Consider the following 144,179-nt stretch of genomic DNA (forward strand, 5'->3'; position numbering starts at 1 on the left):
CTTTTTTTGCCCTGGTGCACACTGCTCAGTGTCCGCCAGCTGGCTGGCCACAGAAATTGCCTGTGCCTGGAGCACAGCTGTGTGATGGCGGCTCAGTCTCTGCCAGCTGTCTGGTGCGCAGAAACTGCCTGTGTCTGCCTTTGCAGCTTTTGGGAGCCTGAGTGGCTCCCTAAGCTGCGTAATTTTCCGGGGACCTTTTCAGGTTGGGGGTGAGCTGAGTGCTCTGAGATCAGACCCGCCGTTTCTATCTCCGGCAGCGAATCAGGCGCACAGGCAGGCAGGGCTCTGTGCTGGAACCTGGATCCCTGGCTCTGGCTCCGGGCTGGCTCCTGGGGTGCCCATGGAACCCGCCAGAGTCTTTTCCAGGGGATGTCTGGGTGACCTAAGGCTGGTCCCAATCGTTTCCTGTACCCTGGGGTTATCTCTCGACTGAAAATTCCAGTCTCTGATAGTGTGGTGCCCACGGTTCAGTCTGGGACCGTGACCAGAGACACTGGCTTGTGGCTCTGGGCTGGGGCTGGGGCTGGCGGCCAGCAGCCAAGCATCTGGCGGAACCGGGATCTCTTCCGCGGTTTAGCTGGGTGAGTTAAAAGCTGATTGAATCCCCCACCGTGGGGTATCCTCTCACCTGGGAAACACAATGACTGTGTTTTATGGCCGAGAGTTCTGATTGCTGGTCACTGTGCTGATCCTGCTGTGCTGCTGCTCAGAATGAGAGTCCTCCCGGCTCTGCCATCTTGCCCCTCATCCTATATTTTTATATCAACATGGTGTCCGTGATTATGTGGTTTGATGTGTATAAACAATATATTAATGTAAAGATTGTTGGATAAATGAATGAGAGAATGATTAATCTTGTCTAGAAAAATAACACATTTCTTCTAATGAAGTATAAAGAAAGGAAGAAATAAGAATGTAAGGACCATAATAGAAAAATAAAGCTTCTCTAAATAGTTACTGTAGAGAGGACTTAATGCAGGTGTGTGAGTCCCAGGGGAACAAAGGTCAGGTGGTCCACCATTCAGGTAATAAGATGGTCCATTAAGATAATCCAATAAGATGATACATGTAGCAACCCAGGATACATGTAACACCTCAAGATTCTACAGTCCAAAACAGAGTAAACAATGGAGAAAGGACTATGCTGGGTCAAGAAGATTCTACATGGATGCCAAAGACCTAGTCACTGCTTAGGCATCCCAGAGAAAAGACTCTTACTCCTGTGTATCTACCAACTGAAAGGTTAGCTGGGAAAGAACTATAATCAGAGAGGTACTGCATCAAAACAGAGAAAAAATACCTTAGGCATGGTCTATAGTTAAGGTATCAGAGGAGCTTCCTGGGATGTGCTGACGTTCTCAGGCCAAATAAACATGGTCCTGATATACACAGGAATGTGAGGGGTGCTGTAGGAACCAGTCTAATAAAATTGAAATATTTCCAGAAAATCATATTGCATAGGCTATGCCACAAGGCTGGTCTGGGGAGGGTAGCTACCCTCTGGAAAGCCTTCTAGAGACTTATGACTAACTGTGGTCCACTCAGAGAGATCATCAGAGTTCAGTGAAAAGTGGAGTCAGAGAGGGCTAATATCCAGAATATATAAAGAAATAAAGAAGTTAAAAAGCAACAAGTCAAGTAATCCAATTTAAAAAATGGGGTAGGGAGCTAAACAGAGAATTCTCTGTAGAGGAATGTAGAATGACAGAGAAACACTTGAGGAAATGTTCAGTGTCCTTAGCCATCAGAGAGATGCAAATCAAAATGACCCTGAGATTTCACCTCACTCCCATCAGAATGGGTGTAAAAACTCAAGTAGCAACACATGCTGGAGAAGTTTACATTGCTGGCAGAAATGCAAACTTGTACAACTACTTTGGAAATCAATCTGGCACTTTCTCAGGCAATTAGGAATAGTGCTTCCTCAAAATCCAGATATACCACTCCTAGGCATATATCCAAAAGTTGCTCAAGTACACAACAAGGACATTTGTTCAACCATGTTTGTAGCAGCTTCATTCATAATAGCCAGAACCTGGAAACAACCCAGATGTCCCTCAATGGAAGAATGGATGCAGGAATTGTAGTACATTTACACAATGGAATACTACTCAGCAATTAAAAACAAGGAAGTCATGAAATTTGCAGCCAAATTGTAGGACCTAGAAAAAGATCATCCTGAGTGAGGTATCCCAAAAGAAGAAAGACACACATAATATATTCTCACTTATAAGTGGATATTAGACTTATAAGATAGGATAAACATACTAAAATCTGTACACCTAAGGAAGCTAAAAAAGGAGGATTCAGGATAAGATGGTCAATCCTCATTCAAAAAGACAAATGGGATGGACATTGGAAGTAGGAGAAAACAAGAAACAGGACAGGAGCCTACTATAGAGAGGCCCTGAAAGACTCTACCTATCAGTGTATCAAAGCAGGTGCTGAGACTCATAACCTAGCTTTGAGCAGAGTACAGGGAATCATATGAAAGAAGGAGGAGTTAGTAAGACCTGGAGTGGACAGGAGCTCCACAAGGAGCAAATATATCTGGGCACAAGGGTCTTGTCTGAGACTGATTCTCCAAACAAGGACCATGCATAGATATAACCTAGAACCTCTGTTCGGACATAGCCCATGACAGCTCAGTATCGAAGTGGGTTCCTAGTAAGGGGTCCAGGGACTGTCTCTGACATGAACTCAGTGGCTAGCTCTTTGACCTCCCCAACCCCCGTGGGAGAAACAACCTGGCTAGGCCACAGAGAAGGACATTGCAGCCATTCCTGGTGAGACCTGATACACTTGGTTCAGATGGAAGGAGAGGAGGACCATCAGTGAACTTAGAGAGGGGCAGGGATGAGACGAGAAATGGAGGGTGGAACTGGGAGGGAATGAAAGAGGGTGCTACAGCTGAGATACAAAATAAATAAACTGTAATTAATATAAAAATAAAAATAATTAGCAAAGAAAGAAAGGTGGAGTCGGATTCCTCACAAGGAATCCTCTAGCATTCAAGACATCAATTATGGAACTATTCATCTGAAAAAAAAAAAAAAAAAACAGTGAGAGTCTCAGCTGTATCAACACTGAATTGAATAAAAGACCCCAAAGATGAGAAAAGTTCATGGTTGCTTCTGTCAAGCCATTTTGTTTGGCTACTTCTGCTCAGAAAGAAAATATATTGATTCTGTTTCATTTTGGCATGATGCCTCTTCCGTGAAATCTCACTGGAATCTTAACTGAAACCCTTTTGTGAGGTTTTGGTAAATATTACCTCAAGGGTTTCATTTCTCTTCCCCCCTTCCTCCCACAACCATGCACACCATTTTTGTTCACATGTCAGAACTAAGAAGTGAGCTAAGAAGTGTGCCCAGAACACAACGATGTAGCTGGTCTTCTGGTTATCATCGTATTTTCTCCACTTTTAAAAAGTCTACTTGTGGAGGAGGGAGAGATTTATGGGGGGATACAAAGTGAATAAAGTGTAATTAATAAAAATTAAAATTAAAAAACTATGACAAAAAAGGTCTACTTGCTAAATTCCAGCAAGCAACTTTAAACTGTCACTGTTTTTAACTTCTCAATCCTGTCTTTAGGAATACATTCTTCACAAAAAGGCACAGTTTTATCACAGCAATCTAAACATCATCTCTAAGGGAATGTTAGACATAAATCAGATGTGTCTGAAAGCAGGAATGATACGGAATCTTTAAAATGAAACATCAGGAAGAAATTCTTATTAAAATGTGTTTTATAACATACGTATTACTTCAACTTCTACAAAAATACAATTACAAGGGCAAGCCTCCAAATGGTAATAAACCACTTTTCCATGTAAAGGTATTATGAGGCACCTATTCTCAACCCCTTTTTTATTTTTTAAAAACATTTTATGTATTTATTTTTCACAAATCTCTGTGGTCAGTAAATTTAATTTTTATAAAACTTTGGGGAATATATTTGCTGTTCTAGTTTGTAGATTTAAAAATAAAACTTCTCTGTGTGAATAGATGATTTTCCAGTTTTCTAGCATATTTCATCAAATAAACAAGAAGAAATGAAACCAGGTAAAGCTATTAAAATCTGTGTGCAGGTCTGGTAAAGCAAAAGAGCAGCAGGCTTTAGGTGGTGAGAGTGTAAGACACCTTGACATGTGGCCTGCGGAGGAACAACAGGTACCTGTGTTAGAGTGAGAGAAAAATGTCCGAATAAAAGGAAGAAACAGAAGAACTGGGAATAATAAATGACAGTATCCTGATTTCATTATGAAGTGAAAAAAAATATTGAAAAAAGAATAAAGTCAAGAGTCCAGCTATGGTTGTCAGTTGTTAAGTGGAAGACAAGAGGATGTTAGGCACCAAATCCAAGTGGATGAGGCACATGGGCTTACAGATTCCTTGTGATGGTTTATACATCTGAAAGAGGGTATTCCCCAAGGGTATTGCAGGTATGGCTGCTGTGTCACATGTGTGTCAGTGGGTGGCAGAGAGGAGAAAGGCTATGTCTATGCCCAGTGTTCTGGCCTGTGAACGTCTAAATGATTAGTACCCTACCGTCCCCTGAAAAACACCGAGCAGGAGGTGACTACTAATCTGATGCCAGGAGACCTGGACATGGAACTAGCCTGAGATGACCACCAGTCCAGAAACATGCAGACCTGGCAGAGGGGGCAGACCATGCCCAAAATGACCACTACCCAGTGCCATAATGCATGGGCAAAGCACTCCCAAGTCCACTTCTGAGACGACTCTAGACACTCAGAGATCCAGGGCACCATGAAGAGGAGCAAGTAAGTGGTGGAGAAATGGAAAGGAGAGAGAAGCAGAAGTATGTGGGCACAATGAAGAGAGGCATAGAGACTCAGGTCAGTTGAGTAGCTGATAGTGAGAGCTGGAGATGCCACCTGGGGCAATGGTGAGGTCCTAGCCTGTGCTGCCATTGGGAGCCACATCTGGGTCCATGCTACAGCAGTAGCAGTCCGTTACCACCAAAGGCCATTACCCTGGTCTGGGCTGCCAAATGGGGACATGTTGATGTCTGAGGGCTATGCATAACTTGCTTCACCCCTCAGCTGGGAGTACTTGACCTGAAGGCATGACAGCAGGAAAGCTGCCCTTGCCCCTAGCAAGCTGTACTAACTGGGAGAGTAGGGCTCCACACATCACCCCAAAAGCACAGTAGAGCTGGCCAGAGCTGTGGGAGTTGCAGGTGAGCCGGGCCTGAGGGTACGTGTGGGAAAGAGCTGGCCCTGCTGCTAAGTGACCATGTGGTGGCATGGATGGGAGAGAGATACCCCCCTCTTGCCTCGCCACCTGCAGAAGGCAGCAGACATGGCTTTGGGGTCATGAAAGCACAGCTGGTCCTGTATGTAAGGGGTATGGATAAGCCTGTCCTAAAGGACATAAGCATGGAAGAGTCACCCTTGCCTCTTGTCTGCTGTGAAGTGGCAGAGATGAGGCAGAGTTGTCCACTTGTCTCTTATCACCTGTGGCAGACAGGATAGCTGAATCAGGGGTCATGAGAGCTAGAGAGCTGTCCCTGTCCCTCACCAGCTGCAACACTCAGGAGAACAGGCCTTTCACCTTACCTGGGCAATAGGGTAGAGCTGGCCCTGATGAGGTAAGAGTGGGGGAGCCATCCCTGCCCCTCACCTATTGCAGCACTTGGGAGAATGGGCCCTGTACCTCACTGGGGCAGAACAGTAGAGCTGACATGGACATGGATGAGGCAGCCCCAAGAGCATGAAGAGGGAGATCTGGTTCTGTTTCTTGTTGGTTGTGGCATTGGATGGACCAGCCTGGGCAGGGGAGGAGAACTTATGGGTTCTGGAGATCTGGCGGGCTGGACATCTCAGATACCTCTCAGGCCCAGATACAAGGCACTGAATTGGCCCACACCAATATTTGCCCCACTGATGAACTACTGAAGTGCATGAAGACCTACAGATCGAAAATTACAGGATCTCCATGACACAGGAAACAACAGGTGTTGTAAAAAGTTATTAATATTTACTATGGGTTTAACTTCTGTAACGCTGCTGTTAATCCTCAGCAGCTGTATAACCAAATCACCACACAGAGACTGGGTTTTTAGTTAACCTAGAACACAATGCTGGGCAATATTTACTGCCTCCTAAACCTCCAAGCCCTCAGTTTCCTAACATGTAGATTTCCCACATTATACTTGCTTTTTGTGAAATCTTAGGTCTGATTCATGCTCCAAGTCCTCCAAGCTCTCTCCTCCCACTCTGCTCTCCTCCTGCTCTTCTCGTGCTCTCCTCTCCTCGAGCTCCTCCTCCTTCTTGCCCCTTCCTGTTCTCTAGCTTCTCCCCTCTTTCCTGTCCTCTGGCTCCTCTCATTGCACAACATTGTATCTAGTTGCTTTATTTGTGTCCTGTTTACACAAGAGTTAAGACAGGATGCTTATAGTGAGTATCACAATGCAATATCCAGATTGAAACCAGAGAGTTGGGGGTGGGGAAATCAGCATTTGAATTAACAAGGGTAAGGCATATACATTTTAAAAGAACATTATACCAACAAACAGGTATGCAAAAGGAGTCCTAGTGAGGTTCCAGAGGCCTTGAACTAGACCAACAGCTCTTTGCAATTAACATTTGCAAGCAAAAGAGCGTAGGCAAGAGAGTATACTGTGAGACGCTATGACACACTAGAGCTTCTGTGAGATTTATTTTTTTTCTCCATATTGGGGGAGGTTGCAAGGGTGGAGGACTAATTTGAGGGGAGCGGAGATAAGTGGGACTGGGTTTTATATTGTGAAATTCACAAAGAACCAATAAAAAGTTTTTTTTTAATTCAAATAAAAGAAAGTTAAAAGAGAGAAAGAGAATGAAGGGCAGGACAGGACACAGTAAAGATTATAAGTCCACCTAGAGGGGACAAAAACTCCACAAGAAGACTAACAGAGCCAACTAACTGAGGTCCATGGGACTCACAGAGACTGAACCACCAACCAAAGGGCATACATGCATACATACTATGCAGGTGATGGGCAGCTTGGTTTTCATAAGGGTCCCCTAGCAATAGGAGCGAGGAGTGTCTACTTTGTTGCCTGCTTTTGGATCACTTTCCCCTAGCTGGGCTGCCTTCTTGGGCCTCAGTGAAAAATGATGTGCTTAGTCCTGATAAGACTTGATATGCTCAGGAGGAGAGGTTGGTAGGGGGGCTCCCCTTTTCTGAGGAGAAGAGGAGAGGAAAAGGGGGAAGAAGGTGGGGCTGGGAGGAAAGGAAGTTTAGGGCTGGAATAGAGATGTAAAGCGGATAAATTAAAACATAATTTTAAAAGATGATCAGTCCTCTAGGAAAACAGAGAAATTAGCCAGAGTTGAGTGTGGCAGGACAGAAAATCTCACAGCATGGAATGTACAACATTTGTGGAAGAGTCACAAAGGGAACAGGATTGCTGGTGTGCATGCAAACTTGAATTCTCATATTGCTCCAATTTTTAACAACAACAACAAAACCTACCTTTTATTTCAAACATTTTTCATTATCATCACTTCTTAAAAACATGTGTTCGTATGTAACAAATTTTTCTCAAGCGCTTTTATGATTACTTAACTTCTGGAGGCAAACGATGTATAGTATCAGTTAATTTGCTTCCCACCTATCTTTACAGTGATTAATGACTGGCCATACAGAAGAGTTTGCTTTTAATTTTTTTCTCATTAAAATCACACAAGAAATGTTGACAGTATCAACTGCAACTTAACAAGCTTTTGGGCTCAAGAATATTTAAGAACCATGTTATGTATCTTTGCTCCAGTGAATAGATTTTACACTATATGAAATAGAATTTACAGTAAAAGTACAAGTTTTTACAAAAAAAACACATTAATTTATTAAACCATTAGAGGCATAGAATTTCCTCTGGGCTGAACCAAAACATCTTGGATAAGAACAGAAGACACGGGTCTGATCTTGCTTATTCTGTGTTCTGAGCTACTGAAAAAGAGTATTTTCTTGTGTTATGAATCTCATTGGTATATCCTCAGGTCATAAAATGTGAGAAAGGGATTCAGTGTCACACGATAAATATAGAAGTTGTGATGTTAAGATGGAGGTATCAATAGATAGATGCCTCTTGTAGTTAGAGTGCCCAGCAGTGCTCAAGGTAGAAGGCATATGATCAAGATAGTTTTGTCTATTCCCTCAAAAGAACAATAGACGAACACAAACCCTAATATAGGCACAAGAAACCTCCTTTTCAATGGTTGGTCAAGGTATCAAAGTGACTCCCAAAATAATATAGACTTGCTTTTGCCCTTGGCTGTCACACAGAAGTGGAAGGTAAGTTCCTGTTGTTGAAGACATTCCAAACCTTGGACACAAGACAAGGATTTTTCAATCTAGAGATAACTCAAGCTCCCTCCGGCAGCCTAGCTTCCATGGCACCAGAAAATACTGTAGTAGTTTCTAAGGGAGAGAAGCAATTAATGATCCTACTCAATTGTGACACTTCTGAACCATAGCAATGATCAGCATGGAAAAAGACCTGTAAGGGAGCAGTAAGTAGCACTCACATGTTTGTGGTAACTAATTTATATCTTATTGGATCCAAGAGCCACTTAACAGGATGGACATCATGTCTGGTAGCAGAAACTTAGTGAACTTCCTACAGCTAGTGACATCTTAAACCTTTTCTTTTTACTTTAATTTTACTTATGTATTTATTTGTTACAATTTATTCACTTTGTATCCCAGCTGCAACCCCCTCCCTTGTCTCCTCCCAGTCCCATTCACCCTCATTCTTCTCCATTTATGCCCTTTCCATAGTCCCCTGATAGGGGAGGTCCTCCTCTCCTTCCATCTGACCCTAGCCTATTCGGTCTCATCAGGACTGGCTTCATCATCTTCCTCTGTGGCCTGAAAAGGCTGCACCCCCTAAGGGGAGGTGATCAGAGAGCCTGCCACTGAGTTCATGTCAAAGACAGCCCTTCTACCCTTTACTAGGGAACCCACTTGAATCAGAGGTTCTAGGTCCTCTCCATGCATGGTCCTTGGTTGGAGTATCAATCTCTGTAGGAATCCATGGACCCGGCTTTTTTGCCTGTGTTGGTATCCTTGTGGAATTCCTACCTGATACAGTACTTTGTATCTCCTGCTTCCTCCATAAGGATTCCGGAACTCTGCCAAAGTTTATATGAGTCTCAGTATCTCCTTGAATACTCTGATGGGTAGAGTCTTTCAGAGGTCCTCTGTGGAAGGCTCCTGTCCCATTCCTTGTCTTCTCCTACTTCTGATGTCTATCCTGTTTACCCTTCTGAATGAGGAATAAGCATCTTCCCTAGGGTCCTCCTTGAAAATGGCTATCCTACCAAAAGCAATTTACAGATTTAATGCAATTCCCATCAAAACACCAACACAATTTTTTTACAGGCATTGAAAGAACAATTTTCAATTTCATATAGAAAAACAAAAATCACAGAATAACTAAAACAATTCTGTACAATAAAAGATCTTCTGGAGGTACATCCATCCCAGATCACAAGCTGTACTATAGAGCAACAGTAATAAAGATGGCATGGTACTGGCATAGAAACAGACTGGAGGATCAATGGAATCAAATCAAAGACCCAGAAATAAACCCACACACCTATGGAAACTTATTTTTTGACAAAGAAGCTAAAACCATTCAATGGAAAAAAAAAGACAGCATCTTCAACAAATGGTGTTGGTCTAACTGGATGACTATGTGCAGAAAAATGAAAATAGACCCATTTTAATCACCCTGCACAAAAGTAAAGTCCAAGTGGATCAAATACCACAACATGAAACTAGACACACTAAATCTGTTAAAAGAAAAAGTAGAAAAGAACCTTGACCTCATTGGCACAGGAGACAACTTACTGAATAGAACACCAACAGCATAGACTCTAAAATCAACAATTAATAAATAGGACTTCATAAAACTGAAAAGATTCTTTAAAGCAAAGGACACCGTCATCAGAAAAAAAATGACAGCCTACAGACTGGGAAAAGGGTTGGGATCTTCACCAACCCTACATCTGATAGAAAACTAATACCCAGAATATAAAAAGAACTGAAGAAGTAAAACACCAACAAACCAAGTAATCCAATTTTAAAAATGGGGTAAGAGCCAAGCAGAGAATTCTCATCAGAGGAATATTGAATGACAGAGAAACACTTAAAGAAATGCTCAATGTCATTAGCCATCAGAGAGATGCAAATCAAAATGACCCTGAGATTTCACCTCACACCCATCAGAATGGCTAAGATCAAAAACTCAAGAGATGATGCATGCTGGAGAGGATGTGGAGAAAAGGAAACCCTCCTCCATCGCTGGAGGGAATGTAAATTTCTACAACCACTTTGGAAATCAATCTGGCACTTTCTCAGACAATTAGGAATAGTGCTTCCTCATGATCCAGCTATACCACTTCTGGGCATATACCCAAAAGGTGCCCCACCATTCAATAAGGACATTTGCTCAACCATGTTCATAGCACCTTTATTCATAATAGCCAAAGTCTAGAAACAACCTAGATGTCCCTCAATGGAGGAATGGATACAGAAAGTGTGGTACATTTACACAATGGAAAAACAAGGAAATCATGAAATTTGCAGGCAAATGGTAGGAACTAGAAAAGATCATCCTGAGTGAGGTAACTCAGAAGTAGAAATGAACTCAGTTGGTTATGATTATATATTTGTGCAAAATATGCATATATATGACAATAATAATAAAAAATAAAAGGTACTGTCAAATCAAAAGGGGGCATAGAAGTAACTGGAGTAGGCAGGATTTGGGAAGGCTGGAGAGAGGAAATGGAAGAGGAAAAATAATGTAATTATATTTTAATTAAAATATTAGAAGAGCCAATGGAACAGTGTTTTTCCTATGAGACTGTGTCTCCTAGAAATTTTAGAAGCTACGAATTCTCACCAACATGGGTCCCTGAACATGATATGAACAAGAACCACAACAACAGACATGATAACATGAAAGAGGGATGCTCAGGAGACCTAAATCGTAGAGAAAGAACTACAGACAACTAAGAAATACATAGGGTAAGAGAAATAATCTCTAACAGGGAAGAACATGCTAATTAATAATCCAATACCAAGTGATCAGCACTGAAGACATATACATACAAGTAACAGAATACAATCTGCAAAGGTTATATGTGTACTTATTATGTCTTTGTGCATGCATATGTGTGTGTGTATGTGTCATTTGAATAGGAATGGACCCATAGGCCCATATATTTGAATGCTTGGTCATTAAGGATACTAATCAGAAGGATTAGGAGGTATGTTCTTGTTGGGGGAAATATGCCACTAGGAGGTTGGCTTTGAAGTTTCAGAAGCCAGGGCCAGTTGCTCTCTTATTTTCCCCTGATATCTATGGATGCAGATACAGAACTCTCAGCTCCTTCTCCAGTACCATGTCTACCTGCATGTTTTTCACCATGATGATAACGAACTAAACCTTTGCAAGTGTTAGAAAGCCCCAACTAAGTGCTTTACTTTAAAAGAGTTGCCATTGTCATGGTGTCTCTTCACACCAATAAAACAGTGACTAAAATCAAAGTGTGTGATACATATATGTATTACTAAAATTAAGGAAAAAAAAACCATAAATTTTAAAGAGAGTAAAGGAGAGTGCATGGGGGAGGGTTGAGGGAAGAAAGGGACATTCTGTAATTATATTATAATCACAAAAATATAATATATAATATTATATAATATATTAATATGTATTAATATATAGTATATATAATATTATATGATATGCCACTCTTTGTGGCATCTTATTCTAGCAGGTAGCTTAAATTTTCCCAGCAGTAGCCAATGTTGCAGAAACAACAAAGCAGAAACAACCAGCTCTTTCAAGTCTTTGTCTAAGAATCTGTTCAGTGCTACTCTGATGTTCTGCAGGGAAAACCAGTCACAAGAATTGTGGCTTATGGAAGGAGTGCTGCACTTATGTGCTATGAGGAAAGGAACTGGTAGATGTGTCAGAGTCTATGGAGATTTCCTCAAAGAGGTGTCATAAAAGTTACTTTGAGCCTATTTCGGAAAGTATTAGAAATTTAGTTGGATAATGGGTGATATCCATGTATTGACATTGAGCTGACATCAGTCTTCTTTCATTGAAGGATAGTCCTCGCATTCCAGACATGAACAATATTATACACTGTACTGCATACTTTCCCTCTTCAAAAATTTCTCTGTTGAAGTCCAAAGTTCCTATATCTCAGAAGGCAATAATCACAGATGTGGTCATAGTGTGTCCTTGATCCATGGGTCTGCTTACAAGCAAAGGAAAACAAGATGCGGAAAAAAGAACACAAAAAGACCCAACAAGATGCCCCAATTCACACCCTGACACATGGACACAAGTAAGAGACTAGAGTGGACAAGTGGAGCCTCCAGTAAGATTCTACCCATATGCAAAACCTTCAGCAAGCAATGGAGACAAACATGCCCACAAGTAGTCCTGTCCTGTGCAGAGAAAGAAAACAGCTTATGGTCTTAAAATGCTGTATTTATTCATTTATGTATGTAGCAGTCTACGATCAAAATACCTTATTTGAAATTCTCAAAAAAATACTTTTTAAAGTAACACACTCACACACACTCACACGCTAATGTGACTAATTTGTAACACTGAATGCTTAGTAGGATTTACTATTTGCTCTGTTAAAGTCAACTATAGAGCTGATCCTGGTGACTCAGGCTCATTCCAGGTACTCTGAAGGCAGGAGGATCAGAAGCTCAAGGCAAGTTTGTGCTACAGAGTGGGTTTGAGGGCAGGCTACACAAGTAATTGAAATCTGGTTTGAAAGAGTAAATGGAAGGCTCAGGATATTGTTCAGAAATATAGATGTGTCTAGCATGTATCAAGCCCTGGATTAAGTCCCAGCACTTTAACAAACAAACAAATAAACAAATACATGACAAAGAAGAAGATGGAAGGGGTTGGAGAGGCCACCTGAAAGCCAAGAAAATAGGTCATGGGAGAAAAAAACTTGGAGGTTCTTTGATTTTAAAGTTTCAGCCTTAAAAGCTATAAGCCAATATATTTCTATTGATTAAACCTCCCAGTCTGCATTACTTTTAAGGAAATTCAAGCTAATTGATATGATCAGTATTGAGCTGCATTGAAAATGTAGCCAAATTACTAGGAATGACAATACCTACAGCAGGGTAAGACACAAGATGCAAATGAAATATATGAAACAATCACTGTATTCTCTTGGCTTAGACTTTTCCTTCTATAACACTTGATTTTCCGATGGAGAAGTGAGACTACAAAAACACTACAGTGTGTACACCGTGAGTTAATCGTTCAGTTCCTTCATATGTCTTCCATGCATGCACACAGTTTATTTTTCCTCGTGGATAAAATAAAAGTAGAAGGTCAGAGTAGAAAAGTTTGAAAGGAAACACACACTTGGAAAAGTCCAACACACCCAGGTATGAAGTGGAGGCCTGGTGTCAGCAGCTCTTGGTTATTTAGTGTCTCAACCAAATATCTGCTGATTCTGAAAAGCTGAGACCATAAATGAGCAATTAAGTAGGGTTCTGATGAGCATTTAAAATTCTTCTATTGAGTTTGCTCTGCTCAAATTAAGAGAAATTTCCTCAAGATTGGCTCAACCAATGATTGAAAGAAAATATTAGTAAATAGAATTTCTCGTTATTTTTCACATAATCTTCTGTGAAATGCACTGTTTAAGCAAATACTAATGGCTACTTAAAGGTCTATTTCATCTAAATTTATAAATGGCAAGAGGCTTATTGAAACAAATTTATGCCAAAGGGAATTTAACTTGGGAAATCTTGCTGGAATTGGATTTCTAACAAGATCGAGAGGGTATTAATGAATTCCATTCATCAGGTACAAGTTATTCATGTGTCTGAATTACTGCTTTCCTTGAGAAATGCTCCTTACCAGCAGTCAGGACCTAGCACAGATAGAGTACAGCATCTCCCCAGACTGATTCCTTAGAGGGGTGGGCCAACGCTCATACACAGATATTGATGAAATACACTCTTCTGTAATTGTTATTTACAAAACAGTCCCAGGAACTAGAATTATTTTTCTTACTTTGTATGCTTTTCTGGAACTTGCTCCATCAAATTTCCTGGAATAATAATAATGATCAAATTTGGACCCTCTATACATAGCTACAATCAAAGCAAATTCCAGTAATAAAAAAGCATTTTGTGTAACATTCTCTAACAATCTTCTGACCCAGGAACAGCCCTGCTTATCCTTGTTTGACTAGCTTCCCTCGCCCCTGCCTGTTCAATAAACAACTCCAGTGAAAGAAGCTTAGACTGGCTGTTTATCTACAAGGTGCACACTTTTTTATTAAATAAGCATGAGCCTCTGGCTTGCACACGTCTAATGAAATTGAGATTTCAGTGCCTTCAGAGGATGATCTTACTGTATTTGGTGACAGGTGATGACTGCAGTCTTCATGCTTTTGCCTGATAGTGGAAGGACCCTCAGACTCTCATGGCTTTCACAGGTATTCTTTGCCATTCCTGCTCTTGAACTTGTTTCTTCCTCTATGAAGTATTTGACAAGTTCCTTCCTGCACTCGTCCTTTCTGCTATCTTGCATTACTCATCTCTGTGTACACAACAGATAATATTTAAAAGCTGAAGAGATTTCCTTTGGGGACAGATAATGCTTGGGTCCGTAGTCAATCCACAGTGCTTAGGAATTATACTGTAGCTAACCCAAATCTCTACCTTAATTGAATTCAGTTTCCAGTACCAACTTTCTGTACTGCCTTTTTGTGATAATAATTCCTCTAGAGTGACAGTTCCATGTCTAAATGCTCTGTTTGTGAATGCAGCATAGTATACAATTATAGTGTCCTCTCAAACACTGTAAAAGTTATTACTTGAATATATGATATCTATCTTGATGTTCTGTTTGTAGTTCAAAGTTTTCATTGCTAACAAAACTATTGGATGTTTGATATTTTACCAGTAATGCCAGAGATCTTATAAACAACCAGCAGAAATTGACTGTAGTTAACATAAAAATAATTAATATTTTTAAAATACTGGAAAGGTCATAGAATCAATTTAAGGTGAGAAGACATTGCTTTGGCATGGATCATAATTCAAAATGGCCAGAGGACAACACAAAACAGGTATGGCCAGACAGTGATTCAATCCTGATGATAGGTGATAGATAGATAGATAGATAGATAGATAGATAGATAGATAGACAGATTGACTGAGTTTAGATAAACAGATACATGATAGATATATAGATTTAGAGAGATAGAAGGTAGACAGGAGGCCCTCTGCAGCCACCTGGGGAAGACAGGTGAATCTTCACAAGCTGCAGGCCTCCAGGTAAACGGTTAGCTACTTCAGGCTCCCTGCACACCCCATTCACTGGACCTCACCCCTGTGTGCATTCCAAGAGGCTTGTGCCCCAGGGACCACCAGGTGAGTTCCCACAGACTACCTGCCCTGTCCTCTGGACAAGCTCTGCCCTGTCCCCTGCCCATCTCATTCCCCCACCCAATACTCCTATCCCTGGCAACACTTTGAGGCCACCAGGAGAAGACAGGTGAGCAGGGGGAGACCGTTCGCTGGTCCACTGCTTGCACCAGGCCCTTGAGCAAACACAGCAGGGGTTAACTCCACCTGTCTCTTTTGCACCCACCCACCCCATCTACTGCTCCTATGTGCATTCTCAGGGGCTGGCACCCTGGAACCACCAGGTGAGATGCTAGTAACTACATTATTCTAAGCCAGCCCTGTCCTCCTGGCAAACATATCAGTGAAGAGCCACCTGGGGAATGCAGGTAAATTTTCTACATACCAGCCCTTTGCTTCCACCAGGCCTCTGTGCAAACACAACAGAGATTAGCTACGCCTAGCTTCTTGCACCCTCCACTCAGTGGATCTCACACCTCCTTGCATTCCAAAGCTGATGGCCCCTGAGGACCAGCTGTGAAGAGCAGAGACAACCAGATCACTAAAAGCCAGGATAAGACAGAAGACAAGAGCCTAGGCACTATGGCAATACCAGAACTCAACTATCATACTAAAGCAAGCACAGGATAATTTAGCACAGCTGAGGAACAAAAAAGCAACCATAAATCCTGTCGCATGAAGATGATAAAGGCCTTTAAAGAAAAAAATGAACAAATCCTTTATAAAAATGTAGGAAAATTCAATCAAACGAGTAGAGGCCTTCAAAGAAAAAATGAATAAATCTCTTAAAGAAATACAGGAAAACACAATTAAACATGTGAAGGAAATGAAAAAAAACTGTCCAAAACCTGAAAATGGAAATAGAAGCAATAAAGAAAACACAATCTTTTTATTTTTTTATTTTTATTTTTTATTAATTACAGTTTATTCACTTTGTATCCCACCTGTACCTCCCTCCCTCCTCCCCTCCCAATCCCACCCTCCCTTTCCCTTCTCCACCCATGCCTCTCCCCCAGTCCATTGATAGGGGAGGTCTTCCTTCTGATCCTAGTCTATCAGATCTCATCAGGAGTGGCTGCACTGTCTTCCTCTGTGGCCTGGTAAGGCTGCTCCCCCATCAGTGGGATGTGGTCAAAGAGCAGGCCAATCAGTTCATATCAGAGACAGCTCCTGTTCCCATTGCTATGGAACCTGCTTGGACAATGAACTGGCATGGGCTACATCTGTGCAGGGGGTCTAGGTTATCTCCATGAATGATGTTTGGTTGGAGTATCAGTCTCAGAAAAGACCCCTGTGCCCAGAATTTTTGGTTCTGTTGCTCTCCTTGTGGAGCTTCTGTCCTCTCTAGGTCTTATCTTAAGGATTCTTGGAGATGGAAAACCTAAGGAAGAGAACAGGAGCAACAGGTACAAGCATCACCAACAGTATCTAAGAGATGGAAGAGAGAATCTCAGGAATACAAGAAAGCATAGAAAAAATTGATACATCAGTTAAAGAAAATGTTAAAGCAAAAAAAAAAAAAAATTCTGACATGAAACATCCAGGAAATCTGGGATACTATAAAAAGACCTGGCATATGAATAATAGAAATAGAAGGTGAAGAGTTCCAACTTCAAGGACAAGAAAACATTTTTCACAAAATCATAGAAGAAAATTTTCCCAAATTAAAGAAAGAGATGCCTATAAAGACACAAGAAGTATATAGGACACCAATTAGCCTGAACCAAAAAAGAAAATCTTTCCTCCACATAATAATTAAAACACTAAATATATAGAAGAATATTAAAAACAGCAAAGAAAAAGGGCCAAGTAATTTAAAAAATCAGACCATGAGAATTACACCTGACTTCTCATCAGCGTCTATATAAGCCAGAAGGGCCTGGACAGATTTCTTCCAAACCCTAAGAGACCACAGATGTCAGCCCAGACTATTATACCCAATAAAACTCTCAATCACCATAGATGGAGAAAACAAGATATTCCAAGACAAAACCAAATCCTAGCAATATCTATCAACAAATCCAGCCATACAGAAAATGCTACAAGGAAAACTCCTTCCCAAAGAGAGTAACTATATCCAAGAAAACACAGGAACTAAATAGCAAAAGCAAAAAAAAGGAAGCACACACAGAGACACTAACACACACATTGAAACCACCAACATCAAAATAACAGGAAGTAAGAATCTTTGGTCATTACTATCTCTCAACATCAATGGTCTCAATTCACCAATTTAAAAAAATAAAAAACTAACAGAATGGTTACAAAAACAGGATCCATCATTCTTCTACATACAAGAAATATAACCCCAGCAACAAAGCAAACAAAAACATTACATCAGAGTAAAGGCTAGAAAAATGTTTTCCAAGAAAATGGACCCAAGCAGTGAGCTGGAGTATCCATTCTAATATCCAATAAAATAGACTTTCAATTGAAATTAACAAAAGAGATGGAGGAGGATACTTTATACTCATCATAGGAAACATCTACCATGATGTCATCTCAATTCTGGACATATATGCCCCAAATGCATAGGCACCTACATTTGTAAAAGAAATATTAACTAAAGCTTAAATCACACATTGAAAGCCACATAGTAAGAGTAGGCAAGTCCAACACCACTCTCTCACCAATGGCCAGATCATTGAGACAGAAACAGCAGAGAAAGAACAAAACTAACCAACGATATGAGTTAATTGGACTTAACAGATACCTACAGAACACTCCATCCAAACACAAAAGAATATACGTTCTTCTCAACACCTCATGGAACCTTCTCCAAAACTGACCACATACTCATACTCACAAAACAAACCTCAACAGATACAAGAAAATTGAAATAACTCCTTGTATCCTATCAGACCACCATGGGCTAAAGCTGGATTTAACAGTAGAAACAACAGAATGCCTACAAACTTGTGGAAACTGAATAACTCTCTACTCAATGAACACTGAGTCAGAGAGGAAATAAAGAAATAAATGAAAGACTTTCTAGAATTCAGTGAAAATGAAGGCAAAGAACACCCAACGTTATGGGACACAATGAAAGCAGTGCTAAGAGGAAAGTTTCATAGCACAAATTGTTCCCGTAAACAAATTGGGGAGATCTCACAGTAGCAATTTAAAAGCACAGCTGAAAGCTCTAGAACAAAACGAAGCAAACCCACCCAAGAGGAGTAGATGGCAGAAAATAATCATCCCCATGACTAAAATCAATAAAGTTGAAACAAAGAGGACAATACAAAGAATTGACAAAAATAAGAGGTGGTTATTTGAGAAAATCAACAACGTAAATAAACCCTTACCCAAACTAACTAAAGACAGAGGAAGAGTATCCAAATTAATAAAATCAGAAATGAAAAGTAGGACATAACAACAGGCACTGAGGAAATCCAAAGAATCATTAGCCCATACTTCAAAAACCTGTACAACACAAAATTGGAAAATCTAAATTAAATGGATGATTTTCTTCATAAGTACCCCTAATGTTAAATCAAGATCAAGTAAATAGACCTATAACTACTAAGGAAATAGAAGCAGTCCTCAAAATTCTCCCAACCAAAAAGAGCCTTGAACCTGATGGTTTTAGAACAGAATTCTACCAGATTTTTTAAAAAGAACTAATACCAATACTCCTCAAGTTATTGCACAAAATATAAACAGAAGGAACATTGCCAAAATTATTTTATAAGGCCATACTCACCCTGATACCTAAACCACACAGACTCAACAAAGAAAGAAAACTTCAGACCCATCTCCCTTAAGAACATTGATGCCAAAATACTCAATAAAATGCCTATAAACCAAATCCAGGAACACATCAAAAATATTCATCATGATCAAACAGACATCATCCCAGGGATGCAGGGATGGTTCAACATACAAAGATCCATCAACGTAATCTACTGTATAAACAAATTAAAAGAAAAAAATGATCATCTCATTAGAAGCTGATAAATCCTTTGACAAAACCCAATACCCTTTCATGTTTAAAGTCTAGGAGAGATCAGGAATACAAGGCCCATACCTAAACAAAATAAAGGCAATTTACAGCAAGCCAACATCAAATTAAATGGAAAAAAAACTTAAATCAATACCACAAAATTAGGAAAAAGACAAGGCTTCCCACCCTCTCTGTATCTATTCAATATAGTATTTGAAGTTCTATCTAGAGCAATAAGATGACTAAATATAAATCAGAGAAAACAAATCAGAAAGAGAGAAGTCAAAGTATCGCTATTCACAGATGATATGATAGTATACATAAGTGACTTCCAAAATTCTACCAGAGATTTACATGAACAAAAGAAACATCTTCAACAAATGGTGCTGGACTGGATGTCTGCATGTAGATAAATGCAGATAGATTCATATTTATCACCTTGCACAAAAGTAAAGTCCAAGCGGATCAAAGACCTGGAAATAGTTGGTTCTTCTCCTGCCTGGGAGCTATTTCGTTGCAGCCCACAAAGTCTCAGGAGGGGCAGAAGAGAAGCATGGCTGGATGTAGGTAACACACACACTGGGAGCCAGCAGGGAGCTAATTCAACTTTAATTCCAGAGAATAAAGGTTATATACTCCTTAGGGAGTGAGGAGGGTGGTTGCTCCAAGGAAAGGTGTGCAAAATTGGTTGGAACTAGGCACTTCAAGAATGCTTGATTTGCATTATATGACACAGTCCTATCATAGGAATGGAAACACAGTACTTAATTATAGTATAGGCAGAGGAAGGGAGATCTAGCAGGGAGCTGTGTCAGAGGCCATACATCAAATGAGGTTAGGAGCTTCTCTGTCTAAAGAAGGTCTCCAAACAAAGTCAGGCAGAGAGCAAGAGGCCTTGCTCAGAAAAAGGGAGTCCTCACTTTAATGCGAAGCTTAGAATGGCTATCTGGACTAAGGGAACTAAAACCTCACAGTTGTATCACGATTGGTTCTTGCAACAGACATAATACCAGACACATTAAATCTATTAGAGGAGAAAGCTGAGGAAAGCTTGGAACTCACTGTCAGAGGAGACAACTTCCTGAACAGAACACCAACAGCACAGGCCTGAGATCAAAAATTAATAAATGGGACCTCATGAAATTGAAAAGCTTCTGTAAGGCAAAGGAGACTGTAAATAGAACAAAATAACAGCCACAGCCTACATATTGACAAAATATTTTCACCAACCCCACATAGACAGAGGAATAATGTTCAAAATATACAAAGAAATTAATAAATTAAACACCAATAAATCAAACAACCCAATTTAAAAGTGGGGTACAGTGCTAAACCTAGAATTCACAACAGAGGAAACTCTAATGACTTAAAAGCCTTTAAAGAAATGCTTAACGTACTTAGTCATCAGGGAAATGCAAATCATAACAAATCAACTCTGAGATTCTACCTTACATCCCTCAGAATGGCTATGATAAAAACAAACAAACAAACAAAAACAAGACAAAAAAAAACTTAAGCAACAACACATGCTGGAGAGGATATGGAGAAAGGGGAACCCTTCTTCATTGCTGTGGGAGTGCAAAATTGTACAACCACTTTGGAAACCAACCTGACACTTTCTCAGAAGACTGAGAACAGTTCTACATCAAGTCCCAGCTATACCACTCCTGGGAATATAGCCAAAAGATGGTCCACCACACTGCAAGGACATTATCTCAGCTATGTTCATAGCAGCTTTATTGATAATAGCTAGAAACTGGAAACATCGTAGGTGTTCCTCTACTGAAGAATGAATAGAAACTGTGGTACAATTACACAACGGACTACTACTCAGCTATTAAAAATAAGGAAATCATTAAATTTGCAGGCAAATTGGTGGAACTAGAAAAGATCATCCTGAGTGAGGTAACCCAGACCCAGAAAGACATAGATAGTATGTATGTCCTCACTTATAAGAAAATATTAGCCATACAAAGGAGGATAACCGTTCTACAATCCACAGAACCAAAGAAGCTAAGAAGCAAGGAAAGCCCGAAGAAGGCTGTCTGAATCTCACTCAGAATGGAAAAAAGATTAGACAGTGGACATGAATGAAGAGAGAGAACTGGGTAGGAGATGCAGTGGGGAGAGAAATGAGGAGCAAATTAGATAAGTGGTTAGTGGGAGTAGAAAGCGAATGAAGGGATGGGAGAGAGAAGAGAAACAGGATGGGGCCATCTCTTTGACAAACTGGAGACTTGTGACAGGGTAGACTCATGGGAGACTCTAGCTGAGACTCCTAGCAAAAAGTGGGGGCAAGGAAATTGAAGTGACCACCTTCTATTCAGGCAAAACTCCTAGTAGAGGAAAGGGACCAGCAACCCACCCACAAAACCTTTGACCCAAAACTTACCCTGTCTACAAGAAACGCTGGAATAAAGAGGGAACAAAGATTGGGAGAATGTCCAACCAATGGCTGGCCCAATTTGAGATGCACCCCACGGTAGAAAGCCAGCCCCTGACACTATTAATGATATTCTGCTATGCCTGCAGACAGGAGACTAGCATAATTCCTCTGAGAAGCTCCACCCAGCAGCAGATTGAAGCAGATGCTGAGACTCAGCAGCCAATCACGGGACAGGGAATGGGGAGTCTTGTGGAAATGTAGGGGGAAAGATAGAAGACACAGAGATGAAATGAACCCCACAAAAGCTGTCAACAGTGACCACTAACCCAGACCCATGGGGGCCTTATAGAGACTGAAGCACCAACTAAAGAGCATGCATGGTCTGGACCGAGGCCCCCTGCACGTATGTAACCGATGGGCAGCTTGGTATTCATATGAGCCTCCCAGCAAGTGGAGCAAGGACTGTCTCTGATATGGACTCTGTTGCCTCTTTTGGATCACTCTCCCCTGGCTAGCTGCCTTGCCTAGCCTCAGTGGATGAAGCTGTGCTCATTCCTGATGTGATCTGATGTGCTGTGGAGGGTTGATGGAGGGGAGATTCCCCTTTCCTGAGAAGAAGGGGAGGGGTAAAGTGGGGGAGGTGAATGGTGTGTAGGTGGTGGGAGGGCAGGACCAGGAGAAGTAGAGGGAGAGGGGCTGAATTTGGGGTGTGAAGTAAAGAAATAAAACTTACAAATAAAAAAAAGATAAAAAGAAGATAGAAGATAGATAGATAGATAGACAGACAGACAGACAGACAGACAGACAGATAGATAGATAGATAGATAGATATAGTAGTTAGATGTAGATAGACAGGTATGAATAGATGATAGTGCTAGCTAAACTTTATCTCTTTGCTTTCACATATATTTCTAATTGTTCACTTGTTTCATTTTATCATTTATTTTGTATACTGAGCAAATAGATCTGATTGGATGATCTGAATTCATGGGACTCTAGTCCTAGAGATCAGAAATAGGCTACAGCCTCCTTTAGTGTATATGGAAAACCTTCACTATAGGAGGGATGTTTGGATACTTTATAGATAAACAATGAATTGTCAACAATATTCCTTCTTTCAAACTCATAAGCTAATGTTTATGTGGCCTTACCATAATCTCACTCTCAATTGTACCCAATGTCAAAATAATTGACTTTCGGGAAATATGTTCATCATAATATTATAGAAAAAAAAAAACGGCCTTTCCTAAAATCTAACAGTAGAGAATCTCTCAAAACCATGGCAAATTTTCATTTACTGAGTAAGTCTTATTCACTCCTCAATAGAACTGGCAAATTTTGCATCATTCATTTAGTTTTTTTGTGTAAAGAAAACAAGATTCTATAAGCTATTTCTGTTTTACTGCAATATCAAATGTAACCTCTATTATTTCATCTCACATTCCTCTTCTTCCCTTCTTTCTTTCTCCTCCAAGTTTCCATCTATGACTAATTAATTGTGCATAATGTTGCATCTTTTCCTTTGGCTTGTCGCAGTGTGAAAGCTCATGTGTTTTACCTACATGAAACAAACTGTTTTACACACACACACACACACACACACACATCTGCACACACATGCAAACACACAAGCTCACAGTCACCAGCATTGTGGATTTTCTGTGATAGCAATCTTGGTTTTGAAACTTAAAGAGAAAAAGAAAAAAAAATCATTCCAGACTTCCATTCAAGAACAGAAACTGATTTAGGAAGCCGCAGGAGTGACTGCATACAAGCAGAGTGGAGGCTGTTCACAAAAAGAGAAGCAGGGTGTTGTTAAGGGCGCTCTGCAGTTGGCATTACTCACCCAGGGACAGAGGAAACAGCAGAGCATCTGTCATCAGCCCTTACAAAGGCCACTGCCCTAGTTAAGCTGTGTGAACTGGGGCACTCAAGTCTGAGTAATTCAGGCCTCTTATTTTCAGCACATGTCCCCAATCATTCTTGTCAAAATGGAGGCCATCTCTTGACTCTGAATGTGTCATTTATCTTTTGAAAATAATCTGTAACTTTCATCTAGCCAGTAAAACAGAAAGTTAAAAAAAAATACAAGGAGAAAAAGTTACTTTTCCAAATAAAAAAGATTGAACACTTCTGAGGAAAAGGGAAAGGGAAAAACTACTGGGAGACATTAAAGTGAAAGGATCTATTTCTATCACGTGTCCAAGCGTGCTTCCACTTGCTGCACTGTTTGTGACCTTATACATACTACTGGTGACAATTCCAGATTTTATGAATTAGCAAAGGGAACACCTACAATCTATGTAACGCACTCCTTGTTTTGGACTCGAAAAAAGAAATATACTTTATGAAGATTGCGTATCCAAATGCCAGGTAGGTCTTAATTGGCATCTTTAATTTCTACTGGAGTTCAGTGAGGGGGCCCTGGGGTCTTTCAGGACCCATTCTACTGCTGCCAGGCATTTGCCTTCTTCCTTTAACTCAGTCTCTCCAGCAGCTCAAGCTAATGGTCCCTGTCTAGTATGCCCCAAGGTCAAGAGTAAAGGCAAATCTAAACAGGGCAAATGGAAGACATGTCACTGCTTGAGAACAGGAATTGTTACAGTGTGATTAGGGGCTGTGGGATCAAGCTTCTTGCTTTCAAATTCTGGTCACTGGCTGAGTAACTTGGGCAAGTGACTGAGCACCTCTGTCACTGGGACCTTTAGCTGTGAGACAGAGGCAATGACAACAGCTCTTTATAGTTATTATGAAAATCAGATTTGCTAATACATGCAGGAAGAACACAGGCCAGCCTCTAGGAAGCCCTTCTTAAATGTAAAAACTGAGCGAGTTGTGAAGGAAAAGTACACAGTGACATTCTATCTAGAAAACACACACACACACACACAATGCAAAAACTTACTTGCATTCATTGTCTCATGCCATTGCTCTCCACAAGTATTTCATTTACTTAGCATTCAGTCGTAAAAGTGAACAATTTATTTAACTAACTCTTAAAACAAATTTATAGACAGATTGCTTCATGCTGTTTAACGTATCAGCTATTAATTCCTTGTTAACTCCCAAATTCTTATGATCTTTTAATGAAATTATATTAAAATATACACATTTATCCAGAGGAATTCTTCAGTTCTGTCATCCATATTCATAGTATATCTGACTACATAACCAAATTTTCTTAAATTCAAAATATGTCCTTAATATTTTACATTCATATAGAAAAATCTATATTTTTTATTATATTACCTTAATTCTTAGCTATTTCACAATTTTGTCTTTCATTATTAGAAAAAATATAACCTTATCCCAGCAGAAAAAAATGAAACCTTATTTCTTACAAAATGAAAATATTTAGCATTCGCTTTTGCATAGAGATGTCAAAAAAATTTACAGTAAATATAAAACATTTTCTATATACTTAGCTTTAGAAAAAAGTCAAGCTACATTGTGAATTTAAAGAAATTTTTATCTATAAACATTTTAATCAAATGTCTTCTCCAATGAATACAATTTTTAGTTTAGAATGTAAGTATATCTTTAAGTAACAGGATATTTTAATAAAAAATTGTGAAACAAAATACTTGTTTCACTTCCTTTGCATAAGCTTATTGGTCAAACCATCTCATCTTAAACAGAAAGGCATAAAAAAACTTCATAGTTAATTGTCATACTTAATTGCAGAAATACAACACTTCTGCAATTCTTACTTCCTTTCTGCATGATTGCACATTAGCAGTCTCATACTTTAATAGTTATCCTGACTGTTAGTTTACTGCTTATTTGCATTTCTGTCTATTCTTTTCCATACTCATACATCAGCTTCAGTTCGGCCTATTCATCACAGACATTAATTTCCAATCATTGAGTCAATTCATCCATTCATTCATTCACCCCATGAGCAGAAATAGAAATTTTTAAAGAGCAAATAAAAGTATTCTTAAAACATAGCAACAAAAATATAAGTTCAGAAATGCTGTTTATGGAAAAGGATTTTGGCGACAATGTGTTTATCTTCTGTATGAGGAAAGAAAACACAGAGAAGCAAAAAAATTAAGGTATATTGAGATTAGACAACTTCAGTGACCCGGTGCATAAAAGAAGAGAATGCATGCGCTGAGTGAAGCTGGGTGGAAGGCATACTAACAGAGAAAGAACAACACAGGGAGGTCTCAGATGAGGAGGAGGCATGAGCACAGAGCTGACTAACATGAAAAAGCTGAAGGAAGCACGTTGCAGGTAAACAGAATAAATACGAAGATTCAGAGGTGATAAATTTTAGTATACAACCACATAGAATTTTGGAGTCCTTATATCTGAAAGTTACTTAACTCAATAATCACAGTTAATAACATAATATTAGATTTATGATTTAAGGGTGGAAGACCAGGCAAGGGCCACGGGAACTGGTCGTGTGACTAACTCTTTGATAAAATACATCAAATTTGCTGTGAGAAGCAACAGTGGGGACCGTGAACGTGGAAATGAATTTGAGGTGTAAAGTTAGGAAGGCAAAGCATGCTATAAGGCCAGATCACACAGGCAAGCACTTTAAAAATTTATTGTGCATCTGATTCATCCGGGATCTTGTTAAAATGCAAACACCAATTCAGAAGTTCTGGGGCTGGGCCAAAGATTTACAACTCTTAACGGGATTCCAGAGAATGCTATCCGTTATTCCAAAGGCCAGTCTTTGACTAGAAAGTGTCTGAACTGTGAAAAGGAGGTTGAAGATTACTCTTTCTTTCTTCCTTTCTTTCTTTTTCTTTTTTTTTTTTTTTTTTTTTTTTTTTTTTTTTTTTTGTAAATCCAAATGAAAGCCATAAAAGGACCTTGGGTTGGCATGACCATAAATAAATATACATATTCAAAGGCTCTTGCATACTGTGCTATAAATAATCCTGCTACAGAAAATGCATGGGAGAAAGAAGTCAGTGAGTAGATTTCCTTTAGCCAGCAGTTAAAGTGGTGTGGGTGATGTTACTTGTGAAAGAGCTTGTGTCAGTGACTTTTTGACACTTTGGCAAGATAGCTGAGCAAACAATTTAAGAAAAGAAAGACTGTTTTGGGCTCAGAGTTTGAGGAGTTGCAGTCTGTAGTCATTTTTGCTCCATCAGTTCTATGTCTACCTATGGTGAGAGACAAATTCCTGATGAGGAGCATGAGTAAAGCAGAGAGGCTCACCCCACGTTAGGGCAGGATTGGGTCACAGACTAGATATGCCCTTTAAAGGCAGGATCTCTCTGATATACTTCCTCCAAGTTGGCTCAGCCTCCTGGTTTTTATTGTCTCCCAGAATCATTATCAAATTAAGAATCTGTCAATGCATTAGTCCATTGACTATGTTTGTGATATCATGAGCCAGTCGTGTCTGAGTAATTGATTGCACTAGCTGAGAAGCAAGCCTGCCACATAAAAGAACTTTGGAGAAACAGTTCTTATCCAAACCAGATCAGAGCTCATGAGACACAGTCACATTTGAAAAGTATATTTAGGGCAGGTTAAATTAAATATTGAACAAGATGTAGATGTAAAAAAAAAAAATAGTGATGACAAGACACTTTCATGACAAGACTCCACTTGCCATAAAAGTGAAAAGAATTTAAAAAGGAATGTGGAGAACATAATTGAAATTTGGGATTATGAGCTTATCATAAGAAATAATATGTATGAGCTTATCATATGAAAAATCAAACTGAAATATTAAGCGTAAATTAGATATATACCAAGTGTTTAAGGAAGAGAATATCCAGTGCAGATGGAATTTTGGAGTCACTATATTGAAAGCTACTTAAATGAATGATAACAGCTAATAATTTAATATTAGATTTATGATGTAAATGTCGAAGAAAGACCATCCAAGTGGAGAAGGCTAAAAGAATATTGGCTGTTGGAAATCCATATGAAAAACTTTATGTTGTAGTGTAGCCACCAAGCCAGAAACTGGCAAAAAGAGCAAGCCAATACCCTTTATCAAATGAGGTGACCCTGAAAAATAATGGCTGGATGCAGCATGTTGTGTTATCACCCATTTGACAAAGGTGGTCATGTTAACAGGGAGTGAAGAGGAGGCAAGAAGGTGGTTATGAAGATAGATAACCCTTTCAGGATTTTTCTCCACAAAGAGGATTAGAGAAATGGGTCACTCTTGAAATTTTTATTTTGAGTTAGAGGACACCAGGTCATGTTTTTGAGTTTATATGAATAAAGGACAAGAGGAGATACTTGTGATGGAGGGAAAAGTGATGCGGAGAGAAGAAAGTGATAAAGAGAAGCAGACATAAGTAGAATCTCTTATAATCAAATAGATGTAGTTGGAAGATGAAATGATTATCTAGGTGCTTACAGCTTTAAATAAAACAGGATCAAAACAACAGATAGTAGAGAAAGAAAGATTAGAGAGTGGAGCAGTAAAGTACTGGTGATGTTTGGTCATCTTAGTGCAAAAACAAATCTCAAACAAAAATGTAGTGTCGAATTAAAGGGCAGTGTGCTTAGGAACGATCTCAAAAACATCAGTAGCGTTAATACGTCATAGGTAAAATTTCCTGTAGGAACACTTATCTGTTTAGAGAGAATATAGCAAATTTACTTGGGACTATGCAAGGGAAAGCTGAAGTAGTAATAGACCATAGCATTTAGACCAGTTGAGAGAGAAGTGAGACCATAAAAATGTGGTAAGTCAATACATTATCTAAATGAGACCCAACAACAGTTGTTAAGGTAAATGAAAGTGTTTCTTTGACTCTGGGTAGATAAAACCCCAAACTCTCCAAAGGTTCTGAGCTGTGTAACTTTTAACCACATGCAGAGTCATGAAAGATTTTCAAAAACATTTATTATAGAGTTAATACATGTTAAGCATAATATGGTATGTTACTTGCAATTTCTCAGAAACATTTCTATTGAGAAAAAAAAGAAAACAACATCAAACAGCACTGAGGCTGTATCTCTTAATATTTCAAAATATTTTAAGTGTTTTAATGCTCCAAGCTGAAAAACCAAAACATCGCCCCCACCAAACAGGCTATTAGAGCACTATCTTTGAGTGCTGTTTTGAGTCTCTGCTTAATATTCTTTCAATGGCAATAAAATGGAAGTTATCTCACTGAATTTGAGTACTAATGCATTTCCAGAAAAATCTGAATGGCAAACAAGTAGGATCTTGCAAAGCCACATAAAGCATTTTAGAAAACTGTCAGAAGAGCAAAGAGCCCGTAAAGTAAGGCACAGGGGTAAGCAACAAGCAGCTGTTGTCCTTCCATGGCCAAGGCTGAAATGAAGATCTTAGAAGCTGAGAGACTGCACCACGTGATGATGAGCAGGGCTGCCACAGTTCCAATAGTACCCCTGGAGCAGAAACAAAGATGAGAGTTACCTTATGCCTGGAGGAAAGGGGGGAGACTCAGACAGAGCTGTCTCTGAAATACAGGTGGTACATCTATACAGAACATCAGTCTCCATTTGCAAAGGAGAATGATTACCTGAACGAGCTTACAAGGGCCCAGCCAGCCAGAAAATATTTCATTAAAATCCACCATTTATGACTGATATTTTTGTATTTTGTTAAATCTAGAACAAGCAAAAAAAAGTAAAGTAAAGCAGAAATCATTGTTGTAATCAGTCTCATTTATCAACATTCTCATCTAATTGCCATTTTAGGTAATGTATTTCTAAATTGTCTGTTAAAAGGTTTTGGATTTTAACAAAGTCTGTTTGCTAAACGTTCGGTTTCCAGCTCTAGCTGGAAGTGGTAGAGCTAACTTTGAGAGGTAGAACCTAGGGGAAGGAAGTTTGGCCAATCAACCACTGACTCACATTCTCTTTCCTCCAGAGTACTAAGGAGAGCGGTCTCTCCTACACCAGTTTCCTCGTCACCATCTCTCCTAAAGAAAGATAACAGCCATGGCCCAAAACTAAGAGCCATAATAAATATCTCCTCTTTATAAGATTATTTTTTCAGTTATTTTGTCATGGTAGTGAGACCCTACCACACTGTTCCCTTTATAATTTTAGGATGAAAAAAATCTAATTGTCTAGTGGTTTTCCAAATCTAAATTATGTGAATTGTCTTCTCTTTGTTCCCAGTGCCCAAGTCGTTTCAGATATTCTAAATACCAAAGTCACTGAAAATATCCTTTGAATTTTAAAATGGTACATCATAGTATTATTATTTTGCAAAACCCAGCAGACAAAGTTGTAGAACCAAATTACACTAACATGTCAAATTTCTGTGTAGGACAGCCTTGTAAACAAAACAACTTGCTAGAGTAAACGGTTATACTAATGGTAGTATTTTTCTGTGGATAAAACTCAGTAAGTATAACTTGTTCTATTTATGCTTTCATGCTGTCCATTTCCTGTCATATTCTTTTGTTAAATCTGTGTATTCACTGATAAATCAATATTTGGCTCCAGTAATTCTCAAGAATGGTATAATAAAAAAATGATACCATATTCAAACAGAATGAAAATGCTTAAATCACTCAGTAATTTCATAAGAATAACTATTAGTGATAGCAAAATATCATAAGCCTTTGCTTCTTTAATCTGATTATCCTTGTACCAATAAACTCTCTGTATGACAGCATTCCTTCGAATGTAGCATTAATAACCTCAGACCTGCATCATCCAGAAGGAAAATGCAAGTCACATCCCCTTTTGAGTTGAAAGAACAAACACAAGGGCCCATTTATTTCCAAGCTCTTTGTGGACAAGGCAGGTAACTGTGCAGTTTCTTGCTTGCTGTCACTGAGTACTACAGTTATGCATGAGCCTTGGGAAAGAGCTGTGGGGAAAACATCTATGGTATCTTTATGAATAGTTTAGAATTGCAAATGCCAGCTGCCTAAGTGAAGGAAGAAAAAAATGAAAATTGTATTGACTAAGCATGTATGCCGCTAAGTTCTCCAGAATTAATGTCCTCATCGGTGTTCCTGGGAATTCTCTACTGAGAGGAGTCCAGCTGAGAAAGAACAGTTGCTTCTAGCCTAGAAGGCAGATGCATGGGCACTGAAGTAATTTGTAAGAATTCAGCGGGCATTTACTCTTCCAAAATCAAATAAGTGAATTTTCTGTAGTTGTTATATTACCCATGCCAATAGTTTAGATCGAAGAATGTGACAACTTAAAAGTACAAGTTTTAAATATTACATGGTTAGATTTATTTTTTTAAACTAGTTAAATAGAAACAGCACCCTAGCCAAACTGACCTACTTTTTTTTTCTGAGTCTATGTGTAGATTTTAATAAGCGTGAGTCCCCCAGTTCCACCAACAAAATGTTAGGAAACCTTCATGATTGTCCTGGCCTGGCAGGCATGGGAAAAGATTGTGCATGTGGGGTCAGTTAGTGCACACACTTACTGCAATGAACAAAAGACTGCACAGCTGGACAGGATGACCATGGGGAGCAAGCAGTATCCCAGCACACTGGCCACACAGCCGTAGGACACCCCTGAGGAGCTCATCAAGTTCAGCAAGGCATGAATCCCAAGGCAGCCAATGGCACTCATGCCATATACGTAACCAAACTGGACTTTTCCTGCCTGAAACAATGCAAAGAAAGCACTTAGAAATATCAACAAGCATGAGAGGAAAAAAAAAAAAAAAAAAAAAACCCAAGAGAATAACAGTAATACAGAAGGCATTTGAATCTACTCGGTGCTGCTGAATATTTGAGTCTACTCTGCTGCTAAATATCGCGCTAGGTACTATCACCCGGGAACTGAGAATTCTGGGTAAGTATAATGAAACAGTCGGTGAGATGAATTACAATCTCCAAAACAAGCACCCTGGATATATATAGTTTGGGACAGGCTAGGAATGCTAGAGAAAAACATTGCTAGATTGAGTCCTCCTCCTCCTCCTCCTTCTTCTCCTTTTCCTTTTCCTCCTCCTCATTCTCCTCCTCCTTCTAATTCTTCTCCTTCTTCTGTTGTTGTTACTGTTGGTTGGTTGGTTTGGTATGGTTTCTTGGCTTTCCAAGACAGTGTTTCTATATTTTACCTCCTTCTGTCCTGGAACTCAGTCTGTAGACCAGGGTGGCATGGAACTCACAGAGATCCACCTACCTCTGCCTCCTGAGTGCTTGAATTAAAGTTGTGCACCACCACCCTCTGGCAGATGATTTCTTTTTAAAACTATGCATTTTCTTTAGAGAGTGACAGGAGCGAATCACATCTTTTTGCCCCCTATTTACTGACTAGCTGAAAGACTGAGCAGAAGGCAAAATATCTAGTATGTTCTTGGAAACTGACAAGTAGAATCAGTAATACTGCAATTTTAAGATTTTGTTGCAAATCTTAACAGAGTTAACAGAGTTTTAATATTGAAATAGAGAATAAATTATCTGAGTTTTCACCTCATATGTCTAGGATCCTCCCTAGACAATTTACCTTTGTTAGTATATCATGATCTGAAGTATTTAGAGTTCATCTAATCAATCACTTAAAAAAAATAAAGCTTCTTGTATTTCAGGAGATCAAGTCCCAGGCCTTGTAGATATTAAGTAAATGACCTACCACTGAGCTACATCCTGAGCCTTGTTTTGTTTTAGTTTTTCTTTTTCTTTCTTTCTTTTTTTTTTTTTTTTCTTTAATGAGACAGGATCTTGTTAAATAGTTCTTTCTGGTCAATTCATGTATCTTATACTTCCATTTCCTGAGTGTTAGAATTACAGATATGTCGCACAATCACCAGCCCTAACTGTACTTTTGGACTGCTTAGGAACGTTGCTTTTCAGACCATACTAAGAGCTCTGCTAGAACAGTTAAGGGAAGAATATCTTTAAATTATATGTTGCTATTGGGTAGTGAAAAACACTGGAATTGCTGTAGTTTGTGTGTTTCCTTAATGTCAGTATGCTAAGAACTCAGATGCCTGTAGTGCTTTGGGTGGTGGTGTAACCTTTAAGACATGGGATCAAGGAGGGAGAAGGGAAATCACTAGGGGCAAGTCACTGTGGAGTATAATGAGACCCCAGGCACTTCTTACTTCTTTTACTTTTTGGCTGCCATGAGGTAAGTAAGCACACTCCTAGAGATGACTGTGAATCTTACATAGCCAGAAGTACTAAATGAGTTTGAATATTGTTTCTGAATTCAGTATTACTCTTTCTAATATAATGGATGTAATAGCCTATGAAATGAACTTTTAATTATAGAGGCAGAGTAGATCAGAGTTGACTTGGCAGCAAATAAATTCAGACTGAAACCTGATTTCAGCTATTTTCCCATTGGAGTTTTTGGAGTGCCGGTTGTTGGTGTTGCTGAAGTTATCATCGCTAATGGTACAATATATGAAATACTTGTATAAAATATTCATGATATATATTTCATGATATATATTTCATATATATATCATGAATGTTAAAAATACAAGAAACTTGAATTTCTTGTAAAACTTGTAAAAATAAAAGGTAAACCCTTTTTGTCTTGAAGTGAAGAAATGAAGGGATAAAAATGTGCAGACTACATTTTAAGATCATAGCTATTGGGAGTGAGAGGCAGAATTGATTTTATCGCCTCTAGTTAAGATTTCTTCATTGGTAATTATTTGTATTCGAAACACAAGAGAAGATATTTAAGTAACTACTACTACCAGTGTGTATCCACCAGTGATCTTGATAATGAAATTAACACTGTCCTTTAAGGGATGGTACTCATACTGTATTCCACAGAAAAAGAGACAGTTGTTGTATTACAAATGACTTGCAGGGGAAGGATGAGTTAATATGTTAGATTGATTGTTTCTGACTATTTGATTAATTGGCACAGGCTTGCACGGCATCTTAATCAAGATCACCATGTTCCTGTGAAAAGAGAAGAAGGGAGCTCTAAGACTAAGCGCGAACTCTGGTTGACAGGGTTTGGTTAGAGGGTATTTGCATTTTATTTACTACAGGGAAGTTTACTATCACTGTACCGCTATACTGGATGAAAGGAATGTGACCACTGGCCACTCAGAAACTAATTATTATTATCTATTACTCTGTATCCTGGCTGGCTAGTATTATAAATTGACAAAGGGAAGGAAACATGCATGTAATTTTTAAACCACATGTGAAAGTTATAACTGCATTGGAGGAGACTGCTTTTGTATGGGGAGGGGTTGCTGTTCATGTGTGTGTGTTCATGTATGTGCGTTCATGGGTGTGCGCAGGCCACGTTTCTGCTGAGAAGGGTGCCTAACTTGAGCCTATTGCTCACAGACTGGCTACACTGCTGACTAGTGAGCATCCTGGTCCTCAGCGCTGAGGCTATTGTCAGACGTCTTTATACTCAGTTTTAAATACGATAGAATCCAAGCTTATGCCCTAATGCTTATTAGAAAGCAAACTTCTTCTTTTTTCTTTTTTTTTTTTTTTTTTTTTTCTTTTTACAAATCACTTCGAAACTAGCACTGGTAAAGTGGTAAAGGCCGGCCAAGAAATGTTGGTTTCCCTGTGGGAAGCTACCATAAGCAGTGTCGCTCCCAGAGCCACACAGAAGAGGATGGGTCCTGCGAGATCTGTTTCATTCATGATGCTGCCATCTGCTGGCTTCATTGGGTTTAGCACCGTCAAGGTTTTCTGCCATATGTGATCAAAATTAATTCCAAGTTCTGCAATAAGAAAATAGATAGTCTAAGGTACATATAGCAAACAAAGATATTATTTCAAGGTTAGTATATGTATTCTTTTGGATATCAAGGTGCAATATCATAAGATGATTGCTCTATTTTGCTATCGTAGTCTAAAGTGTGAGGTAGTATACAGTGAGCAAATAATAGGGAGGACATCCCCTATCAGTGGACTTGGGGAGGGACATGGGAGGAGATGAGGGAGGGGGGTGGAATTGGAAGGGGACAAAAGAGGGGGCTATTGCTGGGATACAAAGTAAATAAACTGTAATTAATAAAAATAAATTTAAAAATTAAAAAAATAGTTTTAGAGAAAAAAAAAACACTGTTAAGGAAAGTGTTATCGGGTTTTAGCTAGAATTTTAATTCCAGGTAAAAACATAAGAAGTGACATACGGTAAAACCTATCATTGCGGCTAAAAGAATAAAAGTGTCTCAACTGCCCCTTCAGCACACACATTTTCAATTGCTAGCACTTCAGGAATCAAGCAATATCACTCATGGCATAATTGTGCAATGACATTCAGCTTAGGTCTAGGGTTTTCCTTCAATTCTGCCTAATAAAAACAATATTCTTGCTCTAAATCGATAAAACCTCCACAAGGAGGAAAGAGTGGGATGCTTTCTGCAAAGAGCAGTAACCATGATGTACATGCAGATGTGTATAAGTCAATGCAGTGTGAGATGGAATCAATATACTCAAAGATTAAATACAAAGGACAGGTTAATCTTTTCCTTTTGTAAGTGAGAGTATTAGAATAAAATTGTTTCACTGCAGCAAGTTCTGATTGATTGCTCAAGGTTTACTGGCTTCTCAAGATCTACAAATATTGGTCTCACGCACATGATAAAAGTAGTGTCGATTCATTTCTGTTTTATTCATCAGATGGCTGGGAATTAGAGAGGTTAAGTAACTTCCAAAGTCTAAAAGTGAGTGACAGAAAATCTACATTTCTACATTTACCCGTCCCACGCCTGTTGAGGTAGGTCCATGTGCATCTAGTCTAAACTACCATCTATCTATAACCTCTCTCTCTCTCTCTTTCTATCTATCTATCTATCTATCTATCTATCTATCTATCTATCTATCTATCTTTATTTATTCAGTCTTTCCTGAAAGAAAGGCTCTCTTCCTAAATTCAACTGTATATCTAGCTATCTCTGTCTATCTATCTGTTCATCCATCTATTCATTCATCTATCATTCTGTCTATCTATCTACCTATCATTACATCTATCATCTGTGTATCGTCTATCATCTATAATCTATCACCTATCTATTTATATCTATCGTATATCTAATCTATCATCTATCCTCTACCTATCATCTTTCTAGTCATCTATCTATCAATTCATTCATTATCTGTTTTCTATCATTTATCTTTTTATCTTTCTATCATCTATCCATCCATCTATTATCTATCTTCTTTTCATATCTATCTTTCATATATCTAGCATCTATCTACCTGTATCTAATCTATCATCCATCATCTATATATAGTCTATCTATCTATCTATCTATCTATCTATCTATCTATCTATCTATTTGTTCTGTCTTTTCTGCAAAAGACTATCTTCCTAAATTCAATTGCACATCCAGCTATCTATATCTTTCTATCTACCTATCATCTATTCATCTATATACCATCTATGTACCTATCTGTCTATTCATCCATCTATAATCTATCATCTATTATTCTATCTATTATCTAGCTATCCATCCATCTATTTTCTGTCATCTATGTATCATCTATCTATCTATCTATCAAATCTATAATCTATCATCTATTTATCATCTATCTATCATCTAGCTATCTATCTTATATCTATTCCATTTTTCCTACAAGAAAGGCTAGCTTCCTAACTTCAGCTGTTCACCTATTGTTCTATCTATCTATCTATCTATCTATCTATCTATCTATCTATCTATCATCTATCTAATCTACCATCTATCATCTATTCATAATTTATCTATCATCTATCTATCTTTCTGTATATCTATAAATCATCTATTTATATCTGTCATCTATCTACCTCTTATTACTTCTTTCCTATAAGGAGGCCTATCTTCCTAAATTCAACTGTACATACATATGTATATATATATGTACATATATATACATATATATGTGTGTGTATACATAATTTATCTATCAACTATTTATGTAATGTATTCTATCTTTTCTTTGGTAAAGGCTATTCTTCCTAAACTCAACTGCACTTCCAAGCATGTACAAATACCTCTGGTCAGATAATGAGAACAGTTCAGCTACTTATTTATTTATTTACTTACTCACTCACTCACTCACTCACTCAGAGATATTGGGTACTAGGCCAACTATCTCCCACTGAGACACATCTCTATCCTCATATTTTTTTTAATGGTGGCAAGTATGACTTAAATACTTTCCAAAGTTGACATTTTGCACAAGATGGTTTTCTAATGATCCTCAGGTCATAGACGGGCCTTCTTTCAACAGTTTAGAAACTGTCGGAAGACAGGTGGATAAACGTTTGCACATACAGTCCCTGGGTAGAAATTTGTCATCCTAAGCATGGCAGAGGGTGTAACTTCACATATGTAAGGGTCCAGATTTGTCCCCCAGCAGTGGGTTAGGAAAAAATATTAACAAAGAGAGGAAAGTAAACATTAGGAAAAAATGGGCACCTGAAAGCATACATACAAGTAACATTATACACACTGAGCAGGTTGTATTTAGGAATATTATATATATATATATATATACATATGTTCATGGAACAGCAATTAATGAAAAGGGAGGTCACAAGTTTGAAAGAAAGCAAGGAGGATTAGGAGGGAGGAAATTAGGAAATAGTGTAATTATACTATAATCTCAAAAAATAAAAAGAAGTAATTTTAAAAAGAGTGAGCAAGCTGTGTAAATGTCCGATTCCATGCTTTTCCTTTACTTTAAGTGTGTAATATATGATGTCCATGTACCCTAGCAGAGACCAGTGGTTCAAGAAGCTTAAAACAGCTTAGGATTTTAATGTGATTTTTAAATATCAGAAGACAATAAAAATTATGAAATGTCACTTTTTAAATTCATTTCACACCAGGCTTTTGTCACTTTCAAATTTAGTTTTAGTTTTTATCACAGCTAAGTGACTGGTACAAACTATGTTATTTTTTCCTTCAAAAAAAGAGTAGTTATTTCTGTAAAAACATGGAAAAATGCTTCATTCAATATTATTACTGATTTATACCATTTATTGGTAGGCATAATTAAGGTTTGAGCACATTTCAATACTGAGTCATAAAATTATGGATGAATATAGAATGTAATAAATATTTTCATGAAAAGAAGACATTTTGTATTTTCAACTGAATGTCTACAATATTTTGCTTTCAATTTTATTACAAAATATTCATTGTAGGAATCTTGATATAGCACCTTATTGTATAAAATAGAAGATATAACCTCTGTAAGTCTTGAACATAAAATTTATTGTTTTGCTGTCATCTAGTGGTAGTAAAGTATATGATACAAAGTAAAAAAGTGTAATAAGCCAACGAGGGGGTTAAGGCTTATCATAATATTTCCTATAAGCCCACACCTGTTTGTTTATATCCCCCATTTTTATTCATTACTAGCCAGATAGAGCAATGTGGTAATGATACTTGCTTTTTTGCCCAATGCTGGAATGCTAGTGAATTTAGGTATGCCCTGGTTACTTGCATGCCTCGCTGGGTGCCTGTGCCCATTGATGCCCCTCATGCTTTGCCTCTCTTCAGACAGAAAAGGGATCTTGGAACTACAGCCATCATTGTTACTGCCATCTCATTGGCGGCTGTTGGAGCTACCACTGGGGCATTAGCCATGAGTCATACTGTGCAGACTGCTCAGACCCTGAATAATTTTTTAGCCAATGTAGCTCATGCCTTAGATGTACAAAAAGGAATTAATGCTCAACTAAAAGGATGCTTGATGGTGTTCAATCAGAGGATTGACCTCGTGCAGGAGCAAATTGATACCCTATGGCAAATCGCTCAACTTGGCTGTCAATGAAAATATGCTGGACTTTGAGTCACTAGCATATAACATGAGAATTTTTCCTGTGCTTCAAATCTGTCTAAACAATTGTTGAGCTATATTTTAGGTAATTGGACTGGAGAATTCGATACTACGATGGAGCAGCTGAGAGTGGCCATTGTCACGGTAAATTCTACCAGAGTGGACACAGGACTAGCCACAGGATTATCACCATGGATTGCTGCAGTCATGAATCATCTGAAGGAATGGACGGGCATGGGAGCGTTAGCAGGCCTTCTGGTGTTGGTCTCCTTGGTTTGCCTGTGGTATATATGCAAGATTAGAGTCTCACAACTGCGTAATGCAGCCATGATCATTCAGGCCTTTACAGCCATTAAAGCAGGACAGTCTCCCCAAGCATGGTTGGCTACCATAAAAAGCTAAAATGTTACGCTCAGGATGTGAGGCTAAGCACTGCACTCAGGGTCAGCCGCTTTCGACCCAGAGAAGAGCATGTCTGATTGCATACGGGTTGATGCCCCAGCTCCCGCCTCTGAGAAAAAGGTATCAGACGGGTCTGATGCTCTTTGGGTGGATGACACCTAAATGAACATTGGTACAAAGTCCCAATTTATTTCTAATATCAGAGATCAGACCTCTACTCTTGCCTGATGCGTCTAAAACAAAAAGGGGGAACTGTAGAGAGCTGTGTAATGCCGTGCCTTAAAGATGGAGCTGGTTTCTGCCTTCCACCTTCCCGATGGTGAGTGCTTTCTATCAGGAACAACTCCACATTTGGCTAAGGCCAAGGATCTGGCTTGCTTCCATGTATGTGGACCTATCTGCATTGCGCACGTGGCTCGCTGGGGTTGGCTACCCAGAGGCTATTTAAGCTGTGGGCTGGCTTTCCCCAGGGTCAGATGATTGTTCAAGGTTCCTGAATAAACTGCATTGAAAAAAAAAGTGTAATAGATCTTTATTTTTACATAAACTATAGCACCGATCTTTCAGATGTAAGTATCAAGCCTGTGCTACAAGTAGAAAACAACAACTAACAGCAACTTTTCTAGTTTGACCATTATCCTCTGGTGAATTTTTAGGTTTACTTTATAGTGTACGTATAATTTAGGAAAATATGAAACAAAAATATTACTTTAAAATCTGAGTAGCTTTAAGGAAATTTATATAAATGCTATGTTAACCTGGAGAAGCAGGTTGTAAGCAAAAGTGCAATTGGATAAAGCCTCTAAGAAATATTATTCTGAAATTTGAAATATAAATACTAAAATTTTATGTGTCTCCAAAGACCAACAAAAAGCCAAATAGGTTATTTTTCAAATGCATGTTCTAGAAAGTTATTAACATATTGTTATCTAAATATATCTTAAAATGAGAAAAGGAAAATTAATTTAATACTAATATGGCAAAAAACACAAAAATGGGAAGAAGTAAAAGCCATCAATAGACATGAAAACCTCTCAGACTTCTAGTAATAAATATAAAATATAAAGTAGAAAGTCTTACATATAGTCTTCATTTTACTTTTTTTACTATCAAGTTGGCATAGACATTGAATATTTTACTATAAAGTACAGTAGAAAATTCATTTTCAGCTGACAATGTTCTAAGTGCATTCTGAACAATTTTTTTTTCACTGTTACAGTTATATACCAACGGCTGCACAGGCCAAAAATTTTTAACTAAGATATTTATTGATATTTATCAAAATATTACTTGTAATAGGCTATAAACTTTAAGGAACATTTACATTGTGGCACCTGAATTTTTTAAATCATTATAAATCCTTTTTTTTTTAACATTTAATGACTTTAAAAAACTCATAGGTAATAATGATTATGATACAATAACTGAAAAGAAGACCTTATAAAATTGTATGATTCAAATTTATTTTAAAATACTTAAAACAAATATTTTCACTGAAGAATAGTACATTCTTTTGGAGTAACTATACAATTTGTACACACACATAAGATAATAGTATAGTAGCTGGAAAGAACCATTCAGATTTTTCTATATTTTTCAATTTATATCTGAATGCACTTAAAATAAATATGCTTTTTAAGGCAAAGACATTGATGAAGTAAAAAATGCTCAATAAAAATGGTTTATAAGGTTCAGTTGTTTCATTATTGCAGAGGAGAAATAGACTGAGCTTGTTAGACACAGCTGACCACAAAACTGCAATAGCTTTTATAGTACTAACAGATCTATTGCCCAATTTTCTGTCCTAGTCAATACTGTTTGAATCTTTCTCCTTTTTACATTATTTTATGCAAAGAAAAAGGCTGTGTTAACTTCGTCTGGTTATTGAATTCAAAGGAGGTAAACAGTATATTTATGGAAAATGTTGGGAATTATAATCTTCATTTTCACTGGATTCTACTTAGAGCTTATAGAGTATGGAGGATTTGGGGAATTTCCCCATTGGACATTTCTTGTTAGCTCTCTAAAGTAAATCCAGGAGAGTTTTAAATTCTCTCTTAAGGTTGTTACTTCCAACAAAAACTCTTAATTAAAACATAGCATGCCTACATATGCATAGAAAAATCCTGAAATCTTTCTGGACCTTCATATGCAAGAGTCCTGGGTTTCCTTCCTAAGAACATTGTTATGAACTAGAACTGTATTCTCCTTCACCTAGCCTTGCCAAGTTCAGAGAGAGAGAGAGAGAGAGAGAGAGAGAGGAGAGTGAGAGAGAGAGAGAGAGAGAGAGAGAAAGAGCATGAGAGCCGGAGACGAGGAAGTGTTGGCTTGCCTTCATGTCAACCACAAAGAAATATTAATTTGAGAAACCATCTCCTTTGCTCTGAGGCAAACAGCAAAGAATATAATAATCCTGTTATGAAGTGCATTATGATGGTTGAGAGGTATTGTTACTCTGATATAAACCCCTTCCCATAACATGTCTTTCCTGTTTTTGCATAGCCAGAGTCAGTATCTAAGAAACAGTGATGAAATATTGAATAACAGCAACAGTTCCACAGCAACAGAACAAACATGCTTGGAAACTTCACCAAAAAATGCAGCAAACTTACAGCAGTTTAGGTTTATGTGTCTTGGTTTGGCAGAGTCCTGGTAACTGTGTAAAAATTACACATAAAGCATTGTGTGCAGCATTCTGGCAGAGAGGTTAAGCGCTGATTACTGTTGTAGTTCTCTGAGCTGTACACACATTAAGAACTTTGCCTTAACTTACCTTCCAGCAAAGGAGGTTCTTCATCAAAACTGTCAGCTGAGGGAAATTGTGAGTAATAATCTGGGTTGGATGCTGGCTGAAAAAGCTGCCCTGTATAACCTGGTGGCAGGAACATCTCTGGTGGAACTGGAGAGGAAGGCTGGGGATGTTCAGTAGCTTGAGTTCTAGAAAAAAGAATTAAAATGTCTATATTTTTACATACAAGAAAGAAATATCCTGTCAAATCAAAGAATGAAAGTATAAGTTTCCTCTGAATGAATTCACCTAAGTTTAAGGGATACTTACTAATGTTATAATGAACCTGCTGAAAAGCTGATTTTAATTCAATAATTTGAAGAGGTCATAAAACGCTGCTACAATAATGATCTACAGTAACAGTGCTAATTCAGCACATACAATATGATAAGCACTGTGTCTTTTGTCATTTAAAACTCTGTATGGTCAAAGGTACCCTTTAAATGTCAGCTTACAGAAAAATAGAGTTGGGAAAGTAAATGACCCTCACAGAATCATACTTGGGTTTCCAGACTGAAGTTTGATGAGCTGTGCTCTGCCCCCTACATTGGAAAGCTCCTCTGCTTTTCATGAGGAAGTTATCAATATTAAAGTTTCTAAAACCTGCAGAAGTAGCTAATAAAAATTAAAACTTAGTAGTATCATCAACCCAAGTAAAATAAAAATCTATAAACTCAGTCTTGCTCACGGAGAAATGTGCTCTCCACTAAGGACTAGTCCCAGAATATTACTGTCCATCAGATTATGCATGAACGTCTACAGCACCTTGCACAGCATGCGAGTGGGGAACTTCTGAAACTCTTTATGCAATGTGCAATTTGCTTTTACCAAAGCACGATGCTTTTACATATCCATGAGTGTGTATTTTTGTCTTATCATATGCATGACAAACTTGAAAAAAATATTTGATCCTTGAAAATAACTTGCAGTAGTTCTAGAAAAACAGGAAAAAAAAGACAGCCTATGAAACTAGTTTATTTTTTCTTTTTTATTTTAAATTTTTATTTTTTTATATTAAACACGGGTTATTTACTTTGTATCCCAGCCATAGCCACCTCCCTCATTCTGTCCCAATCCCACCTTCTCTCCCTCATCTCCTCCCTGCCCCTTTCCAAGTCCACTGAGAGCAGAGGTCCTCCTCCCCTTCCATTTGACCCTAGCTTATCAGGTCTCTTCAGGACTGGCTGCAATGCCCTCCTCTGTGGCATAGCAAGGCTGCTCCTCCCTCGGAGATGGGAAGTCAAAGAGCCAGCCATTGAGTTCATGTTAGAAATAGCCTTTGTTCCCCTTACCATGGGAAACCAATTGATTACTGAGCTACCACAGGCTACATCTGAGCAGGGGTTATTTTTTCATACGCTCTTTTTTACTTTCAGTACAGGAAATAAAAGTCAATAACTCTCTAGCACATATTTAAGGTCTTTGAAAATATTTTGTTTTACTTCGTCTTTGCACAAGGCCATTAGCCTAAGAAAAATATAGAGTTCAAGATTCTAAACTTTGTAATTCTTGAGATCTCTTTATACTAAGTTTTTTTTTTTTACAAAAATGACTTTTGATAATTTTTTTTTATAATTTATCTTTTTTTTTTTTCAATGCAGTTTATTCAGGAACCTTGAACAATCCTCGGACCCTGGGGAAAGCCAGCCCATAGCTTAAATAGCCTCTGGGTAGCCAACCCAGGCGTGCCACGTGGGCAATGCAGATAGGTCCACATACGTGGAAGCAAGCCAGATCCTCAGCCTTAGCCAAATGTGGAATTGTTCCTGACAGAGAGCACTCACCATCGGGAAGGTGGAAGGCAGAAACCAGCTCCATCTTTAAGGCATAGCATTCCGCAGCTCTCTACAGTTCCCCCTTTTTGTTTTAGACGCATCAGGCAAGAGTAGAGGTCTGATCTCTGATATTAGAAATAAATTGGGACTTTGTACCGATGTTCATTTAGGTGTCATCCACCCAAAGAGCATCAGACCCGTCTGATACCTTTTTCTCAGAGGCGGGACCTGGGGCATATAATTTATCTTAATGTAATAGAGATCTCTTGGGCAGAGTGCAGGGAATCTTATGAACAAAGTGGGAAATAGTAAGACCTGAAGAGGACAAGAGCCCACAAGGACAGCAACAGAACCAAAAAATCTGGGCACAGGGGTCTTTCCTGAGACTGATACTCCAACCAAGGACAGTTCATGGAGATAACCTAGAACCTCTGCACAGATGTAGCCCATGGCAGTTCAGTGTTCAAGTGTGTCCCATAGTAATGGGAACAGGGACTGTCTCTGAAATGAACTGATTGGCCTGTTCTTTGATCACCTCCCCCTGAGAGGGGGAGCAGCCTTATGAGGCCACAGAGACAATGCAGCCACTCCTGATGAGACCTAATAGACTAGGATCAGAAGGAAGGAAAGGAAGACCTCCCCTATCAGTGGAGAAGGGGGAGGGAGGGAGGGTTTGGGAAGGAAAAAGGGAAGGAGCTACAGGGGGATAAAAAAATAAAGTATAATTAATAAAAATTAAAAAAAGAAATCTCAAAAAATCATATTCAATTGTTTTTATGTACTTAACCTTTACCAATAAAATGAATTACCTTGGCAAATAGAAATATATAAATAAAGGGAAGACAGAGCCTTGTTGTCATACATTAACCCAATACTGGCTTATTAAGGGTGGAGATATGGTTTAATATCTTTGAATCTTGCAGCATGCATAGGGTTCAATGCAGCTACCCAGTCATGTGACATATTACCTATTTTTCAATGTTGGTTGGAACCAGGTTTTTATGGGTCCCAAGTTCAGCCACATTGATGGAGTATATAATCTTGATCTTTCCTCATTTAGTTGAGTTGACATCTCTCACTTTGTCATCTTAATTTCTGAGAAATGTTGTTATGAACAATCAAACAGTAAAAGAAGGTTGGTTTGGGCAGAATGAAAAAGAAAGCTTTAATCTACCCACAGTTCCTGGCTTAAGATGAAATCTTTTGCTTCCTCTCACTAGACTTTACTTTAGTCAAAATTATAGGTAGTACTCAAGTAGAAATACCATTTAGAAATGAGAATGGATAAAAGGAATAGGGATTTCCAGGCAATGTGCTCCTTTCTATATAACAAGACACCTGAGCTGGAAAGCATATCACATTTTTTTTTTCACTTCAAGTCATTATACTGACTACTATGAAACACCCTAATACTCATCGCACTTGTTCCACCTCGAGCACTCTATTGCTGTCATCTTTTTAGCTCTCAAAGGATAAATCATAGATGGTGCAATGGGAAGAAGTTTCATAAACTCACCATTTGAAGCTGTAGGAACATTGTACAACAGAACCTCTCTTCCGCTTATATGACCGCTCAGTAAGGAGTGCAGCACCGACTGCTTATGTGTGTAGGATGATCATTTAGCAAGAACAGGGTCCACATTCTCCAGGCAAAGATGGAACTGACCACTTCACATTCCACTGCCTTATGTTTATTCCACTTTCCTCTTCCTTTCTGTAGCTTTTAAGGTAATTTGTCCACACCTTAAACAAGCTTTCAATAATTTATATATCTGAAGGATTTTGTTATGAGGTTATTTGGCCTAGATCTGGTGGGATGATTTAGTCAACATATATCTTAGTTGCCTACAATGGTCCAGTTCACTGCTATTTTTCAAACATTCATAGAACCTATTTATGCTCTTTGTTTTATAATAAACCATATGTTCACCCTCACATAGAATGAATCAAACAAACTTAGTCCCCATACCTTAAGCCTGTTACAAGCTGACCGGTATGGTTAATGTGTATTATTAGTTTGACTAGATTTAGAATCAAGTAAGAGACAAACACGTGGGCACATGTGTGAGGGAGAAAGACTCTAGATCAGACTGATTGCAGTGCAAATAGCCTCATTTAGGGCTGCAGCATCGGTGGGATGAGGTACCCTAATGTGAACAGCATCCATCTCTCCCCTTCTATATCCTGATTGTGTCATAACGTGAACACAAATCTCACATTTTATCTTTTATGACACCCCATCACCCTTTGTGATGGGCTGTAACCTCAAACCATGAGTCCAAACAAAACTAACGCCTATTTCCTGCCTTAAGTTGCTATTGTGATATACAGTAACAAGAAAAGTAACTGATTAGAAATTTTGAAAAAAAACAATTTATCTCTGTGGCTGGTTTCCCAAAAATAACAGCTACCTCTTAGGTTTGCTCAGGGTTCCAGGGACATACTTTATAAAGGCCAAGGCAGTTCATAACACACAAAGAGAGCTCAGGAAATGTTAATTATCACAAAAGCTGAAAGGCATGATCCTTATTCCATTTCACTAAAGTAGACCCAAAGAAACAACATGCAGAAAAGCAACTGAGCAACCAAAATCAATAGGATAACAGTGATTTGAAAGTTCTGCTTATCTAGCACAACCAATGGCTACTGAGAAAAGGATAATCAGTTTTCTCCAGGGATGCGCTCCCTGATAAATCATCTGTTCTCAAGTGGTTAGCATTAAACACATACATGTAAGAGAGCAACACTGAATGAACTCAGGAGATTCAGCTGCCTGTGTGTGTGCAGTGTGTGTGTGTGAATGAACATGCTTGTGTGGGTGTGCACATATGGTGAGAAGTATTAACTACTAAAGAAGAGATTGGGAATTTGAGAGGCCATGAGTTTGGACACAGGAGAAGCTGGAGATGATGTGACTTCAGTACATATGTAGAAATTTTTCATTTTTAAAACAAATAAATTTAAAGACCTTTAATTTCATCCTTATTTTGATTTTGTAATGTAATAGTGGTCTTTCTGAGAGAAACTAGGCAAAACAAATATTTTTTTAAATAGATGAAATCTATTTTTAGCATCCTAATAACTGTCAGGTAGAAGGCTCCTAAGTATTATTTTTAAAATAATAAATAAAGCATTAACTTGGCATGAGCACCAAATAAAATTACTACTCACAGAAAACTGCAGTAATTTGTCTGCCCTTTCTTGTCATTTAATGGGACTACTTCATTGATGACTGCTCAGCTAATTTTGTCTTCCCTCAAGAAAACCTACCCACCAGGAACTAACCAATGGAACACTGACACTTCTAAAAATAGGATCATGCTTACTCAGTACTTACTGTCTGGATCCCGAAAGATTTCCATAAGCGCAAGAATCATTGTAACTCTGCTCCTGATTATCAATGATATAATTAGATTGGTAAAAGTCCATGTCATACTGTCCCAGGTTCGACATCCTGAAAAAATTAGGAGTTTGTTTGTTTTTGTTTTTTACTTAGTTTATTAGCCAATTAAGCATTTCGAAATTTATACTAGGATTAACTGATGTTGTGATTATCGCCATCTTCCTATCAAAGAAGATATTATTTGGAAGACTAAGTCAGCTATTAGGGGAAAAGCAGAAAATATATGCTGGAAAGTCACTTACAATACCTGTCATCTTCAACTACTTGGCTAAGTTTTCACTTTTTTTTTTTTTTTTTTTTACTGTGACTCTAAGTTAACTTTAGTCTTCCTAAATGAAGCCATCTAAATTCTTTTCCCCACAGACCTCATTCTTAGCAATTTAAAGAAATGTTTTAAACTTCCTGTGGTACATATATACAAAATTATCCTAAGCACTCAAGTTTCTCACTTTAAAACGATGCACAAGTACACAGAAAGTAACAACTGATAACAAAATTTTTGAATTTGATTTTCCAGAAGACATAGATTTTACCAAATGTCCTCTTACTCCCCTAAACAAAAAGTAAATCTTTAAAAGATATTTCCTGATTCTACTTAGGAATACCTATTAAGAATCTGGAACATTTTCTTCTCTTCTCCCAGAATGCTACCCATGGATTCTAGATAAGTTAGAGCGGAAAAGATGCTATACTGCTAGGGTAAGGACACAGTTCTTTCACCAACACTCACTAGTTAGCTAATAATCACTTCTGGTGATTTGGAGTACACGATGCGGGAAGGGGGAAGAACAAAGTGAGACAAAGAAGTGACAGAAGAGGTATTTCAAAGGCAGGGATGGCTATTTGGATTAAAATTCTAGAAAAGCAAAGACTTCTGGATTTTTAATCCTATGTTTTTTTCACAACCATTTTATTTTAAGAGAGTGAGTTAAGAAACCACTGGGAGTAATTATAATAAACTGTGAGTTACCAGCAATGATGAATTTTAAGTTAAACTGCATAAACAGCCTTGACTCTAAGAACTCTGTGAATCAGAAATACTCAACTCACAGTTGTTAAATATACCAAAGTTATTCAGTTCAGTAACGTACAGAAAGCCTTGCTAAACGTGGATATAGCAATTCACATAGCTGATTTTATAAATAAGGGCTTTTTATTAGTGATGTGCATGAAGTAGCTGTGCGTTATAAAAACTAAAATCAAGACTTAGTAATAATTCTTTTCACAATTAATAATAAAGAACTTAAAACTTAACAGCATAGGTTTCTCAGCCCATAAGAATTGTTACTCTAAAGCATAAAGTGAGAACGCTAACTTTATGTAACATGCCAAGCTATTTGACTTCTTACATAACCATGTTCTGTAGTTCCTTTAAATGCCAAGTGTTTTAGAAGGATCAGATAGATCAGACACATACCTGCCTCTGTGTATGCTATGAGGAAAGATCCTCCAACAAACGTAGCTGTACTTGGGAAAGTTAAACAAATCCGTGGGTAAAGCGATGACACACTGGCTATATATAAAAGTTTCTAAATTTGTACTCTGACACAGTGGACAGATGACACAGCCAGGAAAGCTGCTAACAACCAAATGCAGTATCTTATAACACTTTTTATGATTTGCAAACACAATGAGCACCAGACAGACGTAAATCTTATAGTGTGGGGAAATAAATCCAACATCCTATATGCATGTCCACTAAAATTTGGAACAAGATTATTTATTGGAGTAATCCAAGGAGAGTAAGGGGCTTAGTGTGCCTTCTCCGACTTTGGTTTTCAGCCTAGTAGTATTTACTGATAATCTGCTATAAATTATATATATATATATATATATAGTACTTGATCTTAACATGAAGATCTCAGCACCAAAATAAAATGAGATGTTATCATTTTATCCAAATCTGAACATTTTTAGGAAGATAAATTATGGCCTGACCTTTACTTTACCCGCTTTTAATTTCTGCAGCTAAGATTAAGTTATATTACTCTGAACTAGTTTTTGTGGGTTTATTTTGGTGTGCAGGGAAAGGCATTCAAAGCTCTACATGTGGCCAGAAGTAGCTGACACCAGGTATCTTCTCCATGTTGTTTTCGAGACAGAATTTTACTGAACCTGGCTAATGGATTGTATATTCTGGCTGGTCAAGAAGTTTCCGGGATCCTGCTGTCTCCATCTGGTAGCACCAGGATTTTTACATAGCTACTAGGACTCTTATCTCAGGTCCTCATGCTTGAACAGCAAGTACTTTTTAACCATGTGCTAAATCCTCTCAGCCTGATCTAGTATATTTAATTTCATATACAGAAGGCACTCTGTTCCATTTTCAAGCCAATTCCAGCTGCAAGTGTCTTTCTAATTCACCCTTGCCTTAGAACAGTAAACACTTGGCTCTCTGTGTTATATTACTGAGTCACTACCAGGAAACTTCTGGCTCTGACTCAGGTAAGCCATTATAGCTTGTACACTCTATTCTCTCAGGATCAGACAACTTTGTGGGCCATTTCCCTCATGCTTTGCTTTTTGTTGAGTCTCCTTCCTCAAACTTTAGATTCCTTACATATCGAAACCCTGATGTTCAATTTTTTTAAAAGATAAATTTGTTTAATAATTTCTATTTTACGTCACAGGCAAAGTAACATATGTCCACACATTTACTGAGGACCACCCATTGAGTACCAGAGTCTGCTCTTCTTATTTGGAGGAAAGGTTCTTAGATGGGCTAGAGCTACATAGCCCAAGCTGGCCTTAAACTAACAGAGATCCACTGGCTTCTGCCTCTGGAGTAACAAGATCAAAGTTGTGAGCCACCATACCTAGGCAAATTCCAGTCTTGATGCATGACTACAAAAATGGATATGCAGGAATGAATTCAAAGTCATATATTTTGGTACATATTATACTACATTTGCACCTAATAATGAATAGCTCAACACTGTCTACATACTTTAGGATTAGGCAATTTAACTGTGGTAGCAATTTCATGAATTTTTACTGTGCCATTTTATAAAAAAAATAAATAGGGAAGAAGAATTTGCCCAAAGACATAAAATACTCAGTAGAAGAGTCATTTTATTTGAAGTGTAGCAGACAAGTTCAAACACTGCATGGCTGATTTATTTAGGGTTTCCATTACTGAAAAAAAAAAAAATACCATTATCACAGCAACTTGGAGAGTAAAGTGTTAATTTGGCTTACACTTCCACAACACTGTTCATCATTGAAGAAAATCAGGACAGGAACTCAGACAGTGCTGGGACTTGAAGGCAGGAGCTGTTGCAGAGGCCATGGAGGAGTACTCCTTACTGGCTTGCTCCCATGACTTGTTCAACCTGATTTCTTATAGAACCGATGACCTCCAGCCCAGGGATGGCACTAACACCACCAAGGTGAACTCTCCTACATCAATCACTAGTTAAGGAAATTCCCTACTGACTTGCCTGCAGCCTCATAAAGGCATTTTTCTCAACTAAGGTTCCTTCCTGTCAAAATACTTTAGCTTGCATGAAGTTGACATAAAACTAACCAGCACAATGATCATCCAAGACTGTTAGAAATCAACCACGTTAAAAAATGAAGACTAGTGAGGGAAGAGGATCTTAGTGATGATCCATGAAAAGGCTCATCTGACTAGAGAACTGATTGATGAGAAAGAAGGCCAATGGGGGGCTGTATGAAGAGCATCACTTTTTTAAATTAAATTTTTATTTTTATATTAATTTTATTTACTTTGTATCCCAGCTGTAACCCCTTCACTCATTCCCTCCCAATCCAACCCTCTCTCACTCATCTCCTCCCTGCCCACTCTAAGTCCACTGATAGGGAAGGTCCTCCTCCCTTCCATCTGATCTTAGCTTATGAGGTCTCTTCAGGACTGGCTACAATGTCCTCATCTGTGGCCTAGCAATGCTGCTCCTCCCTCAGGGGGTGGGGGTAGGTCAAAGAGCCAGCCATTGAGTTCATGTCAGAGACAGTCCCTGTTCCCCTAACTAGGGAACCCACTTGGATACTGAGCTGTGATGGGCTATATCTGGGCAGGGGTTCTAGGTTATATCCATTCCTGGTCCTTGGTTGGAGAAACAGTCTCATAAAAGACCCCTGGGCCCAGATATATTTGGTCCTTGTGGAGCTCTTATCCTCTTCAGGTCATACTAACTCCCCCTTCTTTCATATGATTTCCTTCACTCTGCCCAAGGTTTGGTTATGAGTCTCAGCATCTGTTTTGATACACTGCTAGGTAGCCTTCCAGGGGCCGTCTGTGGTAGGCTCCTGTACTGTTACTTGTTTTCTCCTATTTCCAATGTCCATCCCATTTGTCTTTCTAAGTGAAGATTGAGCATCTTAAAATGGGACCTCATGAAACCAAAAATCTTCTGTAAAGCAAAAGACACTGTCATCAGAACAAAAGAACATCCTATTGACTGAGAAAGGATCTTCACCAACCCTATATATGACACAGGGCTGATATCCAGAATATATAAAGAACTAAAGATTCTTTTATTCTATTATTTCATTTTTATTGACATGTATCAATTTTATTCATCAATGAGGTCCAGCCTGATAAACACACCCACATAATGTGATCAAATCAGCATAACTGGCATCAAAGTTTCTTTCAAAAGAATATAGATCTTTAATAGTAGAAAATGAAGAAACATTTTTCATGACATGTAAAATGGAAAAGTTTACCAAAAATATTTTTAATTTTATTCCATTTAGATAAAATTGAAACTTTTGAGACTCTACATTTTTAAATGCAATTTCCTTCATGAAAGCCTGGTTTGATTAAATGAATTGCAAAAATACATGAAGCAAAAATGGTATATAAAAATAAAATTAATCTAAGCCTCAAGTGTACTGTAAGCCATGAAACATTGAGGACCAAATGAGTTCAATTTCCTGAGAAATGCATTAACGCATCATTAATACAGATGCTAGAGTCCTTTAAAGCTACTCTTATAAATGTAATGTTTTACATGTACAAAATGGATTTAAATGTTTTTCTCCATTAAAAGAGCATCTGATTGCTTTAGTGTGTCTTAAAGGACAGAGTTTAGATTAATCAAAAATATAGTCAGAATAATCACCACTGATAATTCTATTTAAATAATAATTTCTAAGTTCAAAATAACCATAAGTGAATATAACCAAAGCTCTCATTGAATAAAAAGAACATCACCATCTCCCCCAAAAACCCCTTTATTTTCCTTCTTCACAATTCATTTCTTCTACTCCTCTCCTTCACTTGTTCCTTTTCTTTTGTTTGATTTCATTCATTTTCACTGCTGTATAAAATATGTATATATCAACAATTTACAGAGCCCTGGACCATTATTCTCAACAGCAGATACCTGATACACATTCCAAGCACAAGGCAATCCAAAATTATTTTTCTCTTACATTCCCTCATTGTCTTCTTCATCTCAAGAAGTGATACTGAAACGTAGCCACTCATTGAAATGGAAAAATGTCACCTAATTTCTCAGTAAGCTCCTTTAACACGGAGTCTAAGCTGTATTTATCACTAATTCCCTTTGTTTTTACCGCTATGGCCTTGATTGAAGCCATTACTATCTGTTAAAATTCTATTGTTTTCTGTACTCTACTTGTGCAATAATATGAAACATTGACAATAAGCTGCAGAAATAGTAGGAAGTAATATAACCTACACAAGCAAACTAAAAAAAAAAAAAAAAAATCCCTTTACTATTACAATGACTTACTAAAGTCAGAAATGATCCCTCTGTGGTTGCTAACTGTAGTGAAAATCAACCCTAAAAATCCTTTTCTTTATTTTTTTCTCATTTTGTTTTTATTAAAGATGAATAAAAAAGTCTCAGTATTTAAGCTTAAAACCTTTTTCTTTGAACTTTAATGATACCATGTTTTCAAATGTAATTTTTCATGTGCTTTAATATTCTTTGCTAATTTGATATACATAAACAAAGCATTTAGAGCGTACACACCTTATCCGTTTGGAAGGAAAGATCAGTTTTCTTCAGCAATGTTGTCCACAGTAGGTTACCCCTACTCCAGTGAGCTGCCCTATACCCTTGTGCATATGGACTGTATTAATCAGACTCAATGTGAGGAGAAGGAAGAGGAGGAGAAAACATGAATTGTGAAGAGATGTCGTGGTGGCGGGTCATTTGTCATTCCTTATCATCTTTTATGTGAACTTTCAAGTGTGGAAGAGACTATAAGCTGTGCAACATCTGTATCTGTAACAACTCACTTTATACATGACAATTAAGCATATAATATTCAATTAAATGATTGCCTTGTAGAGGAATTCTGCATACTCAGAACTCTATATGTAAACTGATGAAATGTCACACTAACTTATATTTTCTTTTCTTTGTTACAAACCACTTAAAATTCTAGTAGGTTAACCATCAGAGAAGCTTCCTCCTGCAGCACATGGGAACAAATAAAGATTTACTGCCAGACATTATGCATATGGAAGGAGAAGAATGGAGGGAGGGAGGGAGAGAGAGAGAGATTTTGGAACACTGAGCTCTGAATGGAATGTCTCCATTAAATCCCTCCCCTCAGAGCACAGGGAACCCTGCAGAAGAGGAAGTAGAAAGAGTGTAAGACAGACAGAGGGGAGGGAGGATACCAGGAGAACAAGGCTTTAAAGGTCAACTGAACAAAGCTCATTTGATCTCAGAGAGATGAGAGCAGGCACAAGGCTTCCACAGGTCCTCTGTGTTTATATTAGGGCTTTCAGTTTAGTGTTTTTATGGTACTTCTGAGTGGGTGAACAAGTGGGTCTCTGAATCTTGTGCCTTCTCTTGGGGTCTTTAGTTCTGTAGTTTGCCTTGTCCAAATTCATTGTGATGGTGTTTGTTTCATCTTATTATATTTTGGTTTGCTATGTTTTGTTATCACTTAGAAACCTGTTCTTTTCAAGTGAGAGACGGAAGGGGAGTGGGAAGGAACTGGGAGAAGTAGAGAGACAGGCATCTGTAATCGTGATATATTGCATGAAAAAAGAATCTATTTTCATTAAAAGGGGAAACTTTAGTGGCATAAAACAGAAGATATTCCTGTCTAGCACACATCAGCAATTTGGACAAGAGGAAGCACAGATGATATTTTTCTGTTCCATGATCTCTATGGCTTCAACAGAGATAAACTAGAGACCCAAGAAAACATAACATTTCTTTCTCTATGTTTTTTGCTGTTAGAATTTCTCTCCATGGGGAACTCTCCACATGAACTCTTCCATCATCACAATCTCAAGATTGGCAGTTATTACATGGCAGTTGGGCTTTTTAGAAAAGTGCTTCAAATAACCCAGGCAAACACTAAATGACTTCTTAGTCTTCCTTAAAAGTACGATTGCCACAGAGGGGGAGAAGAGAGATGAAGGGTTGGATTGGGAGGAGACAAGGGAGGGGGACACAGACGGGATACAAATTGAATAAATTGTAATAAATGATGATGATGATGATGGTGATAATAATAATAAAGTTCATAAAGTTAAAAAAATACAACTATATCACTTCCATTGCACTTTGTTATTATCCAAGTCACTAAGTACATATTCAATGTAAAAGTATCATAGTCCACTTGTTGGAATATTGCCAAAAGTGAACAAGATTTAACTCACCTCGAATTGCATAGTGCTTATTTCTGGAGATTTGTAGCCTAAGAGTCAGGTCCCAGTTCCCATTCATTACTAAGCATCTCTGAAAATACTGCCTGTATTTGTGCTAAATTCTGGTGTGAATTTACCTATTTGAAAATTCTATTTAAAAAAAAAAAAAATATATATATATATGAAATATTCTGGTTTGCTGCCAGCAAACCAAAGGGGGAGGGCTATTATCTTTTTTTTTTAATCTGTCAGTTGACAAATGGGTGGATACTGTCCTGTGAATTCTTGGCCCCCAAAACCCTCAAGATAATGCATATTTTCAGGGTGCTCAGCTAATCTCTGTCTTTTCTTAACACACAGAAACTAATAAACAATGAGTGTACATTTTTCTGAAGCAGCACATACATAATTTACCTATCCTGACAGAAAATGATATATTTATTGTTATATTAGTTAACTTAAGTTTAATAACTATGCAAAAAGATATTCACAAATATCATGTCAAAATTATATAACTCTTATTTTCCAGAAAAGCAAGATAGTCAGCCTGGCTAGCCAAACCAGTAACCATTATACCATTTCTCTTCATGTATTTTTTTTTCCTCCAAATCATCTGTTCTCAAAAGAAAGATGGAAAAGATTCCATTAATCCACCCTTCATTACTTTCTAAAGTCGAGAAAGTATCTCAATGCTGACAAACATTGTTTTGTCCCAGAGGTTCCCAAATCATTGTTTTTACACGTTTCTGCAGTATCTTGATCTGTTCTTGCTACTCCTATGTGACCTCATGAAATTAATTTAGCTCCTTTGTGCCATGATTTTCTCCTAAAAATAGTATTTTTTGACTATATGACCTTAAAATACACCTACTAAAACTACTGAAATATTGCAAACAATGAGACCTAAAAACTGCTGCATTGTTAATATGGTCACAGCAGAAATTCTGAAAGACACCTATAATGGAAGTCTATTTGATGACTGCCCGAATGTGCCAAAAAAAATCTGCTAATACCTTTTATTGGAATCTTAATTTCTATCTTATCTGAAGAGTCCCTTTGCAAGAAAGTTTCTTTGCACTTTTGACAGTTATTTTTCTCATGTTCCTAGAACAACTTTAAAATTCTGTGTTTATTTCTCATGTTATTTACTCAAGATGTGGCATTTCTCTTCCTCAGGAGCGAAAATAAAGAATTTTTTTATAACTGTCACAGAGAAATAAACACACCGGGGGAAGACTGTCCCTGAGGTAACTTGTCTTCAAATAAATGAATACTAATGTGCAGTGTTTAACAAATCAGAGGAATCAGAAGAGGAAAATTAGCCAGTGTTATATAAATAAGTATGCATATGAAAGAATAAAGTAAGTGAAAGAAATAAGAAAGAAAATAGTAATAAGTAAGCACTAACAGTTATTTTTCTTGCTTTGAGTTTTACAGAACTTAGGGCATCAGACTTAGGGCCTCCTGCACACTATGAAAGGGCTTTACAACAGGGCTACAACTCCAACATTTAAAATTAATTTTTTAAAGATAAATTATAAGAAAAACACTTCCTTGAAGAGACAAAGATCAATTTTCCTAGGCAAATGTGCATCTAAAGTTCATTTTCTAGATTGTTTAGATCTGCTTGAATTCTGAAATTCTTGGAATGGATACTGAAGACACGCCATATCCAATCCTGATAATGTCCTGTCAGCACCCAGATTCCTTCCAGAGAACTTCCACCTGAAACAGTGTGTGCTGATTAGTTCTTTGTCAACACAACATACGTTGTAGTTATTTAGGAAGAGGGAACCTCAGTCGAGAAGAGACTCCCACAAGACAGGCCTGTGGGAGAGCCAGTGACACATTTTCTTGATTGGTGATTGATGAGGGAGGCCCCATCTCACCATCCGTGGTGCCACAACTGGCTTGATGGATGTAGGTACGATTTAAAAAGAAAGAAAGAAGGAAGGAAGGAAGGAAGGAAGGAAGGAAGGAAGGAAGGAAGGAAGGAAGGGGAAGGAAGGAAGGAAGGAAGGAAGGAAGGAAGAAAGGAAGGAAGGAAGAGGAAGGAAGGAAGGAAGGAAGGAAGGAAGGAAGGAAGGAAGGAAGAGGAAGGAAGGAAGGAAGGAAGGAAGGAAGGAAGGAAGGAAGGAAGAGGAAGGAAGAGGAAGGAAGGAAGGAAGAGGAAGGAAGGAAGGAAGGAAGGAAGAGGAAGGAAGAGGAAGGAAGGAAGGAAGAGGAAGGAAGGAAGGAAGGAAGGAAGGAAGGAAGGGGAAGGAAGGAAGGGGAAGGAAGGAAGGAAGGAAGAGGAAGGAAGGAAGGAAGGAAGGAAGGAAGGAAGGGGAAGGAAGGAAGGGGAAGGAAGGAAGGAAGGAAGGGGAAGGAAGGAAGGGGAAGGAAGGAAGGAAGGAAGGAAGGAAGGAAGGAAGGAAGGAAGGAAGAAAGAAAAAAAGAAATAAGGAAAGAAAGAAAGAGAAAGAAGGAATAGCAGGCTGAGCAAGCCATGAAAGCAAGCCTGTAAGCAGAACACCCCCATGGCTTCTGTATCAGTTCCTGCCACCATGTTTCTGCCCTGACTTCCTTCAATGATGGACTGTGATGTGGAAGGGGAAGTTAAGTTAACCCTTGCAACTCCAGGTTGCTTATTGCTGGACTCTGCTGTTAAGGTGGCAGTCTGACAATACCAGACTGCTCCTTAGCTCAGTGATCAAACGATGGACTGACTCTCTTCCTCATTTGTGTTTCCTCCTCTCTGCCTGATCTGGGGAAACTACAGATCCTCTAACAAGTGTCACATAGTCCTCATTAAGATTCCAAGCTGCACCTTTAAAATAAATTAAAATAAAAAGAAACAAAACATTCAGTGTGTACCTGTGGATTCCTGGAAATACCCTACCCCATGCTAAAGAGATATATTGGTATCTTAGCTTTTAACCAATGACCTTTACCATACCTCTGACCGTACCTGAAGCTGTTCCCCACCCCTGATGCCCATGGGACAATTAAGCACTGTGTTTCTCTTCTTATGGTAGGACTGTACCACTGTATGTACGTGAAGTATCCCCTGCACTTCTAGCCCCAGCAAATCAAACATATTCACCCCAAAATAACTCCTACCGCCCAAGGTTTGTAAGTCTCCATTTCACAAGAAATAAATGAGCCAACGTTATCTATTTTATCAAAGACAGTCTAAGATTCCCTGAAGAATTCATAGCTGGATGCTGGCTCAAGCAGCCACTAACAGCTGGCCGTGTGGCCATTGCAAACTTCTGCCATTCGCTGGCGTGGATCACTGGCATCATCTTTGTTGTGCTTCTCCATCCACCAAAGTGCCCATCTGCTGGAGCAAAAGGCAGGCTGTTCTCAAAGCAGCCATTCTGTATGCCCGAACAAATCTGGGTTCCCACCTCTGCCTCTCTCCATTTTGGACCTTCAAGTCTCCATTACCGGCTGCTCACAAAGCTGCTCTCTGATGTGTCCAAGTTAGGCTGGGTGGCACTCTGCAGTTCCCTGAACTCCAGAACCTGCATCCCTGTTGTTCTTTTAAGGCCAGGACTCCACTGGGCTAGAAGTGTAGGAATGGATGAAATCCAGAACCAAAATTCCTCAGCAGAAGACCTCCTGTCAAGCCAGGGAGTGCGGAGTGGGAGAAAAGATTTCTCCAGGGGAAAAAAAAAAAAAAAAAAAAAAAAAAAAAGTTATGCTTTTTTTAGGCTAGGCTTCCAGCACCAGGCCAGATGGCCGCGAGGCACCCAGGGCTCTAAAGCCTGAGTCAAGGGGCAACTAGGGCATGGCTTGACCCAGATAAGTCATTTGCTCCCAAACATAGGCTTTGGGTGCCAGCCGGGTGGAGCAGTACTGTAAAGATGGCAGCATTGATCCACACTGAAGCACGAGGGCATAGCAAATCTCCAGGGAGGAGTGGGGCACTCCCTTCCCCAGAATAAATGAAAATCCCAGGCGGTCACGGTGGAAAGCTGATTGTACGGCGCAGCACACAGCACACAGCACGTTTATTTATTTATTTATTTATTTTTGTGAAGTCTGGGGTTTGTAAACCTTGGGCAATGGGAGGGGTTTTGAGGGTGAATGTGTTTGATTCTCTGGAGCTAGAGGTGCTAGGGATACTTGATTTACATGCACAGTACCTCATTTACATTCAGCAGCACTGTCTTTTGTCAGGAAGCAGAACATAGTACTTAATTATCCCATGGGTAGGGGAAGAGGTCCAGGTAAAGTCAAAGCTCATAATGAAAAGTTAAGGCACCAAGACATCTTATTAGCGTCGGGTGGGTAGCTCCAGGAAATCCCAGGTGCTTGCTGAATAGGTTTATTATCAGGAAAGGGACTGGCCTGTGATCTCTGAGTGCTATGTGTTGCTCCTTACAAGATCTGGGATATCCAGATCAGGTGGACAGAGAAAACCCTGCTGAGAAAAGGGAGTCCACCATTATAAACCAAGCTCTGAGACTATCTGGAACCTTCAGACTTCAACCTCATCCAGCAAAGTCCCACACATCCCAGCCATAACCTGACCAGGCCAGAGCATTCACCCACACTGCACCATCTGTTTCTCATGCAGCTTTAAAAAAGAGCTGAAATCTTTTGCTACTAGAGCGGCAGATTTAAAACAGTAAAATTTTTTTGCAGAAATTCCTTTTCTCTAGCACCCCTAGCTGAACTGGAAATCTTGTGACAGGAAAGTTTTGTTCTTTGTCTGAGCCTTTCTGGAGATGCAGAATGACACTTATGGCTATGGTATTTTATCACAGCAATGGAAATCCTAGTTAAGCACTGTAGAAGAGCCACAAGGCTTAAGTCATAATGATTCCTTCTCCAACATTCTAGGAGGTTCAGATCCTCACTTAAAAAAAAATAGTATTATTCATTAGCTATGAAAACTGATGCTTTCTTCCTGAATTAGAGGGGAAAACACTCTTTCTACTAATGCTAATGTTTATTTTTATAGACATCAACACAAGACTAAACTAATGTGCAGAGGCAAGCATTGAGATGGGCTTAGTAGATAGAGTCCACATAATAGAGCCTGCCAGGTCCCCTCACAATTTTTTGACCCTGACTGCAAGACACAGGTCATGCTGATCACCCTCTGACCACACCAGCTGTCTCCATTCCTGTTGAACATTCCCGGACACTAAGCTGCTTCTCAAACCACTAATAGAAATTGATTACTACCTTGAGCCAAATTTCTTAAACCCACTTTATGGGCACTCCACTTTATATAAACCCACTGTATGTAAACTCAAGTGTTCTTTGGAACACACTTGAGGTAACACAACCCTCTGTCACTGTCCTTTGAAGGTATGCCACTCTGTTTTTCAAAGACCTTTCTGTGGTAAATTTGTTGGGCTAATTACCCCAAGGAAGAGTGCGTCCTTGTCTGGAATCACAACTGGACTCATCTCAGAACTGTTTGGACCTAGCATCCATTAATATCCATTATTAATTCACTTTTATTAAGTTGTGTGTGTGTGTGTGTGTGTGCGCGTGCACACGTGTGTGTGTGTGTACAAGGTGTGCACACAGTAAAAGACCATAGGTCACTAGTCGTTTTCTGTTACTCTTTTCAAAGCACTGTGAATTTTACTACATAAAAGCACTCATAAGCCTTCAATTTATGCTCAAATTTTGAAAAAAAATGTTTAAAAGTATTCATAGAAGGATTTTAAAAATCAGGCTAATAGTAAATTTTAGGCTTTAGTTAGATTATAGACACATGATGTCAACATCATAACTGAATATTAGCAATGTTAAATACTTTCAACATTGCATGGATACTTTATAAAATTGTGTAGATAGTTGTAAATGACTATTGCAAACATACTTTCATGGCATACTAGAGCTAAAGATGTTTCAGGATGTCAAATATCTTGATACAGACTTTATATGTATTGATTATATTATTGTCCACATAATTCCATTAATTATAGACTGAATTTTGTCACTTCCCCACTACCAATAAGTTGAACGGCGAATGTCCTGTACCTCAAAATGTGACTATATCTGGATATTCTGTGTGTGTGTGTGACAGAGAGAGACTGTTAATATTTATTGTCAAGTTGGTTGGGTTTGGAATCACCTAAAAAACCATATATCTAGGCATGTCTATGAGAATGTTTACAAAAAGATTTGAATGATAAGGGAAGACAAACCCTGAATCTTCAGGAATTGGGTACCAGAATAAAATAAAAGGCATAAAAAAAGGAAGACAGGTGAATCTTCTATTCATCTTCTATTTACTGACTTCGGACAAAATGTAACAAATTGTCTCTGGTTATTTTTTTAATGATTTATTGTTGGTATAATGTTCTTTTGGAATGTATACACCTTACCCTTGTTCATTCAAATGCTGATTTCTCTGCTCCACTCTCTGGTTTTGCGCTGTGATACTTATTCTAAGCATCACCTGTCTCAACTTTGTGTAAAGATGCCAAAATAAAGCAACCAGCCACAATGTTGAGCAATGGAAAGGAAGCAGGAAGAGAGGGAACAGAGTACAGGAAGGTGGAAGGCAGAGGAGGAGAGAGGGCAGAGGCTGGGAGAGCAGAGGCAGGAGCAGAGGTCTTGGAATGACGTGGAGAATGAACCAGACCTAAGATTTCACAAAAAACAAGTATAATTGGTGAATCTAAATGTTAGGAAACTATGAGGGCTTGGAGGTTTAGGATGGAGTAACTATTGCCCACAATTGTGTTCTAGGTTAACTAAATAAACCCAGTCTCTGTGTGATGATTTGGATATACAGCTGTTTTGGATTAACAGCAGCTTTAATAAAAGATAAACCAATAGTAAATATTAATCATCACTTACAACAATTTATTTTTATTTTAAGTGCATTGGTGTTTTGCCTGCATTGTCTGTGGGAGGGTGTCAAATCACTTGGAGTTGGACCAAAGACAATTGTGTGTTGCCATGTGGGTTCTGGGAATTGAAAGTGAGTCCTTTGGAAGAACAATTTGTGTTCTTAACCACTGAGCTGTCTCTCCATCCCTTGTCTCCTGTTCTTGATGTCATCTTTCATCCCATGTATCCCTTAAAGCTCTAGCAATAAAAGTATACAAAATTTGGTGCCAAAAAAAAAAAAACCAACCCAAACCAAACAAATAAAAACAAAATGGGGTGCTGTTGTCATCAACCTGGTCCCATGGCTCTTAAGCTTTTAAAACTGGTTTGCAGGAGGAACATTGAAAAGTTTTGTGTCAAAAACAAGAGAAGCCCTGGAATCAGAGCCTACTGGACCATTTGATGTTGGTGTGGAATGCTACAAATCTGACAGACAATTAAGCCTTATCAAAAACTTAACAGCATTCTGTACCTTTTATTTATATAATAGTGGGTTAAGGAGTAACTGCCAATGAATTAATAACCAGCATTAATATTAAATTAATCACTAATTTATTATATTATATTATTAATTCAATAATTAATCATAATTAATAATTATATAAATAGATATTAAATACCAATTTTATTTTACAGTGCACTTTAGAGCTAAGTGGAATCCTTGTGAGGAGCCGCATGCACACTGCATGCTGGGAGTGGGCCCAGGGCATTTTCCAACGTATGTAATCTCCCGAGTAAGCGCGGGGACTGACAGGACACCCTACCCCCAGCTGTAGTAGCCTAGACAGAGGCAGCCACTGAGCCCTCTCCACAGGCCAAAACCTAGGCCCGAACCAACCTTTCGACCTCTGCGTTGACGCCATGACGTCACAAGTGGCGCGACACGAGGGCGGCGCGCTGTACTTGCGTCAGTCCCGGCGCACGCCTCGGGCTGGGGCGGAAACGCGGCCCTGGAGATGGCGTCTCCGTGGCAGACTGGTGCCTGAGCCGCCGCGGCATGTGGGCGCTCGCCGGGCGGGCTCTCGCAGCCTGGGCCGCTGGGGCCGCGCGCTCGCTGCCTCCCTGCCCCCGGCACGCGGCGGCTTGGGAGCTCCGGGCTGCCTGCAGGGCCTTCAGCGCGGCCGAGCTCAAGGTGACCGGCTCACCCGGGGAGGGCGCTGGGCTTCCGTGCGAGCTTGGTGGGCGAGCCCTTCCACCCTGGACCCTGTCGGCGTGGCCTGAGTTGCCCTTAGCTCCTCGGCTTTGGGCTGGTGGTTTCTGAAACTCCCCCGAGAAGCTGCTCCTTTATAGCATCGATTTTTCTGGAAGTTTTAGTTACGCTCCTTGGGCAGATAGATTGATTTGCATCCAGTTCTGCCACTTCTTTGCCGGCTGACATAGTAATCAGACTTAGAGGTTTTTAGGATGCAAAGACGAGGAACTTTTGAACGTCATGCAAGGGCGTGGCTCCAGCATGTAGCTGCTTTGTGGTTAGAAAAGTGGATTTGACCTGTCACAATTCAGGGTTTTTAAAAGGCATGCGGTTCTGTAGAACTTTGACCTGAATACGGGAGTCGGGAAAGGGTCGCGAGGGAGACTACAGTGAAGCTTTTATGGTTGTTTGAAGACTTGTTCTGTACCTTTATCTGCCTTTTTGCAGAGTAACTAATAGAAAGCTAAAACAAATATAGTCATTACAGTTTCATTCCCAAAGATGAAATACCAGCTGGGGGTAAAATCCCAAGCCTCGCTTCACACACACTCCAGACTATTTGGCTTGAATGCAAGTTTCCATCAGTTTGTGATGTGTCTCACTACATAAGAGATTTCGAAGACTTCTGTTGTTTGTTTGTTTTTTGAGAAGGCCTTCTCAGACTCTATCCATGAAAGTAAATTTTGATTGGTTTAATGTGATGGAAGTATTAAGTAAGGGGTTTTAGCTTTGCTTATAAAACTGACATATTTGTTAGGTCTCTTGTAATTTTTTCTTTCTAGTTAGGCTTAGTCATACATCTTTAATGGGGGGGGCAAAAAAGTTCAGTAAATAAAATTGTTCGTAGTTTGAAAGACTTTTCTTTGATTTGTACTATGTTAAGGCAGATTTTGTCCCTGTAGCTGCGACATTTCCTTCTCTTCTCAGGAGAAACCTGACATGTCTAGATTTCCCGTTGAAGATACTAGAAATTTCTGTATCATTGCACACGTGGACCATGGCAAAAGTACTTTAGCTGACAGGCTCCTGGAACTAACAGGTATTTTTATTTTATATCACCTGCTTATGATTACCTGGAATTATTGGGCATTTAGTTTTACCGTGGTGCCTTATGTTTTGGCATTATATCTTTAATGTTTTCTGTTAATGGTAGAGTTTTGTTTTAAAACCCAGAGAAAACAATAAGTTCTTCTATTTCTAGGAACGATTGATAAGACAAAGAAAAATAAGCAGGTTCTTGATAAATTACAAGTGGAACGAGAAAGAGGAATCACTGTGAAGGCACAGACAGCGTCTCTGTTTTACAGCTTTGAAGGAAAGAAGTACCTTTTGAATCTCATCGACACACCAGTAAGCGTCATGGTGACTCTGCAAAAACTGCAAAAGTTAATCTTGTTAATATTGCAAACTAAATATGTTCATTTTGGAGCTGGATTTTGCACACACACTTCTGGTTTTTATTTTCTCGTTTTTGAACAAGTGTAACTTCTTTCAAATATTTTCACAAAAACCTCACATCTTATAGGTTTTCTTTTTTTCTTTTCTTTTTTTAATCATATCAGTAAATTGGCTATGCTTATTCCTTTAAAAAATAAAGCTAATACTTACAGGTACCTATGTCTTGCTTTTTAGGGCCACGTTGATTTTAGTTATGAGGTATCCAGGTCACTTTCTGCTTGCCAAGGTGTTTTACTGGTGGTTGATGCAAATGAGGTGAGATCTCTCATATATGATCTGACGTGCTCAGTAGGCTGTTTCGTAAAGTTCTGCTTAAAATGGATTTTGGAAATAGAATTTTTGCATCAGAATAACAGATTTGCTGTGCTACTTTAAATAATATACTTTAATGTTGGTAAATTGAGGTGTTGACTCATCCTGCGTAGTTTGGCTGTTTCTTTACCAGTGGTAATACTGGTTTTCAATCCTAAAATATGAATGGTACAGAAAAGTAGGAGGTGGTGTGATTTAGATTTCTTTCACTGTATGGAAATATGTGAAATAACTGTAAAGGCAAGTCTGTTTTGGCTCACAGTTTTGAAGGTCGAAGTTCATGGCTCCTTGGCCTCATTGCTTTTGACTTGGAGCAAGGCAGCAGAACATAATAACAGCAATGCTTGCAGGTGGGGCTGGCGGGGTGGGGCAAAACCACTCTAAGAAAGGAGAAGGAAAGGCCTATGTCTCAGTCGCCTGCAGCACATGGCTCTACTAAGTAGATGGCAGGGTTTTGGCACGATTTAAAATCTCAGTTTGATGATGATAAATGGTATGTATTGAGTTAGTAATTTTGTGGTAATGTACTGTCAAAAGATTCACCTTGTTCTCTCTTGTCTTGGTGCATCAAGGGTATTCAAGCTCAAACTGTAGCAAACTTCTTTCTTGCCTTTGAAGCACAATTGTCAGTAATTCCAGTCATAAACAAGGTAAGAGATGCCAGTGCCATTAATTATTTTACCTATATCTAGTGTTAATTGTGAAGTATAGTGTTTTTATGTAAGGGATATATATTTAATATATATTATATATATATATATAATATATATATATGCATACACATATAATACGAAGGATCTGTAGTTACTGTTCATTCAGGTTATCAGTGTGATTTACCCCTGAATTTCATGTGATGAAACGGCAGGTCAAATATGCCTTGCAGAAAGTTGGAAAGGTTCACCTGAACCACACGTGCCATTTCTGTAGTAAAGAGGTACAAGGTAAAGGTAAACAAAGAGCTGCCAGTCACACCACTCTGGAGAAAAGGGGCTTAGACCTAAGAATCAGTGCAGACCATGACATAGGTCGAAGCTAACTTAACCCTTACAAGGCTGTCCAATCCTGTAACGTTAAGAATCTTGATTTAAAATTTTGGACTGAATTGAGTTACTGAATTGAATTCATTTCTTGATATCGGTGCTAACTGTAAAATAATAAGAGTGCCCATAGGAAACAGCTGTAACCATCTGTTCTCATGATGTTCATTGATAAACTATCCTGCTTACATATTTTTGTCTGTTTTATTGCTTGAATTTAGTTTTTCAGTAGCCATGCTTGTTTAAATCATGTTGATATATAGATTATTTTATATATTCTTTTGAAAAAGTCATGGAGACATCAGTTAGGTTAAATCACAAAGACTTCTTTCATCTCCAGACATTATCATTATGGACTAATTTTAATTTTGCTATGCTCACTCAGTAATTTTTTTTAAAGATAGATCTGAAGAATGCTGATCCTGAAAGGGTTGAAAAGCAGATTGAAACAGTGTTTGATATCCCTGGTGATGAATGTATTAAGGTAAAGGCCTTTTCTAAGGTCTTAGTTGTTCTGTTGCTGTGATGAAACACCATAACCAAAGCCACTTGGGGAGGAAACGGTTTATTTGATATACTTACACACAAGCGTCAGTGAAGGAAGTCAGGGCAGGGACCTGGAGGCAAGAGCTAGTGTAGAGGCCATGGAGGGGGGAGCGTGCTGCTTACCTGCTTGCCCCTCATGGCTCGCTTAGTTTGCTTTCTTACAGAACTTGGGACCACCAGCCCAGGGGTGGCACACCCCCCCCACCATGGGCTGAGCCTTCCCACATTAAACACTAATTAAGAAAGTGCTGTCTAGTCATGTGTACAGCCTGATCTTATGGATGCGTTTTTCTCAGTTGAGGTTTCATCTCTCAACTGACTCTGGTCTGTGTCAAGTTGACAGAGAACTAGCCAGCACAACTGTTGATTGTTGTTTAGAAAATCTCAGGTGATTGACCTAACTGAAATTAATGGGGTTTGATTACTTTGCACGTTTAGCATTTTTTTTGTAGTTTTAGAGTGTTCTTTTATAATTAGTTCATTAGATTCAGATGAGAAAACTTCCTTTATGTTGTGAGAATTTACAGATGGTTGCTGTATTACTTTTAAATGAACTAAGGATTAAATATTTTATCACTTGCTAGGATCACAGATTTAGCCTGTGTCAGGACTAAAACAAAGCCTTTTGAAACTCAATGTAGCATTCTTTTTTTTTTTCCTAAAGGATGTGTTTACTTGATTTAAGCTTATGTGTACGTGTGTGTGCCAGCACAAGGCTCTGCGCCCTGTGGTACAGGTGCCCAGGGTGGCCAGGTGCAGGAGTTGGATCCCACTGTAACTGCAGTTACATAAGGAACGAGCCGCCTGCCGTGGGTGCTGGACTACTGGTAAACTCTTAAAAGGCAGCAAGTGCTCTCAACCGCTGCGCCATCTCTCAGTCCTTAGTATTACTTCTTACAAGTCACTTTGTGTAGAAATTTCGTCTTTGAAGAACAGTTATTTTTAGACTTGATAGGTATGTGTTAGACTGATGCATTCCATTAAAAGGCATTTTTCCTCATCAAGACTTTTGATTCTTATTCCATTGCTTACTGAACACTTAGAATAGTCTTATACTTTAATCCTAGAACCATATTGCCACTGACACCTTACGATGGGAAGAAATCCTTATCATTTCCTTTTCCTGTGTTTAAAGAAATGAATAAGAGAATTCTTCCTCCTGATCATAAATGATGAGGTCCCAGGAGTGTAGCCTCAAATCTCAGTGCTTTTGTTTCTGCATACTTTCAGATTTCTGCGAAAATTGGGACAAACGTTGAAAGTGTGCTTCAGGCAGTCATTGAAAGAATACCTCCGTAAGCATTCTGTTGTTATACTATAGACACTCATGTTCAATAGTTTAAATTAGACTTAGAGTTTAAAGGTTTAATAGGTAACGTTTTTATAAATTTTAATCATCCAAATTGTAATTTAGAGTTTAATAAATTAATACTTTATAGCTATCTATAATTTAGTAGTTTAGATTAATAAGCCATCATCTTGTTCTATCATTTTAATCGACTGAGTATGGCAAATGATCTTGCCATAGGTTGAAGTAAATTTTTGCTTTTAATAATGCAAAAATGTCTTGTTCAATATAGTAAAATAGGAAAAAAGCAAGGATGATGGCAATCTTTGATAACTGTAGTACAGAGCCTTAAGTACATTTGCAGTTGGTCTTTGCTTTGTAATGAGCATACAAGCATAAATTTCAAAATTTAAAACTGATGGTTGAATTTAATATATTTATAGAAAGGCCTTTTTGCTTTCACCTTTGAGTAATTATCTTACAAAATTAAAATCAACTAAACATACTTCTTGAGTTGAAAATATTGTCATTTTCTTATATGGACTTAATTTTATCTTTTATAATAGTCCAAAAGTACATCGTGAAAACCCACTGAGGGCATTGGTATTTGATTCCACCTTCGACCAGTACAAAGGTGTGATAGCCAACATAGCACTATTTGATGGAGTGGTTTCCAAGGGAGATAAAATTGTATCTGTACACACTAAAAAATCATATGAAGTAAATGAAGTAGGCATTTTGAATCCAAACGAGCAGCCAACTCATAAATTGTAAGTAATGTTATAATATTTCCAATAAATTTATGTATTTCTCCTCCTAGTGTGTTCAGGATAATCACAATGTAGAATTAAGGAAACTAATGATATATTGCAACTATATATTCAGATACTTGGTTAAAAGGATCTCGTGTGTGAATAGTAGGTAGTTTAATGGATATAAAATGATCAAGTTTTATTAATTAGAAATAACTTAGTGATCTAGTGTAGACTTGGTCTTGTTTAATGTATTTGATGGAACAATTAAATATTAGGGCTCCTCAACTACTAGTCAATGAATTTTTTTCCTTTTACATTTAATCTCATCATGACTAAATTTTGCAATATAAGGTATTTCAAAAAAACAAAATAAACTCTTCTTATCCTCACTGTGGTTAAACGTAGATTAATTAAAATTTGCAGGGGAGTGGGATTAAGGAAAACATCTGAGATAGCTGTGAAACAGCTGCTTAGTGACTTTACAAGTACTAAGAAGACATGACACCTGTGCTTCAGTTATGTTTCTCAGGTCGTCTCTGAAAATTAAGGTGGTGAATATTTTGTGTACATGGTTCATATTGTACAGTTTCATGTTGTATACAAACTCAAAGGCCTCCTGTGAATCATCACATGTTGAGTCTGTTCATTTTAATTTTAGTGGAGTCTTTCAAGTTCATGTATTATAGTATGTATTTACAATGTGTGTATATATGTTTAGAGCAATAACATTGAAAATTACTGCTTCTGCATTGAAGGCTCCTCTGCTGCAACAAACAATGCGAATGAGTTTGTTACTATGAAGGTTTTTTTAATTTTTGTTTTTTAAAACTAAGCTGCAACTGAATTCTTGGAGTCTTTTCTTTTCGTGTGAAAGTCAGAGATATGATAGACTTGTTATTTAAGTTTTTCTGTTTGGTTAAAATTTTATCTTTTTTTCCTTGCTAATGAACCTTTAACATAATAATAGACATGACAGTCTTCTGAATTTTTCTCTAGTGATAATAGTTTTACACTGTATGTCAAAAGCTGGTGTTTAATTTGCAAAAGGTGGGCAGAATCACAAAGACAGGTTTAGGTCTGTGTAGAAATTGTGGGCAATGGGTGAGACATGGTACTGTTTTCCTGCTGAGCTTTAGAGGTTGAAAATTGGTACGTGGTGCCTACTTGTTTGGGAAGTATGTGAGTTTCCTAGGGAGATAGAACTATGAGTATGCACTTAACAACAGAAAAGCAGTAAATGTTTGCATATACTGATTTTATTTAGATATGCAGGACAGGTGGGCTTTCTGATTGCTGGGATGAAAGATGTCACTGAAGCACAAATAGGAGATACATTATTTTTACATAATCATCCAGTGGAGCCCTTGCCTGGGTTTAAATCAGCGAAACCAATGGTATTTGCAGGTGAGGAGCTCACACATTCAAGACCAGGGGCCCAAATATTTTTTAATTAAAAGTTTGGTTTTGTGGTGAAATAAAATGTACTAGAAGATTATATACATTCTTAAAGATCTGTTTTGATGACACTTCATTTGCTTATGTAGAAGTATGTGGTATTTCTATGTATCAATTTACAACTTCATATACATGGTGACATTTTATGAGAGGTCATTTAGGATTTAAGTGAATATGTAGCTTTTAGTAACATGAATTTTCTTATTTCTCTGAGAAGGTGGTTGAATATATTTGATTTTTTTTTAAATTCAGATGTTTTAATTACGGTTCTCAGAATTAACTAATTCCCTCCTTTTAGTTGAGTTTTTCTTTAATTTCGCTGTGCTCCAGTTGATCAGTGGACAGCCATGTAGCCTTTAGTATGTGTAAAGTCAGAACATGTATTAATTACTGTGAGTATTCCAGACATTTAAAATAATGAAGGCTTGATCGAGGGTCACCTGGTTACTCTAACCTGGGAATCTAGCCCTCAGTTTCTCCTCATAGTCCCCTCATCAGAGATCACAAACTTTATTACTGCCATCTTACACAAAGTCCGTTACTTGGATTTCAGAAGATTTGTAAAGCATACACTTCATAAGCAGGAGATGAAGAGAGTCTGAGGAGTAAACAGTAGCTCCCTTTATTTTAAGCAGTAAATTTCTAAAAGCCAAATTTACATTTACTTTAATAATTAGTCCAGAAACTAAATCCAGTGTTTTTTTTTTGTTTTTTGTTTTTTGTTTTTTTTTCATTTTTGGTGCTATTTCCCATCTGCTAATTACAGTGGTGGAATATTTTGTGCTTTTGTTTTTTGAAATAAACATAATTTGCCTAAATTGTGAGTAGACTTAATTCTCTTGGCTTTTTATTTTTTTTTTTTTTTCTGATTGTGTTTCTCCAAAAGCATAAAACCACCCTTTGGTGTGTGAACACAACTTTATATTCATTAAAGCTAATGGATTCCAAGATACCTTGCAACCAATCAAAGAAAAGTAATATAGATTCCAAATGGTTAATTTTGAACATGACAGCACTTCATATTATGCTTGTATCCCCAGGAATGTACCCCATAGACCAGTCTGAATATAATAACCTGAAGAGTGCGATAGAAAAACTGACCTTAAATGACTCCAGTGTGACAGTGCATCGGGATAGTAGTCTGGCCCTGGGTGCTGGCTGGAGGTAAGGTACAGTCACATCACAGTCACATTTTAATTGGAAGTGTTCAAAGTTCTGATTGGATGTGTTGCTCCTGAATGCTTCCGAAGATCAGGTGTAATATTTCTTTTGGGGAGGTGGGGGTTTGAGACGGGGTCTTGATGTGTAGCCCTGGCTGTCTTGGAATTAGCTCTGTAGACCAGGCTAGCCTCAAACTTCCAGAGATCCACCTGCCTCTGGACATACTCTTTTTGTGTATTTGTATACATGCATGTGTGTGCATGTATGCATGGTTGAGGGGCTGAGATCAACTTGAGTCCCCATGTTAGTTTTGAGATTGCATCTGTCACTGCCCTGGAGTTCACCCTGGCCCCTTGCTGTGTCCTCCCAACCCTGGGCTCACAGTTGGATTCTCTACCTCCTGGCTTTTTCATGTGAGTGCTGAGGATCCAAATTTGGGCCCTCATGCTTGTACAGTGAGCACTAACCCTCTCAGCCATCTTCCCAGGTCCTAAAGATAAGTTTATATGAGTAAATAAATAAATCTCTTCATGTTTGCTCATTTCTCAAGTGGGTTCATGTTTTTTGGGGTAGTTTAAAATAGATTCACGGAAGATTTGGTTTTTATGTTATAAAATTATACAAGAGATGGAAATTGCTGGAATGATTCTTGATTTCCCCCTATCCTAGAAGGTAGCAATGTGTTTACAACAGGAAACAGCTCAGTCAGACATCCATTTGAAGGGTTTTCTTCCCCTTTTCCCCAGGTTGGGATTTCTTGGACTTCTGCACATGGAAGTTTTCAATCAGCGACTAGAGCAAGAATATAATGCTTCTGTTATTTTGACAACTCCTACTGTTCCATACAAAGCTGTTCTTTCATCTGCAAAATTAATAAAGGTGCCATAATTCTTCTGTTTTATATCAGCCTAAAAGGGAAAATTTAATAAGGTGTACATGTTCTATACTAAGAATGACAGAAGAGTTTTATTTGTAAGTGAATCACTATTAAGAATAATCTGAAATCAGGGTTATCTTGCCTTGAACAGATAGTTTTCCCACCTTCTATATAGCATGATTAGCAGTTATGGCCCTTAGACTTACCTCCTGCTCTTATAAATAAAATATTATTGAAACACAGCCAAAAAATGAGTAATGTGTGATTATTAGTAATAAAAATGTTACCTTTTAAAACTAATTCATGTATCATTGTTCTTAGCTTGATCTTTTCATTATCAAAATTAGTCTTATACTGACAGTAAAAAGAATTAGTAAATGAGAGGACCATTGGACATTCCATGCAGAATTTCAAAGATAATTTTGATCATAAATAATTGATGTTATTCATTCTTTTTTATTTTTTTATATTAATTATGGTTTATTCACTTTGTATCCCAGCTGTAGTCCCTCCCTCTCCTCCCAATCTCACCCTTCCTCCCTCATTTCCTCCTGTGCCCCTCTCCAAGTCCACAGATAGGGGAGGTCCTACTTCCCTTCCATCTGACCCTAGCCTATCAGCTCTCATCAGGACTGGCTGCATCGTCTTCCTCTGCGGACTGGGAAGTCTGCTTCCCGATCTGGAGAAGGCATTAAAGAGCTAGCCACTGAGTTCATGTCAGAGACAGCCCCTGTTCCCCTTACTAGGACAATTAAGTTAGTGATAGAAGTAGTACTATATTCCATTTAACTGGCGATTTATTCATTTAAACCACTGCCTCCTTGAACATAAACTGGGTTTTATATGCTAATTATAATACCCTAAAAGGTCAAGTTAAATGTAGCATTTTGTCATATTTTTTTTCTAGATGGTTCATGGTGTGTTTTGTAAATTTTAATAAATGCATATATAAATAAATTTTAATAAAATACATCAGTGTATTTAGTATTTTAACATTTTAATGTTAAAAGGTGATAATTGGTAGATCATTATTCTTGTTTTTAAAAGAAATGTATTAAGTAATAGTGTAATCTTTAGGTGTTTTGTTATTGTTGCTGCTACTTTGTTATTCGCAGTAAGTTCAATAACTATGTTCTAAAATGTACTGTGTTAAAAGCAAACCTTTAAGAAACATAGTTATATTAGTGTTTCTTTTTATATGCTGTTCCCTTTTCTCATTTTTAGGAACATAAAGAAAAAGAAATCACTATCATCAACCCTGCACAGTTCCCTGATAAGTCAAAAGTAGCAGAATATTTGGAACCGGTTGTTTTGGGCACCATTATTACACCGACTGAATACACTGGGAAAATGATGGCTCTGTGCCAGGTACAAACACAAAGTGGGTTTCAGTCCTCTGGTAGGGCTTGTCAGCTTGTGCGTCATAAGATTCCTTCTGCTGAGAAATTTACACTGATACACCGTCTTGATCTTACACACCAGGTTTAAGACTGAGTATCAGTATTTGGTCAAAGGAATGAAAAAATGTTATGTACTTATCTCAAAGGGACTTCCAGTATGATTTAGTCTGTTTATGTACTCGAAAGTGAATATAATGTGATTTTAAAAATAGAACTGTGAGATAAACAGCTTTAGTTTAAAACTAACATATCTGAAATACAAAGTATTGTTTCTTCCTGTATTAAAACTCATGTGCTTATAAATTTTTGATAAACTATTAAATAACATTGTTGACTTTTGTTTATAGAATTTATAGTTTGGAAATTACAATATTAATATATTTGCATCTGTATTTGTATGAATTATCAAACTATTTCCTTCTTTAGGCACGAAGAGCAGTTCAGAAAAACATGATTTTTATTGATGAAAATAGAGTTATGCTGAAATATCTTTTCCCTTTGAATGAAATTGTGGTGGATTTTTATGACTCTTTGAAGTCTTTATCATCTGGATATGCAAGGTGAGAAAATAATGGTAAGAAGTATCTCACAAGCATCTCAATATTTCTCCTTTTAGTAATTTCAGCTCTTGAAGACAACTGAACTCATACGAGGTTAGGAAACTTGGTACATTACAGATACGACACAGTACTTGACATTTATGCATAGCAGGAAAAATTCTATAACTTACGAGATGGTTAATCTCTAAAAAAGGAAGCTCCGTCTTCATTAAGAGTTATATATCCCTGTGTCTTAAGAGTTGGTCATAATTTCAAAAAGCATCTGTAACTGAATGACAAAAAATATATGTGTATGTTATTTGATCCCTGGAGCATCAACTTTGAACAATGATGCAAATATCGAGTATGAGAAATGATACACTGCATTTACCAATGCTGTCGTCAAGAACTGAGTCCTCCAGGAGTCTGTGGTCTATCTAATAAAAATCTGTGTATCTTAAGGGAGTACATGAAGCCCAGCCATTGTTAAAAAGCATGAAGCCTCTTTTACTGCCTTCTGGCAGTCTGTTTTGTTGCAGTGCTTTATGAGTTAGCTTTGACTACACTGATGATAGCAACTAATCTAAGTGCTTGTTCATGGCTGGCTAAGATTTCCTCCAGTACTCCATATGTATTAGGTGCTACATATATTAGCTCATTCACAAAAACTCGTAATGCGCAACCTGCATATCTGTGTAGGAAACCCAACTGTCTTTCTTAATTGCAGCTTATCAGTGCATTATATGAATGTGTTGTCATTGGTAACAAAAAACTCATAATGATCCACCAGCTGCTGTCAACATTAGAAAGGTGCTGACATTTGTTTTCAGTGACTGCTTTTCTTAGTTTACCATAACCAGTTCCTTTTCATTCTTATTTATTTCCTGTACTTAGGACCCTAATTCTATGAAAGAAGGTTGATGCATTTGGTTCTTTACTGCGGACATACATATTCATTGAATAAAACTTTATGTATGATAATAATTTAATCATTTTTCTTCAAGGGAGGGCAGGTAATGAGGGTTTAGGAAAAACCTTGAGTATAATCTGATAATATCATGCTTTTCAATGTTCTGTTGTCCTCATTAGTTTTGATTATGAAGATGCAGGTTACCAGACTGCAGAACTTGTAAAAATGGATATTCTACTGAATGGAAATATCGTGGAAGAGTTGTGTACTGTGGTACATACGTAAGTAGACTAGAAACTGAACATAATCACTCTGGATGTTTTCTGTAGTTAAATGATTCCTCACTTTTACTGGAGCAGATAAGACTTTTTAATTTAAAACTTTGAAACGTAATTAAAATAGGTTTTAGTCTACTTACTTTTCCTTATGCTTTTATACCACTTTCCCTATTATTAAATATAGAATTATAGCCAAAGGAGTGCTGTCATGGAAATAATTCTACTGTTAAAGTACAAGAAAATATTTTTAACTTTATAATGTTGGTTTTAGGATTGAGAACAAAAAGATTTTCATATTCATGAAAATCATTTATTATAATGAAAAGTAAGTGTACATGTTCACACACTGATAGGCTTGATACTATGCCATATCCATGCAATTTTAAGTCATAATATAGATTAAAACAAAAAAAAAGTGTTGAGTTCTATTTGAGCCTTATTGTTAATTACTGCACATGAACTATTAATATAATTTAAAATATTTGTATTTAGGATAGCTGTATTTTTTCTGTCTCAGAGAGAAAGCATACACTGTTGGCAAAAACATATGTGAACGTCTAAAGGATTCTCTTCCCAGACAGCTGTTTGAGATAGCAGTTCAAGCTGCTATTGGAAGCAAAGTAATTGCAAGAGAAACGTGAGTTGAAATTCATTTTCGTCTGAGGCTGCCTTTAGGAACAATATACCCAGAAAACAGACCAAACTTTTAGCTTAATCTTGCCTTATGATTTATTTCTTGCAGAGCATGAACTAGCCGAGGGCTCTGATTCTTCCACTGATGTCATGTACTTTGCATTACTCACACCGAGTAATACTACTTATAGTTGATATAACTTCTGAAGGCTTAGGAATTTCTGCTCATTTCCATTGAGTTTCTAGGTTGAGGGATTTCTGTAAAGTTCCTTCCATTCAGTGGATTATTTTTTGAGTTAGGTTGTGATAGGAACATAATCTAAAGGTAGTAATAAAATTTTTTCTCTGAAGCATTAAATGAGAAAAGATTGTAAATATCATATTAGGTTTTGTTGTCTACATAAGTCCCTCTCGTGGTTTATAGTGGATGTGGACAATAGGTTAGTATCTGAAAGACACTAGCTTTGTTGATAAAAAGGAGCAAGTGTAGTCTCCAGTAGCACTTCCCTTGCCCAGGCTTTAGGGATCTTAAGACCTTGAATGTTAGAAATATCTCACTAGTTGTGACAAATTGGGAATGGCTATTTAGTTATACCTCTAAACCTAATGTGTCAGTTCTATTAAGTACCATTTTTATATGGATTATATTATATGTATTGCCATTATGAGCATAATTTCACTTTGTATGTTATTTTGTTTCAGTTATTCGGTGTCCGCAGAAATCCAGAGGTTAGGGAGACTACCAGGGACCATCCTAGAGTAGAACAGTAATAAGCACATGGTCATGTTCACATAAATTGTAGTGAAAATACATTAAGAAGAACAAAATAAACTAACAATATTAAAAGAATCCCTTAAAATGAGATACCTTTTCAAAACTAGTGATGATCTGGAAATATCATGATAATATAGTAATATAATTGATGGTTGGATATATGAACAATAGTTTGTCTTGAGAATGATTTTATGAGACCCTAAATGTAGTAATAAATCCTTAATAGTCATTCTCCATTTGCAATTAGGTGAGAATGTGATGATTTAATTTTTCAAAAATTGCTATTCCATAGTATTTCTAGGTTGATCTTGGAATTATGTATTTTTTTTATTAATGTCATAAATCCTCACATTTTTAGTCATGTATACCACAAGCAATGATCAAAAGTACATGGTGACATTAAAATGATTTTTTGTGTGTGTATCTTACACTGAATATATAAAAGTAAATATAAAAATATTTGAGCTAATTACATAAAACAATTTTGTTTAAATAACACCATCACTAAAATATTTTATTAATAAGTTATGCATAGAAACCATACTTTTAAAATGTATAATATTTTGAATCTAAACAAAATTTCTTCTTTTACAGTGTGAAAGCCTATAGAAAAAATGTTTTGGCAAAATGCGTATGTATCTAGCTATATTTTTCTACTTTTTTATATTTAATGATTTTAAGATCAATGATGTTATAAAGTAATTGGTTTCTATTTTAGTTTTCATGCACCATGTATTTCATCTTCAAGTCTCATTTTAAATGAGTAAATTTCTGCTTAACCATATTAGAATCTTCACTTTTACTACATTTTTAAAAGCTTTTCATTTCTCTTTTCTTACGTAATACCATCTAAAAAAGAACTTATAGCTTCCATAATTTTTTACATAGTGAAAGATTTATAGTGATTACAGTTGGAATAGAAATTTACCTTGCTATGTTGATTTTTGAAGTGCTATTTTTTTTTAAGTGAAAAAATCTCCATTATTGTAAAAACAAAGTGCTTTTTCTAAGGGCCTAATACAGTTTCTGGCATAGGTCTGCTTCTGAGAGTCTCTGTAGTAGGCTATAACTATGCAAAATGTTTATCATAAATAAATAATTATGAAGAGGGTGTCAAATGAAGACCTGTGGATCATAATGATATGGTTATGGTTGTGGTGTTTTCTTGGTAAAATTATGTAATCATTTCCTTTAAACCAATTTAGATTTCTTATTTTTCAGTATGGTGGTGATATTACCCGAAAAATGAAACTTTTGAAGAGACAAGCAGAAGGGAAAAAAAAGCTGAGGAAGATTGGCAACATTGAAATTCCAAAAGACACTTTCATAAAAGTTCTGAAAACTCAACCTAATAAATGATTCGCTTAAAGCAGGAGTTTTGCTCTTTTTTTTTCTTTTAATTTATATTAACAATAGAATGAAAACTATGAAATGCTTTAACTTTGACCTACCAGTGGTTCTCAGCTTTCCTAATGCTGCCCTTTTAATATAGTTCCTCATGTTATAGTAATTTCTAACCATAAAATTATTTTTGTTGCTACTTCATAGATACAGTTTTACTACTTTTATGAATTATAATGTAAATATTTGAAATGCAGGCTATCTGAGATGCAGCCTCTGTGAAAGGATCATTTGACCCCAGGTTGAGATCTGCTGACCTACTTACTGGTAGGGAAGAGGTTAAATATATGCTTCACTGCCTATTTATTTTATGTTCCACTAGGCAGCAGTAATCTTGACAACATTCTTTCACCCATCTTTAATATAAAATTGTGATTATGTTACTATACTTTCCACAGGTAGCTTTAAGAAACTGAAATGTTAATAGATTTTAAATATTTAAGAGGGAGTGTTATACATTTAATCACAGTGAATTTTAAACTTTTAAGATTTTAGTGTTTTGAGACAGGATCCTGCTATGTAACCTTGGCTAGCCCAGTGTCCTAGGGTTCATTGCTGTGAAGAGATACCATGACCACAGCAACTCACAATGGAAAACACTTAACTGGGGATGGCGTACTTAGTCCATTATCCTCATGGAGAGAAGCATGGCTGCCTGCAGGCAGACACGGTGCTGGATAAGGAGCTGAAGAGTTCTATATTTATTTTTATCCTCAAGTAGCAGCAAGAGATGACCACACTAGGCCTAACTTGAGCATTTGAAACCTCAAAGCCCACCTCCACAGTGACACACTTCCTCCGTCAAGACCACACCACCTAATAGTATCACTCCCTTTGGGCCATTCTCACACATGAGTCTGTGGGGGCCATACCTATTCAACCACCACACTCGGCAGCAGTCATTATGTAGTCCTGGTTGATCTTCAACTTGCAAAAATCCTCCCACCTCAGCTTCTGGTTTCTGGCATTATACGTATGTGTTATGTACAGCTTGTGTGTTTTATTAAAACAACACTTAGTGACACCTAGTTAATAGCTTTCCAGAATCACTTGTCAACATTTTTAGCTCAAACAATATAGATAGATAGATTACAATACGTCAATTATTAAGAAATGGATCAAAGAACATGTTACCAGAAATTTGGCTTTTCATTACACATTTAGTCTAGCATTTCTGAAACTAAATGGTTTATGTTACACATCTAAGTTAAGTTTACATTAGGGACCCCTCGTTTCTGGCCTTCAAAGTACATTTATACAAAATGATAGACTTTTGATACTAGCACTAGCTGCAAATAACTAATTCTTTTTTTTTTATAGTCCACATTTTTTAATTCATTGCATTGATAGATTGATTTTACATTTTGGCTATGGTGAGTCATAGGCAGTGTACAAGAAAATACAGATCTTTCCTCTTATTTTATTTCCTTTGATAAATACACAGTAATGGGATGGTTAGATCACATGGTAACTTTGGTTGTTGTTTGTTTTTATCTGTAGTATCTATGAATTCTTTCCTTCCACATCTTTTTTTTTTTTAATTTTATTTTTTTCTTATCAGTTACATTTTATTAACTCTGTATCCCAGCCATGTCCCGTTCCCTCATTCCCTCCCACTCCCTCCCTCCCTCCCTCCCTCATCTCCACCGTGCCCCTTTCCAAGTCCACTGATGGGGGGGGGACCTCTTCCCCATTCATCTGATTCTGTTTTATGAGGTATCTTCAGGACTGGCTGCAAAGCCCTCCTCTGTGGCCTAACAGAACTGCATTTATCCAAAATGATAGACTTTTGATACTAGCACTAGCTACAAATAACTAATTCTTGACAGAGCTAGTAAATGGCTGTTTTGTGTTCATTCACAACTGAACTGAACTGTATTGCTGTAAGAGTCTTCATGTTGGATTTTCTGCCTTTTTTCATGAGCATGGAACATAATCTTATAGCAAGAAAAGTTATTGATGGATATTAGCATTTTTATGAAATTTTAAGGTGAGGATTTAGAAGTTACGTAGTCTCAGCTTAGCCTATTTTATAAATCTCAACTTCTCCCAGCTAGATTAGGTATAAAACACCAAATTACCACAACAGTATTCTTAAAAATGGCAATGCATTTGAAACTAAGACAATACAGTTGTTAAAATGTTCTGTTCGTACATTATTGCTGATACATGTGTCCTAATACACAGTAACTGCAATGTAATACTTGAGCTCTTTTGATTTGGGCTGTTTATTCATCTTTAATTCATAACGCTTTTAGGACTTAACCTTGTACTAACAATAGAAAGGGGTTTTTTGTTTGTTTTTTTAGCCTAAGCTTAACTTCTCTCCCATGATCATTCCGCAGTGTTAATTTTGAGTTAAATACCTTGAGTTTATTCTCTCAGGTTCTAATATAAAAAAAGAAAAAATGTGTATAGTTGTATGACTAAAAGTAGTTGCCACTTAATAAATTTGGCATGGGTTGGCCAGTATGCTGAATTCAATATACTTCTTTGAATCTACATAACAGAGGGCAAGATGTTACTATTTATATCCCCAGTGACAGGTGGAATTCAATTTTTTTTTTTTGCTTTAACAACAGATTATTGCTTCATATGAATTATCTTCAATGGCTTCTGAGCTCTTTAGTAGGATCTCACATTAAGCCACGGAACTACAGGGGCTAGAGAAGTGCTGAGGAGCTTGCGGGCACAGCTCTACTAGAAAACATCAATGCTATAATGAAAAAGACGTGTTAAGACCTTAGAGCATGAAAGTAATGAATGGTACATCAAAAGAGACCACTAACTTTTCACTATGAATCACACCTAGAGGTAGGTAGGGTAGTCTTGAGTAAACGTTATTGCCAAAATCATTAGATCAGGGTAAATGCCTCCTATTGACTGGTTAACTAAAATATGTAAAGGACACAGGGATCCTTTTTGAGCAAATTAATGTTTCTGCCAGTGAGAAGTTGATTCAGTGTGACTAAGATGTGTAATATGGGAAGATTGAGTCGGGAGGGTGATACAGAGGAAGAACACTGTGAAGGCTAACTTCTACCTGCTGGGGTGGCTGTCTCAATGGTGCCACCAGTTTTCATGTTAAGTAGGAAGGCAAACTAGCCTATGAGGGATTTGGAACTCAGCTTAAACTATAGTATTCCTATGTCGTGCTGTTCAGAAAGCTATCTGAAATGTGAGCTTGAAGGTCAGAAGACCTCATACTGCTATGAAATTATAAGGGGTTCCAGAATATTGAAGTACTCTGGGATCATGTGTAAGTCTTGTACAGGGCTTCCCAGCTTTCAGCAATTTGTATAGCACCTTTATAGTCCCACAATTTGACAGTTTCCAAATTATGTTTTTCTTTATATTGGTTTACTTTCACACATAAAAATAAGGCTGTTAAGGCACCTCTGAAAATTAAAGCACCACTATTGTTAATAACATGTTTTGACAGAATCTATGTCTATACTACATGTATGGCTGGTGTCCTTGGGGACCAGAAGAGGGCACTAGAGGATTCCTTGGAACTACAGCTACAATGGGTCTGTGTGCTACCATGGAACTAAGCCCAGGTTCTCTGCAAGAGAAACCAGTGCTTTTAATTGCTGAGTCTTCTCCAGTCTCCATTTCCCCCCCTTTTTAGGTATTCGCTTCAGTTTTGTAACTACATGATGGCAACAAAATAGAAGCAAATGCAGTGTCATGGTTTCCATTAATTGTCCCCAAATGAATGTTATTTCACATTTAGAAAGAAAGTTTATTGTAAACTTTATTTGAATTAACAATAGAAAATCATATTTTTATTTGAAACTTAATTATACAAGTTACTGCAATTTAAATATTTACAATAATTATTTTAGTATATACTTAATATTCCTTTAGATATATATGATTTATAAAATTTAACAACAATCAGAAAATGTTCTTCAAAAGGAGTATCTTAAATTTGTAGCTAGGTATAAAGCTCATAATTGCCAATATACTTATTTATTAAAGGCATTAGCCCAGGTCTTTAAATAAAAATAAGCATATCTGTAAAAAAGTACGACGTAAGAAGAAGGTGCATAGAAGCATGCACTTACACATACTTTCTGAAAGGATGTAAACTAATTTGGGATACTGTCATCTCTTCAGATTTCCTCGATTAATGAATAGCAGGGCTTCTGATATCCAGATGCTACTGCAGAAAGATGACTAAGGCAACTACAGGCAAAAAGCATGTGTGTGATGCACAAAAAAATGTACATTCCAAGAGTGAAGGCTGGTAATGAAAGCAGTAGGATACTGAAGGGGGCTGGAGTGTCTTATAAATCATATGTCAAAGAGATTGTTAAACCGATACCTGATATGCAGACTCTCTTAAATGCAGATACTTTACTGCTAGGCTGTTTTTATAGGTAGCTAAATAGCTCCTATACTTTATAACAGCCAACCAATTTTGGGATCTGATTACTTCTAGGCCCCAGAATAAAGCAGGCACATTCTAAATATGGAATGTTTGACACACTGTTCTTTTTCTTTATAAATTAGTCTTCATATTTCCCCATTTTTATCATATTGCATAAGCTAAAAATTCATCTAGTAAGAAAAGGTTCTTTTTCCAAGCAGAATTTTGCTTCCGTCTTTTAGTTTCCATCTTTCATACTGTATAGCGGATCCACAAGTTTATTGTGCACATGCATTAAACCTTAAAGAAAGAAAAGCACAATTCTAGTTGTAGTTTTGTTAATTTTGAACCTTAACTTAAGAAAAGATTTATAAGGCACAATATTTCATTCTTATATGATTACAAGGTCTTCTGAAACTAAGAAATATGACTGATAAATTATCCGTGCAGATGTATAACAGAACATATACTTCGGAGACCCAATGCACCTTCAGTTTTTGTCTTGAGCATTAGAAGGGTAGGCTGGTGAATTTGGATATGATTGGTTAATACCTTTGTATAGAAGCCTATATTTCGATTTTATGGTCATTGCTCTAGCTGGTGATAATAAGGGACACTGACTATCTTAATACGATAGCTGTCTTCTAAAGTATTACCCTATGGGTTTGCATGTGCTAACATGTTTATGAATATGTGTATGAGTGCCAAAAATTGTCAAGTGTCTCCCCTTTTCACTGTAACTCACTGTTAAGAGGTTTCTCACTGAATAAAGAGATCATAAACTGGGAGGAATTGGCTGGTCTGCAAGTTCCAGAAATCACTGTGTCTGACTTGCAGCCATAGGATAAAACGCTTTGCCTTTTAGATTTTTGAGGGATCTATGAGTTCCTTATTAATATAAAGCTGGCTCTTTTCCAACTGAGCCACGTCCCCAGAGTCTATATAAACTTTGAAATGTGTAGTTACAAAACTGGTTTATTACAAGCTTACCCATAGCATACTGAGGAAGCTTATCAAAACAACACAGACATCTGTTTTAAATGATTTGGGATGGAAACTTAAGATTCTAAATCTAAGTAGACTTTAGTAACTATTTTATAATTCGTATGTATGTTTTAGAGTGGAAATTTTCTAATGGGTATGTATGCTTGTGAATCATATGTTAAAGCTTCTTTTCTAATTGCATGTGTTAGTTAAGTACCAAGTATCTTTTTAAAAGAGCTTACATGATTGTCTTTGACAGAATCAATAAACTAAGTAAAAACTGTATAGTTTGAAAGTCAAAGAAATCAGTTAAATTTTCCCGATCAAAAAAGCTGTAGGGAAGCTATTTACTTTCTTCAGAAAACTGGGTATTGAATTTGGGAGAAAAGTGTTAGAAATGCACGTTCCTTGTTAAGGAGGCCTCAGAAAGCCCTCTAAAATCCACATAGTGAAGAAGATCATGTCCAGAGGACTGACAAAGAGCAATGGGAAGTGTTTCAATAAGAGAAAAATACTAAGAGGCATCTTAAAATCAAGGAAGGAAAAAGCATTCCATTCTCTAGAGCAACTGAAAATGAGAAGGCTGAGTTCCTTCTCAGCTCCCTTCAAGTCAGCACCTCAAACATCACAAAGCCCAAGACTAGAGGGGGCATCAAAGGTAAAGGACTTTCAAGCCATGGGATTTACCTGTATCATTTTAAAGAGGATCTGATTGGCCTGCTCTTTGATCACCTCGCCCTGAGGGGGGAGCAGCCTTACCAGGCCACAGAAGAGGACAATGCAGCCACTTTTGATGAGAACTAATAGACTAAGATCAGAAAGGAGAGGAGAACCTCCCCTATCAGTGGACTTGGGGAGGGGCATGCATGCAGAAAGGGGAGGGTGGGGTTGGGAGGGGAGGAGGGAGGGGCTTATGGGGGGATACAAAATGAATAAAGTGTAATTAATAAAAAAATTAAAAAAGTTAAAAAAAAAAGAGGATCTAGACTAGTGGTTTTCAACCCTCCTAATGCTTCAGCCCTTTAAAACAGTTTCTCATGTTGTGGTGACCCCCAACCATAAAATTACTTCTGTTGCTGCTTCATAACTGTAATTTTGCTAATGTTATCAAACCTAATGTAAATAATTTTGGAGATGCTGGTTTGACAAAGGGGTCATGACCCACATGTTGAGAACCACTGAAACAGACAGTGTTCTACTTGATACAGACTTATCATTTGCTAACAACATTAAAGCTTTAAAATATACATAGAATATTAAGATAAGTAGTAAAGTTGTTTAAAATTATATACTGTATGTAACTTACTAATCAGAAAACTTGCTTCCTAACAAAATTTTTTTATGAAGTTTTACTAATATTTGACTATTAGGCCAGGTAAAAGCTGACTATTTTAAGAAGTGTAAATAATTGGTAAGTAATAAAGAAAAATAAGAAAATACCTCTTCTGATAAAAATGTACTGGTTCCCTGATATTTCTTGTAGAGATGCTTCAATGATACAGGTTCTAAATACCAGTTTTTAACAAAGCGTCTTATGAGTTGGACTTCATCTGAATTCTACCTCTGTGACATTACTCGGGTAAAGCAATAGAACAAAGCTTATTTAAATGACAACAGTGTTCTGAAAGTACACTAGTACAGAAACTTAAGTTCCATTTAAAAAAAAAAACAGCTTGTGTGAATTACATAAATTCTTAAACATTCAAATTTATCTTTTGAGAGATAATTAGTGGATAAGTTTCCTTTTACTAACAACTATTACTGTTAGACATCTAATTAACCTAAATCTTTAGAATTTAAAAGATTTCTGTGACCAAAAGAAAGGGCATTTCAAATATTATGGATAATTGCACAGATTATTCTACATAAATTATTCTGGGTAGATTTTATCACATCAGTGTTCTGATGTGACACTGGGGAAAAATGAACATATGTCTAATATGTAAAACTATATTTGAAATAAGGACATAATGTGGCTTGCTCTTTGTGACTGGCAAAGTGGCTTTGTCTTTTCTTAAAAGCAAGGTAAAGACAGCTCAAGGCATGGTATAACTGTGAGAATTAAGTAGTTCAATAAGGAAGATGTGTTTACAATTCTTATTAAAACAAATTATGAAAAAACTTATAAAAACTGAGGTGTAATATATTTATAGCTTGTTATAAACTATTAATTTAAATGGTAAAAAGGAGAAAATAATTTCCAGGAAATATTTAAGTAAACCGTGAAAGGTACTTATCTATATATCTTCATTAAAATGTTTTTTCATAAATATTTAGTGAAAGGAGCAATAGAACATGTAGATGCAAACACAAAAGCACATACACAGTATGGTCGAACTGTGCTGTAACTACAGGATTATTTTCAGTGCTTACTCGGCTTCAACCTATGTATATCACCTTTAAGAGCTTTCTCATGTACAGACATTTACATGAACTGTAACTTACTGATTTCCTCTAAGTCGAGTTATAGTGTTTATCTATTTCCTAAAATAAATGATACATGATAAAAGCATATTTTAAGGTCACTAAGAAAAAAAAACACAGATAAGCAAGATGACACTCATTTTAAGACATATCCCATCCCAATTTAAGTCAAGTCTTAGCGTCAATAAAACACAACAACACTGTTCACCTTTCCTTCAACAGTGATACTTGTGAAATAGAAGTTCAATTTGTCATCACATTTTCTACACTTGCTAATCAATGTTACAATAAAAATGTACATTCATCCATGTCCCAATATTATAACATATACTCTACATATTGTAAAGCACTGACTTCTAATTAATGATGCCCAACAAATCTGCTCTAAACAAGGACCTCTTTCTATAGTTATGCTTTTGAGCTTCAATATAGAGCTCACTCATAACCATGAAACGGTACGCTTAATCTAAATGCTCTTTGAAGCCTCCTGAAGCATTCATTATGTCAAAGTTAGTTTTTTTCTATAAAAAGCTTGGTAAAAAACAAGGAAATTATGAAATTTGCAGGCAAGTGGATGGAACCAGAAAAAAAATCATTCTGAATGAGGTAACACAGACCCAGAAAGACACACATAGTATGGACTCACTTATAAGTGGATTTTAGTCACATATTACAGGATAGACACACCACAATGCACAGACCCCAAGAAGATAAGCCCAGTGGGTATCTTACTCTTCATGTAGGCCCCACTAGTTAGGGGAGTGGGGGATATTTCTGACATGGAGTATGTTGCCTGCTTTTTTGGTCACTTCCCTCTAATAGGACTTTCCTACCAGGCCACAGGGGAGGAAGAGGAATTCAGTCCTCATGTGAATAGATGAGCTGGGGTGTTTAGGTAGGGGGCTCCCTATTCTGAGGAATAGAGGAAATGGGATGCAGGACGGAGGGTAGGAATGGAAGGAGAGGAGGGAGGGTCCTATGACCAAGATGTAAACTGAATTAATAAAAAAATTCTGGTTAATATAAAAAAAAACCTACAGGAAAAAGAAATATCAATATGCAGAAGTGTAAGCAAAAAACTGCTGCTTTGCTATTTATTTCAAATATTTTCAATTGTACCCACTGTAATATCAACTTTAGCATACTGGAGTGTATTCGTCTGACATTAGGAAGTTTAGCGGGTGATGCCTTTTAACCATGGATTTGGTACAGTTAGAAAGATGAGGTAAAACTCAAACCAAATGTCACACACACACACACACATACACAAAAGATCCAGAAAGAACACTTACTTTAATTAAAGAGTTATTTAATCTTGTATGTTTAATATGAACTAAAATACTTCAATAATTTTTGAATTTCAAAGAAAAAGATGTCATGAAATGCCTGAAAACTTATCTGAGAAGTTTTACTCCTTGAAAAACCTGGTTATTGTGTTAGCACAATGCCAGTTTTCAGTAGGCCATACTGTAAGTTTAAAGGCCACAGTCATTAAGTTTTGTTATCCACTTCAAGCATCTCATATAAACACTAAAAATCAATGCTCACCTTTAAAGTATTTCACAGTCTTAACTCTTAATTCTAAGGTAGCATCTTCGTCACAAACAAAAATCGTGCGGGGATGCTGCTGGAAAGCTGATACAGTCCACATGTGATTGACCCCTTCTTCAATTGCTTTGTACAGCGCAAATGCCTTGTGTGCACCTGTTATGAGGATCATTACCTGCAGAGTTAAGAGCATCACTTGTTAGCAGTGAGCAGGAAGCTCTAGATAACATGTAAGTGAGGGCCAGACCTAACATGTTAGGGCTGGTGTGTAAAATACATGCCTGGGAAAGTAAAAAGAGGGCTTCCTTGTTTAAAAAAATAAAGTTATGTGGTTGTATTTCTTCCTTGAGTGTACATAATCTGGGCTCACACCCCGAATCTCTCCAGTGCAGCTAAGAAATATGCCTTACATTAGAAAAGCAAGTGCTCTAAAACAACAGCAACTTGAAAGATACCTAGAAAAGCCCGAACTTCGCTTCAGTTAATGGGTATGATCATCTTTAAAGCTGTTCCAAACACAAACTGAGCAAAGGGTGTGAGCTCTCCTGAAACACAAGCACTCTAGTTGAAGCAGAAGAGTGAGATACTCTGGGAAATTACAGAAACTGCAAATTGCAAGTTCCTGATTTTAAATTCCTAAGCACTATAATTCAAGAAATAATTCAAGAAACATGCAAGTGTGTGTCAGAAGGGTTCTTAGAATCTTTCAGCTATCAATTCCTTCAACAACCATAAACTATAAAGGGTTTCATTTTGACATTTTCATAAATGCACTTAATTCATTCATTAATTATTTCCACTTTATTTTTTTAGTTTTTTGAGACAAGGTTTATTTGTGTAGCCTTGGAACCATGCTGGCCTCAAACTTACAGAGATAAGCCAGCCTCTGCCCCCCAAGTGCTGGGATTAAAGGTGAGTGCCACCTTATTTCCACTCTTGACTTCCCTTCCTTATCCACTCCCCATAACTGATCCTCTTCCTCTTCCCAAAGAGTGTTCCTTCCTTAAATCTTGATCATATGAGAACAAATATGAATTATTATCTTTCTGAATTTGGATTATTTTGCTTATTTGTTCTCACTACAATTATTAAAAATTAAGATGATTGTTCTAAAATATTTAAAATAATGTTATATTTATGTATGCATATTTTATGACTAATTGAAAGTATAGGAAATGAAAGATGAATGAATCAAGATATTTATAAAATCATAATTCAAATTGATTTTCATTGTGAAACTAAATCTTAACTAAAGCTGAATGAATCACCCTCATTAAAACTGTCTTTTAAAAAAATTAAGTAGTTTTGATATAAGGCAAACAAAAAAATTAATGGATTTATTAATTAATTTTCCTTGCTGGACATTATTAGCCAGAGTACTAGTTCAAGAATGAAATATTTGTTTTAGAAACAACCAAAATGAAATGTGTATGTGTGTATACATGCCCAAGTATACACATTACTGGCTGACTTGCATCTTTAATAATTCGCTATATTTGGAGCTTTGTTGCATTAGCATGACAGCAGTCTCACAGGAAGTCCTTAGAAGGCAGCTGAATTTCTGCAATGCTTAAGGTATTAACCAGCCTTTTACTTTTTTGTGTGTGCACAGCCATCAGCTCTCTCCTTCCCACATGTAGCCCTCAGGGACTGAGCCGTGGGAATCCGGTGTGGCCAGCCCTCCTAGTGTAGTCACCAAGCACTTTACACTACTCAACCCCGTGTGCTCCAAAACTGTGTGACATTAGCTCTGTACTATTGTGCCACCTGCCTGTTCACAAGACTATGCAAATGACAGAAAACACCCAATTACTAAGATTTTAGGACCTCAAGCTGTGAAGCATGCATGGGCAGTGAAGCAGCAGCTGAATGAGGGGCTCCTGGAGCCTGGTTTATAACTGCAGACTGACATTTAGTTGATTCTTAACAAGTCAGTGAGTTACTCACTGAAAACTAAGCATTTTTACTGAAAATCAGAGGAATCTACAATATTTAACACCATAATTACTCAACATCAAAGAAAAAACGATCAAAGAACATTTCTTACCTCCCTAGCATCCATCACTGTCCCCACACCAACAGTTAGAGCCATTGTTGGCACTTTTGATAAGTCTCCATCAAAATATTTAGCATTTGCCAAAATGGTGTCCATTGCTAGAGTCTTTAATCTTGTTCTTGATACTAAACTGGATCCTGGTTCATTGAAAGCAATATGACCATCTGGACCTATTCCTTTCAAAACAGATACACATACTCATATAAACATGAAATAAACAAGATTTCCAACATATGGTAAGCATATTTTCTCAAATTTCAATATAGTGATAAAGACAAAAAATAAACATAAACCTACTTACCTTATTTTAGAGCTGAATTCCTAATATTAGATTGAAATATTTGTTTCTATATTTCATTTAGTATTTCCATATGTGCTGTAAACACAGCATGAAATGCCATAAAGTTCTAACAATAGCAGGGAAGCATCACATTTATATAACACTATAGGTTTACAAAGTGTTTTTTACAACAGATAATATCTGATAATTTTGTGGCTACTTTCCTCCTTGCCACTTTTTTACTAAAAAGAAACTGATATGGAAGAAAAAGAATCAGGACCACAGCTTAGTAAACCCCAAGACATACTCATACCTTAGCTTTCCGACTAATAAATGCCTTCGGTCTTTTATACTCACTTTGCTTTGTTTCATTGCAGTTTGGGTGAGACAGTTAACTACTGTGCCCTTTAAATTTCATTTCCTCATAAAATAATATATTTTTGCATAATATAATACATAAGATACCAGAGTTTTATTTTTCAAGCTTTTTGATTTTTCACTGCAATCTAATACACACACACACACACACACATACCTAAAATAAAATAAAGAAAAAAAAAACAAAACAAAATGCATGAAATTACACTTAGGCTTACTGGGAGTCATGCAAGATCTTTTCTGTTAAACTCCATTTCTTTAATAGTGCAAGAAGGTAATGCTGGATGTTACCAGCTGTCCAGATTTCAGGACATACAGGTATCAACCACAGTGGCCTACACACACCTGCTATATTCTAAGATGGCTTCTAAAATATAGAAAAGAACACAGTATTTCTTATTTGAAGATAATCGGAGGTAATTACCTTCATAAAGTCAATAACCTTTAAAAATCAGACTTTATATACATTTATCCTAGTTGTCAAATTTACAGCAACTTCATTAAAAAAACTAAACCCACCAATTCTCTAAGTAACTAAAATACCTTTTACATTTATACTCAACATGTTTACTTTAAGGAGACAACAGGTTTATCTAATACTTGCCATATAACTAAGTTCTTCAAGCCACAGTAAAATATAGCAAGCTATACTGTAGTTTTGAAGGGTTAAGAAAAATGAACACTCTATGAAGCAAAATGTTCTAAAGCACAACAATCTAGCAATAATTAATGTGGGGATGTACATTTTTAAGGAGGACTTATATTGAAGGATTGTTCCCACTCCTAAGTAAAGAGCTGTTTCTCATATGTTACTTATATTTAAACATTTTTCTCTTTGTTTTCCAAAGTATTGTTTTACTCCAAGGTATGCAAATGTACCATACAAACACACATGCTTACGAGACATACTTTCTCTCTCTCCATGCACACAGAAGCAAGGTAATAGCTAGGAATGTAAAAACTTCAGAAAACAAATCTGAGGTCTCCTAAAACCCATGTTAATGTTCTTAATGGCAAACTGTGTCACTTAGAGCATATGGCTGACAAGATTCTGATCAAGGGTGCTGACAGAGAAGGAACACTGCATTTGCTTTCTGTCACAGTACAATGACAGATTGTGACTTCTGATAATGCTCTGTGTTCAGCTAATTCTTTGGCCTTCACATCTAAATTAGGATATCAGCATCATCTCAAGACCTCACTGGTCTAATTATGTTATGTGTTTTTCCTTTGTTCCTGTGTGTAGTTTGTCAACTTCCTTTGAGTTAAGCCTTTTGCGTGTCTTTAACTACTACTCAGAACAATATACTATACACATGAGACATTCAATAAATCACAGCTGAATGAATTACTGCATGTTACTTCTGTTTGTTGGCTCAGCAGTTTCTCCCAGCTACACACGTTTCTGCTCCACACGTCACTGCAGGTAGCAGGGGTGGGGGTGTGTGGTGATGTGGGGATCTCAAAGGTAATTCTTTATCTTACTGAGTGAGAGGGGAACAGAAAAGGACTCCAAGCTGAAACGATACAAATTACTGTCTAGAGCTAATCTTTACCAGGTGAATACAAACAAAGGAAACACAGACAAGGTACTACATGACAGCTGCTGCTTAATGAACCACTGCTCTGGGAGCTGAGGCTCTTTGGTTCTTTCCAAACAATCAGGGTTTGACCCTTCCCTACGTTTTGTGAATACTGAATCATTCCAAGTAACTACTAGTTAGTTCCCTTCCACTAGTTATCCCGCTATTGTCAAACCAAGACTTCAACAATTTAAATTGTATATAAACAAAATATATATTTCATATAAACAAAATATCAAAATTTTTAAAAGTTATTACAGTTAAGTTTTATCTACAAAATTCCATGGTAGTGTATCTTACTGGTGGGTCCTCCTTAGAAACTCAAGATATACCTTACCTCTCTCAACATTTCTGCCATCAGAGGATAAATGAAAGCTCTCAAAGTATGTTTCCTCTGTTCCCATTTCTACCAAGGGAAGGGAACCCATGCTCTATCTAATCCCCTGGGGCAAGCAGCAGCAAATTTATACTCTTAGGCTCTTCTAGTCCTAGTCCAATTTACAATGAAGGGGAAAAACAATACTGGCTTCAAGCCCAACCTGCAATCTCTATTCCAACTTTACCTTTAATAAAGCTGATATTTTGATCCCATTTGGCACAGTTCTTAGTGTTTTTATTAACCAAACCCTGGAACAAAAGAAGGGTAAGTGGTAAGATCCAGATACCAAGCCTCATCTTTAAAATTCCAAATACCTAGATCAAGAAATGCGAAGAATCAAATGAGAGTCTTTCATGAACAAGCACATGCTCAACAAACATTACCCCAACTGGACAGCAAAGTGTATGCTAACTCCTCTCTCCAAGCACAGAAATCACATTCTCTAAATGGTACATATAAGATGTCAGGCCCTGGATCATCAGACTCCAGTGAAAGTATTAATGAAAGAGGTAAAGAATTTTCTTAAAAATGTTTTCTGTTTTGGAGGTAGTAAAGAGATAACTGACTATAGGAAGCTGAAGATAAAGATGGTTAAAAAACCAAAGTGACAGTAAGAGTCAGAGATATGTATAATTATAACCAGTGTTCCATTTACTTAGAAGGGAGAGGCAGTGTTTGTCTCAAGGTATCATCAGACCAAAAACATAAGTGAAAAAAAAAAAAGTGACCTAGAGCAAAGGGAAATGATGAGCTTCCACCAGAAATATTGGATAAGAGAGTTGCAGCCCCAGAAAACCTACTACAACCTGATTGCTTCCTACAAGGTAGACAAGAACATGAGACTCTTCATAAGGTATTCCCGTACCCAGTACATTGTTTTTCCTTGCATTGAATCTGTAAGGGATTTGTCACATGGTCTCTTCTGTAAAGTCAACAGATTAACAGGGAAAATAAATGTCTACAAATGAAAAGATTTTTCAAACACCCATTTTAACCATTAATCTCTAACAGGTAGCATGTGTGTTCAATATAACAGTAAATCAGTGACAACATTTCTTGGAAAAATAAAACTGTTTGGGAAAAGTAATTTTATTTGATATGGAAATCACCAGAGTCCGTTCATACATTTCCAAACATCTAGTATCTCAGCCTTAGTACTGGCAGATTAAAAAAAAAAAGAAGGTAATTATTTCAAAACGGAACCATATTTACAAAGAACATGAAAGTGCTCTATAGGATTACTAAAGTGATATTAGCAAGATCTATTTAAAAATGGTTGACATTCTATTAAAAATGAGAAATAGTAAACATATATTCTTGCTTGGACAAATAGCAATTCTATCTATACAAGAAAATGAGCAGTATTGGCTCTGCTACATAGATAAAAATTTCCTCAGTAGAGAGTTAGTTCAGTCTCACTTGACCATCCATACAGATAATTCAGTAAGAACCACGAAGGTCAGTGGAGTAAGGGACAACTACACTAGTCTCTGCAGCTCATGGCAGACAGCAATAAAGGCATCTTAAGCATGTCATAATACACTGAATTTTCACAAATGTTGAGAAAGTGAGACTTAACCCTGTCTTACACACGATCTATTTACAGTGAACTTCAGTAAACTTAGCAGGCATACACAGATTGAAGACGCAAATACAGCTCTTACTGTAAAACCCACCAGCATCCAAACACCTCAATCGTACTCAGCCACTTCAACCTGAATCCACCTCAGTATAACCCTGGTGCATACAGTTCTGGGAATTTTCTCATGAATCAGGTATAAACATATACAGGTAGTTTAGAGCACTAGGTATTAGTTGACTACTAAAGACTTGCATAAAATGGTTTTGGCTTTAGTGTAGTTGATTTATATTTTTTTCTCATGGCAACAGCTTTCTCAAGCTGTTTTGTGTTGGTAATAGAGATCCATAGCTATTACAAAGGAACATACTCCTATTTTCATCATTTTTATACACACACATATAAATACATAATTTTAATTTAACATTCATTCCTTTTGGAATTTATTAAGGCATTTATAGAAATTAACTCCTCTAAAAACTGGTGATAAAAAGTCTTACATCATTCTTAACTGATTTGAATGATTTTAGCATAACTGAATTTATTTGACAGAAATCTATCCATTTCTCATATACTCAATTCTAACCTGTTAAGTAGCCCATGCTAGAGTGAAATAATAAAACATAGGTTTTCACCCATAACAATGAGCCAGCAGCACATTTTCAGGATGTGGTAACGTGTCGACCCTATTAGGTAATCGGAAAAGTTTAACAGGGATGGTGACCTATTTCTCAAGGCATAATTTAAACAATGTTTTAACTGTTACAATTTTAACTTTACTTTTACTCTATCTGAACTTTTTAAGTGAAAATAAAGTAAAAATTGTAATCTTCCTATTTCTCTAGTTGAATATTAACAGTAACACGTGTTCTTTGCATTATGCAATGGTGACATTTTTGTTTTTTTTTTTAAGCATTACTTCAAATATTAGCAGACATACGATTCATGACAATGTCTTCGTCCATACCTCCAACAAAAAGATCTATTCCTCCAGCTTCTTTTATTTTCTCCTCAAATGCGTCACACTCTGCCTGCAAATCTGCAGCGTTGCCATCCAGGATGTGGGCATTGTTAGGATCTATATCGATATGCTTAAAGAAGTTATTCCACATATAAGAATGATAGCTTTCAGGATGACTTCTTGGAAGTCCTAAATATGAAGGGAAGAGTAAAATAGTAACTATTTCCAAAAAATTTTCTATACTACATTAAATTTTAAAATGTTTGGCATAAAACATGTTTAATATATACATGTCACTTTACATATCTAAAGTAACAATTAATTTGTAAACACACATGAAAATATTATCATTCTCATGTTATAGACAAGCACATGAAATCCTGAACTTTCCCCCAAATCTTAATGCTGACTAAGGGTTTGAGATACAAACAATGGAACATGCACACAAAAACTTGTTATCCAATAGTACTGAGCTCTGTATTTTTAATAGGGTGTTTTGTTTTGTTTTGTTTTGAGATTACAACACAGTAAGTGTATACACATAGACGTGTGTGTCTGTGTGTACATTCATATATTCCTAAAAGAAGTTGCTTTGTCCATGTAGAATCTTATTCGAATGTATTTGTTTTCAGGGCTGGCCATTTGGTATTGATTAACTAGTTGGTATGTCCTTCCCTGTGGAATACTATTTCTCCCATTCTCAGAGTTCCTTAATTGCCTTTAGTTCTATGTCTAGGGTTGAAGCCTCTTGAGATTCCACTTTCCACATTAGCATATACATTCTTGACATTTTTGTTAATGTCATGTTTAGGCAGACAGGCTGGTGAGACATCAGGGGTGTAAGCTACACCCATGATTTATATATTTTTAAAGAATTTACTGTTGGCCACATTCCTCTTGTACTCATCCTACATGTATGCAAAGTATGTTGAATCATAATAGTTATTTGGCTCTAATTTATACAGACACTGAAAATGTATTCTGATATTTATGCTTTAACAAAGATTTTCCAAGCTCCAAAATCCTTCCAGTTAATAAAGTTAACAAATTACACAAATCTTGTGGGTGTTAACACAAATAACACTTAATTTGAAAACAAAAGCTATATGAACTACATTTACATATGTATCACTTAATTTTCTATACTTTTAATTATACCTTAAGGAAAGTAGAGAAGCAGCAGCAGAAGGGGAGGAGGAGAAGGAAGAGGGAAAAAAGGTGAGGGGCACCGCGGGGGGGGGGCGGGGAGAGGCTAAGAGGAAAAGGGGAAGAAGGGTAAAGTGACAGAGGGATAGAAAGACAGAGGGACAGAGGGCACAGAGGCAGAGAATATGGATACAAATGGCTTATAAATGGACTGATGCTCAAAGTTAAATCCTAGGTAAATAGCAGAATGGATGCATATTTTCAGATTTGATTCCATTATACTATGCTATAATTTCACCACAAAGCAGTACACAAATCTAGAAATTTCTAAAGGTATACAATATTCAAAATATAATACAGTATATATAATATAGAAAATATAATATTGAACATATTCAAATACCATATTGAAATACATCTTACCTACATATTCATCCATATTAAAAGTCTTCACATATTTAAATGAAAGGTTTCCATTCTTGTGGTACTCAATTAATTTTTTATAACATCCTAAAGGTGTACTCCCTAAAAGAGATAAAGTATCCATTTTCTGAAATAAATTGAAATCTATTTAAAATACTTAAGATTTTATCCATAACATTCTACATCTCAAAATAGGCAAGCAACTTAAATACAGATTTAAAGTTCATGGTAGGCTGAGGTAGTTTCTTTCCATGATGCCTGGAAATTTCATTAAGCCATAATTTGGTTAGTGAAGGTGGAAACTCATCAACAAAAATAGAAGTTGTAAGGCTATTCTGAACACTTCTCAGTATTTGTAATTGCCTTTCCAAATTATAAGAATAAAATCTTTTAGCGTATAGGCCCTGAGTGAAAAGAAAAATGACTACCATACTTATTGAAAACATTTTGAGTTGTAGCATGAGTGAGACAGAGACAGGACAAGAGAGGAAATCTTTGCAACTTGTTTTTCTTTCTTGTTTATCTTCAACATGTTTCCCTTAAAAGGCTTAGGTGAGGTTACACCTTTAACACAGAGAGGACTTCTAGGAAATCCTCAGAGCAAACATACCATGTTTTTACAGGGTGATTATTTTATTTTACATGTTCTACAAAATTACTTGTTAATTTAGCAAGCAATTTTTTTTGTTTGTTTCATGATGTGACACAATAAAAAGTTTACCAGCTTATGAAGGGCCTCCCACTTATGTTTACTAAATTCGTTTTATATTTTTCATTATAACCCCAAGAATAAAGGCCCCTTATCAACATTTGACCTGACCCTTTCAGTCCTGGATGAAATGGATTTCTAATCCACACATTATAACAAAACAAAAACAAAACCACCACAGAAATATTTTGTGGAGGAGTGGCTAGGCTTAGGCAGCATTTAGATTAAAAAGCAATCTCTCCACAAAACAACAAAGGGGGTTGGGGACTTCAGGAGTAGTAAAATGCCTCTCACTTGAGGAGACAAAACAAGTGGCTATTAATAATAAATACCATATAGGTGAAGAGAACAGATGAATAACAGATTTTAAGACTAAGCATATGTTAACTTACAGGTATTTACTACTCATAAGTTATGGATAAACAGATGGGTAACTACGCTTCTCTTTTTTCATTTCTAGTAGCACATGAATCTTCCACTATTACACAGCCAGGACTCCCTGGATTTAAGGCTTTCTGATTTTGTTCAAGTGAGAAGTTGCCATAATGGTAGTGATAAAGAACACATTCACTTTCTGACAGTTAAGAAAGAAAAAAAATGAAAGACGATAAAAGTGAACTTGTTACAGATATTTCATTTTATTATTTGCTGTGTGATGGTCACTTAACTACATATACAATGCATAACAGGTACCTCCTTTGGTTCAAAGATTGTTAGGGCTTTTTGTGTTGAGAACATACAAGACAGATACCAATTCTAAAACTATAATATAAAGAAAAACAACCTCAGAGAATTCCAGGGTATGGCGATGAAGCAAAAAGACTACAAACTTGCTTTCCAAAAAAAGAATCATCTCTTAGATCATTTCAACTGAGTCATGAATGGCTGAAGTCCTGACAACCATACAGTGATTTGTAAGACAAACAAGAGATAAGGATAAAAAAGGTCCAAGGATAACATCTATGTGTCCAGCACATGGTTACATACTATGCAGGCGTTTCCACACATTACCTTGTGTAAATCTCAAATCTTGGAAAACTGGCAGTCTCTTTCTTACTGGAAATATAAGAACTGGGTTGAAAAAAATGAATAAATTTGCTAAATATCAAATGGCAATGAGGCCAGAGATTCAAAACCGGGTTAATTTCAAAACATGTACAGGTGTGACAGGGCAGTGATATGAGTGAAAAGATAGTAAGCCAGAAAGTTCAGGCTTAACCTCTGAACCACAAGCAGTCCAATTTAATTCAGGGTAGGGGAATGGAGAAAATAAGGTTCCCAGGCAGGACAACAAAATGCAGATCTTTTAAAAAAGAATCACTTAAAAATATACACATGCCCAAAAATTGTGCTCAGTGGAGAGTAACTTATGTACAGGATGTTGTCTTTAACCTCAGACATGCATGTTCCAGATTCGGAAGCAGTGCAGGAAGGGAAAGGAACAATCAGCAGGGGCAGTGCTCAACACCGATGATGCATGAAAGTCCAGCAAAGGTTCCTCAGCTCGCCCTTGACACATGAACTAGTTGTAAATTTAAACACATAAGAGACATGGCTAGCACTCACTGCTAACACTCAGTACTTTGAAGCCTCTTCGTCCCCAACTCAGATTATTATTTCTGAGTCATATTTAAGACAAAATGATCGACATAGGTAGCCTGAGAATAAGCCATTCGTAGTGTACAGAGGTGCAGAGGGTGCCTTAACCATCTAAGCCTACGTGAGGGCACCGATGTGAATGTGTGGTATCAATATGCCTGGCTCACAAAAATACCCCTTAGTCACGCTCAGCTAAGACGTTCTGTCCTAGACAAAACGACAGAAAACAAAATAGCCAACCAAATCATCCAGAAAAATATAGTTCATAAAAATCACCAAAGTAAAATGAATCATGACTATAGATTTTTATATTCTTAGAATGTAGGTGGGGACAATCAGGAGAAAACAGTTTACACAGAACACTCATGAGGGCCTAGAGTTACATAGCATTTACTGCATTTAAGAGATCTGCACATACTCCATTTTAGCTGAGTGTTAAAACAGTATTTAAACTATTATAATTATTACTATTTTATCGTTGGTGCATTTAAAGAGCTCAAGATATGTGGAATGAACACATTGCTGACATTAAAATTCAGTTCTGAGACTAGGTCTAATGCTTTTAAATAAAGAACAAAAGTTACCAATATGAAAGTACCAAAAGCACAAGTGTTACTACCTAAGAGTTTTTAAAAGGCAACTCTTAATAGAAAACCAAAGCCAACAGAACATGTAATTGGTATTTGAGTTTATTTCTGTGAAGAACAAGAACTTTTACAATTTTCACATAAGAAATGTGTATAACAGAAAAACAAAAATTAAAAGCCTAAAATATAAGAACTCATAAATTAAAGTAACATGAAATCTCTAAGTAGCAGTGCACAATTTCATCATCACCTGTTAGTGATAAAGGAGCTAAGCTAATGAAAGCTAAGTAATGAGAGTGAAGTAATGAAAGCAGTGCCCTAGAAACTCAAGAGTACAGAAACTCAAAGGTACAGAAGTAGTTTGATCATTTAATTTAGGATACTTTTTGAAATTTCAATTTTTGGAGTAGTGGGTAAAACAGACTTTTAACAAACAGAATCAATATGTAGATACTGCAATCGACTGCATATAATTCTGGCTTTATGTTCAGAGCTATAGAAAATAATAAAAAAGTATTTTGCTAAGAAAAGCCCTATTACTTCTACAATCTTATATAAAGTAAGTTAATAAAACAGGAAGCATGGTTTATACCTGTTGGTAAGCCCAGTGTAAAGTATCTGCCCTGTCCAGGTTTAAACTTAATGATCCGGTTGCAGATGTACTTGGCTGCCCATTCACTGGCCAGCTCATAGTTATCAAGGATTACAAGCCTCATTGTTGGTGATGCACAGCTCCTAGCACAAGCGGTTCACACCTGTGAAAAGTCCATTGCAGAGTGCTTCAGGCATATTTCAGACTCCAGAGGATCATATACTGACTTCTAAAATGGACAGTACTTAAAGAGGACATGCACATATTAAAATACAATCCATACTTATGAAATAGCAGTAACAGCATTCTCTTCTGTCAAACAGACACTGAGCTTCTGGCAGTGGGCTAGGTCACTTAGATGCATATATTAATCCGCCTAACAATCTTGTGAAGTAAATTAGTTTCAGAGAAGAAAATGGACTCACACAATTTGCCTGTGGTCATGCAGGTAAGTGACACAGCAGAATTCAAATTTCAAAGAAGACATCATTTTACACTATATCCAAGTATAATATATACTCTTACCAAAGCACCCATCCCTGAAGAAAGGAAGCAGCATGCAGTAACTACTGGAATGACCTAGCACTTTTGAATTACTTACCAAAATCCAGAACTGTCCCTAAAAATACCCTTATGATTAGATTTCCTCTGTTAAATTGTTTAAATTCCACCAGGGATAATTTGCATTATCACTGGTTATACACCATTGAGATACTCAAAGTACACACTTACACACACACACACACACACACACACACACACACACTCACATACACGAAGCCAAGATGCTGAGAAAGGGTTTTAATAACAGCATACTTGAGTGAAAGCGCTGGCTTCTTGGAGAAAAATTCTTCACAAAAATATAAATTTAGTTCCAAAGTGCTTAGTCTTTTTTTTAACTTTATAAAAGTAATATAAAAACAAAAACTTGTAACATGTTCTATAGCTGATAGCCACAATTCCAAGATTTAAATTTCTACTTTACAGTCAACACCAACCATCACTTCACACATAATACTTAGTCAAATGTTTAAGCTAACAAAAACATGACAAACACATAGAAACTCCATGATATTCTTAAGAACACGACTTAGAATTATAAAACAACAAAAAGTATGATCACTATAATCTGGAATTCTAAGACAATAATAAAGGAAAAACGGCGTTTATATAAGAATCACAATGTTTTTAAAACGCTGTCTTCACTTAGGTATATCGATAATTTAACATCAAAGGTAACTTCATAGTTTATACCAAAACCCCAAATAACTGCTGGCTGTCACAGCCATCAAAAGATATAAATTTACTTCTACTGTGCTTACTCAGCAACAACAAAAAGAAAAAGGAACTTTAAGAAGAGGCATTAGATCTTCCCAGTGTTCTGGTTGTTTCTCAGGCCCTGGTTATAACCCTGGTTATACCAGGGTTCACTCTGTTAAACACTATGTCTGACTCTACAGATACAAATTTGAAGCGAAGGACCCTGCTGCTAAAGGGTATTTGATTAACTTAATACTCTCTGAATTTGCGATTATTCTCAATTTTCGATATAGAATCTATGACTCGAATACTCCAAACGAGTTACAATACCACTAAGTTGTGAAGAAAACTATACTTAAAACTACGCGTATCTGACACAAATACCCACGTTTCAAATGTGTGGAATCACTAATAATACTGGCTCAAAGACTCTGTCAAACATTACCTGCGATACTCAGACTTGAGCTAAAATGAGACAAGTTTAGAGCAAGCCATTCAGACCAAAAGCTTGTGGTTTTTACTCCTAGCAGAGTTCACCCCCCAAATTCCTCACTGACTCCCGCTCACTCAAAATAAATTCTTCTCTGCTTTTATTCAGCTGTTGGATACGGTCTTTTTCCAGGTTTTTTAGTCATCAGAAAACGAAAACTGTCGATGCTCTGTGACTTCTTGATCAGAGAGCCTGAAAAACGCCGATGTGGCTCTAAGGGCTTCCTGCAGGTGCTGATTCATTTGGGCAGGGCATCCACTCCCCAAGAAAAGTGGCTGAACTCGAGTCCCTGAATTCTCCACGGGGTGGGAACTTCCTCACGGTGGTTTAACGACTGGGCCAGCACCCTCAGCCTTGCAGCACCCCGCCCTGGACGTGAGCAGGTGCGATGCCCCAGAGCCGCACTCGTCCAGGCTGCCCGCGCAGGGAGGGACTGCTCCGGGACGGGGCGGTCCTGCCCTAGCAGCGGGGGGCAGCGTGAGGACCCGGAGCGGGCAGGGCTGGAAACCGCCGGCGACCCGCCTGAGGACGAGCGCACGCCGGGCTCAGGGGCGCCCGGCGGGGACACCCCAGCCGCGCCGGACTCTGCACCCTGCCCAGGGGCTCGGCGACCACGAGCCCAGTCCACTCCCCGCATCCGAGATGTGTTCTCCCTAAACTCACCCGCCGACCCACAGCCTCCTCCGACGCCCGAAGAGCGGGAACTAACACACCCTGCAACCCGCCAGCGACTCCAGCCAGTGAGGCTCGATGAAGCCTGAGAACCCGGATGCAAACACGAGCACAGGAAGGGACCCAGGAGGACCCTGCGCATGCGCGCTGCCTAGGGAGGCGCTGGAAGGAGTGGGTTCCTCCTACCTGTGGCAGGACCACCCTTCCAACAGGAGGTAGGGGCTTGTTGGGCAGTATTCAGTTCTTGGGGCATCCACCAGCCACTGCTGTTTTTACTTAAGTCTTCCAGAGATTGAATTGTGGTAGATTCTTTGCAGACCTGTAATGCCTAGGAATGATAATGTGAATTCGATCTCTTTACCCCACTTATTGAACATTTACTTTTCTCAACAGAATACAGTAGCTCTCAACCGAAAGGGAATAAGAAAGTTTATTCAGGAATCAATCAGGGATGGCTATGGCTAAGGGGCTAGAATCCAGTTAGCCTAAATACTGTGTTTCAATGAGGCAACAGTTTCATGTTGTTTTTTGTTGTTGTTTGTTTGTTTTGGTTTTTTTTTTTGTAAGAAAACAAAACTAAAATCATAACCCAATGTGATTTTCAAATACATCGGTGAAAGCATCAGATAGAAACTTACAAAAAAATGATAAAGCTTTCCTATATACTTCGGATCCTGCCTGGTGACGTCCCTAGCATCTAAGATTCTATCCATTTGTTCCAAGAACATTTCCCTACCAGTCACAGGATGTTAGGTCACACACAAGATAGGCAATAACTGGTTGTATAAAGTGTTGAGACATTCTAAGATAATTCGTCTCTGGACCGGCAATATTTCAGCTTCCCACAACGACTGGGTTATAGTCAGCTCAGAAGGTTAAAATAGATACAGTGCTCTTTTCTGAGAACTTAATTCATGCTTTGCCACCATGACTACTTTGAATCCTAAGATCCCCATCAAAGTTAGGTTTGCAGAGAGGAAAAGTGAGTATTACAAAGTTTGCAGAGAGGAAAAATTGAAACCCAGGAGGCACTCAGGAAAGGTAATGTACACAATTACAGCGTTGTGTGGCTTGTGCTGAATGATTTTAACGGGTAGAGGAAGCCGGCATAAACTCTGAATGTGTGTCAAAGTTCTTTGTAATGGAAAAAAAAATTAAGTAAGCATCAGTCACACACATACACACCCAATTTTTGTACTCAGTGACAACTTGATTCAGGAGCCTGTTTGCTTAGACACTACAAAATTAAGATAAATATAATGTGCTGTTTATTCAGATTTCTGAAGTTAGGAAACCTCAGAGTAGATCCAGATGGAGTCAAACACCAGTCTTAGTAAATCCTTCCTGCAAATCAAAATGTTCCAATCTTGCTTATGAGGACTCTCAGAACACTTAATACTTTGACAAGGAACTTTGGTTTTTATGACCATTGATTTAAGCTAATTTTAAAAGCAGTTGTTAGCTTTTATCAGTCCTATCATCTTCTATCAATAGTTTTTATTGTGCATTACTGCAACTTTACTGGTGCACGAATAGCATTTTTTTTCACGAATAGCATTTTTAATTAGATTTTTTTTTCCTTCACTGTTTTTACGTAAGTCTTTTGACCATTCTAACATAAAATTAATTCGATCTATGCTGTAAATACCTATGACAGGTGTTTTCATCTTGTTTGCAGAATGTTATATCCTATCTTCTCATTTCTCAAACTTGTAACCCCCACAATTTTCTGTGCAGAATTTATTGCAGTTCAAGACAAAATTTTTAGTACTCAACAGAGAAATTTTTTTGGATAAGGACAAGGATATGGAAGCTGAGTCATTATCTGATCCTTTGCTGTACCTGAGAGCACTTTGATGTTGGTAAATATTGATTAAATGTTAATAGGGATAGAGTAGACATAGTGCCTGTCACCAGTGAAGAGAAAGACTTACAGAAATACAGATGTAAGCTAACACCTCATCAACTAGTACCTCCTTATATGTAAAGTAATCCTAGTCAAGACATTTTTTTTTTCATATCTCTATGTTTGGGGATAAACTATACACAGAAAAGATGTGTTTTCTCCAAATAAAGTCTTGAAAATGTGAAGGAAAAGTAGAAATGTCCCCAGGATCACATGTTAGGCAGAAGAGTTTGGTAGAGCAGTTTTAACAGGTTATATTTGTGGAGAGCGACAAAGTTACAGCAGCACAGCAATAGTACAGTGCAGAAACCTATGGAGGTGACAGGAGAGAAAAACACCAAGGTGAAGTCAGACAATATTTTCCTCGGTAGGTGAGATAGTGTGTGAAGTTGACTGGGCAAGTAGCTTGACGCAGAACCTAAAGTAGGTTCAGTCAATCTGCATCATGCCAATGGAAGCTCCTTCCTCAGTTAACAATGGGAATGCATGCTGACAACCAAAATAACACAGAACAAGATCTTATTCCATTATAACAGAGGTCAGAGGAAAGAGAATGACCTAAGAGCAGGTACATTGACTCATTCAACATTACCTTCGTAGAAGGTGCTTAGAGTTCACAGAATTTACAGAGTGGAAATGTCTAGTCTAATAAGCCACCAAAACAGTTAAAAAGATGGCCATATTTACTAAAAACAATCTATATATTCAATGTAATATTTTTAAGTTTCCAATTAAGGCTATACTCATTTGTATAAGGACAAGCATTTAGAATGTTAGTTGCAGATTAGATTGGTTTAGTAAGGTAGCAGTTGTAGACTGTCCTCCAAGATCCGTGACTTCACTTGCTTGGGTACTTGACTAGGTTTCCAGTAGCAGGCATGGTTTCTTTCTTGTTGAGTGGGTCTTAAGTCAAATTAGAGAGCTGTTTGCTACCACCAAGGAATGCATGCCGCTACTATACCTTTACTGTTTTTGTCATACTGCTTATTGTTGTAGTTCTTAGGTTTAATAGCTGTGTAGGACTGTTGGACCTTTTCCTTACTTAGAGGCTTGCATAGCAGCTTATGATATCATGAAACATATTTCTCAGAGAATAGGATTTTAAATCAGTTTTAGTGCAGGGGCCTCTGGGCTCTGTTTCAAGAGCATGGAATCTTCAGCAGCAGTATCCTGTATGCATGAGTCTTTTAGGCAACCCTAACCAACACGTCAAAACAGGTATTCTCATAGTCAGTGTTGTGGATTTTGTTAGAGGGCCTCTGGCTCTTAAAAAGTGGATTATTAGTCCAGAAATGAAAATTCCTATTTAAACTATATGTGTATATTTATACATATACATGCATGTATATAACAATTAATTTAAAAATCCATGATTTTTAAAAGAACAAGGAGGGGTATGTGGAATGGCTTGGTGGGGGGAGGAAAGGAAAAAACATAACAATACAACATATTGTATGAAAAGTCTTATTTTCGATAAAAATAAAAACAAAACTGGGTGGGGGATAAAGATGACCAATAGAGATGTAAGGAAGGAGGTGTGTTTCACAGGAGATTGCATCAAAGTTTGGGGTATACTTGTTTTTTTTTTTTTTTCTTTTTTTTTAATTTTTTTTTTATCAGTTACATTTTATTAACTCTGTATCCCAGCCATGTCCCGATCCCTCATTCCCTCCCAGTCCCTCCCTCCCTCCCTCATCTCCACCGTGCCCCTTTCCAAGTCGACTGATAGGGGGGACCTCCTCCCCATTCATCTGATCCTGTTTTATCAGGTATCTTCAGGACTGGTTGCAAAGCCCTCCTCTGTGGCCTAACAGGACTGCTCCTCCCTTCGGGGGTGGGGAGACCAAAGAGCCAGTCATTGAGTTCCTGTTAGAAATAGTCCTTGTTCCCCTCACTTTGGGAAACCAATTGGTTACTGAGCTACCACAGGCTACATCTGAGTGGAGGTTCTAGGTTATATCCATGCATGGTCCTTGGTTGAATGTCAGTCTCAGAAAAGACCCTGTGCCCAGATATATTTGGTCCTTGTGGAGCTCCTATCCTTTCCCCATCAGACTAACTCCCCTTCTTTCTTATGATTCCCTGTACTCTGCCAAAGGTTTGGTCATGAGTCTTTGCTTTGAAAACACTGCTAGTTAGAGTCTTTCAGATGCGCTCAGTAGACTCCTGTCATACGTTCAATGCACATCCCATCTGTCTTTCTAAATGAGGATTGATCATCTTGCCCCATGTCCACTCAATTGATTATCTTTTTTAGGTGTATAGATTTCATTATGTTTATCATATCTTATAGGTCTATATAAGTGAGTATATCCCATGTTTGTCTTTCTCCTTCTGGGATATTTCACTCAGAATGATCTTTTCTAGATCCCACCATTTGCCTGCAAATTTCATGATTTCCTCCTTTTTGATTGCTGAGTAGTATTCCATTGTATAAAAATACCACAATTTCTGTACCCATTCCACCGTTGATGGACATCTGGGTTGTTTCCAGGTTCTGGCTATTACAAATAGAGCTGCTATAAACATGGTTGAGCAAGTGTCCTTTTTGTGTACTTGAACAAACTTTGGGTATATACCTAGCAGTGATATAGCTGGGTCTGGAGGAAGCACTATTCCTATTTGTCTTAGAAAGCGCCAGATAGCTTTCCAGAGTGGTTGTACCAGTTTACATTCCCACCAGCAGTGGAGGAGGGTTCCCCTTTCTCCACAACCTCTCCAGCATGTGTTATCGCTTGAGTTTTTCATCTTGGCCATTCTGATGGGTATAAGGTGATATCTCAGGGTCGTTTTGATTTGCATTTCCCTGATGGCTAATGAGGATGAGCATTTCTTTAAGTGTTTTTCTGCCATTCGATATTCCTCTGTCGAGAATTCTCTGTTTAGCTCTGTTCCCCATTTTTTAATTGGATTACTTGGATTGCTGCTTTTCAGCTTCTTTACTTCTTTGTATATACTGGATATTAGTCCTCTGTCAGATAAAGGGTTAGTGAAGATTCTTTCCCAATCTGTAGGCAGTCGTTTTGTTTTGATGACGGTATCCTTTGCTTTACAGAAACTTTTCAGTTTCATGAGGTCCCATTTATTGATTGTTGCTCTTAGAGCCTGTGCTGTTGGTGTTCTGTTCAGGAAGTTGTCTCCTGTGCCAATGAGTTCTAGGCTGTTCCCCACTTTTTTTTCCAATTGATTTAGGGTATCTGGTTTTATGTTGAGGTCCTTGATCCACTTTGACTTTAGTTTTGTGCAGGGTGATAAATATGGATCTATTTTCATTTTTCTGCATGTAGACATCCAGTTGGTCCAGCACCATTTGTTGAAGATGCTGTCTTTTTTCCATTGAATGGAATTGGCTTCTTTGTCGAATATCGAGTATTCATAGGTGTGTGGATTTAGTTCTGGGTCTTCTATGCGGTTCCATTGATCCTCCTTTCTGTTTCTATGCCAATACCATGCAGTTTTTATTACTGTTGCCCTGTAGTACAGCTTGAGATCAGGAATGGAGATACCTCCAGATGATCTGTTGTTGTACAGGATCGTTTTGGAGATTCTGGGTTTTTTGTTTCTCCATATGAAGCTGAGAATCTTTTTTTCAAGGTCTGTAAAGAATTGAGTTGGTATTTTGATGGGAATTGCATTGAATCTGTAGATTGCTTTTGGCAGTATGGCCATTTTCACAATGTTAATCCTACCAATCCATGAGCACGGGAGATCTTTCCATCTTCTGATATCTTCTTCGATTTCTTTCTTCAGAGACTTGAAGTTTTTCTCAAACAGGTCTTTCACTTGCTTGGTTAGAGTCACACCAAGGTACTTTATGTTATTAGTGGCTATTGTGAAGGGTGTTGTTTCCCTAATTTCTTTCTCAGCCTTTTTGTCTTTGGTATATAGGAGGGCTTCTGATTTTTTTGAGTTGATTTTGTATCCTGCCACTTTGCTGAAAGTGTTTATCAGCTGAAGGAGTTCTCTGGTTGAATTTTTGGGGTCGCTCATGTATACTATCATATCATCTGCAAATAGTGACACTTTGACCTCTTCCTTTCCGATTTGTATCCCCTTGATCTTCTTTAGTTGTCTTATTGCTCTGGCTAGGACTTCAAGTACTATGTTGAAGAGATATGGGGACAATGGACAGCCTTGTCTTGTCCCTGATTTCAGTGGGATTGATTTAAGTTTCTCTCCATTGAGTTTGATGTTAGCTATAGGCTTGCTATATATTGCCTTTACTATGTTTAGGTATGTGCCTTGTATCCCTGATCTCTCCAAGACTTTAAACATGAATGGGTGTTGGACTTTGTCAAATGCTTTTTCAGCGTCTAAGGAGATGATCATGTGGTTTTTCTCCTTCAGTTTGTTTATGTGGTGGATTACATTGATGGATTTCCGTATGTTGAACCACCCTTGCATGCCTGGGATGAAGCCTACTTGGTCATGGTGGATGATATCTTTGATGTGTTCTTGGATTCGGTTTGCAAGTATTTTATTAAGTATTTTTGCGTCAATGTTCATAAGAGAGATAGGCCTAAAGTTCTCTTTTTTTGTTGGGTCTTTGTGTGGTTTAGGTATTAAGGTGACTGTGGCTTCATAGAATGAGTTTGGTAGTGTTCCTTCTGTTTCTATTTTGTGGAATAGCTTGAGGAGAATTGGAGTTAGCACTTCTTTGAAGGTCTTGTAGAATTCTGCGCTGAAGCCATCTGGCCCAGGGCTTTTTTTGGAGGGGAGACTGTTAATGACTGCTTTGATTTCCTTGGGAGATATAGGGCTATTCAGTCTTTCTACCTGATCTTGACTTAGTTTTGGTAGATGGAATCTTTCAAGAAAATTATCCATTTCATTTAGATTCTCAAATTTTGTGGCATATATGCTTTTGTAGTATGACCTAATAATTGTTTAGATTTCCTCAATGTCTGTGGTTATGTCCCCATTTTCATTTCTGATTTTGCTGATCTGGATAGTTTCTCTCTGCTTTTTAGTTAGTTTGGCTAAGGGTTTGTCTATCTTGTTGATTTTCTCAAAGAACCAGCTTTTTGTTTCATTGATTCTTTGGATAGTTTTATTTGCTTCTAGTTGATTGATTTCAGCCCTTAGTTTGATTATTTCCACCCGTCTGCTCCTCTTGGGTGTATCTGCTTCTTTTTTTTCTAGGGTTTTCAGTTGGGCCATTAAGTTGTTTGTATGTGATGTTACGAATTTCTTCTTGTAGGCACTTAGTGCTATAAATTTTCCTCTGAGCACTGCTTTCAATGTGTCCCATAAATTTGGGTATGTTGTGCCTTCCTTTTCATTGAATTCTAGGAAGTCTTTAATTTCTTTCTTTATTTCTTCCTTAACCCAGCTGTCATTGAGTAGTAAGTTGTTCAGTTTCCATGTGCGTGTCGGCTTTTTGTTGTTTCTGTTGTTGTTGAGGTTGAGCTTTAGTCCATGGTGGTCAGATAGTATACAAGGGATTATTTCAATCCTTTTGTATCTGTTGAGGCTTGCTTTGTGGCCCACTATATGGTCTATTTTGGAAAAGGTTCCATGCGGTGCTGAAAAGAAGGTGTACTCTTTTGAGTTTGGGTGAAATGATCTGTAGACGTCTATTAGGTCCATTTGATTTAGGGATTCTGTGAGTGCTTTTATTTCCCTATTTGGTGTCTGTCTAGTAGACCTGTCCCTTGGTGAGAGTGGAGTGTTGAAGTCTCCCACTATTAAGGTATTAGGATCAATGTATGATTTAAGCTTTAATAATGTTTCATTTACGAATGTCGGTGCTCTTGTATTTGGGGCATAGATATTCAAGATTGTGATGTCCTCTTGGTGGATTTTTCCTTTGATGAGAATATAGTGGCCCTCCTTATCTTTTTTGATTAACTTGGGTTGAAAGTCTATTTTATTAGATATTAGGATGGCTACTCCAGCTTGTTTTCTGGAACCATTTGCTTGAAAAACAGTTTTCCAGCCCTTTACTCTGAGGTAGTGTTTGTCTTTGTTGCATAGGTGTGTTTCTTGGATGCAACAGAATGTTGGATCCTGTTTCCTTAACCATTCTGTTAGCCTGTGTCTTTTTATTGGTGAGTTGAGTCCATTGATATTGATAGATAATAGTGACCAATGCATGTTAGTTCCTTTTGTAATGGAGTCGATGATCTAACCCTGTTTCATTGCTTGTTTTCTTTTCATTTTTGTTGGGATATTATCTGTATGCCCTGTTTTCTTGGGTGAATTTGTTTTCATTGGATTGGAGTTTTCCTTCTAGTATCTTCTGTAGGGATGGTTTGCTGTGTAGATATTGTGTAAATTTAGTTTTGTCATGGACTATTTTGTTTTCTCCATCTATGTTGATTAAAAGCTTTGCAGGGTATAGTAGTCTGGGTTGACATTTGTGATCTCTTAGAGTCTCCATGATACTTGCCCAGGCCCTTCTGGCTTTCATAGTTTCTGATGAGAAGTCCGGTGTGATTCTGATAGGTCTACCTTCATATGTTACTTGGCCTTTTTCCCTTGCTGCTTTTAATATCTTTTCTTTGTTCTGTAGATTTAGTGTTTTGACTATGATGTGACGTGATGTGTTTCTTTTCTGGTCTAGTCTATTTGGAGTTCTGTAGGCCTCTTGTATATTTATGGACACCTCTTTCTTTAAGTTGGGAAAATTTTCTTCTATGATTTTCTTGAAAATATTTTCTGGACCTTGGAGTCTGGAGTCTTCTTTTTCGTGAATTCCTATTATTCTTAGATTTTGTCTTTTCATAGCATCCTTGATTTCTTGGATATTTTGTGATTGGAACTTTTCTGATTTTACTTTTTCTTTGAGAGAAGTATCCACTTCTGCAAGTGTGTCTTCAGCTCCAGAGATTATCTCTTCCATCTTTTGTATTCTGTTGGTGATGCTTACTTTTGTGGTTCCTGATCTTTTCTCCAAGTTCTCCAGCTCAAGGGTTTTCTCATTTTGTGTTTTCTTTATTGATTCTAATTCTGTTTTCATGCCTTGCACCATTTCTTTCATGTGTTTGAATTTGGATTCCTGTCTCTCTATGATGGCCTCTATTTCGTTTTTCATTTCCTTCTTATATGCCACTAATTTTTCCTCTACTTGTGTATCTATTTGCTTGGCTATGTTTGCCTGTGTTTCTTTAAGGATATTGTCTATTTCTTCTTTCTTTGCCTCCAATTGACTGGCCATCTCTTTGAAAGACTTGTTCCTTTCCTCCTTATGAGCCTCAAATAATTGGGCAAGCATGGCTTTAAAATCATTTTCCTGTGCTTCTGCTGAATTGGTGTATCCATCGATTTTGGGGTTTGCTGGTAAAGTCATGATGTCCTGATTTATGTTGGAAGTGTTCTTTCGCCTACCTCTGGCCATTGGCTTATCTGAAACCTTCCCTGTTTGTTTTTGGATTCTGCAGATCAGACTGGTGCTGTCTCTCTGGTGTCTGGAGAGTTCTTCAGGAAGCTGAGCACTCTCAGCGTGTGCTGAGGACTAGCTGTACCTGTGGGAGGAAAGTACGCAGGCGCAAACGGGGCAAATGCAAGCGTGTGTGTGCGCGCACGCGTGTGTGTCTGTGTGTGTAAGTGTGCGTGGATGAGTTTTTCGAGGGACAGGGTGATGGCTAATGTTGAACCCTTAAGTGTGTGGGAGGGGCTCTGCACTGTATATGTCGCAGGCGCTAATGATGATCGCAGTGCAATTTCTGGCATTAACTGTCTTAACTCCTCAATCAGACCCACAGGGCAGGAACTTCAATGTCCCTAGTGCCCCTCTGTTTCCCAAATGATGTGGGTGGGAGGGGGGTTCGATGCCTGGCTTCTGATTTAGAAGGACCCGGGATCTGCAGATTCTCAAGGGTGCACTCACTTACAGGCAGGTCTCTTGGCAGAGATCTTGGTATCTGGGGCTCTCTGCTCTCTGGTTTGGCCCTGCTTCTTTGATGTGTTCCGCCAGTTCTGTGCTGCTGTCACTGCCAGGTTCTGAGGTCTTGCTGCAGCTGGAGATTTCAGGGTGGTCACTTCAGCAGGGATGGGGTAACCAGGCTCTCTGTTCTCTGGTTTGGCCCTGGTTAGTCTTAAACTGGAGGGCTGTGGTGCCCCGCCAGTTCAGTGCTGCTCTGCTGCCACATCCCGCTGTAACTGGAGACTGGGTTGCTAGTCCCAATGCTTTCTGGGAAGTCCTGGGATCTCTTCGTTGTGCTCTCCAAGCTTGGGAGGCCCAGCACCTGGTGTGTCCAGGTTGTATGATGTTTCTGCCTAGTTTTGGTGAGTATATAGCGTATTCTCTGTCACTGTGGGATTGGGTGGGCCGTACAGTCAGAGCTAGTATGGTGTCTAGCAGATTCGCGCCCTGGGAGGATGGTGCAGCCGCTGCGCGAATCTGGGACTCCGGGGCACGTACTGCTGGCTTTTGTCTGCCGCTAAAGTGCTTGGGGCTCCGTCTCAGCGGCTGTATACCCCAGGCAGTTAAGTCTGCGCTGAGAAAGATGAGTCCGCTGTGCCGCTGTGCTGAGGAGGAAGGAGGTCTGGGGGAAGGGAGTGCCGCAAGAACAAAGGATCGTTTCTCTCCTTCCCCAAGCAAGTCTCCGGGTGACCGGAGGCCAAAGTTTTCACCTCCTGCGATGTTCCCTGGTGTTCAGAAAGCCTCGCTGTGGTTTTCCTGGGTTGGGGGTCCTTCCATTCTCCAACTCAGAAGATCAGGTATCCCACCGCTCAGAAACTGTGTGTGCTAGTCACCATCTTGGCTCCTGGGGTATACTTGTATGAAAATATCTTTATAAAAACTATTACTCTGTTGTTGTAAGTGGCGATTAATATTTGCTAATAATTATCTTTTAGTAATGCTGCTGTTAATCCTAAACAGCTGTATAACCAAATCACCACACAGAGACTGGGTTTATTTAATTAACCTAGAACACAATGTTGGGCAATAGTTAATCTCTCCTAAACCTCCAAGCCCTCATAGTTTCCTAACATTTAGATTTCCCACATTATACTTGCATTTTGTGAAATCTTAGGTTTGGTTCATGTTCCACGTCCTCCAAGATCTCTTCTCCAGCTCTGTTCTCCTAGCTCCATCTCACCCGTTCTCTCCCTCTCATTTCCTACCCTCTGGCTCCTCCCCTCTTTCCTGTCCTCTGGTTCCTCCCTTTGCACAACATTGTGGCTAGTTGTTTTATTGTGGCCTGTTTACACACAACTGAGACAGGATGCTCAGAATAAGTATCACAATGAAATATCCAGATTGAAATCAGAGAGTGGGAGCAGGGGGAGAAATCTGCATTTGACTGTATGTATTTCAAAAGAACATTATACCACCACTGTATAATAAACATATTCCAATATAAAAGCAACCAAATACAAAGAAAAATTTACAAACAAAAAAGAAAATTATTAACTCAAAATAGCTTCAAGAAGTACCTGAAACTGACCAGATTCACTAAACCCTTCCCTCCGAAGAATAAATATTAAAGACTGTTAAGAGTACCTCTCAGGCAAACCCAGTGCAAAGAAGACTTTTTTTTTTATTACTTTATTTTTTTTTATCACTTACATTTTATTAACTCTGTATCCCAGCCGTGTCCCGATCAAAGAAGACTTTTGGAGGAGTCAAACTGCAAAGAACACTCTGAGAACAGACCAGAAGCCTGGAAGAAGCAAGAACCAGTCAAGCTACCTTGAAGATGTGTAGACCAACAGAGTCACTTAGAAAGGACACTCTTCAGTCTGTTGAGCCTCCTTAAGGTTGTGCAGCGTGCTCCAGCTTCCCAGCTTCTGTAAGCTGTCATATATGCTGGGATGGGCCTTGGTAATGCAGCTGGGCTTAAGTCATTTTTGCTTCCTATCAGTACCACCAATAAAACCAAGTTGTATTTTGATGGCATCTGTACTTGCTCTTCCATGGGCTCCCTATCTGGAGTGAGTAGATGTGTGTATGAATCTCCCTTGGAAAAGTCTTGTCACACAGTATATAGGAACAAAACCTCAGCCACAGATTGTAATATGTGGTGGTATTGATCCAAGTTTCCCCAAAGACTAATGACTGAACATCTTTTACTTTTCTGTTATTATTGGCTGTTTCTACATCTGCTTTAAAGAGCTACCTGCTCACATCTCATGTTACTTTTAAAATTACGTATTTTCTTTATTGTAATCACTTTTTGTTTGTTTTTTGAGACAGGGTCTCACGATGTATTCCTGGTTTGAGTCCAGTTTAGAGAGGAGTCTGGCTTCACACTCACAGAAGTAAGCTGCTTCTGCCTTCCAAGTTCTGAGACTGCAAGATTGTGCCACCATACACAGTAAGTGGTTTTTTGTTTGTTTTAAAATATATCATCAGTGCTAGATCCTTATCAGATTCTGAATATGTGAATATTTTTTTCTCATTCTACAGTATATCTTTTCACCTTCCTGCTAATGTCCTGGTAAAATGTTTAAAGCATTTTAAAATTAGATGGAATAAAATTTGTCTATCTTTTTTCATTGTCTAGTGATCTTGGTATACTGCCTAAGAAGATTAGCAAATTCATGGGCAAGGTGATTTACATGTGACTTTCATTCTAAAATTGATAGTTTTAGCTATTTATATTTAAATCTTTTATCTAATTGCTAAACATAAAATGTGGTAAGGATACAAATAAGCTCCTTTGCTTAGTTGTTGCACACTTGCATTGAAAAGATGATTCTTTTTCCATTAAATGGTCTTGATACACTGTTTGAAAATCTCTTGGTCATAGATACATGGACTCACAATTCTATTCTATTGAGTTGTGTGTCTGTCTTTATGACAATGTGTTGTTTATGATAGTGTTCTAGTAAGAATTAAAATATGGAAATGTGAATCTTCCATGGTTGTTCTTTCTGAAGATTGTTTTGACTAGACAACTTAGGATGACTTATATTTCCATATGTATTACAGGAGCAGCTGTGAGCCTTTCTGAAAAGAAGAAAAAGTCCTAGGGATTTTACAGTAATTGCTTTGAATGTGCATATCAATATAAAGAGTACTGTACCACCTGTGTTTATTACTTAGATATGAATATCTCTCTAGCTAGTGACGTTCTAGAAACCTAGGAGGTGGGATTTCACTGGGTCAAATGTGTCATTAGGGGTATTTCCTTAGTGGTATCTTGTCTCTTTCTCATTCCTATCCTTCTTGTCTACAATGAAATGAACAGCCTTGCACACAACTTCTTGCCATCATGTTGGATTTTGTGAACTAAAATAAACCTTTTATCATTTTATTTATTCTCTCAGACATTTTGATCATGACAATGGGAAAAATAGCTGAAATTTTAAGAAAAGCTAAGTAAATCATGAGCACAAGGCATCCATTCTATTAACTTAGCTTCTCTTAAAATTTAGGTAATCTCTTTTTCTCTAAGTGCAAACATCCTAAACTTTCTTCATTAAATTCATTTATTTATTTATTTATTTTTGTAGAATGATTTTAATCCAGCAATATTGTTACTCTGGATGGAATACAGACACTCTGTTAGCACATATGTTTAATCCCTCTGGCAGAAACACCCATAGTACACCCCTTTAATCCCAAACAATGATGGTAATTTGTAGAATGAAGCACCCAAATTTGAAAGCAATATCTAATTGAGCGGTAGACAAAATGACTAAAGGGAGGAATCAGGGAAAGATTTGACAGAATAGGATATACCAGCTCTCAAGAGAAGACAAGCAATGACACACACACACACACACACACACACAGAGAGAGAGAGAGGGGGAGGAACATGAGCAGTATTACCAAGAGAGTTTTACAGAGAAAGGTTGAAGAGCGAAGGTAGATACAAGTGAAGACAGGGCATGAGAAGGAGGTAGAAAATTAGAATAGATTGCTGGAGGTAGTATGAGGCTAAGCAGAGCAATTCAGTCAGAGGCTGAGAGAAGCCAGCTTGAATCAGTCATCTTGGACAGGAGTTTGAGCCAAAACAGCTGAGTTGAACCAGCCAGCCAGAGTTGAGAAAGAGCTAGAAAGGGTGAGCTTATTCAGCAGTAAGTTTCAGAGGCAGAAAACATTCTAGGCCAATTTAATCACCTGTATGATCTTTTGTTCTATTTTATGAAATATAATTTATATTGATTGTGTATTTGTGATAAATACTGTTTGATAATGAAGAATCTTTTAATATACAAGTAAGTTTAGTATTTATAGAGGATATTTTAAAATTATGTATATAATTTTTGTACCATATTTGGCTTACTGTGCATCTAGGTGGTATTGGCTTCATAGAATTAGTTAAGAAGTATAGTACCCTCTTCTAGAATTATTTTTTGAGTCTTTGTAAAATAGCCTCACTATTTTTTTTTATAAGTTTTGGGTAGCTAACTAAATCTCCATGTTAATATATGCTATTTAGGGTTTACAGTGTACACATTTCCAAAGCCATAATGTTTTTTTTGTGATAGGTGTTCTTGGTTGTCAACTAGACTATATCTGGAAGAAACAATAATCCAGAAATGGAGGGCACATTTGTGATCTGAATCTGGAGGAGGGAAGACAGCATGACTCTGATCAAGATCTTGAAGTGGGAAGACACCTTTAACCTGGCTCACTCCTTCTGCTGGAAACTTATGTAAGAACAATGGAAGAAGGGAAGTATTGCTCTCTACCGGCTTGTCCTCACCTTGCTAGCACATCCATTCCTTCACTGGCATTGGAGCTTAATTCTTTAGGATTCTAGCATATACAGAAGACTGGCTGAGATACCAAGCCTGCAGGACTGAGCAACTACTATATTCTTCAACTTTCCATTCACAGTTAGCCATTGCTGGATTAGTTTGACTGCAGCCTGGAAATCATGCCAATAAATTCCATGTATATTCATTCCATAAGTTCTGTGTCTCTAGAGAACCCTGACTAATACAGTTGTTAAATCAGTTATTTTACCATTTAAGAAAACTGTTAAAATTTATCATGTATTTATTTTTTTCTATTTGTTTCCTGCTTTCTAATGTCCTGTCATCAGATACATAAATGTTTGTTAACTATGCTGACTTAATGGATTGAGAATGTTAGGCCTAAGGGGGCCCCCAATTTCCAGAGGCGGATGACGAGAACTGAGGAGATTGGATTATCGATGCAATAGCAAGAGGTTTATTTAAGCCATTGTAAGATGGGGCTGCCCCCACAAAACCAGCAAGGAACCAGCCAGGAGAGACAGAAGACTGAGGTTTTTAAAGGAAAGAGTGCGGGGAATCTCAGAGGTTGCAAGCTTGGCCACACTGGGTTGGGTAGAGTAGTTGACTTTTAAAATGTTTGGTTCATTCTAGGTGCCGAGTCCATCTGGTCCTGCCTGATGTGGGTGGGGGAGCTATGATGTCTGGACTGGCTACCAGGCAAAGTTATCTGGACCCTCCTCCACAGCAGGGAGGAGACCTTTCACATTCCTTTGCAATGGGGTGGGGTCTTATTTCGATTTACCCTCTCCTCCTCCTGCTTTCTGGAAAAGTACTGGGAGAATTCAGTTTATCATGGGGTATAGAATTTACAAAGAAACCTGTAGAGCTGGCCTGTTCCTTTCAGAGAAGGATCCTATTTACATCCAAACTGATATTCATTGTTTTGAGATCTGATTTGCTGTTAATCAGTCCACCTCTCTTTTGATTACTGTTCACATGCTGTATTTCCATTCTTTTTCTTCTACCCTATTCATGAGTGTGTGTTTGGACCTCTTTACAAAAACAGCATATAGCTGATATCTTATTCCATTTTATTCTTGTTTCTCCCACTATATTGCTCTTAGGCATCTAGACAGCATATAAGGAAAAAGCTTACAGCCCACAGTTTGTAGACTGAAAATAAATGACCATGGCACCACCATCTGCTTATCTTCTGCTTGAGAGCTTGCGCTGAACCACATCATGGCAGAGAAACCAAAGTGGGTAGCATGAATGTATAGGAACTAATGTGTGGTACAATGACTGTTGGGGGTTGCTCTGAAGCTTTATGTTGATGCTAATTATTGCTCTTCAAGATCTGGTTACCCCTATCCTTGTTTTGTAAACCTACCTAAGACATTTTACCTGATTGGAAGATCTATGTCTAATTCTGTACCTTGGTGTGGCTAAAGTTCTCAGGCTATGGAGTTCAAGAGAATCACTGGAAACAGAGGGACAGGAAGAGAGGAGGAAGGAGGACTCCACCATGGGTTATTGTGGAGAAGGAGCCATGTGGACCAGGAGGAAGGACTCCAAGTATGGTGTGGATGGAGAAAACACCAAGATAAACAATATAAGCTCATATTTATAAGATGATGGATGGAAGGTGGCCCAGATTAGGATGGTCAAGGCAGATGTCACTGGATGGGAGCTGGAAGACAGATGGAGAGGTTATTGAGACAGCGTAGGTAAAAAATACCTGCCTGGCCCAAGGTAATAAGGCTGTTATAAAATCTAACAGGTGTCTGTGTCTTATTTGTGATAGCAGGTTAAATAATACCACTGCAATAATTATAGGGCAAAAAAATATAGTTAACATTACATAGCCGAACACTCACGGTTTTTTCTGTTGATACAACAAGAGACAGAAGTGTCAAGCTTGCTTTATCACAATCAACTGTTTCACTGAACAGTCAGGTCCCATGAGGCTAAGAACTCACACCTCTGGGGAAGGGGTTAATATCTCTCAACACTGCATGCCAGACTAAGCCACAGCAGAACAGTACAGTGCTGTGGCTCTCCTGTACAGTCTCAGTTCAGACTACCTATATTTAATGTGCTATAATCATCTTCATTTTTAAATTTCAGTTTAATTTCTGATGTGTTACGGGAGTGTATCGTGTGGTTTTGGTGAATGTGTGTGTGGAAGGAAGGGGAGGTTGGGTGCCATACTTCCGTCTTATTGCCCTGAGATGGGGGTCTTTCTGAGCCTGAGCTAGGCTGGCAGCCAGGAAGTTCCCTTGATTGTCTGTCTCTGCTCCATCATAGTGCTGAGGTTTCACATGTTCATGTGGCCAGGACTGGCTTTCTTATATGGATTCTGGAATTTAAACTCAGTTCCTCATACTACTTCATCAAGTACTCTGACTCACAGAGCCATCTCCTGGTCCCCCTTATTCAGTTTTTCAGTTGTTTTAGTCAGCAAGTAAATAAGGAAGTTGGTGAGTCTGTCTCTACTGGATTTTAAAAATGTCACTGTAGTTGGTCAAAACAAATACAGTTTTTCCAGCTTGTTACAACTTTTTGTCCTTTAACAAAGAGATTTTCATTGAAAAGTCATTATTAGGAATTACTTAAAGTCATATTGAATATGAAGCATTGTAAGATCATTAAATTCATGGAATCAAGTCAAAATATCTTGAGAAAAACAAAATTATATTACTTAGAAGCCACATAAATTAGAAGTATCTTTCTTAATACTGTCTAAATTTTTGTCTGAATTATGTAATGTGCAGAAGCAACACATTTTTTTACTAGCCTGATATAGATACCTTTAACCCACCACAAATATATGCATATGCAATATGTTTTATACATGTGATAATTTTCTGGGAATCACAACACATTAAAACATTTGTAAGGTCCAGAGAAATATCGGTCTTAGAGAACCTTTGAGCTGTAGGATAATGCTTCAAGAGTTTGGACTGGCATAAGAGAAGTAATATATCCTAAGACAAGGTGTCCAGCATGTATATGTATTGTTTAGTTTGTTTTTTTTTTTAAGAGGACATTGTGCAGGCAACACTGAAGCCCAAATTGTTTCAGGAAATGATTTTATACTGATCCTTATTAGACATCTTTTAAAATACTGATAATAAAATAGATATAATTCTTTTCCTCCTGACAATCATTCCCTTTCTAATGTAACTGAGCTTTTGAGTGGATGATTTTATAAAATTTCTATAGCAATTGCAAGTCTTCTGTAATGCATTGGAGGTAGGGTCTAGTCAGAAAGGAAGTCATCATGGACATTACCTTCAGATGGAACCACCATTTTTCTTGTGGACTATTATATCTTTTTAAGAGTAGAATGATATAAAAGCGAAAGCAAGGGCCCCTGTTCTCTGGCTTCCCACTCTTCTAGTGATCCTTCTAACACTTGCTTCTGTTATGATTCCATTTGTTGTAAGGCTCCACCAGACTCCATAACAAATTAGAACCACTTCATTTTAGAATGTTGATCTCCAAAAACTACCGGCCTTTATACACTATGTGGCATAGGTAATTTTTATAGCAATGGAAAAGAGATTGGTGTGACCTCTGTGTGCAAAACTGAAATATAATAAAGACTTCTCACATTAAGACAATTAAGACACAGAAAAAAAAAAAAAACAGGTCATTGATTAAGTGAGAAGTGCACACAAGTCTTCAGGCTCATAAATGAAGGGACAGTGTCCCACGTCACAGATATGATTTAACTTCCAATAGAGAAGCAGCATTTGTTTTATAATCGAAGGCTACAGTAAGTTTCTACTGACTGAAGTGTTTTATTAAAATCTAATTCTGCCAAATCTTCTGCTGTGGCTTACATTTTATTGTATCCATATTCAAGATGGGGAGACCTATTCTAAGCCATATGATAAGCACTTATACTCGAGCATCAGGACTGAGCCACTGTTCCTTTAAATTAAGACAAAAAACTTTTGTTCTGAAAAGCCCCAAAATCAGATAGTAAAATTTGGGAAATTTATATCAGTGCTGAGACTTCATGAAAATGTCTTTAGACAACAATCATAAAAATGCAGATGGTAAGAATATATAATGAGATTTGGGGAATTTCAATTTTAATAACAGAATAAAACACTGTCTCTTGTCTGTAATTTAATAAGGAGAGTTTTCCTGGGGTTATAAAATGTGAAATTATAGCCTGGAGTTTCTCAGTGACAACTAAATTTAAATAAGAGCTTTGGAATGAAACATCACAAGGTTTTATGGTGAAGAATGTACTTTTGTAAATAATGTCCATAAAACTAAGTCAGTGTATCCTAAATATTTTACCAGTAGATGCTAAGGAGAAGCTTGAGGCAGGCAAACAGAATCAATAATTGAATACTGTGCACTAAAGAATTATTGATGATATTTATTTTATACTGATGCAACTATTTGTACTTTCAAATGAACTCTTCAGTCTTTCTACAGAGGTATTTTGAAATTAAATTTAAACTTTTAGAATGATTTTTAAAAGTTCTGAGTGATCTTCATGGTGACAAGGGGTCCTTTAATGTAATCTTTGGCATCCAGAATAAAAGCAGCATTTGCAAATGGTCCTGTTTACAAAGTATTTCAATTTAAAGTAAGAGTTGCTTTGCTACACTTTCACACAAGAGGGCAGGATTGAGACAGACGCAATTCACCAGACAGCTCTGTTTTTGTTGCTTTTTTTCCCCCTTTAGAAATGGAAACATGAAACAAATTCAGCAAATTATATTCATATATTAACATGTATGTATATATACATATATATAATAAACAGACACAATATACATATATATTTACATATCTATCTATCATCTATCTATCCATCTATTTATCTGTCTAAAATAATCCTAGAAAAGAGGTCAATATTTGAGAGGGAGTAAGAAGGGGTGGGGCATGGGAAAGATTAGGAAGAAGAAAGTGAAGGAGAAAATGATGAAATAATTTAATTAAAATAAAAATGTATTAAAGAAAGAAAAATGCACAAGCTTGTTTTTCTTCACCTTTATAGACAGTGGGTCACTCTGGAAGAACGTCCATATAATAAAACAATGTCAACAAAAACTGTACAAAACATATTTTTGCTACAGTACAAAATAATACATCCATTTCCATTTGTAACATTTCAAGGGTTTGCTAGGGGGATGAAGAGAAAACATAGAATTGGAATTCTGAATTTTTTTCTCTCCTAAGGTGTGTAGTTTTGGATTTGTTTTGTTTTGTCTGTTTGTCTGTTTTTGATACAAGATCTCATGTATCCCAGGCTATCCTTGAACCCACTAAGCAGACAAGGATGATCTTGAACATCTGATCCTTCTGTGTCTGGAGGATCTTCTTGGATTACAGACACCAGCCACAATGTATTTTTGAGAATTTAATCCAGAACCTCATGCCAGGATACCAGCACTCTATTAACTAAGCTACTTTTCTATTACATCAGGATAAGTTTCTTTAGCAATAGCTAAAGAAATGTGTAAATGTACCACAATTTTTGTATCCATTCCTTCATTGATGGATATCTGGGTTGTTTCCAGGTTCTGGCTATTACGAATAAAGCTGCTATGAACATGGTTGAACAAATGTCCTAGTTGTGTAATTGAACATATTTTGGATATATGCCTAGGAGTGGTATAACTGGATCCCGAAGAAGCATTATTCCTAATTGTCCAAGAAAGCGCCAGATAGATTTCCAAACCAGTTGTACCAGGGTAAGAGGATCAATCCCCACTTAGAAACACAAACAGGATGGACACTGGAAGGAGAAAATAAGAAACAGGACAGGAGCCTACCACTGAGGACCTCTCACTGAGACTCTACCTAGCAGTATATCAAAGCAGATGCTGAGACTCATAACCAAACTTTGGGCAGAGTGAAGGGAATCACATGAAAGAAGAGGTAGTTAGTAAGACCTGGAGAGGACAGGAGCTCCACAAGGAGAGCAACAGAACCAAAATATCTGGGCTCAGGGGTGTTTTCTGAGACTGGTACTCCAACTAAGGTACATTCATGGATATAATCTAGAACCCCTGCTCAGATGTACCCCATGGCAGCTCAGTATCCAAATGGGTTCCCTAGTAAGGAGAAGAGAGACTGTGTCTGACATGAACTCAGTGGCTGGCTGTTTGACCTCCCCTCCCCCCAAAAGGGAGAAACAGCCTTGCCAGGCCACAGAGGAGGACATTGCAGCCAGTCCTGATAAGACCTGATAAGCTAGGGTGGGATGGAAGGGGAGGTGGACCTCCCCTATTGGTGGACTTGGAGAGGGGCATGGGAGGAGATGAGAGAGGGAGGTTGGGATTTGGAGCTAATGGGGGAGGGGGCTACAGCTGGGATGCAAAGTGAATAAAATGTAATTAATGTAAAAAATAAAAATTTAATTAAAAAATAATAGCTTCCTCATAAATTGAGCCTCTACCTTGGATTATTTTCCTTAGGAATTATATTTCTTTTTAGGTAACACACACCCTACATTCTCTGTTTTCTATTTTGATGTATAGTGAGAAAATTAATGAAAAAAAAGTTAACTTTGATACAGAAAATGCATTCTTCACAGAATGGCCAGGTATCAATACGGAAAAGATAGATCTGGAGAAGCATCCTCTACAGCTTTATATTTGGGGGGAGGAAGAAGTGAGAGATTTTCTGACCATCCTAGACCCTAGGCAGGTGGTTGTGCTGGCTCTTTAATATTCACAGAAACCATTGCTGCTTCCTGACAACCCTGTTAAAATGTGTGGCCACTTAGATAACCTTTATTGCCCTGTCTTCCTAATTTGTTCCGGGGAATTCAGATCATCTTCCATCAAGAATTAATAGTATAATAACCAAGTACCAAAAAATTTCTAGAACAACTTTCTTAACAAGTTTTTCTTCATCAGCCATTGTAATTATTGTATTTTTTTGCTGGAGTCATTGGGAATTTGGTATCTTTTTAATTGATCTCTGCGAAGCACTTAGTTCGGCTGACCTCTCTTCTACTTAAAAATATAGCTGGGGGAGAGAGAAGGGGGGCTTCAATAGGGATATACAGTGAATAAATTGTGAAGAAAAACATTTTAAAAAGTAATCAAAAGATACATCTAAAAATTTTGTCTTAGGCTGAGAAGGATGGCTCAGTGGATAAAACTTGCTGGGTAATCACAAAAACACAAACAAAAACAAAAACCAACCAAACAAACAAAAAACTCAGAAATGTTGCCTGTAAACATGTAAAAACCAGGCAGGTGTGGTGGCCAACTGTAATCCCAGTTTATGTGAAAATTGTGTAATTTTGGTTTATTTAAAAAAAATTATAGAAATCTGTTTTTTTGTTTTTTTTTTTTTAATACCAGGTATGGGGATATAGGGTTGTTTCACAGCAGCTGACTATGATTTGCCTTGTGCTCTGGCAGAGACGTAGTTTTGAAAGCTGTAGAGAGTTTCTACAAGTGTGTGACATTTGAAATTCTGGGAACTTTTCAGAAGATAAATAAATGCCAGGAGCCCGAGAGGAAGGGTAGGCTGGTTGGAGGCTGGTTGTTGTTTGAAGGTTGTTGGTTGCTGTCTGTTGCAGTTTGTCAATGGTTGTGTGCAAAAGGACACAAGAGGAAGAAATTAGATATTCTTACTGAGAAGATCAAAATTACCTGAAGAAACTTCACTTCCCTGATCAGCAGGAAATAGTCAATCAATAATGTCATTCTCTTTCAAATGTGCTCAAATAATTGTCATTTCCTCTTATTCAAATCATTTTTTCCTTCTTTGACTTAGCTCAGTAAATGACAATGCTTCCTACCAAATATCACCCAGATCTTTAGGCCATGATGTTGATTTTTTCTTCCTTTCTCAGGCTCCACATTTAAACGGCTGCTCTGCAAGACATCATTCTTTGATCAGCTTAGCAGTCAGCACTAACATTCTTCTCTTTTGTTCAAACCTACAACCCACTAAAGCAGTGGTTCGCAACCTGGGGGTCTCAACCCCTTCAGACAGCCGGCATATCACATATTTACATTATAACTCATAACACTAGCAAGACACAATTATAAAGTAGAAATGAAAATAATTTTATGGTTAGGGTCACCACAACATAAAGAAATGTAATAAAGAGTTGCAGCATTAGGAAGTTTGAGAACCACTGCTAAAAAGAGAGCAGAAGGACTAGATTCACTTTCTGGGTTTTTATTGCATTTAAAATATGGACACTTGATTTAATCCTTGTTAGCAGGACTTTATGGGAATATTATTATTATTATTAATTATTATTATTACAATTATAGTTACTTTGTATCCAGGCTGTAGTCCCCTCCCTCATCACCTCCCAGTTTCCCTCTCTTCCTCTCGCCTCCCAAGTCGACTGATAGGGGACATCCTCCTCCCTTATCTGACTCAGGACTGTCTGGACATCTATGGCCTAGTAAGGTCACCTTGCCAGGGGAAGGTGATTAACGACCAGGCAACCAAGTTCATGCCAGTGACTGCCACTGTTTCCGTTACTAGGGAACCCACATCGAAACTGAGCTGCCCATGGGCTACATCTGAGCAGAGGATCTAGGTCCTCTCTATGCATGGTCCTTGGTTGATTGTTCAGTCTCAGTAAGACCCCCTGGGCCCAGATGTTTTTGGATCTGTTGATCTCCTTGTGAAGCTTCTGTCCCCTCCAGGTCTTTCTATCACCTCCTTCTTCCATAAGATTCCCTGCACTCTGCGTGACTATGAGTCTTAGCATCTGTTCCAATACCCTTTTGGATAGAGTCTTTCGGAAGCCTGTTGTGGAATATTAATATTTACTATTGATTTATCTTTTAGTTAAGCAGCAGTTATTCCTAAACCAGCTGTATACTCATATCACCACACAGAGACTAGGATTTATTTAATTAACCTAGAGCACAATGCTGGGCAATAGTTACTCTATACTAAACCTCCAAGCCCGCATACTTTCCTCCATTCAGATTTCATCCATTTGTAGTTGCTTTAGTCATATCTTAGGTCCAGTTCTTCTCTTCTTGTGTTTTGAAGTCCCCTCATGCCTCTTTCTTTCTCTCTCTCTCTCTCTCTCTCTCTCTCTCTCTCTCTCTCTCTCTCTCTCTCCTACTCTCCCACTCGCTTCCTTCTCCTCCACTCATGATCAGAATGTACCACCCTACTCTCTCCCTTGCTCAGCATTGTCCTGGTTGTTTTATCGACATCACAGAGAACAAATGATGGCATGTTTCACAAACTTGAGATAGGTGATGCTTAGAATATGCATCACAGCGCAATAGTGGGGTAGAAAAATAAGCATTTAAATAAACAAGGGTAAATTGTATACACTCTAAAAGAACATTATACCAACAGAGGCCCTCTGTGGAAGGCTCCTGTTCTGTTCCCTCTCTTCTACTTCTGATGTGTATCCTATTTGCCCTTTTGAATGAGGATTAAGCCTCTTCCCTAGGGTCCTCCTTGCTGTTTAGGAGCTTATTTAGGACTATAGATTTTAGGATGTTTATCCTATATTATATGACTAATATCCACTTATAAGTGAGTATATACCATGTGTGTCTTTCAAAAATCAGCAAGGTAGAGAAACCCTTAGCCAAACTAATTAAAAGTCAGAGGGTCACTATCCAAATCAACGAAATCAGAAATGGAAAGGGTGTCAAACACTGAGGAAATCCAAATTATCATTAGGTCCTACTTCAAAAGGCATATTAAACAAAATTTGAAACTCTAAACGAAATGGTCAGTTTTCTTGATAGATCCATCTACCAACGTTGAATCAAGAACATTTAAATAAATTTATGGGAGTATTAAAGAATTCTTCATTTTGATTCAACAACAAAGAGATCCCTACAGAGAAACCTTTTCCATTTGGAAGATATTATGTTGAGATAAGTGATTAAGAATGTGAAACAGAAGAGAGCAGTCACATGGAGACGGCAACAAGACGTTTGGACAAGAATGTAGCAACTGGTCCTTGTGGAGCTCCTATCCTCTCCACGTCATACTAACTCCCTCTTCTTTCATATGATTCCCTGCACTCTGCCAAAGTTTTGGTTATGAGTCTTAGTATCTGCTTTGATACACTGCTAGGTAGAGTCTTTCAGAGGCCCTCTTCAGTAAGCTTCTGTCCTGTTACTTGTTTTCTCCTACATCCAATGCACATCCCATTTGTCTTTCTAAGTGAGGATTGATCATCTTACCCTGTGTCCTCTTTCTTTTTATCTTCTTTAGGTATATAGATTTCATTATGTTTATCATATCTTATAAGTCTATGTAAGTGAGTATATACCATGTGTGTCTTTCTCCTTCTGGGATCTGGGCACAGGGGTCTTTTCTGAGACTGACACTCCACCGAGGACCATGTATGGATATAACCTAGAACCTCTGCTCAGATGTAGCCCGTGGTAGCTCAGTAACCAATTGGTTTCCCATAGTAAGGGGAACAGGGACTATTCCTGACAATGGCAGGCTCTTTGACCTCCCCACCCCCCAAGGGAGAAGCAGTCCTGCTAGGCCACAGAGGAGGACTTTGCAGCCAGTCCTGAAGATACCTGACAAAACAGGGTCAGATGAAAGCGGAGGAGGTCCTCCCCAATCAGTGGACTTGGAAAGGGGCAGGAAGGAGATGAGGGAGGGAAGGTGGGATTGAGAGGGAATGAAGGAGTGTTATACAGCTGGGATACAGAGTTAATATAATGTAACTAATAATAAAAAATAAAAAAAAGAATGTAGCATCTGTGCTATGATGGCTAATTCTACATCAGCTAAAATGGAAATGGATTTCAATATAGGTTGTAAACACTCTTTGTGGCTATGAGTAAAAGAATATTTCTGTACGAGATTAACATTTGAGTTGGTTTATTGAATTAGGACAACCTCAAAAATGTGTGTAGCACTATTTAATCCACTGTGGATCTGGTTAGAATAAAAGACAGACAAAATGCTACTTGTTCTCCAGTCTTGAGCTGGGTTGACCACTTCTGCATACTTGTCTCTTGAGCCTTCAGGCATGGGCTGGGACTTACATCATTGGTTCTTGTGATTCTCAGGACATTAGTTGTGGACAAACCTGTGCCAATATCATTTCCAGATCCAGATGGTACTGAGACAGGTGTACATATTGAGCTCTGTTCCTTGCTAGAGGCTGGAAGAAGAAATCCATATACATAATTAAACATACTTAAACATAAAAATTAATATTAAAAAGTGCACAGAGATTCTATTTATCTAAAGAACCCCGGTTTTCCCATGCCTGTTGTGTAGAGAAAACAAAAGCTTATTATTTTTTTTATTGACAATTACTAGGAATCATCACTTACTGTTTAGATAAGCAGCCTGATTGATATATTTATTTCCACATCAAGTCCTCCTTTCCAACTTTCTCTTTGACCTTTCAGAGATTTTCTTTTTATGTATTTCAAGTCATAGCATGCCTGCACCATTTTTTACAGAACTTGCAATAACTTCTATTAATTCTCGAAACAAAGATAAATTTCCTCCAAAACAGAGTTCAAAAAGTTCCAGAATTGTTTCCTCCCTGGCTTCTCAAGCTCATCTTCAGCTTCAGTGTACTCTATACCACATGCACTAAGACTTTATCTAGGTGTAGTGAGGTATGGCTTTCACTACTATTCAACTCCTATATGTGAATGAACCTCTTTTCTAACTCAATTTGCCTGCCTGAAATTTGTATCAAGGTATTTTGAAGATCCTGAAGAAACTGTTAAAAGTGAGATACTACATCACTTTCCCCATTGTTATTAACAGATCTCTTAGTAGAGGGCCAGACATATCCTCATTTCCTGACATTGCCTGTTTTGTAAAGCAGAGATTACCTCATGGCAATAGTGTGCTTATCTTCTTGACATTTAACAATTAATCTTTAAAATAGCTATAATCATGACTTAAATATTCATTAAGGCTAGTAATATCTGTCTTAGTAATTGTTTTGACAAAGAAATCTATTTAAAAAATTTCCCGTAGTGCAAATTACAATGTTTATCTTACAAATAAAAATTGCTTGGGAGCTAATGTCATGAGTAAAAATGAAAAAATTGCTGCTATAGATTTAAGGTGCAGTCTATGGGCTGCTATGGAAGGTTAGATTAATTTAGTGCATGCAGTAATTTCCTATTGCTACTGTAAAACAAAATTACCAAGAAGCTGATAGATTAAAATAAAACATTTATTGTCTTCCATTTGTGAGTGTCAAAAGTGTAACTCATCTCATTGGGCTGGAGTCAAGGTGTTTACTGAGCTGTACATTTTCTTGGAGGCTGAAAGTAATTCATGTATGTGTTCGTGGAAATCTTCTTGAATTTCCCTGGTGCTACTGGCTCATCATTGAATCTTTTCACAACACATGTCTCTGATATCACTCTTACAACTCTCTTTCACATTAAAGGGCCTTTTGATTACACTGAGCTACCTAGGTAAAACAACATAAAACTTTGTTTTAGCTTCTGTTGCTTAGCAGATTTAATTCTATCTGCAACCTTAATTCTCCACTTTTCAAATAATAAAGCATATTTAAAGGCCTTTGGGATTAAGCTGATAATAAAAACTAACCAGCACAACTTTGATAAAATTTATCACCATGTATTTAACTTTCATACATAAAATTATCATTTTTTTATCTTCGCTTCTCATCAATCCAACTTACTTGGCATAGTGATATTTCTTCTAATTATGAAGGTCTTTGGAAATGTTACTCTTGGGCCCTCATTTTTTTTTTTTTTTTTTTTGCTTTATTGATCTTAAATTTCTTTTTTTCCCCTTTTTATTAATTTTTTTATTATTAGTTACATTTTATTAACTCTATATCCCAGCTGTATCCTACTCCCTCATTCCCTCCCAAACACTCTCTCCCTCCCTCATCTCCTCCCTGCTCCTTTCCAAGTCCACTGATTGGGGAGGAATTCCTCCCCTTTCATCTGACCCTGTTTTATCAGGTATCTTCAGAAGTGGCTGCAAAGTCCTCCTCTGTGGCCTAGCAGGACTGCTCCTCCCTTGAGGGACAGGGTGGTCAAAGAGCCTACCATTGGGTTCATGTCAGAAATAGTCCCTGTTCCCTTACTATGGGAAACCAATTGGTTACTGAGCTACCATGGGCTTCATCTGAGCAGAGGTTCTAGGTTATATCCATACATGGTCCTCAGTGGAGTGTCAGTCACAGAAAAGACCCCTGTGTTGGGCCCACATTTTAATGTCTTGAATATTCTGGCAACATTGATCACTCCAAATTTAATTTCTGTTTCTGTTAGGTCAAGATTCCTACTTCCTTGACTCTGAACTCGATCTTTATTAACTTTTTTCCATTTCTGTTTGTTTTCACCTTATATATAGTTTTGTTCCACTGCAAATCAAAGTCCAGATTAAAATATGCCTATTCTGAAATTTTTATAATTCACATCAGTAAATTGCACTTTTCTTCCCATGAAAGCATTTTACATCTGTATCTAAAATGATGCATGCTTGTTTTATCTCTTCAATTAGACTGGAAGCATGTACGAATAAGAACTATGTTGGACGCGTTTTTGTGAGTCTCTTTGATCAAGGGGACACTTCATGAATACTTACACACATGTACATTTAAAAATGGATCTGGGGTCTGGATGGAAACGTCGGTGATACAGCAGCTGGCTAGTGTGGCCTTGAGTTTGCATGCTAGCACTGACAGACTCTAGGAATAGTAATAAGTAATGAGAGAGAGGATTCCTATTGTTATAAAATGTGCAACACACTGAAGACTTGCCTATTTCTGTACAAACTGGAAAATGTTCCATAGAAATATTTGCAATAAAATATAAAATATTTTATAGCTTAAATTTTATAATATACTACGTACTAAAAACAGCTGTTCTGAAAGAACAATTTTTAGCAACTTGGAGAAAATGAAAGTATCTATTTTCTTCACATGGGTGTCAGAGCTAAGCCTTCTGTGTGGGTAGACAGCTATGCTTCAGGCGAAGCTTTAGGACCTGGCTTTCCTACTGTTTCTGGGTTATACCTGAGAGAGTTGTCCTCATTTGCTTGTGTAAAAGGCTCAGACACTTTTTTTTTCCTTCCAGATTGTGAAAAGGGAAGTGAAATTCAAAGGCTGTGTAATGGTTTGAGAAGCCAGGCCTTGAAGTGGTGTCATTTCCTGCTGACACCAATGATAAAAACTCAGTTAATTAGTGACACAAACTTACAAGTGGCAACAGGGAATGCCAGTGCTTGCTAGGCCATCACATCAGCAATAACTTTCTGAGCATTCTGGAAAGGATGGGTTTGCAGACAGCTATCAGTGTCCTCCTCCATATTTATCTGACCAAAACTTCAATTATTAATGAGAAAACTGGTGCTACAGGGAATATTATTAACCATCTGTGTGACCTTGAATTTATGACTCCTGCCACAGAATACTCCGTTGCCTTAACATTTCTAAGCTCTTACACTTTTCCCCTTTACTGGTTGAGGATTTACTTATGCTAATGTATCTACTCACCCAATCAGCCCTTTGTCATGGAAAACAAAAAAAATGTCTCTGCTGTATGCAACCAGGCACTACATTTGAACACCCAGCTGACAATGAAATAACTGGCAAAAGCTGGGTGTTCAAAGTTAGAGAGGTGAGTGGTTGAGAGAGAGAAAGTGAAGGGATTTAAAACTTAAAAACACAGTAGTATTATGTGGTGGGACTTAGGAATCCCAAGTTCCACAGGTAGTTGGTAATAGTCTCTGCAGCCCGAGTTTTCTCCTTAGTAAACTGTGGGGATTTGTCTGGATACATTAATAGTCGGCCACAGCCAATTTCATCTTTTCCAGAATTCTCAGAAAGTTATAGTTGATATGATGGCCTAACTACTGGTTACTAGTTGGTCATCAAGAGTACACAATATCACTTATCAAGCACGTGACCTTTGAATCATAACCTCTACTGTTCGGTGCTATTGAGATATTAGAGACATAGTATTTGCCATTTATTTATCTATGAATTGTAGTCTAGGGTCTCTATCACCCAACAGAAATATGACATGGAACCTCACTAAATATACATTCTTTCAACTGTATGCAATGCAATGAAATTAGTTCAACGCAATAAACATAAATGTATTAAAATAATTAGTAACACCTGGTGCTCAAATAATTTAGGCTCCTCCTGCTGTTTCTGTAACTGCTCTCAAAATACTGAATTTGTTATCCATGTAAGGGAAAGACACTTAACTCTTGTAACTAATCTTTCCTTAATATATAGTAGATATTTAAGGGACTCTATGTTACTAATATGTATTTTTCTCATTTTTAAGCATATATATGCACATTAATAAAACTTACAGTTAGTATAGTACCAAGATAAGTACTTAGTAAAGACACTTTAATACTCTGTAGCTCTTATAATCTCAGAATAAATGGAACACTAACAGATTTATGTACTCTGGGTCTGTATATTAGTTTGGTAATTCTATGACTTGCTAATTTAATGTCTTCACAGGGACATTTAGAACATCCATATTGTCATAATTTGTTCTGACTACATTCTTAGATATAAATTCAGCTTGTTAATTTCATTGATTCCTTTGTTATGTTAATATCTCAGGAAAATTAAGTATATAAATGATTGTTTACTTGATAAAAAAATCATTTAGTTTGAAACAAATCCTGGAACTAAAACAGTCGTATGGTGCATTACTAGTGTTTTCTACCAATTTGTAAACAGGCTTTTCAAGGAAATGATTTGTCTGTTCTCTCATACAGCAAAATAACAAGGGTAGCTGAAAGGTTCTCATCCTAGATAGAGCAATCAAGCGACTGTCAGAGGCACAGTTAGTTTTGCTATGTCTTAAGAACAGAAGTAGCAGCAATTTTAAACGTTTAGCTTCTGTCCATGTGTGGCTTCCCTTTTCTATTTTCTTAAATAGGCCACACCCATGCACATAGTGGCTCCACTAAATGGATTCTGAGTTTTAAAGAGGAGAGAATAAATGATGTTCGAGTTAAAAGGAGGTGGAATGCATGAGAGTAACTACATAAGAGGGAATAAGAAAATACATCTAATCAAAACATTTTATTCATATGTGAAATTATTAAACTGTTATTTTTATTGCCAATAACTCTTTTCAAAATGTATCAATATCTCATTTCAGTGAGAGTTTGTATATCTACTGAACTCATCAAGGTATGGTTTTCTTTTTTTTTTCAGAGTATAATCTTCTTTTACTATTTCTGAGCACAAAGCTAAAACAAACAAATGAAGTAAACATGTACAATGTATTTTAAACATCATCACCTCCCCTAACTTCTTATATACAACCCTACTTCCAACCCCCACCTAACTTCATATCTTCTTTATATATATATATATATATAATTTTTTTATTTTTTTTAACTTTATTCACTTTGTATCCCCCATAAGCCCCTCCCCCCTCCCCTCCCGATCTCACCTTCCCTCCCCCTTCTTCATGCATGCCCCTCCCCAAGTCAACTGATAGGGGAGGTCCTCCTCTCCTTCCTTCTGATATTAGTCTATCAGATCACATCAGGAGTGGCTGCATTGTCATCTTCTGTGGCCTGGTAAGGATGCTTCCCCCCTCAGGGGGAGGTGATGAAAGAGCAGGCCAATCAGATTGTGTCGGAGACCGTCCCTCTTCCCATTACTATGTAACCCACTTAGACACTAAACTGCATTGGATTACATCTGCGCAGGGGTTCTAGGTTATCTCCATGCCTGGTACTTGGTTGGAGTATGAGTCTCTGGGAAGACCCCTGTGTTCAAATTTTCTGGTTCTGTTGCTCTCCTTGTGGGGTTCCTGTCCTCTCCATAATCTACTATTTCCCACTTCTTACATAAGATTCCATGCACTCTGCCTAACAGTTGGTCTTAAAGTCTCAGCATCTGCTTTGATAGTCTGCAGGGCAGTCTTTCAGAGGCCCTCTGTGGCAGGTTCGTAGGTTGTTTCCTGCTTTCTCCTTCTTCTGATGTCCATTCTCTTTGCCTTTTGGGATGGGGATTGAGCGTTTTAGTCTTTCTTGATTAGTTTCTTTAGCTGTACAGATTTTAGTAGGTCTATCCTATAAGTCTATATGAGTGAATATATACCGTGTGTGCCTTTCTGCTTCTGGGACAGCTCACTCAGGATGATCCTTTCCAGGTCCCACCATTTACCTGCAAATTTCATGATTACCTTATCTTTTATTGCAGAGTAATATTCCATTGTGTAGATGTAGCACAATTTCTGCATCCATTCTTCAGTTGAGGGGCATCTGGGCTGTTTCCAGTTTCTGGCTATTACAAATAAAGCTGCTACAAACATGGTTGAGCAAATGTCCTTATTGTGTACTTGAGCCTCTTTTGGATATATGCCTAGGAGTGGTACAGCTGGGTCTTGAGGAAGCGCTATTCCTATTTGTCTGAGAAAGTGCCAAATTGATTTCCAGAGTGGTTGTACAAGTTTACATTCCCACTAGCAGTGGAGCAGGGTTCCCCTTTCTCCACAACCTCTCCAACATGTATTGTCACTTGAGTTTTTCATCTTGGCCATTCTGATGGGTGAAATCTCAGGGTTGTTTTGATTTACATTTCCCTGATGGCTAATGAGGTTGAGCATTTCTTTAAGTGTTTCTCTGGCATTCGATATTCCTCCACAGAAAATTCTCTGTTTAGCTCTGTTCCCCATTTTTTAATTGGTTTACTTGGTGTGCTGCTTTTCAGCTTCTTTAGTTCTTTATATATGCTGGATATTAGCCCTCTGTCAGATAAAGGGTTAATGAAGATTCTTTCCCAATCTGTAGGCAGTCGTTTTGTTTTGATGATGGTGTTCTTTGCTTTACACAAGCTTTCAAAGGTATGATTTTCAAACAGAATAATGTTTTACAAATGTTTCATGTTGTGCTTTGAAACAAATCAAATAAATTTTTGCAGATACTTGATATGATTTTATGTACATGGACACTCACATATGCAAACATAAGAAATTAATGGATTTGAGGGTTTTGATCCACCACCTATGTCATAGAGGGCTTGATTTCACATAAGTAAACTTGAAAAGGAAGGAAGCTGCCACTGACATGAATGGCTTCGATGAGAAAAAGTACCGCGAAATGGCCTTTTACAGGTTTATAAATGTAAAATGTGCAGAATTTTCTAAAATCAATAATTCAAAACCTGAAGTTATTGTGCTTATGTATCAAATTATAAACCTCCTGAAATGCCCATTTAGAAAGCAATTGATCACTGCTCTGATCTCTCATTAAAATCACAAGTCAATCTAAAAACCTACACAAATAATTGAGTTCTGAATATTGATTAATTTTATAATAATCAATTATTGATTATATATGCTAACATAAGAATGCGGTTATAAAATTCCTTGAATTATGCTCATTAGTGATACCATTTTTGAAAATCATATTTTAAAATAAAGTAGAATGATAAATAGCACTACTTAAAATTAAGCAGTACTTTCTTTTATTTTGGTGCACTTGACTGAATTGCACCCAAGATGAGAAGTGTCCACTTCATATTTTTGTAAATATTACGTTTATGGAAATTTTTTACTGAAAGCACAAGGATGCCATTCCTTTTATTTTCTTTTATATTACTAAAGTGTTTATCAGTCAATAATATTTTTCTCTTAGGCAAAACATTGTCTCGACGCCATTTCATTTGAGTTTTTCTTTACAATTTGAGGGCTACCAACAAGCTGTGCCACTAGAGGTCACTAGAGATCCATGTTTTACCAGGCGCCGCTTTAAAAATGATGTAATTGGATAACTTGTAATATGTAGTTTCTGGGTCAAAGAAACATTGCTACCGTAAAAGTCTAAATTTAAACAGAGGTGCTTAAAGGTAAAATGTCATCGTTGGAAGTTAAGTGATTCTACAGAGATAAATAAGTAGTAGCTATGTTCATGTACGCATGCGGGGTTAGTGAGTGCTGTTACCGTGAGACAGTCTTCGGGATGGATGCTCTTCAATATAAGAATGGAATGAGACTACCTTTAGTGAAATGTGATGTGCGTGGAAAGTGGCTGAGGACTCAGTAAAGACAACTGGGTTGCGCTTTGCCTCTGTGGCTCCCTGGCTAGAGGACGGAGGATCCGGTCTCGATTGTCCAGGTTCTCCCCTTGTTAAATGAAGGTGGCAGGTTCCATGATCCATTAACCTCTTCTTGGCTGTCAGATTCTGAAGTTTGGTTGGAATAGAATGGGAGACACTTTTACTCTTTAATCTCGCAGATAGACACATCTAAAAAAATCGACAACAAAAGTTCGTTTTATGATTGTACTTGACATGTACAAGAGGAGGAAGAATTAACTGTGGCTGGTAATAACTCCTTAATGGAGAAATCATGCAAAGGTAGGAACCGTCCTTTCAAGTCCCAGTGACAATTTTGATTAAGCATACCTGTTTTTCCATCAGATGCTTTATGAATTATATTAATGGTCCCTCATTCACTGTTTGGCAGTGATTTATCTATAAATATTCCTGTTGAGCAATTTAATTATTCATTCATCAGTTGGTGGTCATCTGTGCTGTTTCCAATTTCTTGTTCTTACGAGAAGAGCAACAGTGAACACGGATGTAAAATCATCCCTGTATTAAACGTTGAGTTCTTTGTGTATATGCTAAAGACTAATATATCTAGATATAGATAGATAAATTCTCAGCTTCCTGAAGAATAACCATACCGATTTCCATAATGTCTAGAAAAGTTTACACTCCCACCAGCAATGAATAAGCATTCCCATTTCCCCACATCTTTGCCAGTAATTTATTCTTTTCTTTTCTTTTTTTTTTTTTTATTGATCTTGGCCATTCTGACTGGAATAGGATCAAATCACAAACGATTTTTTAATTTGCATTTCCCTGATGTCTTTAGGAGATGGCCATTTTTAACATTTTTTTTATTGTTGTTGCCATCTGTGTTTCATCATTTAAGGACTCTGTTTTTTATCTGTATCCAGTTTTAATTTGGGTCGTTTGTTTTCCTGATGCTCACCATGTTTCATTCTTTTTACCTTCTAGATGCTAACTTTATATCAGATGTGTAAGGTAAAGATCTTTTCCAATTTGGTAGGCTGCAATTCTGTTAAATGATGGTATGGTGTCCTTTGTTGAATACAAGGTTTTTAGCTTCTAAAATTCCAGTGTGTAACTGTTTATCTTAAGGCCTGAGCTTTCAGTGTCTTTTTCAAAAAGTTCTTCCTGGGTAAATAAGTTCAAGCCTACTCCTCACTTTCTCTATTTTCTGTTAGATTTGGAGTACCTGGGAGTTGAGAGGCATTGGGAGTTGAGAGTTGTGCAAGATGACAGACAAAAGCCTGTTTTTATTCTTCTACAAGCTGCCATCCGGTGTGACTAGAAGCACTGATTGAAGATACTGTCTTTTCTTCAGTTCGTATTTGTGGTTTCTTTTTTTTTTTTTTTTTATTTTTGACTCTATTATAACATTTCTTTTTTTTTTTTTTCAATGCAGTTTATTCAGGAACCTTGAACAATCCTCGGACCCTGGGGAAAGCCAGCCCACAGCTTAAATAGCCTCTGGGTAGCCAACCCAGGCGTGCCACGTGGGCAATGCAGATAGGTCCTTATACATGGAAGTATCCTCAGCCTTAGCCAAATGTGGAATTGTTCGTGACAGAGAGCACTCACCATCGGGAAGGTGGAAGGCGGAAACCAGCTCCATCTTTAAGGCATAGCATTCCGCAGCTCTCTACAGTTCCCCTTTTTGTTTTAGATGCATCAGGCAAGAGTAGAGGTCTGATCTCTGATATTAGAAATAAATTGGGACTTTGTACCGATGTTCGTTTAGGTGTCATCCACCCAAAGAGCATGAGACCCGTCTGATACCTTTTTCTCAGAGGCGGGACCTGGGGCATCAACCCGCATGCAGCCAGACATGCTCTTCTCTGGGTCCAAAGCGGCTGACCCTGAGTGCAGTGCTTAACCTCGCATCCTGAGCATAACATTTTAGCTTTTTATGGTATCCAACCGTGCTTGGGGAGAATGTCCTGCTTCAAAGAGGATGGACATCAGAAGAAGAAGAAAACAGGAAACAACCTAGGAACCTACCACAGAGGGCCTCTGAAAGCCTCTGCCCTTCAGACTATCAAAGCAGATGCTGAGCCTGATGGGCAACTGTTGGGCAGAGTGAATGGAATTTTAGGTAAGAACTGGGAGATAGTAAGAGCTGGAGAGGACAGGGTCTCCACAAGGAGAGCAACAGAACAGGAAAATTTGAACACAGGGAACTTCCCAGAGACTCATACTCCAACCAAGGACTATTCATGGAGATAACCCAGAACCCCTGCACAGATGTAGCCCAGGGCAGTTCAGAGTCCAATTGGGTTACATAGTAATGTGAAGAGGGACTGCCTCTGACATAATCTGATTGGCCTGCTCTTTGATCACCTCCCTCTGGGGGGGAGCAGCCTTACCAGGCCATAGTAGAGGACAATGCAGCCACTTTTGATGTGAACTGACAGACTAAGATCAGAAAGGAGAGGAGAACCTCCCCTATTAGTGGACTTGGGGAGTGGCATGCAAACAGAGGGAGAAGGGAGGGTGGGATTGGGAGGGGAGGAGGGAGGGGCTTAGGGGGGGATGCAGAATGAATAAAGTGTAATTGATGAAAAATTTTAAAAAAAGGGAAAAAATAATTTAAGAACCTTAAATGACTTTCAAAAGTGGAGGAAAACATGGAGTTAGTCAATTGGCATGGAGCATGTCTCGCCCCTGGGGGCAATGGTCTCCTGAACCTACTCAGACCTCGGACACCACCACTGCTAGTTCTAGAACTGACGCAGGATGTTCCAACGAGGGGGTTAAGGCTTCTCATAATATTTCCTATAATCCCACACCTGTTTGTCGTTTCTTTAAAACAAAACGCCCCTACCTCCCCCCCAAAAAAACAAAAAGAAACCACCATCACCAACAACTAAAACCCAGGTATATTTAGGTGTGTGGAATTATGTCAGGGTCTTTGATTTGATGCCACTAATCAACATCTCTATTTTTTTTTTAATAGAATGAAGGGTTTATTTGGACTTACAATTCTTTTTTTTTCCCTTTGTACACTTTGTATCCTCCCTGTGGTTCCCTCCTTCCTCCCATCCAAATCCCTCCCTTCCTCCACCCTCTGCATGCATGCCCCTCCCCAAGTCCACTGATAGGGGAGGTCTTCTTTTCCTTCCTTCTGATCCTAGTCAATTAGGTCTCATCAGAAGTGGCTGCACTGTCTTCTTCTGTGGCCTGATAATGCTGCTTCCCCCTAAGGGGGAGGTAATTAAAGAGCAGGCCAATCAGTTCATGTCAGAGACAGTCCCTGTTCTTATTACAATGGAACCCACTTGGATACTGAACTGCCATGGGCTACATCTGTATCCAACAAAGAAAGAGAATTTCAGGCCAATCTCCCTCATGAACATCAATACAAAAATACTCAACAAAATACCTGCAAACTGAATCCAAGAACACATCAAAGATATCATCCACTACAACCAAGTAGGCTTCATCCCAGGCATGCAGGGATGATTCAATATACGGAAATCCATCAATGTGATTCACCACATAAACAAACTGAAGGAGAAAAACCACATGATCATCTCCTTAGATGCTGAAAAGGCATTTGACAAAAATCTAACATCCATTCATGTTTAAAGTCTTGGAGAGATGAGGGCTACAAGGCACATATCTAAACATAGTAAAGGCAATATACAGTAAGCTTATAGCCAACATCAAACTCAATGGAGAGAAACTTAAAGCAATCCCACTGAAATCAGGGACAAGGCAAGGCTGCCCACTCTCTCTATATTTCTTCAACATTGTTGTTGAGGTCCTGGCTAGAGCAATAAGACAATTGAAGGAGGTCAAGGGGATACAAATTCGAAAGGAAGAAGTCAAATTATCACTATTTGCAGATGATATGATAGTATATGTGAGTGACCCCAAAGATTCTACCAGGGAACTCCTACAGCTAATAAACACCTTCAGCAAAATGGCCAGATACAAAATTAACTCAAAAAAAATCAGTAGCCCTCCTGTATACAAAAGACAAAAGGGCTGAGAAAGAAATTAGAGAAACAACACCCTTCACAATAATCCACAAATGACATAAAGTACCTTGGTGTGAACCTAACCAAGTGAGTCAAAGACTTGTATGAAAAAAATTTACAGTCTCTGAAGAAAGAATTTGAAGAAGTTTTCAGAAGATGGAAAGATCTCCCATGCTCATGGCTTGGCAAGATTAATATTGTAAAAATGGCCATCTTACCAAAAGCAATCTACAGATTCAACGCAACTCCAATCAAATTACCAATACAATTCTTTACAGACCTTGAAAAAAATTCTCACCTTCTATTTTTTTTTTAATGCTAGTACCATGCTGTTTATTACAATAGCTCTGCAACACTTCTTGAAATGTGAGATGGTGATATCTCCAGCAGTTATTTTATTATTCAGGATTGTTTTAGCTGTTATTTTCCCACTATATTCTACTCTTTGAAGTCAGCCGACTTTGAACCAAGTAAGAATCATTTTCAGATGACAGTTTCGTGTGCATGATCAGTATTGTTTTGGCACCTTGCATTGAATATAAATCAGGTGAGCCTGGTCTTAACACTGACACCTATCATTAAAAAGATTAAATGTTTTTTTTTTAATATGATGCAAGGCTTAAAACTAGAAACTCATAGTATTAATAATTTGAAACTTGAAATTTAGTGTTTAAGACTCCCAGACAACTAGAAATTAAGAGAGCTGTTCTTTTAAATGAGGCAAGGCCCAAAACTTCATAAAATTTTTCTCATAATTATTGGATAAGTTGGACCTCTGTACTCACAGGGAAAGAGTCTAAGGAACATAAAGGACTAACTCACTTTGTACTCTAAAATGCTAAGCTGTGAAGATTTCCTGCGTATCACAGGGCTGACAGAATTGACATTTAAATCTTTCTAATGAGGACACTTAATTGAAACCCTCAAAAGGACTATGACGTGGAAATAATGCTAATATCCTCAGGACTGAACATGCATCATAAGATGAAGGCCAAAGTGAATCCCTGTCTAGAAAAATTTAGAATGAAAACCACCCAAGTTCAAGATATATCATACATATTTTATTATACATATTTTATTAGCTAAACCAAATCATTACCATGTGGTATAGATATTTGCTTCAAATTTAACCATTTCTCCTGGAAGGAGAAGGAGGTACACAGGTCTTAGGAAATTATAGAAACTTATACAGGTCAGAAATACCTGAAAGTAGGAGAGTCATTTTTTCTATTTAATAATTTTTTTTTTATTCCTTTTACATCCTTATCATAGCCCCTTTTCTCCTCTCCTCCTGATACCACTCTCATTTCCTCTTAACCCAGATCATTGCTTCCCTACCCCTCAGAAAAGGGGAGCACCCACCTACCAACCCACCCCAGCACATCAAGCCACATTAGGACTGAGAGCATCCTTTTCCCCGATAGGCAATTCTTAAGGCTCATCTTCAATATGAAGAAAGATGCAATAAGTACTTGATTGCTGAGATGAGAGTCTGACTGGCAGAGCAGCCTCAAGGCTGTACAGAGAACTAAAGGATGCAGACTTGGACATCACCTATATTGGGGTGAACTATTTGGTGAGACAATTGCCTTCTTGTGGCCTATATTTCTATAAGCAACAATAGTGCAGAAAATTGCTAAAATAAATTCATAGATTCACTAAGTTATACCTGGGTAGAATTGTTGGTTTAGTTTCTTACCAGTGTGCTTTCTAGTGTGAACAAACATTTGTTTACATCCTCCTGGGAAGGCTGTAGCCCATAGTTTTATTGTACATGATTGACAGTATGTGAATGTTAAGCAAAGTTACTAAAGGTATGAAGGGATAAAAGAAAACTGGACCCACAGTCAAAAGCAAAAATAGATATCAGAAACAATTCTTAAGATGACTCAAATTTTAGTATCAAAAAATGGATTTTAAATTGGCGTTTGTGTATGTGTTGAAGGATTTAAATTAAATGATGCTGAACAGATGAAGAATATAGGAAGCAAAACTAATAGTATTGTGCTGGCTAGTTTTTCATCAACTTGACACAAGCTGGACTCATTTAGGAAGACTGTGCCTCCCCATATGCTCATGACCAAGCCAGTGAATTTACATGAAGCTGATTCAAAACCTCAATCTGAGCTGAGCATGGTGGTGCATACCTGTAATCTCAGCACTCAGGGAGGCAGAGGTTGCCAGATCTCTGTGAGTGCAAGGCAAGCCTGGTCTACAAAGCGAGTCCAGGACAGCAAAGGTTACACAGAGAAACCCTGTCTTGAAAAACAAAAACAAACAACAACAAAAAAATCCCTCAATCTTTAGATAAAATTATTAGATATTAGTCAACTTCAGGTAACTATGGAAACAAAAACCATAATTAAGAAAGAAAATACGGATTACATACATAGGTTGTGAGGATTATGACATGCATAACTGTAAAACCCTTAAATTATAGGTTTGTAGTAGCAAAACAACCAGGGGGAGGATGACAGAGTGCTGCATCAGCAACGCTTTAATTTTTCGTAAAGTAGAAACACTAAGTGTAAAAACAATGTCATCAGAATTAACCTTTGCAATTAGTCATGTAACTATCTAACACTAGCAACTTTGGATAATTATATGCTTAATATTAAACATGCTATTTAAAGAAAATAAGCCCAGAACTTAGATTTAAAAGTAGACCTTGTGCCACTGGCTTACTATAACAAAGCTAAGCCTCAACAATATGTTGTTTTCAAGGTTTTTGCTCATTGAAAAAAAAAAGTGATGTCAGTAAGTACACCATGCAAACGGTAAGAATTGATAGCTGATGTGACCGTATTAAAATAACACTAAATGCATCTCTAAGCAACTAGCTCTACCTGAAAGAAATAGGGTCATTTTGTCATTTCCTCAAGATAAAAAGATAAATTAACCAAGAAGACATATCAATCACATCGAATATACGAGTGTGAGACATATATCATGAACAAACAGAGTTAATAGGAACAACTGACTCACAAATATGATTGAAGACTTTAGCACTTTTCTACATGGTATTTGATAGATCAATTAGTTACATTATTGAAACATACACCCATTTTAATTCTTGACTGGATTGTTATACAGCACTTTTTTCTACAAGTTGTAAAATGTATTGTTTTCAAGCAATCATCATTTCAAAGATAAAACATCCACTGGTCAGTAAATATTTTCTACTATTTTTTTTTAAAAAAACTTAACATGACAGTATGTACTAAATTGTAAAATACATAAATATCAGTAATTATCTATGAAATGTCACATATTTAGAAATTAGATAATACTTGTATACAAATAAGTTATTTTAGAAGGAGAAATCTGAAGAGTAATCCAAACCTTTTCGTAAAAAGAAAATGAACCCTCCCAAAACCAGATGGGGATTTCCTGAGGAACAGCTTCTGGGGTTTATCTCTGGCCTCCACATATCTATGAATTCATGTGCACATGTACCCGTCATCTGCAAAACATACACCCACATACAAATGAGCATGCACACACACAAAACACCAAATTGTACCTCATTATTGTGCACAAATATTTTGTGTTGAAATAATAATAAATTAACTTAATTAAAGAAATCTAGGCAAGGATATAAACTTTTGCATAGCTACCAACACAAAAATGTACTCAATGGAAAAAAATGAACTCAATGGTATTTTTTGGGGTTTTTTTTGTTGTTGTTGTTGGTGGTGGTGTTTTGCTTTGTCTTATAATGCTTTTGTCTGGACTTTTTACCCCCTATAGATATTTGGCTTTTACGTCATTATTTCTGATTTTGTATGTATGGCATTTTCTATGTACAGACTTTTCACTTTTGTATGATTATTTCTGATTTTGTTTGTCTGGTGTTTTCTGTATGTGCAAATGTGTGTGTGTTTCAACGTCTGAATGTTTTTCTTGTGCTTTTTCTTTGGCTTTTTTTCTGTTTGTATTGTTCTTATATGTCTTGTTTGTTTTAATTTTATCTATTCATTACTATTACTATTATATTTAGGAGGCTGTATTCTAATAGGAGAAAAAGAAGGTGTAGATTTGAGTGTGTGGGGATGTCAGGAGGATTTAGAGGAATCGGGGGAGATGAAACCATTATGAGAATATATTTTATAAAAACATATTTATATTTTTATTAATTACAGTTTATTCACTTTATATTCCAGCTGTAACCCCCTTCTTTGTCCTCTCCCAATCCCATCCTCCCTCCCTCTTCTCCTCTCATGCCCCTCCCCCAGTCCACTAATAGAGGAGGTCCTCCTCCCCTTCCATATGACCCTAGCTTATCAGTTCCCATCAGGAGTGGCTGCAATGTCCTCCTCTGTGGCCTGTTAATGCTGCTCTCCCCTCAGTGGGAGGTGATCAAAGAGCCAAACACGGAGTTCATAAATATCTATTTTCAATAACATAATGATTTTCTGTAGAAATATTTGCGCTTTGAGGAGAAAGCCAACACAACACGGCGACTTAAAATTAGGTCTTTCGTATGTGACTTGTGAAATTCTACAGTAAGTATTTATGCTGTTCCCCTAGCCTCACATGAAGCTTAGCATCATCCTGACATAAAGGCACTGGGGCGAGAGGGCAAGGTTACATATCTAGAAGCTGTCTTCATGTTCTAATTTGTGCCTGCCTAACTGAATCTATTATGAGTACTTGAGTAGGAATTGTATAGCATTTTTCTACTTCTGGAAAGGATCTCTAGTAAAAGCAGTCTAAAAGAAGCACTGGAAGAGCCCACAATACTACCCTCCAGGTTTACTTTGAGTGGACCTAGGGATCTCAGCAGAGGCATACTTCTCTCATTTTCTTTCCCTTGCTTTTCTTCTCTCAAGCTGCTTCAGATTTTCTTCCACTGCACAGTGGCTTCTTCCTCTTATCCAAATCATCTCACAAAAAAGCCAAACAAATGAAGGAACAAAAGAACTCATTTTGCTGAAAATATTAAATCATTGTTTGGAAACCTTGAACCAACTGGATCTAAGGCCTACCATAATCTGTTGCCATCAATAATTTATTAGACTTCAGCATATTCTTTGTTCCTTAGTCTGCATGCCAGTGCGCTTTGCATCCTCCACTCCATTTTCTCTTCTTCTCCTTCAACTAAGAATTCTTCATTGACAGTCTCTTCCTAAGCAAAAAGTGTTACAGAAGTGAATTTTTAAATTCTTTATTTAAATTGAAGGACTTGAGTAATAAAGCCCCTTTTGTGTTCCACCATATATATTATAAGGTTGGGAAAACCAAGTCAAGGCAGACACTATGACAGATGTGTGGGTAGAGGATGATCTTTTGAAAAGGATTCTCAGGACAGCCAAAAACTTGCAGTAAACCAGGAAATGAGTCACAAGAATGT

General features: G+C 37.7%; 3 protein-coding genes, 1 long non-coding RNA gene and 1 other non-coding gene across 6 annotated transcripts; 3 read left to right on the forward strand and 2 right to left on the reverse strand.

The window, feature by feature from the left end:
• Positions 1 to 4,425: 4,425 nt before the first annotated feature.
• On the forward strand, positions 4,426 to 4,557 carry LOC132653358 (small nucleolar RNA SNORA17). Its single transcript, XR_009591123.1, has one exon. It is a non-coding gene; the product is annotated as a small nucleolar RNA SNORA17 (small nucleolar RNA).
• A 24,075-nt stretch (positions 4,558 to 28,632) lies between these two features.
• Positions 28,633 to 62,239, reverse strand: Yipf7 (Yip1 domain family member 7). Its single transcript, XM_060380717.1, has 6 exons — positions 62,104 to 62,239; positions 46,745 to 46,861; positions 41,618 to 41,781; positions 34,243 to 34,388; positions 31,152 to 31,333; positions 28,633 to 29,137 (listed from the first exon to the last, which is right to left on the reverse strand). The coding sequence occupies exons 2-6, from the start codon at positions 46,858 to 46,860 to the stop codon at positions 28,975 to 28,977; spliced, it is 771 nt and encodes a 256-aa protein (XP_060236700.1). The 5' UTR covers position 46,861; positions 62,104 to 62,239; the 3' UTR covers positions 28,633 to 28,974.
• A 23-nt stretch (positions 62,240 to 62,262) lies between these two features.
• Positions 62,263 to 77,250, forward strand: Guf1 (GTP binding elongation factor GUF1). The gene is made up of 17 exons (XM_060380716.1): positions 62,263 to 62,397; positions 63,385 to 63,496; positions 63,659 to 63,807; positions 64,090 to 64,170; positions 64,800 to 64,877; positions 65,665 to 65,748; positions 67,041 to 67,105; positions 67,665 to 67,868; positions 69,118 to 69,257; positions 70,349 to 70,472; positions 71,216 to 71,348; positions 72,571 to 72,714; positions 73,173 to 73,306; positions 74,375 to 74,476; positions 74,991 to 75,110; positions 76,476 to 76,512; positions 77,103 to 77,250. Exons 1-17 carry the CDS (start codon positions 62,263 to 62,265, stop codon positions 77,238 to 77,240), a joined length of 1,980 nt encoding a protein of 659 aa, XP_060236699.1. The 3' UTR covers positions 77,241 to 77,250.
• Positions 77,251 to 81,136: 3,886 nt separating this feature from the next.
• On the reverse strand, positions 81,137 to 101,425 carry Gnpda2 (glucosamine-6-phosphate deaminase 2). 2 transcript variants are annotated; one of them, XM_021626941.2, is made up of 7 exons: positions 101,299 to 101,425; positions 98,886 to 99,048; positions 95,399 to 95,500; positions 93,836 to 94,018; positions 88,661 to 88,839; positions 86,614 to 86,788; positions 81,137 to 81,957 (listed from the first exon to the last, which is right to left on the reverse strand). In XM_021626941.2, the coding sequence occupies exons 2-7, from the start codon at positions 99,007 to 99,009 to the stop codon at positions 81,896 to 81,898; spliced, it is 825 nt and encodes a 274-aa protein (XP_021482616.1). In that variant the 5' UTR covers positions 99,010 to 99,048; positions 101,299 to 101,425; the 3' UTR covers positions 81,137 to 81,895. The 2 variants fall into 2 exon arrangements, with proteins under 2 accessions (XP_021482616.1, XP_021482615.1); XM_021626940.2 differs by having other exon boundaries at positions 81,142 to 81,957; positions 88,661 to 88,845.
• LOC132653166 (uncharacterized) lies at positions 101,419 to 120,307 on the forward strand. Its single transcript, XR_009590904.1, has 4 exons — positions 101,419 to 101,522; positions 112,754 to 112,953; positions 113,358 to 113,478; positions 115,601 to 120,307. It is a non-coding gene; the product is annotated as an uncharacterized LOC132653166 (long non-coding RNA).
• The last annotated feature ends 23,872 nt before the right edge of the window (positions 120,308 to 144,179 follow it).

This window comes from Meriones unguiculatus, chromosome 3, assembly GCF_030254825.1.
Source record: "Meriones unguiculatus strain TT.TT164.6M chromosome 3, Bangor_MerUng_6.1, whole genome shotgun sequence".
NCBI lineage: Eukaryota > Metazoa > Chordata > Mammalia > Rodentia > Muridae > Meriones > Meriones unguiculatus.

What these genes read in the sequence shown, in the direction of transcription:
- Yipf7 (XM_060380717.1), bottom strand. Translation starts at nt 46,860, where the DNA reads ATGTCGAACCTGGGACAGTATGACATGGACTTTTACCAATCTAATTAT. An exon ending in AGAACCTCCTTTGCTGGAAG is followed by an intron (nt 34,389 to 41,617) that starts GTAAGTTAAGGC and finishes TTCTTATTGCAG; the next exon opens with AACTTGGAATTAATTTTGAT. An exon ending in TGGGAGCGACACTGCTTATG is followed by an intron (nt 31,334 to 34,242) that starts GTAGCTTCCCAC and finishes GCATTGTTTCAG; the next exon opens with GCAGGAAAAGTCCAGTTTGG.
- Guf1 (XM_060380716.1), top strand. Translation starts at nt 62,263, where the DNA reads ATGTGGGCGCTCGCCGGGCGGGCTCTCGCAGCCTGGGCCGCTGGGGCC. An exon ending in CATCTGCAAAATTAATAAAG is followed by an intron (nt 71,349 to 72,570) that starts GTGCCATAATTC and finishes TCTCATTTTTAG; the next exon opens with GAACATAAAGAAAAAGAAAT. An exon ending in AAATGATGGCTCTGTGCCAG is followed by an intron (nt 72,715 to 73,172) that starts GTACAAACACAA and finishes TTCCTTCTTTAG; the next exon opens with GCACGAAGAGCAGTTCAGAA.
- Gnpda2 (XM_021626940.2), bottom strand. Translation starts at nt 99,009, where the DNA reads ATGAGGCTTGTAATCCTTGATAACTATGAGCTGGCCAGTGAATGGGCA. An exon ending in TAATATGGATGAATATGTAG is followed by an intron (nt 94,019 to 95,398) that starts GTAAGATGTATT and finishes CTTCATATTTAG; the next exon opens with GACTTCCAAGAAGTCATCCT. An exon ending in AATAGATCTTTTTGTTGGAG is followed by an intron (nt 88,846 to 93,835) that starts GTATGGACGAAG and finishes CTGTTTTGAAAG; the next exon opens with GAATAGGTCCAGATGGTCAT.